The sequence below is a fragment of the Lingula anatina genome, chromosome 7, assembly GCF_051362555.1.
Source record: "Lingula anatina isolate TDL-2025a chromosome 7, LinAna3.0, whole genome shotgun sequence".
Lineage (NCBI taxonomy): Eukaryota > Metazoa > Brachiopoda > Lingulata > Lingulida > Lingulidae > Lingula > Lingula anatina.
The window spans coordinates 20,278,530-20,422,708 of NC_141773.1; the positions used below are offsets into that span (position 1 = coordinate 20,278,530).

At 38.1% G+C, this 144,179-nt stretch overlaps 10 protein-coding genes and 1 long non-coding RNA gene across 12 annotated transcripts in view; 3 read left to right on the plus strand and 8 right to left on the minus strand.

Annotated features, from left to right (window-relative positions):
* Positions 1–1,040: 1,040 nt before the first annotated feature.
* LOC147760858 (MAM and LDL-receptor class A domain-containing protein 1-like) lies at positions 1,041–10,331 on the minus strand. Its single transcript, XM_087018092.1, has 14 exons — positions 10,291–10,331; positions 9,998–10,051; positions 9,570–9,655; positions 8,823–9,089; positions 8,493–8,630; positions 8,087–8,325; positions 7,754–7,838; positions 7,014–7,271; positions 6,323–6,424; positions 5,352–5,501; positions 3,159–3,536; positions 2,321–2,431; positions 1,803–2,009; positions 1,041–1,398 (listed from the first exon to the last, which is right to left on the minus strand). The coding sequence occupies exons 1-14, from the start codon at positions 10,329–10,331 to the stop codon at positions 1,049–1,051; spliced, it is 2,466 nt and encodes an 821-aa protein (XP_086874218.1). The 3' UTR covers positions 1,041–1,048.
* Positions 10,332–22,799: 12,468 nt separating this feature from the next.
* Positions 22,800–42,508, minus strand: LOC106171692 (uncharacterized). The gene is made up of 25 exons (XM_087017950.1): positions 40,473–42,508; positions 39,851–40,093; positions 39,140–39,505; positions 38,438–38,701; positions 37,872–37,982; positions 37,523–37,666; positions 37,134–37,294; positions 36,560–36,830; positions 35,801–36,064; positions 35,442–35,558; positions 34,857–35,114; positions 34,282–34,395; positions 33,770–33,880; positions 32,598–33,095; positions 31,424–31,537; positions 30,981–31,106; positions 30,143–30,212; positions 29,732–29,856; positions 29,287–29,369; positions 28,417–28,515; positions 28,068–28,236; positions 27,698–27,754; positions 25,385–26,903; positions 24,899–24,990; positions 22,800–24,521 (listed from the first exon to the last, which is right to left on the minus strand). Exons 2-25 carry the CDS (start codon positions 40,038–40,040, stop codon positions 24,328–24,330), a joined length of 5,517 nt encoding a protein of 1,838 aa, XP_086874076.1. The 5' UTR covers positions 40,041–40,093; positions 40,473–42,508; the 3' UTR covers positions 22,800–24,327.
* A 142-nt stretch (positions 42,509–42,650) lies between these two features.
* LOC112041273 (MAM and LDL-receptor class A domain-containing protein 1-like) lies at positions 42,651–56,440 on the minus strand. The gene is made up of 14 exons (XM_087018093.1): positions 56,257–56,440; positions 52,877–53,044; positions 52,317–52,402; positions 51,191–51,457; positions 50,852–51,043; positions 50,454–50,692; positions 49,966–50,050; positions 49,334–49,591; positions 48,861–48,962; positions 45,625–45,774; positions 45,092–45,469; positions 44,181–44,291; positions 43,473–43,679; positions 42,651–43,023 (listed from the first exon to the last, which is right to left on the minus strand). The coding sequence occupies exons 2-14, from the start codon at positions 52,966–52,968 to the stop codon at positions 42,674–42,676; spliced, it is 2,517 nt and encodes an 838-aa protein (XP_086874219.1). The 5' UTR covers positions 52,969–53,044; positions 56,257–56,440; the 3' UTR covers positions 42,651–42,673.
* A 1,309-nt stretch (positions 56,441–57,749) lies between these two features.
* LOC106171699 (uncharacterized) lies at positions 57,750–60,921 on the minus strand. Its single transcript, XM_013552146.2, has 3 exons — positions 60,197–60,921; positions 59,468–59,657; positions 57,750–59,225 (listed from the first exon to the last, which is right to left on the minus strand). Exons 1-3 carry the CDS (start codon positions 60,329–60,331, stop codon positions 58,393–58,395), a joined length of 1,158 nt encoding a protein of 385 aa, XP_013407600.2. The 5' UTR covers positions 60,332–60,921; the 3' UTR covers positions 57,750–58,392.
* A 1,551-nt stretch (positions 60,922–62,472) lies between these two features.
* LOC106171701 (uncharacterized) lies at positions 62,473–65,624 on the plus strand. Its single transcript, XM_013552147.2, has 3 exons — positions 62,473–63,120; positions 63,459–63,639; positions 64,058–65,624. The coding sequence occupies exons 1-3, from the start codon at positions 62,983–62,985 to the stop codon at positions 64,981–64,983; spliced, it is 1,245 nt and encodes a 414-aa protein (XP_013407601.2). The 5' UTR covers positions 62,473–62,982; the 3' UTR covers positions 64,984–65,624.
* Positions 65,625–66,213: 589 nt separating this feature from the next.
* Positions 66,214–72,156, minus strand: LOC106171697 (uncharacterized). Its single transcript, XM_013552142.2, has 9 exons — positions 71,755–72,156; positions 70,347–70,697; positions 69,800–70,063; positions 69,321–69,458; positions 68,685–68,816; positions 67,979–68,101; positions 67,496–67,531; positions 67,086–67,176; positions 66,214–66,856 (listed from the first exon to the last, which is right to left on the minus strand). Exons 1-9 carry the CDS (start codon positions 71,846–71,848, stop codon positions 66,445–66,447), a joined length of 1,641 nt encoding a protein of 546 aa, XP_013407596.2. The 5' UTR covers positions 71,849–72,156; the 3' UTR covers positions 66,214–66,444.
* Positions 72,157–72,652: 496 nt separating this feature from the next.
* On the minus strand, positions 72,653–94,562 carry LOC106171689 (neuronal acetylcholine receptor subunit alpha-9). Its single transcript, XM_013552133.2, has 6 exons — positions 94,344–94,562; positions 81,957–82,120; positions 78,533–78,577; positions 78,049–78,155; positions 75,120–75,661; positions 72,653–74,745 (listed from the first exon to the last, which is right to left on the minus strand). The coding sequence occupies exons 1-6, from the start codon at positions 94,393–94,395 to the stop codon at positions 74,324–74,326; spliced, it is 1,332 nt and encodes a 443-aa protein (XP_013407587.1). The 5' UTR covers positions 94,396–94,562; the 3' UTR covers positions 72,653–74,323.
* Positions 94,563–103,940: 9,378 nt separating this feature from the next.
* On the minus strand, positions 103,941–109,180 carry LOC106171700 (uncharacterized). Of its 2 annotated transcripts, XR_015335579.1 has the most exons (5): positions 108,967–109,180; positions 108,480–108,561; positions 105,230–107,473; positions 104,771–104,855; positions 103,941–104,511 (listed from the first exon to the last, which is right to left on the minus strand). It is a non-coding gene; the product is annotated as an uncharacterized LOC106171700 (long non-coding RNA). The 2 variants fall into 2 exon arrangements; XR_001239340.3 differs by lacking the exons at positions 108,480–108,561; positions 108,967–109,180 and having other exon boundaries at positions 105,230–105,514.
* Positions 109,181–110,367: 1,187 nt separating this feature from the next.
* LOC147760859 (uncharacterized) lies at positions 110,368–117,757 on the plus strand. Its single transcript, XM_087018009.1, has 4 exons — positions 110,368–110,486; positions 113,871–115,307; positions 115,928–116,037; positions 116,438–117,757. The coding sequence occupies exons 1-4, from the start codon at positions 110,408–110,410 to the stop codon at positions 117,017–117,019; spliced, it is 2,208 nt and encodes a 735-aa protein (XP_086874135.1). The 5' UTR covers positions 110,368–110,407; the 3' UTR covers positions 117,020–117,757.
* Positions 117,758–118,443: 686 nt separating this feature from the next.
* On the minus strand, positions 118,444–120,168 carry LOC106171688 (uncharacterized). Its single transcript, XM_013552132.2, has 2 exons — positions 119,979–120,168; positions 118,444–118,961 (listed from the first exon to the last, which is right to left on the minus strand). Exons 1-2 carry the CDS (start codon positions 120,073–120,075, stop codon positions 118,741–118,743), a joined length of 318 nt encoding a protein of 105 aa, XP_013407586.2. The 5' UTR covers positions 120,076–120,168; the 3' UTR covers positions 118,444–118,740.
* A 7,000-nt stretch (positions 120,169–127,168) lies between these two features.
* LOC106171693 (putative G protein-coupled receptor 156) overlaps positions 127,169–144,179 on the plus strand; it is a 35,911-nt gene continuing 18,900 nt past the window's right edge. The window contains exons 1-2 of the mRNA XM_087018013.1: positions 127,169–127,426; positions 136,687–137,479. The gene's annotated coding sequence lies outside the window, so the exon portion shown is untranslated. The remainder of the gene's footprint in view (positions 127,427–136,686; positions 137,480–144,179) is intronic.

Sequence of the window (144,179 nt, forward strand, 5' to 3'; positions counted from 1 at the left end):
TGTACGATATCGAAACTGCGTCTGAATGAATAAAACTATACACATGAAATACGTAACATATAATTCGAAGATAAGAAATAAACCAAAAATATAATAGACATGTTTTGATAGGAATACATACCAAAGCTTCAAAATAATTGGAAAAGTGGACAATATATTTTTTATTTACACTGAAAGCAAAGGGTCGTCATTTCAGCTGATCCGATTACCTTGTAGGGTATTCAACGCCTTATTTCGCTAAAGCCGTCACTGCGTAGCGTACAGTTGTAACAGGAATGGAAGTCCTGGGAATGGAAGTCCGGGCTCCTATATGATTAGTACAGGCTAGGGTTAGTTGGTGTATTGGGGTTAGTGTATGGGACGAATGTTGCCTGTACAAAGTAATGGGAAGCGGACTACGGTTCCGATGGGCAACCATACGTTGGGCTTAAGTTGGCGCAACGCTGTTGGTTGGCTTTCCAACGTTGGGCCAATATTGGTCGTGCAACCAACCATGCGTTGGGCCAATGTTCTCTTGCCATGTGGGTTGTTCGGTGAAGCATCACACGACAGAAGGACGTCATTTTGTTGCAGTGTTTGTTTTGGTTCAGTTTTGGAAAATTACGCCAGTTTTTATAGAAACATTTGGTTTCAGACACTAAAATATTCATACTAAATCGTTTTTCAGCTTTCCTGTGCCATTGCAATTATTCAGCAATATTACTAAATATTTAGTGCAGCACTCTTATCTAAAACACATAAATTGCATGCAGGCCAATGGTAAACGAAAGTTGCAAGCAGTCCTGACCTCCACCAAAACAGTTTGAATGCATGAACCTAATTTGACACCCCAAGTAATCAAATGACTACCAAGGGTAATCATCAGGTTGGATATGATGATCCTGCAAGGTCATCAAATACAGATTTTGACTACCTGGGCCCTCGTTTTAGGTAAACTCATTTAATGACCCTAAGGTAGTCAATTTTGATGACCCTTTGTTATCAGTGTAAGGACTCAGCAAATATGATTTTAATATTTTTACCCCTTTTATTACCTCCAGCTGCATTTTTACTCACCAACTTCTGGACAAAGATCAAGTTCAAGCCTGACGTTATCGATGGCCATATTGCTAGTTATTCCATCGCCTCGCCGCGCTATGAACTGGACTTCAAATTCCCCAGGTGCAAGTGAAGCAGAGTGATTCAGCCAATCTAATCCATGGTGGCCCATCAGCATCACCAAGTTGACTTCTGTTTTGTTGGCAAACTTTTGAATCACCCTAAGCTTTCCCATGTTGCGTCCGTTCATGTGGTAGCTAAAGTGCAGGCACGTTTCATTGTCTGTGTTGATAATTGGTGAGGAAAGGATACTTTCAGCGCCCACAGTGCCATTCTTGCTATCAACGGCCATGAAGGTACCTTATAATTGAAGACGACACGGACTATAATTATGTTTCTATCACATTCGATTCTATTAGTGGAATTCACCGGAATATGGTTGGTACCACCAAACTGAGGCTGGTCAACTGGACGTATGGTAATAATTAAGCAGCAGACTTGGAACAGGTATATGGTTTAACATGTGTTTTTGTACGAGTAACTGGCTGACAACTGGATACGTTAACAATATTGTCTTGGGGGAATTGTTGTTTTGGGCTTTTGGATTTTTCACCATTTTAGTAATTCAAAATTGGGTATAAAACTAAAAATCTTACTTGATGTTGATGATCAGCAGAAGGAGTTTGAAAAAAAAAGACTCATACCAAAATGATTTGATATCCTGTATATGAAATGATTGTGAATGGATTGAATTCAAATTGTACCTTGAGTTCCTTCCGACTTTGGCCCCGTACCGGCAAACCCAGAGGAGATGTCATGGGTGTATGTGTACCAAAAGTTGGCAGGTTTTTGCCAATCCAAAAGATATGGCGAAAATGTGTAGGCAGCCCAAGTAAACTGTGCAGTTCCGTGTCTAACTGTATATCCACATAGCTTTGGGGTTTCAAACTTGCATTCGCCTCCTTTTTCGTCTGGTGAGAAATGATTTACACTTTATTATATTTAGAAATGACCTTGCTGGTCTGTGAGTCATTTACCTTCGAAACTTAAAATTATTTGCCTGCAAGTAAATTATATTAAGGCTAGTGCAAATTAAGAGGAACTTAAGATAACTTTTGACGGTTGGAAAAATCTTCTTACAGTTTTGTTTGCAAATTAATTCAATTCAGTGCAATGCAATGCAATGCAATGCAATAAAAAAACCAAGAATACTTAAATATTTGAATCAATCGAATAATGCCAATTCCATTTAAGTACAATGTGCAGAAGTTTATGTACTCACAGCACTGCTGTCCCTCGTCACTCTCATCAAGACAGTTATTATCGTCGTCACATAGGAAAACTCTATTGATGCATAACCCGTTGTCGCAGCGATATTCGTACCATTTACAATCTATGAAATACAAGGTAAAACTATTGCTTTATAGTATACCGTCAAGATCTGGTCTACTTATATAACTAGGGGATGTAATCATACTAACAATTTTAAGTTAACCAGTTTTAATTTTGGTGCTACATCTTTTTTATAAAATAGGTGCAAATTAATTTGATTGGACTTAGGGGTACTTCTGATTTGTGTTGGGTATAGGTAAAAATGTTCGCGTATAAGTTAAAACAATATTTGCTGAGGGAATTCTGTGAAACTGCAAGGTTTTTGCTACTGCCTGATCATGAGGCAGGTACTGCTGGTATCGCTTCATAGTTACTTGTTAAAATGGTGACATTAATAGATGCATCCGCTTGCTGTCATTGGTACTGGTACTGCGTCACAAATTATAATATATATTCAGAGCAATTTACAAACAACATATTAATTAGATATCCCCTTGGTCACAACAAGTTTTTTTGTACAACTATGGCATTAATATTCACCAAATAATTAAACTTTACTTTATTATCCTACTTCAGATGGATAGTTTCACTTCTAACGATAAACAAGAAGCACGGTTCTACATATACTCAAATATGGGTTATTGGGTATTTTATGGATATATAAGGCTAAAGAAATATTTATAATGAACACATATGCACAATCGCATTCACAAACTTTAACACCGGCATTCACACACACTAGTAAACGCAGCCATACTCACACACACATATTCACCCAAAGTACATACCTGGAACATCACATTTGCCTTCACGAATTGAGATATCATCCAGTGCTTGGTCACCACGGAAACCATCACCACGTGATGCTTCAAACAGAATAACATAGGAAGGGGCTTCTTCAAATTCCACAGAAAAGGGAATCCATCGGTCTTCGGAAAATTCGGCGCGGGCATGAAATTTCTTCCATCTGCGCATTTCCCAAAGTTTGCGCTTCGGCCTTGATTCCTCTTGGACGTAGATGGCCAGGTCGCCTAGGTTAGAGCCGTACGCGTGGTAACTGAAGCGGAGGCATGCTTTGGCATTACGGATTCCCCTCTTGGGAGAGGTGCGAAGGGTAGTTTTTTCACCAATCACTCCCTTCGAAGACTCTGTGTATATATAAGTGCCTGCAAGAGAAGAAAAGTCGAGTACAGTATCTAGTCGGGGACTTCATTGAGGAGAGCTATGGTTAATGATTCAATACTTGATCTACAACATTGATCAAAAAGGTTGTCCCACCCCCAGTTTCATGTGCTTTTATTTATAGATGATCACATCACAGGAGTTAATTGCTATGAATGGTGGTTTTCATTACAGATACCATAACTTACATGATTAATGGTACAGAAAATACAGACTAACGGTTAATATCCATATTTGATATTATTTATTCACATTTATTACATGTACCCCCTCAAATCTGATGTTCCACTGTCATTTCAACGGAGGTAAAGAAAGCCCATTAAATTAAATTGACACCACCAAATGTCACCAAATTTACACACATTTAACATTAGAGTATGCTCGTTAAAGGTCATGTGTCTATTAGCGTGTGTGTTTACCACGTACTGTAATTATCTCCTGTAGACGGCGCCACTGACTTCAACAAGGGTAACAATTCTGTTTTGCGGGATATTGCCCCATGTTTCCAAAAAGCTTGGCAGAATTGGTTCGGTCTATTTAAAATTTGGTTCTCCTCCGGATTTCGCACTTCAATTCATGTCACGGGTGCTCAGTAGGCTTATTATCTGGATTTAAAGATGGTTTCTCCAGCCTCAGAACATTGGCTTTCTGCAAGAAATCACTCACCACATGACAACTGTGTGCAAGTGTGATGTAATGATGAAGCCTGGATCACCCCCGAAGTCCCTTCTTGCAGATGGAGTGAGGTATCAGTTGAGAATGCTAGGTTCAGTGATCTCAGAACTACCAGAACTTGGTCAACCGTCACTAGGACCAAGCTGGTTTTGCTGAAGAATCAAGGTATTTCGTGTATGCCTTCGATGGTCAAATTAGGGCCCGTAGACATGTTGCAGAATGCTTTTTGGTAGGTTTGTGCAGGATAATATCGCCTGAGGTGTCAGGTCAGTCCATGTTTGGAGAGGATTCCAAGCCCATTATTTCAGTGCATTGTTCTTTCCGGAAAAGATCGATACTTGGACAATTCACTGAAATATTCTCAACAAATATCTCACTCCATTTATAAGAGGTGACTTCAGGAATACCGCAGGCGTTATGGTGGAAATGCACTTGCCCACAACTCTCGTCTGCTGAGTGATTTGTTGCAGAAACACAATGTTCAGAGGAAGGAGCAACCATCTTTAAGCCCTGTTATTAACCATACTGAACATCTGTGGTATGAATTGAAGTGTGTAACGCAAAGGAAAACGTAACTCCTAATAATCTGGACGAACTCCCCCAGGCTCTTTCGGAAGAGTGGGACAATATCCCATAAAACAGAATTGTTACCCTTGTTGAAGGCAGGCCGCGCCACCTACAGGAGGTAATTACAGGTACAGTACGTGGTAAACACAAACGCTATTAGACAAGGAGTCTTTAACGAGCACGTCCTAATGCTAAATTAGTGAAAATTTGGTGACACTTGGTGGTGTCATTTCAATTTAATGGACATTTCTTTGCCTCTGTGAAAGTCACAGTGAAGCGTCGGATTTGAGGGGGTACTCAGTACATGTAATAAATTAATTAATGGTATTAAATTTTGATATCTTCACTGCTAGTTTGTATTTTCTGTAACACTAATCATGTTAGTTATGGTATCTGGAATGAAAATCACTATCTATAACAAAGTTTTCCTGTGATGTGATCGTTTATAAATAAAAGCACATGATAGTGAAGGAGGGACAACCTTTTTGACCAATGTTGTATATACAGACATTGTATATAAATGCTCTTACAATCATTGGACAAAAGGAGAGGCCTACCCTCTGGAGATTGTTTGGTAGCATCAATAAACGGCCCGGTCTCTGAAGAAGGTGTCGAGCCTGAGTTGAGTTTCCAGGTATAATCATTCTCCCCAGGGGTGATATGGTAAGAACACGGCGTTCCATCCTCGAAATCACAGTTTTTGAATTCTGTGGAGAAACAGGTATAAAAGGCCATATTTATCTTACATAAGCAATTCCAAAGGAACAATTCCAATCCAGTAAACGAGTGATCCCATTCTTGACTCGGGTAAATTAATACGAACAATGGGTCCATTATAAGTTACATGTACGTTTTCTTTAGTTCTGTGAGGCTATATTTGTTTGACAAAGAAATGATACCACAATCTTAAAACCCTACAATTTATGTTATCTATTTGATTGTGCACTAATTAACATTTCTGGAGCTGGTATTTTGATCATTGTGCCCTCATGTCTCCTTAGACAAATTCTAGTCTTACCAGTGCACGTGGTGTACGTAGAAACAGTGCAAATACTTGGCACTTAATTCACTAGCTCTGGCAACAATACCTCATATCGATTAGTATAGTCATTCACATTTATGCCACAGTAGAAATGTGCAGATATCATATGTAAAAAAAAAAAAAAAAAGGTGTATCATCAGTTTGAGCTTAATTAAAAGTATCAATTTTATTATACACATTTCATCCAAATATAAATGAAGGTTGTTTGAATCCATCGGGCTTCCCAACAGAAGGGCAGGTACAAGTATATTTGTACATGATATACAGACAGTCTTAGTGTAGGCTTATGTGGGGTACAGGACAGGTTTCCGTTTAATCTACAGTATCGAGAATGTCTGCAACGTTCTTTATTGAAATCAGATAGGGAAAATATTTTCCTTTGGACACCAAAACCACGTTTGATCACGCGTTATTTAGATTGTGCGTTGGCTAAACGTGTATCTGTATTTTTGTTCAATATGAAATTTAAAGAGTAAAGATTCTCACCACATTGCTTCTCATCTTCTCCGTTTTTACAGTCCATTTTTCCGTCACACATATCCATTTTGCTAATGCAGACATCACACTGGAACTCGTGGTCACGGCAAGCTAAAAGACAAATAAATGCACATTTATCATTTTGCTATATTTATGACCACACTTACCACACTTTCTCAGGTAGCTTCCGCATGGTGAATGGAGCCGAGATTTATTAACTGTACCCCCGCAGGGACGACATGTGGGGAGGCGTGTGAGAGACGGAGAGACTATTAACAGATTAGGCGTTTTTTTCTTTTATGCACGCCCGCTATATTTAGATCCAGGATTTGTAAATCCTGGCTCAACTCGTTGTGAATGCGATCTTATATGCTACTATAATTAATGTGTTGAAAAAAGAGTCAACCGAAAACCTGATGTTTGACTTGAATTGTGGAGTTTTCATTCTCAGTGCTGCCTATCTTGGAATCCACCGTCCATGTTGTGTGTTTAACATTGATCATAGCAATGTAGGCGTTCCCTATTAATACCCTTTGCAGCAATTTTTAAGCAAGTTAAATTTTCAGTTCATAAGCAAAAATAACCCCATAAAACCGATGAGACGGAAGCGTTGTTACTGAAAACTATTGGCAGCCATTTGACTTTGTCATATCCAGAAATGATCGATAATGATATATTTAAAAAAAAAAAAAAAACTTACGACATATCGGTACTTCACATGGTTCGCATACAGCATCCTTTTCTACAGTGAAGCACCATGGACTTGTTGAATAACGACTCGGATTACGACAAAAGTTCGAAGCATCTTGAATCTTTTCGTCCGGAAACATGCTTGCGTCTCTCATATTATACTGACGGACAGATGGTGAATCCCAACGCTGACACTTCTTTCCAGACCTGGTGAAGTCACGGTGACCTTGGTAGTAAGGCCCGGATGCTTTGACCTTGCAGTCCCGTTCTGTCATAAAAGAATGTATGGGAATTACAAGCCGTACATGTTTTTTAAAACCCTGAAAAAAAAGTGAACCAGTTGGTTTAGCAGCCACATAAAATAAATCACGCCAGTAAGTTACAGTAGAAATAAGTTGGTCATTGGATGGCATGATGAGCAGATCATCGGGATGAATAGCTGATCAATGCTTGTATTTGTTTGATATAATATAAATTTATAATTTATCTGATACTTAAGAATGATGTGAATTTTTCTTCAGTCAACAGCTAATATTGAGATAGGTTTTACCTCCAATATTTCTTCTCTGACTTATCTGATACTTAAATTGGAGAATTAAGTGTGGCCCCACCCGCCGCCCATATATTTACAAAACAAATGACAAAAAGTATATAATAATAATAATAATAATAATAATTATAATAATAATAATGACTGATGACCTAGATCCGCCAGTGATAAGCAATTGCAATATTACATAGATAACTCACCAAGATTAGAACACACGTCAATATACACGTCATCTATTGCTATAGTGCTGCGCGGGCCTCTTCCTCCATGTCCCTCTATAATAACCTGTTGGTAGATTTAAAATGAAATAATTAATTTAATCAAATAGTGTATGCAATGTATACATTACATTTAATCCAAAGAAATAAATATAAATAAAATAAGATGGTTTATGTCAACTAGGTTTATCAAAGCCGTTGACCGTGTGACTTAAACATTTAGTGGTAAAATATTTTACTTGATGTTTTGTTAAGCATGATTTCTTGTTATAGAAGGTATATTCCGACCATTCACATAATGTACACTGTACGTACCTCATAAAGTCCAGGCTGTATCTTTCCAAACGCCCTCTGCCATCCAAGACCCTGGTTGCGCTTTCTCCTCCATACCTCTTCCTTGGTGCCATCGGGAGACTGGGCGTATATTCTGAGATGCCCCACCTCTTCTCCGAACATATGATAAAACAGATGGATACAGCGCGGGTCTGTTGACTGGATCGTAGGCGAACGGAGACGTGCTATCCTATTCGGCTCGTTCAGGTACAGAAAATGGCCTGTAAGATCAACGAGTTTGAGTAGTCAAAAAGCAATTCTCTGCTAGACTACTGGAAGAAAAACAATTTCTGTATCAGTGCTGACATGTATATTAAAATACTTTGGAGATTGTGGTATTTGCCAGGTAAAGATACATGCACCAATTTTCCCTGCGATATAGGCGTACCTTTGCCAGAGGTGTGGTCAGCCAGTGGGCCAGTCCACATGTCCAGTGTGCTCCGACCTTGACCTCTCTCCCAACCCGCATCGTCTTGCAGGAAATTGCACAGGTCCTTGTCAAAGTCACACTCCGTCGGCGTTTCATCTAAAGTAGAAAAAAAGTGGAAAACACACGGTGGATCAAAAACCCATTTGGTAATTTCAGTCATTAGGGTAGTACATTTTAATTATTGACAATCCAAATTACTCAGATATCTTTGTTCTCGTAACGACTAGTTAAACGCATCAGAAAAAAAATTGATCCATTTTGTTGAATGGCGTGTGTGAACGTGCTCACCGTCACAACGAATTCGATCATAGTAGTCCTCTTTCTGACTGAACACAAGATCCACTCCTTCGGTTCTTTCGTTCAGAGAAGTTATCTTGCATTCTTTTAAGTCATTATCATAGACGAATGAGTTGCAATTCCACTCAGAAAATCGGAGGCAAGCTCGTTCGCAAACACAAGATGGCACACGTTTTATAATTTTATAATTGATGTCGTCGCCACGGCGCTTGAGTGTCCTGTCCGCCGTGATTTTGAAACGGTCTCTACATCCGGGACCTGGGAAAGGAAGTCAGAAAAAGAAAACAAATTTGAATAAACCAAACACTTTTCGTGTCGCAAAAGACTGGTGTAATTGAAAGCTTTCCAAATAACTTAACTAGGTTTAATGCACATAATCTATCAGTTAGGACCTTCCTATATAAAAGGATTGCTTGCTTTTTTCACAGTTGAAAAAGAAACTGCGTTAAGTACATAATTCAGCTTGTGTTGCAAAAAATGCAAATCGTGATACAATTTTTATATACAATAGACCGATATACGTAATACAATGACAATAACAAAGAAAAAATATATTTGATATCAAAAATGTGTAAAATGACTGTAAATGACTCTCTCCGTCTATAAGATTATTCTATTTTTGACACTTCATTAATGACATAAAGGAGCGGTTTCATTACATTAATAGTCTACCATGTACATCGAGTGATTTACCATGCACAATAATATACTTGTTGACATATTTACTGATGGACTCACTTTTGTAGTCGTCTTTCGTTTGCCAGAACTTTGTGTAGAAATCATGGATGCTGTCATACAGTCCCAAGTCAAATGTCGCCGTAGTTCTGATATTTAAAAAAATGTAGAAAAGTATAAATAGAAACCATCGATGTCAAACATAACCCATGAGTAACGTCTATGCAGGTACGTTTGCGATGGTGCGTGCGTGCATAAACATAGTCAGTTCATGTATTTACGTACATGCGCAGGCACGTATTTGCAAATGTCAGTATATGCATATTCGTGCTTGTATTTGCTGAACCTTCAACATTGGGCTAGCGGTATATGCATTTCATTCAGTGTCACACTGCATATTGGGAAGTCGAGGACCAAAAAGAAATTCTTGAAAAATGGTGTACCTCAAGGGTCTGCACAAATACTTTTCCCCATCTACACCTCTGACTTACCTGAAACAGCTAGTGAACAGTACATCTATGTTGATGACATCGCCTTCATGACCTCTGGAACCTCAGTGTCTGGTCTCAATGATGTACTCAGTCAGGATCTCACAGACACCGATCAGTTCTTTAATGATTGGAGGCTAAAGATGAACAAGACCAAGGCAGTCAGCAGCCTATTCCATCTGGTCAATAACTTAGTAACCAGGAATTTGAAGTGAGATGTGATGACACCGTCATACCTTTCGAAAAGTTTCCGAAGTACCTTGGCATGACATTGGATCGGAGCCTACAAGGCTCACATCAACAAGGTCGCTGCAAAGGTTGGGGCGAAAAACACCATCTTGAAGAGGCTGGCAGGAACTACCTGGGGGGGGGGGGCAAACTTTCCCACCCTGAGAACTACCTCCCTTGCCCTGGCTTACTCCACTGCAGAATATTGCGCCCCTGTGTGGTGCAGGAGTAGCCATACAAATACAATTGATACAGCCCTAAACAATTATCAGCATGAGGCTTATCACAGGATGTCTGAGATCAACACCAAAACCTTATCTCCCAGTACTACACGGCATACTTCCCCCAGATATCAGACAGGATCAACGCTGTCTCCAACTGGCCAACAGAGCACATGAGCCAGGACATCTATTGTTCCAGCGACTCCGGCAAGATGAGGAATATACTAGGCTTTCCTCAAGTGCTCCACTGATTCCATACTTGCGAAAGTTAGAGGAGAACCAAAATGAAATGTCGACAGAGACATGGGAAATGGTGAAATGGCAGGAGGAATGGGCTGTCCTTCAAAATGGCAGACTGTATGACTTCATTCCTGAAGTGAGCACCCGACCACCTGGCCATGAGCTGGGTCGCCTATCATGGACTCGACTGAACCGCATCAGAACAGGTCAAGGCCGTTTCCGTGCTAACATGTTTGAATGGGGGCTCTGTCAATATCCAGCATGCAAGTATAATCCTTTGACTTTTGATTCATGAGTGTACATTACTTGGATGAAAATGAAAAGAGGCAAAATACCCACGCACATACATGTAGGATCAGTTAAAGAACTATTTATCAATTCACAAATCATCTGGCAACCGATAACAAACAAATCAAATTGGTCATTTCATTACAGTGACAATCAATGATTAATATTCAACTCTTGATTCAAGTTAACTGAAAAAGAAGGCAATTACCGCAAATGTCCCTCACCTCAAATGATTCTGGTTGCATATTGTCACCGCGGGGAAGTCTAGGGACTCACTGTGTATCACTTCTACATTGACCACCTTGGGGTTGGTCAAGAAGTAGGCAATTCTGAACCCGGCGACAGTGCAAAAGAATATCGTAGCGGAAAGCACAATAAATGTCCAGATTATTCTGAAAATATTTAATGAAGAGGACATGGTAAGGTTCCATCAGCATTTAAGTCAGAATTAAAATCTTAGTCGACTTTGACCAAAGAAAAATCAGTAGTCTAAATAAATTAAAGGAGGTTATAGGCGTAGGGCTGAGGTAGATTACGTTTCCATTTGATTGGGCGAGTACATGTACCTTCTTCTTTGTAAGAAGAATTATTCAAATAGAGTATGCTCTATTCCCTCACATACTCAATACTCACTGCAACGTCTTTAAAGGTACATGCGAACCGAACATCGGTGAAGTGTGGATTCCCAGTAAACCACTTAATTCCATCTAAACCACTTCTACTAGTTTCTTATACCACTCAAATAAATTTGACATGCCAAGGGATAAACTGAATAGATCAATTGATCAGCCATAAAAGAGCTTTAGACTGCTCCTTTCTCTAGATTTTTGGTCGGAAATTGAGCCTACTTTAGTGACCTACTGTTCTGCCCCATTGACATACAGCATAGAATGCTAGCAGAAAAATCCGTTCAAACATCATTTTTGGGAAAAATTAAACAGTGCCGTTTGGTAATTCTCTTAGTTATACTATTTGAAACTATATGCTGGCATTTGGTCGGTTTTTGTGGCAAAATATTAGCTTTGTATGCATCTTTAACAGAAAGATGTATTTGGCTTATGCCCCGATACAGGGTCATGTCCGCGGTGATATTAGTAGTGTAAACATATTGCCATCCCTGTGACAACTGCATTAATCACTACAATGTCAAAGAAATAACATTTTTCCTGAAATCTATTTGATTGTAGCTAGTGATTTCGTTGCATATAAACTCTTTTGTAATTTTTTCTCCATTGTTAAGCTTTGTCTCGTCTTTATTTTCATGGCAACGCGTCAGCAACTGTACTTTATGTGTTTATTTGTATATGGTGATGGAGCGTGAAATTAAGAGACCATTTCCAGGGACTATTGTGCTAAGTTTGGATCGAACGAGGGGATTCTCGCTCAATTGCAATTAACTTGGGCGGCTTAGATGTCTGTCACGCCTGCTGAGGCTGATATGGGGTAATTAACTATCGTTTAGCAGCTTTAGTTGGCTTCCCAGACATCTTAGCCGCTTGTGCTGAAAGCAGTTTAGCGAGGGACCCCGTGGAGTTGGACCGATCCTGTTAGATCGATCTAGGGATGGGAACCCAATCTAGCTATACATCATCATATTTATGTACTTACGGTTCGCTATAATATCATCAAATTGATTCTTTACAAATCGTGTGTGTAGCCTAAACGCTCTTAAATCTAATGACAATCATCGTGTGATGCAGATAAAATTAATTCTCCCCCGTGACATTTGTCTATGCCAATATCCAGACAACAGAAAAGATTTGATGGCAAAACTGTCATCTTCTTACGAGTTCATCAATAAAATGTTGACACAATTAGACCGGCATTATCAGGTATTTAGGTACCCTGTAGTTAGGGTTACAGTGCCTACTCTCTTTAGATTTCCATTTTATCTATGTACTTATATATTTGGTGTGTGTGTGTGTTTGTGTGATTCATGTACCTGACTGAAGTGATGTTGGTAAGTGAATTTAACAAAACGAACCGACCAGACTCCTTCTCTCATTCTCTCTCTCTCTCTCCTTGTGTATGTGGAATTCAAGGTATTGCACATAAAAGAAATTTCCCAGGTTATTTCAGCTGCTTTAATCAGCTGTGAGTAATTATCAACATATCGTTCAAGTGCACCGATACGTGAAATCCTCATTAAAACACACCCTTCATCTAACTCTACATTTATTTAGCCAGATATTTTTCCTGAAGAAAACTGTTAAACTAGGCACGTGCATGTACAAATTTAACGTAACAAACAAAGAGGTTCCACCCTATATCTAACTCTGTTTTATCCAAGCGGCCGATTTGGACAAGCTGGCTTTGTACATCATTATATTGGCAATACCAATGCCTTGTTACTTTGACAGCCGCCCATTATGACATGGTATGTGTTGCAATATTCAATATATATATATATATATATATATATATATATATATATATATATATATATATATATATAATTCAATTAAATTTTTTGTTTCAAAATGTTATGAAATGCTCTTTTTCATTCAATGTTTGTGAACACGGAATTGTTGGTAGATTTAGAAACGAAGGCGTTCACTGGCTAATGTCGTACGTGGAATCAGAGGTGTTACAATCATGCATACCGAAAATTAGGAAGAACGATCTCTCCAAGAACGATCCCTTGCGAGTTTAAGGCAAGTTTCAATTTTCACTTTTAGCATATGCCAGATAATCCACCTACAGGACACATGGCGACTCTCCCCCATGCATAGGCATCTCACAGAGGGAAGTTTGGAATAACCCCCACCCTCCCGATTTAGATTCAGTATAAGTAAGTACCCGATTGCTTGTACTCATAACGGCCTTAAAAATTCTTAGGATAGGTTCAACCAGTGTATAATGTACTAGTAATGGCCTGGAGGGTGGGTAGCCACTGTAGGACGCTGGTGATGACGCCACTTCACACATGTACAGGTATTGCATTTATCAATAAAATACGTTCATCAAAATGGAATTCAAGGTATTGCACTTAAAACAAATTTCCCAAGGGATGTGAGCTGCTTTAATCAGTTGTGAGTAATTATCAACATATCGTTCAAATGCACCGATACATGAAATCCGCATTAAAACACACCCTTCTTCTGACTCTACATTTATTTAGCCAAATATTTTTTCCTGACGAAAACTGTTAAACTAGGCACGTGCATGTACAAATTAAACGTAACTGGAAACAAAAAAAACTCCACACTATATCTAACTCTGCTTTATCCAAGCGACCCATTTGGACAAGCTGACTTTGCACATCATTATCTTGGCAATACCAATGCCCTGTTACTTTGACAGCCGCCCATTATGGCATGGTATGTGTTGCACAAAACAGGCGTGACATATCCTCTTCGTTTGTTGTAAGCCCACATTGCAGTCTTCGTTCATTAGCTTCATTTACAAGCTAAGGTTCGTAGCATAGAACAATGTTCCATTGTATCCTTGTAGATACTGGGCCTGCTGTGATCATGAACTAGAGGAAGAAGGCAACTCATCCTTCAAATCAACTCTTAATTGGAGGGAGGAGAGTATAGGTATGCCTCAGAAATCGTCTTTTCCTTGTACAGTATTAGAGGTTGAAATTCATGTTTGTTGTCAAAAGTTTGTTGCAGTCTTGTTAGTTAATAAACAATGTTCAAAGAGATTTTAGCAGATTTTTATTAGAATAACCAACAAAATGCCATGTTAGAGATTAGCCAATGAACGCCTTCGTTTCTAAGTCTACCCACAATTCCGTGTTCACGAACACTGAATGAAAAAAATATTGCATAAAAAATGAAACAGCATTAAATGCAAAAAAAAAAAAACAACAACTTATTGAATGAAAAAGTGACACGATATTGAATGAAAAAATATTACATGAAAAAACGAAACGTAGACAAAATTGAATGGAAAAAAAGTTATTGCATAAAAAATGAAACAACATTGATTGGAAAAGAGAATATTGCATAAAATTTTGATACATTAAAAAACAAAACTTTAAATTGATTGAAATATATATTTATTGCCATAGCCCAAAAAAAGTTAAACGAGCTTGTGAGTTTTGGTGAAAGAGATATAATATTTTACATCCATTTACTCCGATGTTTCTTATCGCATTTGACAACTATGAGGAGTGTTGTCTTAACAAAATAAACCATTAGCTGGAGCTGTGAAATCTACTCTGTTTAATACCAGACGTATACATTGGACGACCATTCCCAGGAGATGGATTGCGGCCATTTTCACTTAGCCAAATCGGCACATGCATCGCACATTTCATCAATGCCCGTATAATTGTGGTGTTTAATATAACAATACCTCTCCCTGTTATTGATTGTTAAAGGATGATAGAGCGTGTTCCCTGTTAATAGATGATTTAACACAGTCGGAGAAGTAATTGATCTGGTGGCAAGCTTACAATATCGGGTTATAGTTTGGCATGTATTTCCCAAATACACATTTTTTATTCGAATTTACTTCTACGCCATGTCTAGCTAACTTAGTTTATGATACTTATATGCATTGCATCAAAATTTATTAGATTATCTTTTTATTAGTTAACTAATTACTTTTGTTTATTTAAGATTCTCTATCTATGCAAGGAATGTACGTCGCACGTATTTTTACTTAAAGGAATAATAACTCTTCGTTTCGGCCAAAAAATGAATTTTCCTGGAGTAAACAACAATTTCCACATACTTACCAATGGTTAATGAATCCATTTTTACATTCAAAGTTAGTCCCTGTTTTTTTTCTAAAAAGTTTGGTTTTTTGTTAAAATCTCTTAAGAGATTTTAACAGAGTATAGCCATCAATGGAGGTCACGTGGTCTAAAGACAAGCTCAGTTATCAGAATAATAGCTATAACTACCGTTTTTGTGGTAAAACAGAATATATTATATTTCTATGAGTTATTCACAATGTTTTTAATGTGAAATATAGATCTCATACGAAGAGTCATTATCCCTTTAACCAGTGCAATGGCAGAATGTAAAACATGATGTATTATAAACGAAATTAATAATATAATATGGTTTAACCCCATAGAGCCCGTCACCGCATATGTGCAGTTCAATTATTCAATTATTTATTTATTTATTTATTATTTATTTACTAAAAACCACCTTTAAAAGATGAGTAAAATAATAAATACATATATTTAATAACACAATATATAAGAACAGTAATTATCGCTTACGCCCCCCCCCCCCAAAAAAAAGAAGAAAAAAAAGTCAGCCACATTTTGCACGTCGAAATTTGTTTCCTTCCACAGCCTTGTTGAAACCATGTTCCCCCTTTTTTTACAACTGGGAAAAATGACCGCATTTTGCAACTGCAACGTATTTGCAACCAGGATTTTTTCTAAGTCCCTGAAACAGTTTGAAGTACGAAACAGGTAGAATTGGAATGGGGACGGGTTTGCCTAACAAAATGTTTATTAACGTTTCTACTTCCTTACTCTAATGGTTTGGGAATTTACAATGTGAAATAAATTATATATTTTTGTCCGCTCTAGGGGAAGCCTGACCAGTTTCAGCGTACCTAGCCGAAGCAAACCCGCCCCACTCTAATGCATATCGTACTTCAAACTGTTTCAGGGACTTAGAAAAAAAATCCTGGTTGCAAAATGCGTTGCAGTTGCAAAATGCATTTTCGCGATTTCCTTCGGTTGCAAATGCGTTGCAGTTGCAAAATACATTCTGTTGCAAAATGCGCCTCTACAGGCGGGTGTATAAAACAAACGTCGCTTACCTGCGCAGTGAATAACGGGTCCTGAGCGTGATATACCGAACACCATGGAAGGTCGTCTCCTGGGTGAAATCATACAGCAACCGTCTCCAACTTGGACCACCCTCCTCTCGTGCATCTGGGAAAAGGATAAAGATTCCAACCAATTGACTTGTTATACAACAATAACCTTTAGCACCCCCTAACAAAACACTAGTGCATTAAATGTGCTCTTCGCGTTGTAGGTTAAACGAAAGATATATCTCAAGATGAGAATTTTTTCAAACATTTCTGGTAATCTTTATACAATATACTCACTATCGTCTGACATTTCAACCAGTGAAATAATCCCTCTATATCATCCAACTGTTTGTCAAATTATTTTGATGGCGTATAAATTGCACCAGTGTCATTCATAATTGATGATCTAAAGGACAAACGCAGGTATTATCAATTTGCTGTCTCACACTAACTTATCCCCTGGGTCATCGCCTTCACAAAACATCATTTCACACCGAAAATAAAAGCCTTTTAAAATGGCTGTCGTTTTGATGCCACAATTGGAGCGGTACAGTATTTTTAGAGTTGTCTCTATCTCTCTAGTATCTGAATGTATTACGGACGCATTAAGCTTACGCCTACTTTACGTCTGATATCTGCATTGATAACGAGTTCTGAACATGTGTTTAAAAGTCATAAGATCTGTTGTTTAAATATATGCTTTAATCATTGTAGCGTATAAAAAGAATACACGAAGGAAACGTGACTGGTTATTTTGATTCATAATTCTGAATGATATGCATCCAAATATGGTCAAAGAGTGAAAGTAGTCGACCGCGAGAAGGTTTTAAAACACTGATTGTCTAAATCTATTTATATGGAACTCACAAAGAATTGATACACGCAAAATTGTTTGAGGCTGTAGATATATTTCTTGACGTTTACATTAAAAGAAAAGTTTGGCGTAGTCAAACGACTTTTTATGGCGACAACAATCCCCAGAGCTGATTTACGCACATGTGCATTCTGCACATGTTCAATTCTCCCTAAATACCCCCGTCACACTAGAGGCAGAATGAACAAGAATGCCGTCGGAAAGACAATTCTTTGTGCATTCCTGGATATTCAAAGAGCATTCTAAAAATTCTGAGTGCATTTCAAATAGTTTTACCCATTCTTGTGGTCGGCCTGAATGTTAAAAACCTTCGAAGCGCATTCCAAGTGGAAAATTATCGAATGGCATTTGATAGTATTCTAACAGCACTGTGACTGCATTCTTAATATTCTGACGGCATTCCGACAACATTCAAAACATTCTGATCACATTCGAGGGATATTCGAACTGGTACGGCCCCCGTCGCACTTATTCGTAACCAGCAGGAATCAAGGTAGAACCAGCCAGAATGAATAAATTGAAAAATTCGTGCGAACGCGAACTCAAATGCAGTCAACTGCTTCCGGTATGGCTGCCAATGATGGTTTGAAATATAAAGAATTCAAACATAATGCAGTTGAAATACCTAAATTACTTAATTAAAATTACTTTCTAACATGTTTAGAATGTAACACGATGCCCAGAATGTATAAATAACGCCACAGGAATGGTAACTGATCATAATGTTTCGAATGCTGTCGGAATGCCGTGAGAATATTTAGAATGCAGTCATAGTGCAGTTAGAGTACTGTTCAAATGCCATGACAAAAACATTCGAGCCGGCCACAAGAATGGGTAAAAATATTTGGAATGCACTCAGAATTTTTAGAATTTTTTTAGAATGCTTTTCGATTATCCTGGAATGCACAAAGAATTGTATTTCCAACGCCATTCTTTATCATTCCGCCTCTAGAGTGACGGGGATTTTATACTCCGACAGAAAGTTTCGAATGTGCCTCGGATGAGCTGAAATAAGCAATCGAACTATACTACCTGTAGTGCGCCGTTCAAAGTATATTCTAAATATTCTTACTGCCTTCTTACAGCATTATAAATATTCCTAGTTTTCCAACTATATTCGAACTGCTTTTGAGAGCTACACCGTCGAAAATGCACTCATCATTCCAGTCGAATTCAAGCGCATTCTGAGTATTCCAACGGCACTCTTACAATAATTAAGGTCAATTTGAAAATTTTCCCCTGCATGTGGTTCGAATTTTAAAAATTCTTCATTCGGGCTCATTCTTCTTCATTCCTGCTGATTCCGAATAAGTGTGACGGGGGTATAAGAGGGGTAGTCTCTATTGCGGCACATGTTGCTACTAGTACAAGTGGGTGTCATTGCCTGATCCCATTTTGCGCTCGATTCATTCTGTTAACGCGCACGACACGATTAAGCAAAAAAGTTATCACCAACCTTCAACTTCAATCTTCGGTTCAATAAATTCCATCGCTTTTTTCTTCGATGAGAACTTTCCAGCAGTTCACTCCATCTGTTGAATCGCTATGTACAGCACGTTTAGAACATTTTACTAATGTACTTTACATTCTGTACGTACCGTACGTACAACTTCAAGCTGGGACCAACCGTACAACTGCTAACTGTTACTTGAAAGCGGTAAGTTATTTTCTCTACTGATTATAGCAGTTGCTGATGACAAAAATCCCTTCGTCCGTGATTTTCTTGTTTGCTGTGATAGTGGTCACGGCGACTGCACAAAAAAATGGTCCTTGCGTATTGTTACTACTTCGTGGCCGAGTGCCTTATGAAGGTACAAAGAACATTATACTCACTGGTGTTAGCATCAATAATGGAGTCCGGAAAGAGAGCGTGTCAGAGAAACCCCAAAGAAGAGACCAAAAGAGAATGTCTTGGAGCCAAAAGAGACCGATTTATTTAAAGTCACGCCTTATATACATGTTCAGATAGTAAACGTTGAGTTACCAATCACAGGAGAGATTCAAACTTGCACACCGGACTAAACTTTACTTATAGAGACATCTACCGGTAGCAATATAAAACAATTTCAACTAACACACTACACCGTCACACTATAGAACCTCCAGTCACCTGATGACATAGGCGGACACAATGTCCCGAAATTCATTTGTATATAAATTGAGCTCCTGGTATGTCGCTTCAATTATCTACTTTTAGTTTCAGACTTCTACACTGTACGATATTCCTTGTCAGTCTTTTCACTTTCAACCGGTCATATTGAGACGAGATTTAATTACTCTGCCCCTGCAAGGAAGACGCAGGGAAGACTGGATGTGTGTGTTTGTGTGTGTGTGTGTGGGGGGGGGGGGGGGGGGGGGGGGGCTGATTCTCGGTGGTCTGCCATCCTCCACACGCGCCGTCGCTGCAGGGGCCTAGAAATAAAACCTCGGAGCTTGGATTTCATCCGTTTAAAGGCGCTTGTGGAGGAACGGGGGACCGTCGGAGGTCGGCGGCGTCTATTTTGGGGTGTGGTCGGCCGTGTTTGGTTGGCAGATCGGTGGGTGCTCGGATTATCTGTTCTGAATGGGGCCTAATATTTTCGAGTCTCAAAATGCACACTAGCTCAGACACGCTTTTGAAATTATAACGTTTAAGACTGGGTTCCCATCCCTGAATCGATCTAACAGGATCGGTCTATCTCCACGGAGTCCCTAGCTTAATTGCTTTCAGCCCAAGCGGTTTAGACGTCTGGGACGCCCACTAAAGCTGCTAAACGAAAGTTAATTACCCCCTATCAGTCTCAGCAGGCGTGACAGACATCTAAGTCGCCCGAGTTAATTGCAATTAAGGGAGAATCCCCTCGAAGGTAGTTCGATCCAAAGTTAGTATGATAGTCTCTGGGAATGGTCTCTAAGAGCAGAGGTTGATAAGAAAGACCCCATTTATTATACCTACAATCTAATAATCATTTTGGGTATCGGTTATCCTAGAGCCAAAAAATACAGCTTGCCGTAAGAATTAATATAATAATAATAATAATAATAATAATAATAATAATAATCTTTATTGAACACAAAAATGTGTACAAGTTACATTTTACAGGCTCTCTACTCTACTTTTAGTTTTACAACGGCTATATACAGACTTGACATTTAATATGGAATATTTTTTTCCAAGTAATTTTTTATCAGTTTTTTCCTATTTTGCTGACTGATAAATGAAAATAAGGATTAAAACCGTGTTTTAATAACATTAAATTATCTCTTTGATGTCATGGTGACATCAGTTCATTGATTGGAATCGACAGTGAAGCAAAAAGAAATTCATTGCCTATTCTATGTCATACGACATCCATTAAAAGAGATATTTTGGATCTCCATATTTTCCTAATTATCGTCTGTAAAAGAGTTATACGCTCCACAAAAGACCCTCATGTCAGTTTCTAGTCACAGTAATGGTCGTTGTTACGCCTGGCCTCTTCTGGCTGTTACCAGCGCTCTCAAGCGCTAAGGCATTCCTTGGCTTAGGTTTTTAGAGTTCGATCTGGTCAAAAATTGGCCAATTTGGTCCAGTTTTGTTGTAGGGCATGTAGGCAGTTGATTTGGCGAGTAATGGCCTACCCAAATATCGTCTATGTGGTTCAAATGTGGCGATTTTGATGACCAGGGTAACTGCTCATTCCCTTAGTTCTGTGAGTTATCTGCTATTAAATGTGCTCTGTGTGAACCGACAACCTCACCGTGCAGCCTAAAATTGTTCCTAAGGTGCCCTTTATCAAATGATAGTCAAGTGGTTCCGAGATTTTTCCTTAATTTGATCTGGTTCAGGTTTTCGTCGATGACTACCATTGGTGGTTTGGCACCAATGTGGTATCCACTCCAAATACTGACGCTGTCAATGACCCTTGTCACTTTAGACCCGGCACATGTTTCGTCGTAGGCCTCTTCTGGATGTCTGTAAACTCTGTTTTGACTAATTGGGCGGTACAGGTGAAATCTGACCTCAATAAAGAAATCCACGCGGTTTCAGTGTTCTACCCAGAAACGGTCATGGCCCCCAATTCATTAGAGAAACAGACGACGATGTTTTGCTGTTTACAGTGGGTGCCTCGGAGGTCGTTTGGTATTCTTACCTGCTAAAACCAGTTTGGTGTTCGCTAAGGGCCTTGAAAAACGTATTTTGGTGGCAATTTACCCCTCGTTCTGAACGGACTAGGTGTTTTTTGTTTAGTTGCAGCAGCGTATCCCGAAAGACAGTGGGTCCTGTACCCCGTAGGTAAGATTTTGTTACACTGGGGGTGACCTCTGTGTGGGTACATCAGTCTGGGCATTACTCTGTAAAACTGTGGGGACCGTTCCGTTTGGCGCTATAATCTGTCTGGTAATGTCTGTTTTTCTCGACATTCTGCCACAGATTAACAAATTTGTAATGCACTACTTAGCTCATTTTACGCACTGTAAGACTGACCGCTTGCATGCAAAATTTCAAATTCTTCTATGCAGTAGTTGTCGACATATGGATACTTTTTTGACAGAACTAAGCTTTGCCTAAGCCAAGCTTTGACCAGCCCAAAGGAACACTACCCAATTAAATCACTGCATATTACATAATGTAGCAGCGCAACAGACATGAAAGTCAGTTAATTGATAGCGACACACCTGACTACACACTTCTCCATTCACAAATCTTATATGAGATCGGAGTTTTTTGAAAAAAGAACGCATTTTTACCTATTCATACCTTCGAAACTGAAATATTCCATATTAAATGTCAAGTCTGTATATATATACACACAAAATACATATGAAATGATTACTGGGAAGTAACACAGGATAAAACGACTATTGCTAGTGATGAGTGTATTGTTTTTCAAACTTTAAGTTACAACACCGATAACACGATTATTGAAATACCGTTTTACCCTTAAGCTTGAAACTTACAGAACTGATGAATATTCATTATACGCAGGTCACGTTAAAAAAAATTAGGCTGTTCGGGCATTTTTTTCAAAAGTTATGCCTTTTTTTCCTTTTTTCAGCATATATGCAACACTGATAACACATTTTATCTTGCATTGTGTAATAAACTGTCAAAAAAGGAAATAAACTCATATCATTGCAGTTTGTCAGATTCAATCACTCACTATATTCAGAATCTCAGGATAGAGAAAATTGGACATTTAAAATTGTTCTTGTGTTATTTTTCCTATGTTCACAATTTTCTTAGTTGTTCATTTAAAAAATGACAGTAAATTGATAATTTTGTTTTATGCAAAAAAAGATGTTGAAGGTGGAAATAAACTCTTTTCCTCACAGTTAACTCCTGTTTACATTTTTGCATTTTCAATGTGTGACTATGAACTTCCATGGGCTTGAAGACTTTTGCCAGGCACATTTTCTGAATATCCATGGTTTTTATTTTATTATTAAAATTGATGTTTATTATGCTGTTAAGCATTTTGTAATATTACATCAAAATGAAGAAAACCCTATTTTGGGCACTGCCCCCATAGTGACCATTAAAGGAAAACCATGTCACTTACTCTTCTCAAACTTACAGAAAGGTAATATAGGACTAAAATACATCTTCAAATGAAAAGCCTGCTTATCGGTTAACCTTTCTGGAAATTATATAGTTTTTTTGTTTAAGTGTTTTGAATTATATTTTCTGCTTTTTGTCTTTTCATTTGATAGCTTTGTTGCCTTGTTTTTCATACCGCATAAGTGTCATTTCATCTAATTTCCTCCCTGTTTGTTGGCATCCTTCTCGACATAGTTGGTTTATTCATATTTTCCTCTCCGCTACCACATCGTGTCCTTTTCAGAAGGCAAAATATTTCAAAACATCAAAAATACATTTCAAAAACATCAAGGTTATATTTAACAAATATTGTTTCAGAGAATCAAGGTAAACTTTCACAAAGTATTTTAAAGCACCAAGTTGACATTTATAAGACGAAGAAAAATACTCAACAAAAGGGAACACAGGCTATGTGATATGAACGAAAGTTTACACGCACCTGTATCTTCCTGCATAAAACTGTGGAGAAGCAAAACTGATAGCAACACATGTAGCAGAAGAAAGCTGCTACATAAATGTACATGTTCTGCTACATCCTTATTACCATACAATTATAACATGCGTGCACACTGGCAGAAACACGGGATTTTATAGACAGTGGATGAGGGGGTCGGCAAGGATAAATATATGTACAATGCAGTTGACAAGATCCATTTTAAATCAAGGCGGGGGGGGGGGGGGGGGTTTAAATTGTTAATTTTGTAAGGACCTTATAATTTACAAGTTGTACCTTTTTACTTAACACAATCATACCGTACAACGCCACTTTCTCTCGGCAAAGGACCATCCGATTAAATCAATAACAACCAATTACATGACAAATACACTACGTTCCCTTACGATGAAATACCGGAACCTTGTGAACTCAATCTCGCAGGCGTAAGACCTTGACCCTGCTTGCAAGAAACATATTTTAACATACTTTTTTCCTTCCGTGCAACTCAAGTTATAATGGGTTCAATAAAAACAGTTTCAACAAGAACAAACAAACAAACAAAAAAAAATGAAAATTCTGACTGGATATATATATATCATAATCTGAATAATTTGCATACCCCTCCCCCGTTCTCTGACTGTGTTTTTCACTCAATGTAAGTCTGCTTTATTTTTTTCATGCATCCCAGGCACTCGTGGTCCGTGTTCGTAGTAGGAACAGCCTTTGTGTTTGAGCTATCCAAAGGCGTCATTAGGCAAACGGAGTTTCGAATGTATCTTTTGCAAAATTTTCTTTCATTTCAAACTCATCCGGGTGCTGGCTGTTTCTGCGATCCACTTTGGCTGTTCGTTTTAGGATAAAGTTATAGATAATCATATCCAAAAGTTCAAATAATGTGATGACGCTTGCGCCCAAAAGAAGACCCATTAATCCACCAATTTCACCTAAAACAGATACAGTGACAATACAGAGACCCTGGGAGTGTTGGATTGGGTTAAAAAAGCTGAGTTAAGAGGTAAGATACGAATCGTAAGAAAGATATTCAAATACATCATTTAAAATTTTCAGCTGGCCTGCTTTCTATTAAATGAAATTGCCTACATTCCGCGTGAGATTTTGATGAAAAATTTATGGTGCAGTGTGTGGAAAAAGAGAAGACAAAATAAAGATGGCGCGCAACTCAACAAAATAAAGGCCAAGGTTGTATTGCACTCGTATCTTTTGTTATTCGTGCCTTGTCTATTTTAAACGAGTATATATGGGATTCAGTCCTAGAGATACGGACTCAGCCGACTATTTCCGAAACAAATCCGGAACTTACTAAGTAATGACCCTTCGTTTATGTCTCGCATTTGCTCGATTCTTTGGTAGCTCAGCTGGGCAAAATAGACGTCCAGGCTGAGGAAATTATTTCTGAAATCAACAATAGTCTAGATTCCAATAATTTCAATGTAATCATCGACCCGGTACCTTGCGACATGCCATGAATATAATGGCAATAGTAGTTTACATATACCTGTTCTCATCTAGGGCAAATTTATGTAAATATTAACTGCATGTATTTATATCTGATTGGTGATCAAAGGAATCAGAGTGATATGCGCACATTTTTTACCATTTAAACAAACACTCCGGTTCTGCATTTTAACACCAAAATGTGTGCCACTTAAATGAAGTTAAAAGAAAAGTGGTTCGTTTAATTCACAAACACGTCAACTACAAGTTGGATGTTTGGATAGATTGGATTAGGATTAGAGATTCAAAATATTCTAGACATTGCAATTGATAATACACCAGACCTACTTACGCCACAAATGTTGCGTCCAGTGAATTCCCCTTTAAATACATTTGCAGTCGCGTCTGAAACTCAGTAAAATATTGCAATAAGAGGCCGCGCTGGTCGCTGAGATCGGCACCTAGTTGCTTGGACATAGTCCGAACTGGTTCTAAGTAAGCTTCAACGTGTTCCTGAAGATAGCTGTCTACATATATAAAATTTTCTGCTGGAGGGGCGCCTGACGTGTTGCTTTGACCAAACAGATTGATGTCCGGAACGTACCGCTTCCATATCTCCATTGCCCACAACTGTCCTAAACACGATCCTTTTCTTCCGGCAGCAGAGAAAAACGTATCAAACTGCTGACATTTCTCAGCAATGTTTTTGTAGGATTGCGCTACTTTTTCTTGAAGATCATTAAGTTCTTTCGATTTTCGCCCCTCCAGCCCCTTTGCAACGTCATAAATTTTGTTAATGCTCTCCTTTGCATATGCGATTTCATCAGGGGTGGACATTGCGGCTATTTCAGTTTTGGTAATCTCTCCCGTCAGGTAGTGTGCCAGCATCATGTCAGTATGTGACCTGGCATGTGAAACTATAAGAAGAGAGTCGATATACTCGTCAATTATCAATTTCGCACCCGAATATGAACTGGGGTTTACTAATTCCAAAGAAGATAAAGCGCTTAGCGTGGAATTGTACAGATTAAGACAACGCCCGAACATTTCAATCTCACTGACAAGATTTTTATCGTCCAAAACAATGTTAATATTCGACTTGTTTGAATGTTCTAGTGCATATTTGCATTTTTCCTCAACATATACCCTTGATTGCATGCACGGAATGTTGTCAGAGCCGAAGAAAAAGTCGGGCAAGTCTCTAGCGTTCTTCTCGGCACTGGGTTCAAGAAACACAGACGGAATGGTGTCAGAACCGAAGAAAAAGTCGGGCAAGTCTATTGCGTTCTTCTCGGCACTGGGTTCCAGAAACACAGACATGCTTTCGTTGTAAAGATTGTAGAAATTCTGAACTTCCACTTTTGCGTTCGATCTTTTGTCGTTAGAGAAGGCGTCTGAACCACCCAATAATATAAATAAGTTACCTGGCAAGTGCCCCAGAGCTTCTGTTAACTTTAGGACATAGGGGTGAACCTCGACGACGTACCGAAATCGGTATGGCGATACAAATTCGGTAATCAATCGGGCGTCTTTTCTATACATATCAGTGAGATACCTTTTTGAATTTTCGATCCTTTGGGTAACATACTTGTGGTCGATGGGTACTTCTAATATATCGTGAAGCACACTTAGGAATTTGGTATAACTTTTGTTCAGCTCGTGCAGCAATTCGTAAACTTCGGTGAACCGCTCGGGGTCAACCCGGTGTGCTCCCTCTCTGGCGTTTAAGAATGTTTCATTGAGAACAGAAATATTTCCACGGAGTACACGGTCGACGTTGATGTCGGAAATTTTTCCATATGATATTACAGGTTCGTAGAACGTGGTGATGCAAGGCTGGATACACTGAGCCTGTTTGTGTGTACGTTGCTCTATAATAATAATAATAATAATAATAATAATATTTCATTGTCAATCTGACCTTGCTAGACAGAACAATTGATTGCAATTATCCACTGGCTCAATAGCAACCATATCGAAGCATTTCCAATTAATTTTGAACGAACGGGAATCTGTTTTGTTAAAATATTTTGAACGAACGGGAATCTGTTTTGTTAAAACATTTTGAACGAACGGTAATCTGTTTTGTTAAAACATTTTGAACGAACGGGAAGCTGCTTTGTTAAATTATTTTTAATTTGATATTTCGCTAAAGCACATAAAAGGTACATACATACGAACCGAGCATCAGTGGAGCGTGGATTCCCAGTAACACATGTAAACCACTTCTACTAGATTCTTATATGACTCAAATAAATTCGACATGCCAAGGGATAAACTGAATAGATCACTCAATCAGCCATTAAAAACCTTTAGACTGCTCCTTTCTTTAAATTTTTGGTTGTAAATTTAACCTACTTTCGTGACCTACTTTCCTGCCCCATTGACATACAGCTTAGAATGCCAGCAGAAAAATCCGTTCAAACATCATTTTCGGGTAAAATTAAACAATTCCTTTTGGTAATTCTCTTAGTTATACTACTTAAAACTATATGCTAGCATTTGGTTGGTTTTTGTGACAAAAATTGACTTTGTATGCATCTTTAACGTATAATAAAAGACAGTACCCATGATACCAATAGTAAAATTACAGAAGCATCTATGTCTATATCAATACATAATTTAAGAGAAAAAGACGTTAACCGTGAAAGAAAATGGAACTTACTCAAACGTGGCAAAACACAATCAATATATTTGACAGTGTCACAAACAGGCGGGTCATCTGGAATAAAAAGGGCATCTATTTTGTAATTAATTTGACCCGCAAAAAAAAAACCCACGTGCTCATGTCAAGAGTTAAACTGTACTATACACCATACATATATACAAATGCATAATAAATCGTTATATATTAAGTGCTTTTAAAAGGCATTATGTTGTATGGTTCAAGGTTCCAGTGCAATGGATATTGTTTTGTGGCTTCTTGAAAGCAAATCGTGGAGCGCAGTAAATGTTCATGAATGTCCTTATTACCATATTCATAAACAGTTTTAATAAAAAGCAAACTACACTTTATCCAATCGACACACACACACCTTCGCCTTTCCCTTTGCCTTCTCTTAGCATATAGGCATCTCGACAGCCGCAGGCTTGTACCAGTCGCTTGGTTTCATGTTCCAACAAACATCTTCCTGTCGTATATTGTTGATAGTAATCAAGCGGCATGATTCCACAGGTGCCATGAGGTTTCTTAAGACTCTTAGTCTATTAAGAAGTAGCAAAGTTATGAATAAAATGTGCATGTCACTAAAGACGACATGACAAAATTGAAGTTTCATGACCCAAAAAAGATAATAAAACTACAATTTTATTATGTTCAAAAATTGGAATAATGTCGAGAGGGAGTCACATGATAATTTAAGAACAACAAGGGGGTGGGCTTACGGATGTCTTCTTCACGGCCACCAGCGCGTGCATTCCAGGAGCCACGGTGAACCCTAGTTCCCGGACCTGTGGGATCTCATCCTGAGGGTGCAGGAATACCTAGAGAAGGTAAGAAAATCAGAATATTGATAACGTTTTTAAGTGTAATTGTTTCTCGACGCGAGAACAGACGAAGAGTATCGAGTCATGTTTATCGTCAGGCAAACACATAAACAGACTGCTGTCGATTGGATAAAATAATGTGCATATGATACATATTTTTTCACGGATGTGGTACGGGTATCAGTCATTGAACAGCTTGAATTAAACGACCACACTTTTATTCAACCTCGTTACTCCACTACATTATATATGGCGCATTGGGCCCACGTAAACAATTGAATAACACATGACCTATTCCAGTAAGGGAAAAGAATATAATTTAGGCTGAATACTGGTACATGCATGCACGAGAAACGTTTACGCTTTATCATGAAGTATTTTCAATATACTGTAAGTATGGGATTTTGTTTTGGCCAGAATACAGACTAGAAGGTAATCAGTTGGGTAATTTGTTAGTTTTCAGTTTTGTTTCTGACTCGAGAATAGATCACCTAATGCCCATAAAAGTGATAAATTACGTATTTATTTCAAAATTTAAAAAATACTATAAATGTACTGTATGGCATTTCTGAAATACCCTAAAGTATTTCTGTTCTGTTATTTGAAATAAGTTCTAGGTATAAAGACGAAGGTCAATTCCTGCAAGTCTTATCATTGATAAATGATTTGAAAATCTTAAAACAATGGGTTTCCCTTTAATCGGGAAAGATTTTAACTTTATTTGACTTGAATAAAAACATGTTTTCAAAGAACCCATATATCATGTACCTTCACTCCAGCATCCTTATTAGGTCCTAGCATATATTCATACTGCTCTATGTTAAGTGTCAAACTCAAGCCGAATCTTGAACCTACAAAGAGACGCAAAGTGCATGGAGTTGTGATTAAATTCAAAGCAGCCTTAAATTATCAATAAGTACACACATTTGCACTCATTGAATCAGACTTTTTGCGCACTTCCTTCATACATGTATTCATGTAATTATCTTTTATGTATAATGACGCACTTATTTCAAAATAAAAACACATTATTATACTCTCCAAGTGCTATTGACTTTTTGCAAAACTGTTTTCGCAGGGGATTTGGCTTTTCTTGTAATACTTGACTATTTGTTCTCTGGGGCGGTTGAAAATGTTTTACCTTCCCATTCTATTTGTTTCATTGTGCGCAAAGTCTCTCTCTCTCTCTCTCTCTCTCTCTCTCTCAACTCACCTGCTCTTTCAGACACCTTTACTTTCTCATCAGCGGTGGCTCCATTAAAACTATAACACACTCCGTAATCAGTTAGGACCTGCTTGAAACTGCCTTTTTCACAAGGCTGTCCATCCCAAGAGCATCTAGAACAATGACGATATAATCAACGACATATGCCGCTTATAAATGTTTTCGTCATTAGTATTGGGCAATGGCTTTTAATGTTCATACATTCGTCAATGGAAATAGACGAACAAAAGTTAAATAGCTTCACTGAGAGTTTAATTGCAGTTTAAATTGAACTTGTCGAATTACCAATGGGGTATTGAAAGTCGTGTGGTTGGTGTATCAGTTTGTAAAATTGTAAAGTTGTAAAATTCTTCTCTTATGGCAGTTTTCAACGGAGTTTTAAGTTAAACTACTAATTACCTGTGAATCAGGTCTTCTAATTGGTGTGCAGCTTTGAATAGGAACGGTGTTAATTCTACTCTTTTGTACCCTTGGATTAATAATATAATATAATATAATATAATATAATATAATATAATATAATATTTCTCTTATTGAGCAGCTGTATAATTGTCAATACCATGATATCTTGAATGAAGGGCAGCAATCTCTTTGTAGTGCTAATGCAAGCGTAGAGCTGAAGACATTTTATACATAATTTTAGTTGATTTATATACATTCTTGGTCAAAAAGGTTGTCCCACCTCCAGTTCCATTTTCTCTATATTTACAAATTATCACCTCACAGAATCAAACCCCTAATAAGCTGGACTATTTCTGTCAAGTTCTTCAGGAAGCTGAGACAATATCCTACAAAACCAAATTGTAACCCTTTTTGGAGGCATGACGCGCCGCCTGCAGTAGACACACACGCTATATATAGGACTATTACTGAGCACATCCTGATACAAATTGTGTGTAAATTTGGCGACGTTTGGTTTATTTTTAATTTTATGCACATTTCTTTACCTTTGTGGAATTCACTGTAGAACAGACGTTTTGAGGGCGCATGTTATACATTAAAATAATCCATGTGAGATGTAGTATCTGGAATAAAATTTATTGTTCAAAACAATTTGCAGCTGTGACGTAATTATTTGTAAACAAAAGCACGTGGAAATGGGGGTGGAGGTGTCGGTGGTATAACCGTTTTGACCAAGGGTGTAGATGCATATTTCACTAAATTTATCAAGTGCAGAATTGAAACTCTGTTGTAACAAGTGCCCTTCCACAGCAGAACAAAGTTACATTAAATTTACCTATCCCAAGGTTTTCATAGGTAACGTTTATATCCCGGGAAGAACCACTGTCTGTCGCACGTGTTGGGTTCAAACTGTCCTTCCCATTTACGTCGTTGCAGGTATTATTGAAAAAACGTCTGAGCTCTGGAAGCATGAGACTGAGACAAATGCATGGACTGGTTCATTTGAGATTAGTATATGTACACAATCCATTGAGTATAGACAAGGCACACAAGAAATGTGCCAGGTGTGGTTCATATACTTTATGTCACAAATGAGTCGATTTTATTACGCATATCATAAACAAGCACATTCAACCGCACACTGATATGCAAATTATGCACTTTTGCGACTGGACACAAACAAGCACATACACACACACACACACACATGTACACAGGCACACAGATATATAGACACTCGCACAGATACATGAATAAACCAAAACAGAGAATCCTAACCGTCGCATCCCGCTTCATCTGATCCATCTCCGCAGTCATCAATCTCGTTGCATACTAAACTCTTGGCAATGCATAGGCCAATTGTGCATTGGAACACATCGGACCCGTTACAAACTGTGTCAGAAAAAGAGACGTATGTATAAAATACAATTTTTGCCATGCGGTGACTGCACATCAATTGTACTGAGAAGCAAACGGATCAACTATAAACAATCTCAGGCGAACTCTAGCCTCATATTTGTGAGCGCGAACACTCAAATTAACTCAGGCCAAGCTTTATGGTACGAACGTAAAAAAGGAAGCCACGAGCACCGCGCTAGAAACCAAGAACCATTTATCCGCTTACCTACCCGTCCGGTACGTTTCTATTTGCCGGATATTGTCGAAGGCGCACTACTCCCGCATTAATGCGACCTGTGGATAGTAGATTATTGAAGTACCTTAGTTTGATTTGTTTTGAGGCTTGTTATTTATTTTTCGTTAATTTTTTTTCGAGCTTTGGGTAACCATAGCAACAAACATCACCCTCCTCCCCAAATTATGTCGAAAAAAAGCCCGAATCTTTCTATTAGACGGTTTAGACGTCAAGAATTTGTCTCTTTTGTGGAAACAGGAGAAAATGTCACTTGAAAATATCATGCGTAAGTCTTCGAAAGCCTTAAAGTGCATTTTCGTGTACCTTTATTGCACCATGCTGAAAATAGATCGGGGTTGAGGAGAAGGACCCGTATGTATACAGCCTAAGGCCCGGTTGAAAGAGAGCACTGACAACAGATTATCCTCGGACCTACTGATACAAATATGGCGGTCTCTATACGAAAGCAGAACCGACTAATCCGTTTATGGTCTAAACGACTCCACACGTGCCGACCCTGCAAGGGTCTAGCAACTAAACCTCGGGGCCGTGCTTTAATCCGTTTAATGGCGCGTGCAGACCGTAAGTTCGTGCCATGAAATCGTGGTTCGAGTCGTCCATCTGGGCGTCTGTGCTCACAAATCTGAGGTTCTCGATCGCAAACGGCAATTATCGATTAAGTAGCCTGAGCCTATCAGAGCCTTATAACCTGTGTGCAACTAGGAATATCTCTGTGTACATTAAAAAAAGTTTACAAACACGCTATCTGCAGTACATAAACTTGTCAAATGAATCAGGATGATTAATCTCATTTCTTACCACATCCATTTAGCTCGTCTGTAAAATCCAAACAATCGTTATAACCGTCGCATTTTTTGTCCTCATCAATAACATTACCATTATCACAGTTGAACAGGAGTGTGTCTGTCTTATAAATGTAGGCATTTTCGATTTTTCCCACATCGCAATATTCAGGGTTTACTTCAACGCTATCAATAGCTGGACTTTTATTGTTCAATCCAGCAATACTTTCAAATACAAGACGGAATTCTTGTCCCTCATGTTTTATCATTGTATAAACCGTTTTCCACTCCTCCCCTGTATTGTTGAACGATTCCCATATCTGGCGGCGTTTGCCGGTCTTATACTGTGAATGTAGCTTTAAAACAACAGCGTCGAAATCTGAGATCTTGAACACAAATTTTACGCAGGCAAACTCAAAGATTGGAATCCGAACTGGGGGCGAAATGAGAGAAGTTCTCGATTTGTACCGTACGCCATTTTGGACGTCCACACCCATGAATCGTTCATATTTATCTAAAAAAAATTACCGTGTGTTTATTTAATGTTTATATACACAAAACAGTATCGTCATTTTACATCACATGTAAAAAGAATTAATGGGTCAGTTAATTAAAATCAGGATAATCATATATATACATTATATATACATGTATATATATATATATATATATATATATATATATATATATATATGTAATTTCACCTCACACCGTACGGCGGGCTTAGTACAAATTCTCCGATATAACAGAAAACACCACGAGTGCCAGGAATAATAGGGTTATTGGGGTCTAGGCATCAAAAAGTGATATCTTCGATCTGTGTGGTTAAATTTGATGAACAATTACTTCGGGACAGAAGAATGAAGAAAATTCAATAAAAGGGAGACACGGACTCCAGGAATCACTAAAAAGCATATTCAAGAAAAGGAAGAGCCTCGGCCATGGAACCCTACAGCACATTATGGCAAAGGGAAAAATGAACCGGCAGATTGAGTATACAGTATACGTCACGCAACCGCCGTCACCCAAGTTGGTAAAAAATTGGTAAAAGGTTTGTTTGTGGCAAAAAGAGATAATATCTTATGAACCACATCTATTCCCTATATAAAGCAGCGCGAAGACAGTAGCATTTTGAACAATGTTATTAGAATAACGAAACGACATAGAAAGAATACTAAAAGTACCAACCTGCTTCAGTATTATACTTAGGTACCCATTTATACAATGAGCGGCCAACAGGGGAAACCCGGTAACCACAGTTGTATTTGGTTAAGAAGTTACACGTGGCTGACATTTGGTCTAAAAAAAGTTGCATATACATACATTTAGATATAACAGAATATTAACTATTGTGATGAAGGTACCTCGAGAACATTAAACTGCTTCATTGTATTATTTGTGTTTGATAGCGGCCTATGATTGTTTTCGTGGCCTTATGTCCCACACGGGACGAAGAGGAATGATGATGATGATGATTGTTTTCGCGTGTAGAATATTATCTTTTCAGTGCCCATGGAGGCAATCCTTGGTTGCAATTACATTGCCAAACAATTTTTTTTTGTTTTGTTTGATAATATAACCATTGCAATTGTTTAAAAATAGAATTTCCTGATAATTAAAAAGAATTTTAATTGCCACAATCTCCAAAATCGTTTGCAGAGTGATCATCCCTAAGCCCATTCTTAGTTCTTAGTTCATACCTGTGCATGGTTTAATTTCATCGCTTAAGTCACCGCAGTCATTTTCTCCATCACACAGAGTTTCTTCATGAACGCATACTCCATTGTCGCATTCGAACTCAGTCGATGTACAAGCTGGGAAAGAGAGATAGCGTTTTTTGTGATATCCCGCACGCAAACGAAGTAGATACTCCAGCGCAGTAGACTACTGCAATTCTACTGCAAACATGCTTCAAATCTGCTTCGACTGGGGAGCTAATTAGCATATTTGAAACATGCTTCTATCAAGCTGCAAATCTACTGCATTAATGCTCCTCCTCTGTACGACCCTATGTAATTTTTGAAGTAGAATTGCAGTAGGCTATGCTGCATTTCTACTGCAAATATGCTCCACACCACTACTGCGTTAATGCTTCTTTGCTACTTCGATACTGCTGCATTTTCGTGCGGGATACGCTACGTGCAGTGTAAGTACATGTATCCGCCCGTCTAGAGGCTATTTGGTAACAAATCGTTTGGTGCAATATCATATTGACTGTTGCAGCGACCTTTATTAACTGGTGGTAAAATCAAAGCTATTTTAAACAATAACTTACATCGGGGGATATCGCAGTAATCGATATCCCATCTCTTAGAGGTAATGCACCATGGTCCTTTGGGATCCTGGTTCGGGTTTCTACAATAGTTTTTAGCATCTTCTATGCTCTTGTCGGGAAAATCCGTCACATCTAAACCAAACTTTATCATGTTGTCACGTCGCGCTATCTGCTGGGCCCAATTCATGCAAGGTTTCCCACTTTCTGTGATGTTCAATGTGCCGGTGTACGTAGCACCGGGTCCGATTAACGTTGATCCTGGCATTTCGAGCAAAGAAAAGGAAAAGAAATACAAAATGTAAAAATATTGTTAATGAAGAAAAAGGAAAGATCATTTAGATCATTCTTATTCCCCCTGTAAATGAAATTCGATGAAATGTATAATCTTTAGTGTCTTTTATGTGAATATGACAAAGAATTTGACATTGAATTTACGGCAGGTAAGCCAACTTCGACATATCAGTCATGCGAGCAAGGGATTTTGAAGAAGGTAAAACACGTTCTTTAGAAAAGAGTTCCAGTAGCGTTTGAAGTTGATGATATGTGGAGCATTTCTCATATTTTGTAGGGTTAAAAATAAGTCACCTGTCGGACAGTTACTGTCGTGTTCATCAGACCAGTCCCCACAGTTAGGGTCCCCGTCACATTTTACTTCCACTGAACGACACTGGCCACTTTTACATTGAAACTGTTCCCCGCACGCTGAAATATAGAATGGAGATCTATCAAAGATTTCGAAGCATGGAGAAGATGGCATTCATATAGCGCCTGTCTTGAAAAGGCTGCTATTTACGGACTGTCTACAAATTATTTAGTTAGCTGGTAAAACTTTCATTTTAAAGCAAATTAATACATCAATACAGGGTACATTCTATGGTAAAACATGTAAATATCCGCCGACATTTTTCGAATGACGATGAAACAACATTTATAGCATACAGTACCGGCACAGATGGGGATATCACACGGTTGCCATTCTATGGTTCTGTCAGTTGTATAGCACCATGGACCAGCTGGTTTCGCATCCGGGTTCCTACAGAAGTTTGAGGCTTCCGGTACCGAGGCATCTGGGAAATCACTCGGTCTCTGAAACTGGTGCTTGTGTGGAGACTGCATGTCCCAGCGCTGACAATCATAACCGTCACGGGTCACATTCTTATGCCCTATGTAATTGGAGCCATGGCGGTCTTGGAGGCATTCTAATTGTGCTGCAATGATGACAAACAGCCGAATGGTTAAGCTGGATCAGCAAAACTAGATAATTTACAAAATCCTAAAACAACGATTGAGTACTTTGAGTAGAAATCGTAGAAATACAGATATATAAGACAGTATGATTCTGACGCAAGTACTTAATTTGTTTGTTAAAGTTGGCATCTGAATTCTAACTTTCTCGAACTGATACTCAGATGCCCGGTAGTTCGGTACCGTCCAGTTTAACCTTTACTGCCTTGTTAGCTAAAATTTATACCTTTACACGCTATATAAATATCATGATCCATTTCATACTGAGGTGAGGCCAAATATTCTAATGTGAATTGTTAGGCTAAATTCTCATAATGCTTAACCTTGTTGCCTAACGTTTTTATAGGTACAAGGTAAGGTAATTGTAATGATCCATTTCATTTGAGATTAGGCCAAATGTTCTGATGGGAGTTGTTAAGCTAGATTCTCACAATGCCCATATATGTCCATGAACCTACCTTCATCACTACACGGTGGGAGACCTGGACATATGATCTGATCTTTACATATTCCAGGCACAATTGCCACCTCATCCACTGCCAGTGTTCCGGGGCAACTCTTTAAGATTTTTGTATTTTGACTTATGCTATCTTTAAGAAGATGGGCTTGGAATATGACGTTGTACTGTCCCGCTGGTAACTGGACGACATCACTGAGCCACTGGTTTACCGGCTCCCCGGTGCTGAAGAACAAGTTTTTACGAATAACACCGTGCTTGTTCCCCGAAGTCTGCAAAGACAAAAGTTATTGCACTATATAATTTTCACGTTAAACTGATGCCGTATTAGAGACGATATATATTGAAACGCCAATACATCATGTCAGATGTAAAATACTAGTACATGCAAACAAATGGTAACTGCTCTTCCAACGACAACAGCATTGGATTTTTAACCAATATTTTAGTGGACAATTTTTCTTAATGTCTTATTATGAAGTGTGTGTGTATGTGTGTGTGTGTGTGTGGCAGCAGCAGGGTATTCACAAAAAGAAGCCAGGTGTTAATTGCTCCAAGCAAAGATAAGTACTTACTGTTGATGCTCTTTCCTGGAGAACGTTGAGCTCTGAGGTCCCCAACCCATCTATGTAGTAACAAAAGTGTAGACAGTGTGGCATGGAAATGTTGATAGGGGGTGACACCAGTTCCGCAACTCCACTGGCAAACCCACAGGCGTCAGCAATCATGACAGATCCTAAACCGACAGATAATTTAAATTTACAAAAACAGTTACCAATAAATTTTTACCATTGCAAAATAATAAATAAATAAATAAATAATAATAATAATAATAATAATACATTTATGAGTCAATGCTTTTCAAAGATATTAGTCTTTTTGAAGTGAGCATACTATAACTCATTTTCTGTGAAACTGCATTTTATACAAACAAACAAAAACACACAACCAGATACTGCCTTACCTGAAATCTTACACGTAAGATTAGGGTTTGTATTCAGGCTCGGTAGATGATATTCTGTTCTTGTCCAAGTGAAGGCACTCCCTGCTTTCCTTACTGAGTACCCACAGCTGTACGCATCCTCAAATCCACAAGCCACAGAATGATCTGAAATACCAATTAACTGCATGATTGCATTTCATCATAAACATGAAGGAGTTTTATTAATTTGAATGTTACAGATTTTAAGTGTGGGAAAAGATCTCCATTGTTATTATTTATTAATAATATTTTTTAAATTGGAAATAAGAAAAGGTAAATTCCTATTACACATATTTAATCTACAGTATGTAAATACCAAAGTGATACGAACTACAAGGGGTTTCTTCGTCACTCCTGTCACCACAGTTATCAATGCCGTTGCATAATAAATGACTGGCAACACACATGCCGTTTGTGCATTGAAATTGACCTTCAGTACAATCTGTAATAAAACAATTAAAAAAAAAAAACTGCGGAAAAAATACTGCCGAAAATGCACAGTACCAAAGCTAAGATTAAGTATTCAACGCCGCACAAAATGTGCCCGTTTAAACAGCAATGCCATTGTGAAGCGAGTAATCAAGAGATACATTGTGTATTTTGTTTGGTTATACAATCTTCCTTTCTTTACAATCAATTTTTTTCTCGTTAAATGAGGATATTTTAATTAAGCAACAGGTGCGGTCCACACGTTTGCTTACTTGCCAAGATCTTTGCAAAAAATAAAATAATAATAATTATATAATTGATCAATAAAATGAAAAACGCCTTGGCTGTAATCGATAATTCCAGAACAAAATATATCGTCAATGCACTACTAAGGACAATCATTCAACGTGAAGATATTTTCAGTAGCATGGAGTTCTTGTGAAAAAGGAGAGCAGGAATCTATCATACCGCAGAAAGGGACATCGCATCTCTCCCCTTTTGTGTCCGTGTCGGATGTAAAACACCATGGTCCATCTTTTCTCAGGTCAGGGTTGCGGCAGAAATTATTTGCCTGTATCAACGTACTGTCGGGGAAGACGGCAAACTCTCCAAGCTTCTTTAATCGCTGAACGACGCTGTCCGACCTCCAAGGCATGCAGGCTTTCCCACTTTTCGTCAAAGAAATTGTTCCGCTGTATTCCGATCCCACATGGGTGCTTATGCATTCATAAACTGCAATGACCCAAATTTTACACTAACTTGAAAATATATCCAATATCGCATTAGTAAGTGAGAGGAGTGTACACAGTGGTGGATTAAGGGGGTGTCGAGGGGGGGGGGCTGTATGTAAATCGTAATGAGAGGAAGGCAATGGAATCTTTGATTTGAAGAAATCTGGGAGTACAACATTTCTTCTAAAACATGTAACCAGTAGTTTGTTTAGATAAAATCGTTGAAAATAAGCTTCCCAAAGATGTTCCTAAAATGAAAATGCGAAAGGAATGAAACACGTTATAAAAATTCTACCTATGATGTCAGTGAAGGTATCGATATTCCATTTTCTAAATTCAAACTGCAATATTCTCTGCTGTAGGTTTCCAAAGGTAATTAACAGTAAGTGACCATATAAAAATCATCGTCTATCTTCGTACTGTAACTGATAATTCTTACCCGGCACGTCTTGTGCATTGAACTCCACCTGGTTTAAGCTAACATCATCGATGGCAATATCGCCCTTTATGCCGTCCCCACGTGTACCTCTAAACACAACACGTGAACGGTGTGCAGTTACACTTGGTATTGCTACTGCAGCTTTCACCCAACCGGAACCATGGTTCCCCTTTATCTCAACCAAACGCTGTACTAGGAAATCATCTGTCAGTAAGAAGACCTCAAAGGTACCAATGTCAGTACCCTTCATGTGATGGTAGAATTCCAGGGAATGATTTGTGTTACCTTGAAAATCGTGGAGAGGGGAAGACAAGGTCGTGGTACTCCCCTGTTCTCCTCTGTGGGATGTGGTATACATATAATAACCTGGAGTAGGAGGATTTAAGAAAAACCTTTGATTTCGACAATAGTCATGTTTTGTATTATAGCAGAAAACTGAGAGAGAGAAGTTTTTGCACAAATAGATATAAATAGTAATAAACAGACATAAAAATACCTGTATGTTATACTGTCTTGTAATAATAAGCTGTGGATTTAGAAAAATGTAGTCACATATCACGATCAGTACACAAATGTTCAAAAAGCGTTTTTGTAAGACGATTTGATGAAAAGTAAACTTTCATTTCATTCGTGTATTTATGAATGTTCATCTATTGAGGGCGAAGTGTTGAAAACGAGCTCACTTTATTTTTATGTATTGTTTATGCTCACCGGGGCAAAAATTCCTGCAGTAGTCCCAAGTGTCACCGTTGGCACCATAAGCACCATTCCAAGAAAAACACCACGGCCCAAAGTCAGCATCATCGTCAGCACGGCAGTAGTTTTCACTCAGGTGTTTATAAAGAGAGGAGGGCGACTCATACCAAGGCTTACATGCTGAACCAAACCAAGTGGTCGCCATCTGGCCTTTGTATTCTTGGTAATTTCCGTCGGCACACTCGCTGCTTTCATTTTCTGTAATAGTAAACATTGTGCATGTTTATGCCTGCAGATGAGCGGACATGTCAAACAATTGGTAACAAATAATTTGTATACAACTATTTTGATTAACACTGCTGAATCCTCCCCAGGGAGGCGAGAAAGTGTCAATACCCTGTATCTTGGCTAAAATTGACCAGGCGTCCATTGTAAAATTTCACCAAAATTGTTTTCTATGGTATTGCACCATAACTATATTGTTAACCGCGCTGAATGTATATGTTTCCCGGTATAAAAGAACCGAACTTTAACTCTGCTGAATAAATAATGCTGCACATCTAATAAATGGATATGGTCAATGGGAAATGAAGACAAAATATCGATACAGTTATAATAATCAATTTAAAAGACGCACCTGGTACCTGAGACTGTGTATGGTCAGCATTCGGTCCCGTCTTCGCTGTAAATGTTGGTCCATTGTTTCTTATCCATACGAACGACTCAGATGATGACGCAATGATGTAGCCACATAAATAGCTGTCTTCAAATGTGCAGTTAACTGATTCCACTGGTAGAATTAAGATCAATTCCACTGGTGAAATTTACAAGCGTCAACGGAATAGATGACACTTTCTTAATATATAGCTTGATATACATGTATATTGCCATGCACATACAAATTACTAAAATGTGGATAATCACATTCCGTGGATAACATTTGACTACAAGCCCCATTCACAATTCACCAAATCAAGTATTGTACGGGGGTATAAAAATTCGTTAAGTGCTTTTCGATCTTTAGACAGTGTTCAATATGATATCGTATTACTGAACGTGCGTAGTTACAAAACAATATTTTGAATTTCACTTATATAACAATTACATGTATGAGTTTCTTCTAAATACATGTATTTATCAACTGACAATTTTCTATATATATAATTCACAAATTGACAAAGAATACATTAAAATTCCACATACATCACTTTTAGAAACATATTAATTCTGGCCAGGGTAAAAAAATCTGAGTGAAAGAAAACGTTGTATTAATTGAATAAGATAAACGCGTTTAGATTTAAGACTGTAAGCATACTAAAATCGATTTCTGGCGACAGCACCCATCATCCTTAAACACGGCTGGTAGCCATACAATGGTATATTCTATATTCTATATCGTACATGTACGATATCGAAACTGCGTCTGAATGAATAAAACTATACACATGAAATACGTAACGTATAAATTGAAGATAAGAAATAAATCAACAATTACAGACATAGCAGACATGTTTTGATAGGAATACATACCAAAGCTTCAAAATAATTGAAGAATTTTAATGGACAATATATTTACACTGAAAGCGAAGGGTCGTCATTTCAGCCGATCTAATTACCCTGGAGGGTATTCAACATGTTATATCGCCAAAGCCGTCACTGCGTAGCGTACCGGTACTGTGTGTATGACGACCGCGGGTGTTTAAGTGGCTGAGAGCGGCGAGTCTAAATATAGATCGCAGTCACTGAAGCTACTGGATTGCTTAGTGCTGTCACGTGCGCTGTTTTGGCGGAATTTTCGGTTTGGGCATTCCAAGATAGGAAAAAAAATGTGACCCACCATAGTAATGCAACATAAATAATTACTGTGAGTAAAAAGTTAAATGTGTTTTTGAGGTCCAAATGGCTGTGTTTGATGTTGTGGGATTTATGTGCCTCTGCCTTGACCTAATTTAATAGAGCTGCATGCATGTGCACACCATATCTAGTGTCAATAAATGATGATAGTCACATCTACAGCTTTTTAGGCGTATACCCTCCCTCTTGCGCCCCTGGGTTAAAACGGTTTTCTCCTCCGTGTGTTCTAATGGACTCACCTCCGGCTTGGCTGAGTTCTCTCAGAAGACACTAATTTGCGTTGGCAGAACATCGGCAGCATGACCTCGGCCCAATGCCTATGGTTGGCATTGGGCCAACGTCTGTACAACGATGTGCCGATGAACAACCATACGTTGGGCTTAAATTGGCACAACGCTGTTGGTTGGCTTTTCAACGTTGGGACAATATTGATCGTACAGCCAATCATGCGTTGGGCCAATGCTCTCTTTCTATGTGGGTTGTTCGGTGAAGCATCGAACGGCATTTTGCAGCAATGCTTGTTGTGGTTCAGGTTTGGAAAATTACGCCATTTTTATAGATACATTTGGTTTCAGACACTTGGTTTTTCATACTAAATCCTGTTTCAGGCTTCCTGTGCCACTACAATTATTGAACAACATTATTAAATACTGTAGCACTCTTATCTAAAACACATCAATTACATGCAGGCCAACGGTAAATGAAAGTTGCTAGCACTCCTGACTTCCACCAAAACCGCAAGAATGCATCAACCTAATTTGACACCCCAAGTAATCAAATGACTACCAAGGGTAATCATCAGTTTGGATATGAAGACCTTGCAAGGTCATAAAATACAGATTTTGACTACCTGGGTCCTCGTTTTATGTATACTCATTTGATGACCTTAAGGTAGTCAATTTTGATGACCCTTTGTTTTCAGTGTAAGGACTCAGCAAATATAATTTCAACATTTTACCCCTTTCATTATCCCCAGCTGCATTTTTACTCACCAACTTCTGGACAAAGATCAAGTTCAAGCCTGACGTTATCGATGGCCATATTGCTAGTTATTCCATCGCCTCGCCGCGCTATGAACTGGACTTCAAATTCCCCCGGTGCAAGAGAAGCAGAGTGATTCAGCCAATCTAATCCATGGTGGCCCATCAACGTCGCCAAGTTGACTTCTGTTTTGTTCGCAAACTTTTGAACCACCCTAAGCGTTCCCATGTTGCGTCCGTTCATGTGGTAGCTAAAGTGCAGGCACGTTTCGTTGTCTGTATTGATAATTGGAGAGGAAAGGATACTTTCAGCGCCCGCAGTGCCATTCTTGCTATCAACGGCCATGAAGGTACCTTATAATTGAAGTTGACACGGACTATAATTATGTTTCTATCACATTCGATTCAATTAGTGTGATTCACCGGCTGGTTAACTACCGGTACGTTTAGATATTCAATGGGCGTAAGTTAATAATTAAGCAGCAGGCATGGTATACATGTATGGTTTAACAGTATGAGGAACTGGCTGACAACTGGTTATGTTCACAAGAATGTTTTGGGAGAATTGTTTAAAAGTATGAGGAGCTGGCTGACAACTGGATATGTTAACTATATTGTTTTGGGGGAATTGTTTTTGGATTTTGGATTTTGGATTTTTCACCTTCGAAATAACTCAAAATTCAGTTTTGAACTAAAACTTATACTCAAAGTCAATGATCAACAGTACGGATTTGAAATAAAAATTCACATCAAAAGGTTTGTCATATCAAATGACTGTGAATGGATTGAATTTAAAATTGCACCTTGAGTTCCTGTCGACCTCGGCCCCGTCCCGGTAAACCCAGTTATGATGTCATCGGTGTATGTGTACCAAGAGTTAGCAGGTTTTTGCCAATCCGAAAGATATGGTGAAAATGTGTAGGCAGCCCATGTAAACTGTGCACCTCCTTGTGCAACTGTGTATCCACATAACTTTGAGGTTTCGAACTTGCATTCGTCTCCTTTTCCGTCTGGTAAGAAATAATAAACACATATATGTATATAATCAAGATATATAACATATTTTGGCAAATAAGGAAGTTCAAAACAATCTACATTATATTTTTATCACAATAAAAACACTAAACTTGATTATATTTGAAAAATATCTTGACTTTCACGCCCTCCCCACCCCAAACCCTGGCCTTGCAGTGATCCTTGGAGAAATTGTAAAGACTGCTAGGCTCCATGTTTCACTATAAAAAATGACCTTATGCATGTTGGTCTGTGAGTCATTTACTATTCTCTTTCGAAACTAACTTACTTGTTTACCTGCAAACAAAATGCATTAAAGCTACAGGGGTAAGTACGAATTAAGAGGAACTTAAGATAACTTTTGACGGTTCGGAAAATCTCTTATAGTTTTGTCTGCAAATTAATTCAATGCAATACGATAAAATAAAATAAGAAAAAACAAACAAGAAATAAGAATAAGACCAATTCCATCGAAGTGCAGAAGTTTATGTACTCACAGCACTGTTGTCCCTCGTCACTCTCATCAAGACAGTTATTATCGTCGTTACAGAGGAAAGCTATATCAACGCATAGCCCGTTGTCGCAGCGATATTCGTACCATTCACAATCTATGAGTTACAAGGTAAAACTATATAATAGTAGAACATTAATTTAAGTTAACCATTTCAATATAGGTGTTAATTATAAGCAACACCATTTTTATAAAATAGGTGCAAATAAATTTGACTGAATTTAAGGTTACTTCTGTTATATGTTGGGTATAAATACAAAAAGTGCGTGTATATGTTAAAACGAGTTTGTTAAGGGAATTTTGTGAAATTGGTTCCTGCTACTGCCTCAGACAGGTAATGCTGGTATCACGACATACACAGTTACTTGTTAAAATGATGACATCAATGGTTGCATCCGCTCGCTGCCACTGGCAGCGGTACTACGTCAGAAATTATGAAATATCTTCAAACCAATTTACGCTTGACACATTTATTTGATATTTCCTTAGTCACAACACGGCATTTAATACAACTATGGCATTTAAATTCCGCCAAGGAATTCACCATTATAAACTTCATTTCCTAGATGAATTCCTTCAAGTAGATATTTTACTTCTAACAGTAAACATGAAGCACAGTTCAACATAAGTCAAATATGGGTTAATGGGTATTTTATGGATATATAAGGCCAAACAAATATTTACAATGAACACATACCCAGCAAACACATATCGTTATTATAACGTTACCATAACGTTAATTTTACCAAAAAACGTTATAGCCACGTTATATAGTAAAGTTATAAAACGTTCTGTGCTTGCTGGGAATGCGCAATCGCATTCACAAACGTTAACCACGGCACGCACACACACTAGTAAATTCAGTCAAACATACACATATTTACCCAAAGTGTATACCTGGAATATCACATTTGCCTTCACGAATTGTGATATCATCCAGTGCTTGGTCACCACGGAAACCATCACCACGTGATGCTTCAAACAGAATAACATAGGAAGGGGCTTCTACAAATTCCACAGAAAAGGGAAACCAACGGCCTTCGTCAAGTTCGACGTAGGCATGAAATGTCCTCCATCTGCGCATTTCCCAAAGTTTGCGCTTTGGCCTTGATTCCTCTTGGACGTAGATGGCCAGGTCGCCTAGGTTTGAGCCGAACGCGTGGTAATTGAAGCGGAGGCATGCTTTGGCATCATGGGTTCCCCTCTTGGGAGAGGTGCGAAGGGTAGTTATTTCACCTTCCACTCCCTTCGAAGCCTCTGTGTATATAAAAGTGCCTGCAAGAGAAGCAAAGTCGAATACAGTGTCTTGTCAGGGACTTCATTGAGCAGAGCTATGATTAATGATCCAATACTTGATCTATATACAGACATAGTATATAAAGGCTTTGTTGCTCTTACAATCATTGGACAAAAGGAGAGGCATTGCCTACCTTCTGGAGATTGTTTGGTAGCATCCATAAACGGCCCGGTCTCTGAAGAAGGTGTCGAGCCTGAGTTGAGTTTCCAGGTATAACCATTCTCCCCAGGGGTGATATGGTAAGAACACAGCGTTCCATCCTCGAAATCACAGTTCTTGAATTCTGTGGAGAAACAGGTATTAAAAGGCCATATTTTTTTTACATAAACAATTTCAAAGGAACAATTCTAATCCGGTAAACAAGCGATCCCATTCTTCACTTGGGTAAATTAATACGAGCAATGGGTTAATTAAGTCACGTTTTCTGTGAGGCTATATTTGTTTGACAAAGAAACGACCCCACAATCTTAAAACCCTAAAATTTATCTAATAATAATAATTTATTCAGTTTTTCAAGGCCTCCGGCCCATAGTACACAATAGTAAAGTCCATTAGAAGTATTAAGGATTATTCATTATTGTCAGTGATCCAAAATTTCTTTTCTTAATATAAAAACATTACATATATAAGCAGCTAGACTAGAGATTAAATTTGTGTTTTTTTGCGGTCATTAATCTTTAAAAAATTATTTATTAAGGTTATTCACTTGCAGATATTTTTCTCTTTATTCTGTATATGCTACACATGTCATTAAAATGGTATTCGTCTTCAACATCATAAATATTGTGTTTTTTTACAGATTAAACAGAGTCTATTGCATCTTTCTATACCTCTCCATCTACTGCTCTCAATATTTAGTTGGTGATTTGCGCATCTGAATCTTGCTAGTGAGGTTCTGTGTTTTACATTTTTAACGCTTAATAAGTAACGCTCCAGTGTTAACGTACTCTTAAATAATGAATAAGTATCCAGTTTGCTGCTCCTACATATGTCACTGTGCCTTTTTTGGCCAGCATTATCTACCAATCTTTTTCTGAAAACTTTAATAAATAAAACAGAATTTCCCACACCCTGAGCCTCCCAGACATACCCAAAACCATATCTGTATAACAGCGTTTTAACATCTGTGGCCCAAGTGTGCCTTCCACTTGAATCTAATTTAGGTAGCATATCATATACATGAGCAGGATAGTGATCTTTATTCATATGTACAAGCTTTAACCAATATTTAATGCTATTTACCATATAATTGGTATACAATGGATATCTTCCGCATTTGCCTAGTACAGCTTCCGTCACAGTATTTGAACTAACACCTAATAAATATCTACACAATTTTGCTTGGAAGATTTCAATACTTTGTACTGGTTTATAACCCCATATCTCAGCACCATAGAAAAAAATGGGTGTTATCATTCTATCAAAAAGAAAGAAAGCTTCCTTAAAGGAAATACATGCTTGTTTCTTCAAATATAACTTAAAAACAAATAATGCTTTATTGGCTTGGTTGATTTGATGTTGGATAGTTTTACCCCAACCGAGGAAGGCACCAAAATATGTTCCTAAGTATTTATATGCAGGTACCACTTCTAATTTTCTGCCCTTGAAAACCACATTTCATTATTCTTTATTTTACCGCCTCTCCTAAATACTACTATTTTTGTCTTTTGGACATTTTCTAGCATACCATACTGGCTGCAATATTTTTCTAATTGATGAATTTGTTTCTGTAACCCCCCAACAGTGTCTAAAATGCATACGATGTCATCAGCATAAAGCAAAGACGTGAGATTTGGAAACACCTCATTTATGTAAACACCCTGACATCCAGCCTTGTTCAAACGATGATAAAATTCATTTATGAATAATGTAAATAGAAAGGACTTAATATGCATCCTTGTCGAGTGCCCATGGTACACTTAAAATACTCAGTAAGGCCTAAATTTGTTAGAACACATGATTGCAGTTGGGAATACATAGAGCGTAAAACTGTGACGACATGTCCATTTACACGGTTTTTTGCAAGTACATACCATAATAATTTGTGTTGAACACTATCGAAAGCGGCTGAGAAATCTATAAAAATACAGTAGCATCTGCCTTTTCTTCGACTTAGGCCTAAGTATTTTTGTACGCAACCCTGCAATGTAAAAATGTGATCGACAGTGGAGTAACCAATTTTATAGGCGGCCTGAGCTTCAATCGTTGTATAATTTTCCACTGCCCAATTATTAAATCTGTTACTCAAAACGTTCATAAATATTTTCCCCGTGACATTCAAAAGCGCAATTCCTCTATAATTTGGTGCCACATTTACATTTTCTTTTTTGAGCAATGGGTACAGAATGGCATTGCATCAGCTAGAGGGAAATTTTCCACTTATTAATACAGTATTATAAAGATTCAATAACAATGGTGATAAATAGTTGAAGCCATATTTAAACATTTCAATCACTAATCCATCTGGACCTGGAGATTTTCCATTTTTCATGGTGCGTACAACATTTGATAGTTATCCATAGTGAATGGCTCATTTAGAGTATTGCAACTGTTTAAAGGCTGTAGGTGCTCAAACCATTCAGTATATTGTTCGATATATGTTATGAGGCTCTTTTCTATGTCATTTACATTTTCATTTAATAACTCGTAAAAATGATTTTGCCATGCTTGTGGGCTGATATTCTTCTTCTTAATAGACTGAGCACTTTTCAGAGACTTTATATAATTCCACATTCCCTTGCAGTGTAAGAATTTATTACAATTTATCTTCTTTATTAACATTTATGGAGCTGGTATTTTGATCATTGTGCCCTCATGTCTCTTTAGACAAATTCTGGTCCTACCAGTGCACGTGGTGTAGGTAGAAATAGTCGAGAAACAGTGCAAATAATTGGTACTAAATCCATTAACTCTGGCAAAAACACCTCATATCTGTCAGTTTAGTCATTCATATTTTTGCCATAGTAGTAATATGCAGATGTCATATGTACATGTTTCCTATGCCCCAAATGAAACGGATTGCTAAAAAAAGGGTATCATCATTTTGAGTTTAATTTTAATTTTATTATACACATTTCATCCAAATATAAATTAAGGTTATTTGAATCCATCGGGTTCCCTAACAGAAGGGCAGGTGTATATATTTGTACATATACAAGCGGTCTTAGTGTAGGCTTGTAGGGAACAGGACAGGTTACTTTCTCTTTATTCTACAGTGTCGAGGATGTCTTATTTATTGATATCAGACGGAATATATTGTCCTTTGCAAACCAAAACCACGTTTGATCACGCGTTATTTAGATTGCGCGTTGGCTAAACGTGTATCTGTATTTTTGTTCAATATGAAATTTAAAGAGTAAAGATTCTCACCGCACTGTTTCTCATCTTCTCCGTTTTTACAGTCCATTTTTCCATCACACACATCCATTTTGCTAATGCAGACATCACACTGGAACTCGTGGTCACGGCAAGCTAAAAGACAAATAAATGCAAATTTATCACTGTGCTATATTTATGACCACACTAATATGCTACTTTAATTAGTGCGTTGAAAAAGAGGTAACCGAAAACTATGGAGTTCCATTCTCAGTGCCTATCTTGAAATCCACCGCCCATGTTGTGCGTTTAACACTGACATAACTGATTGTTAATTTCGAATCACAGCAATGTATGTGTTGAACGCTCATTCTTCCCTATTTAAACCCTTTGCAACATTTTTTAAACAACTTAAATTTTCAGTTCATCAGCAAAAATATCCCCATAAAACCGTTGAAAGCTACTGACAGCCATTTGACTTTGTCTAATCCAAAAATGATCGATAATAATATATTAAAAAAACCTACGACAAATCTGCACTTCACACGGCTCGCATACAGAATCCTTTTCTACAGTGAAGCACCATGGACTTGTCGAAAAATTCCTCGGATTACGACAGAAGTTCGAAGCATCTTGAATCTTCTCGTCCGGAAAAATGCTTGCGTCTGTCATATTATACTGACGGACTGATGGGGAATCCCAACGTTGACACTTCTTTCCAGACCTGGTGACGTCACGGTGACCTTGATAGTAAGCCCCGGATGCTGTGACTTTGCAGTCCCGTTCTGTTATAAAGAATATATGGAAATATATGCCATGTTTTTGAAAACCCTGATATAACAGTGAACGAGTAGGTTTTGCATCCACGTTTATTTAAATAACGCCAGTAAGCTACATTAGGATAATATTTTAAAAGTTGGTCATTGAATGATGCAATGTGCAGATCACCAGAAAGAGTAGCAAATCAATGCTTGTATTTATTTGATATAATATAAATAGATAACTTATCTGATACTTAAATTGGAGAGATAAGTGTGGCCTCACCCACCGTCCATACATTTACAAAACAAATTGGCAAATAATAATAATAATAATAATAATAACTGATGACCTAGATTCGCCCGCGATAAACAATTACAACATAACATAGCTAACTCACCCACATTAGAACACACGTCAATATACACGTCATCTATTGCAATAGTGCTGCGCGGGCCTCTTCCTCCATGTCCCTCTATAATAACCTGTTGGTAGATTTAAAATGAAATAATTAATTTAATCAAATAGTGTATGTAATGTATACATTACATTTATTCCAAAGAAATAAATATAAATAAAAGAAGAGGGTTTATGTCAACTAGGTTTATCAAAGCCATTGACCGTGTGACTTAAACATTTAGTGGTAAAATATTTTACTTGATGTTTTGTTAAGCATGATTTCTTGTTATAGAAGGTATACATATATTCCGATTACCAAAACTCGACGCTCTAGAGCTGAAGCAACAGCAAAACATGTGTGGCGCATAACTGTCCTTGTTTACAAAAAAGGTTTACATATATATATCCATGAAATACTTTGTGAAAACTTCACCTGCAGAAGCGTGCGAGAATGAGAAACGAGACTGATCATTTACAAAAGATATGTACCTCATAAAGTCCAGGCTGTATCTTTCCAAACGCCCTCTGCCATCCAAGACCCTGGTTGCGCTTTCTCCTCCACACCTCTTCCTTGGTGCCATCGGGAGACTGGGCGTATATTCTGAGATACCCCACCTCTTCCCCGAACATATGATAAAACAGCTGGATACAGCGTGGGTCTGTAGACTGGATCGTAGGCGATCGGAGACGTGCTATCCTATTCGGCTCGTTCAGGTACAGAAAATGGCCTGTAAAATCAACGAGTTTGAGAAGTCAAAAAGCGATTCTCTGCTGGAAGAAAAACAGTTTCTGTATCAGTGCTGACATGTATATTAAAACACTTTGGAGATTGTGGCACTTGCCAGGTAAAGATGCATGCACCAGTTTTCCTTGCGACATAGGCTTACCTTTGCCAGAGGTGTGGTCAGCCAGTGGACCAGTCCACATGCCCAGTGTGCTTCGACCTTGACCTCTCTCCCAACCCGCATCGTCTTGCAGGAAATTGCACAGGTCCTTGTCAAAATCACATTCCGTTGGCGTTTCATCTAAAGTAGAACAAAAGGTTGAAAACACACGGTGGTCCAAAAACCCATTTGGTACTTACTTTCAGTCATTAGTGTAGTAAATGTTAGTTATTTACAATCCAAATTACTAAGATTTCTTTGTACTCGTAACGACCCCTAAAAGAAAGGATTGATCCATTTTTAGAAACAAGACCCACAGCTGGTGTTTGTGAACGCGCTCACCGTCACAACGAATTCGATCATAGTAGTCCTCTTGCTGACTGAACACAAGATCCACTCCTTCGGTTCTTTCGTTCAGAGCAGTTATCTTGCATTCTTTTAAGTCATTATCATAGACGAATGAGTTGCAATTCCACTCAGAAAATCGGAGGCAAGCTCGTTGGCAAACACGAGATGGCACACGTTTTATAATTCTATAATTGATGTCGTCGCCACGGCGCTTGAGTGTCCTGTCCGTCGTGATTTTGAAACGGTCTCTACATCCGGGACCTGGGAAAGGAAGTCAGAAAAAGAAAACAAAGTTGACTAAACCAAACTCTTTTCGTGCCGCAAAAGATCGATGCCTTAACTGAAAGCGTTTTAAGTAACTGAACTAGGTTTAATGCACATAATAAATATGTGTGTGTGTGTGTGTGTGTGAAAATACAGAATGTGTCAAGTTGTATAATTTTCACCTCTGATAATGGGTGTATAACAGCACTTACTAGTACATTTAAGTATATACACTAAGTATTATCCCATCTCAATATGGTACTAGTTACTATATGCCGTCAACAATCGTTTAGCGACCCTATCATTATACACTCTCTCTATTGTATTTTCCACCGCATTAATCGCAGTGTAATCTTCAAATGGTCCACGGGGTAAATGTACACATTCTTAATCCAAGTACGGTATGACATTGTTTGGTCATAGCCTTTGTAAAATTGTGCTAGAACTAATAAAGATTATTATTATTATAATTTATGAGTGAGGACCTTTCTATATGCAAAGGATGACTTGATTTTTTCACAATTGAAAAAGAAGGTGCGTAAAGTATGTAACTCAGCTTGTGTTGCCAAAAAATGTGTAAATCGTGATACAAATTGTATATGCAATAGACTGATATACATAAAACATTAACAATTAACAAAGAAAAATATATTCGATATCAAAAATTTGTAAAATGCCGGTAAATGACATTTTCCGCGATTGACTTATCATCTATTCGTTTTTGGCACTTCACTAGTGATATAAAGGAGCGATTTTATTGCATAAATAGTCTACACGTGTACCACGTGCATCGAACAGTTTATCATGCGTTAGCACGATAATATATACTTGTTAGCATATTTACAGATGAACTTACTTTTGTAGTCATCTTCCGTTTGCCAGAACTTTGTGTAGAAATCATGGATGCTGTCATACAGTCCCAAGTCAAATGTCGCCGTAGTCCTGATATTTCAAAAGATGTAAAAAATATAGATAAACCATCGGTATCAAACAAAACCCAGTAGGAAAGCGTATCTAGGTATGTTTGCGATTGCATGTGCGTGCATATAAGCATAGTCACTTCATGTTTATTCTTATACATGTATATGCACTCTATTTTTGCTAACAAAAAGTTCAAGAACTTGTTTGCACATATGTGAGTATATGCATATTCGTGCTTGTTTTTGCTGAAACTCCAAAATTCCACCCAGTATCACTTGATCTACTAATGTGCACTGAAAAGTGGCAAAATATCCACGTATATACATGTAAGACCAATTAGGACTATCAAGGTCTATTCATCAACTCACAAGTCATTTGGAAAACTAATAACGAAAAAACAAATTGTCCATGTCTTCACAATGACAACCAATCATTTATATTCAACCCAAGTCGAGTCAACCAAAAAAGAAGAAAATTGCCGCAAACGTCCTTCACCTCAGGGGATTCTGGTTGCATATGGTCACGGCGGGGAAGTCTAGGGACTCACTGTATATCACTTCTACATTGACCACCTTGGGGTTGGTCATGAAGTAGGCAATTCTGAACCCGGCGATAGTGCAGAAGAATATCGTAGCGGAAAGCACAATAAATGTCCAGATTATTCTGAAAAGATTTAATGAAGAGAACATGGTTAGATTCCATTAGCATTTTAGTCGAATTTAACACCCCATTTCCAGAGATTAGATCGATCTACTTTAGATCGACCTAACTCCCTGGGGGTTCACGCTAAATAGCTGTCAGCCGAGCGGACACGAAAGTTAATTACCCCCTTACAGGTTGAAGTAGGCGGGACGAACATTTAAGCCGGATTATCTGACAGTAATCTAGTGAGACTCCCCGCGGGGATAGATCGATCTAAAAGCTCTGGGAATACAGCCTAAGTCGACTTTGACCAAAGAAAAATCAGTAGTCTAAATAAATTAAAGAAGGCTATAGGCGTAGGGATGAGGTAGATTACGGTTCAATTTGATTGAGCGAATACCTTCTTCTTTGTAAGAAGAATTATTAATGTAGAATAGGCTGTACCCACTCATATACTAGTATTCAATACTCACTGCAGTATTTTTAACTGAAAGATGTATTTTACTTATGCCCCGATACAGCATCATGTCTGCGGTGATATTAGTAGTGTAAACATATTGTCATCCCTGTGACAACTGCATTAATCACTACAATGTCAAAGAAATAACATTTTCCTTATTTGCTTGTAGCTGGCCCTGTCGTTGCATATAAACACTTTTGTAACTTTGTCTCCATAGTTCAGCTTTGTTTCGTCTGTAATTTCATTTTGTATATGTTGATGGAGCTTGAAATTATAGCATCACATTTATCTACAAAAAGTTGTCATCAAATTGATTCTTTACACATCATGTGTGTAGCAATCATCGCGTAATGCAGACAAAATAATTATCCTCCGTGGCATTTGTCCATGCCAATATCCAGACAACAGAAAGAATAATTTTGATAGCTCAAAACTGTCATCTACTTACGTACGAGTTCATCAATAGAATGTTGACACATTTAGACGGCATTATTAGGTATTTAGAGTTACAGTGCCTACTCTCACACATTTAGATTTCCATTTCCATTTCCATTTTATCTATACATTTATATATTTAGTGTGTGTGTGTGTGTGTTTGTGTTTCATGTACATGTTGGTACATGTAAGTGCATTTAACAATAGGATCGGCAATACAAAAAACTGGAAAGGAACAGACCAGACTCTCTATCATTCTCCCTCCCTCTCTCTCTCTCTCTCTCTCTCTCTCTGTGTGTGTGTGTGCAATTCAAGGTATTGCACTTAAAACAAATTTCCCAAGGGATTTGAGCTGCTTTAATCAGCTGTGTGTAATTATCAACATATCTTTCAAATGCAGCAATACATGAAATCCGCATTAAAACACACCCTTCTTCTAACTCTACATCCATTATTCCTGAAGAAAACTGTTAAACTAGCACGTGCATGTACAAATTTAACGTAACTGGAAACTAACAAAAAAAGTTCCACCCTATATCTAACTCCGCTTTATCCTCAAGCTGACTTTGTACATCGTTATACTGGCAATACCAATGACCTGTTACTTTGATAGCCGCCCACTGAAAAATTATATTCAACTGATTTTGCGAGCTTGTGAGATTTGGCGAAAGAAATATAATATTCTACAACTATTTTACAGTCATTTAGCCCGGCACTTCTTGTTGCGTTTGACAACTAAGAGGAGTGTTGTGTCTTAACAAAACAAAAAACAAAAAACATAAAAAAAATGCCTGTTTGATACCCTGACTATACATGTACATTGTACGACCCTTCCCAGGAGTTGGCTTGCGGCCATCTTCACTTAACCAAATTGACACATGCATCACACATTTCATCATTACCCGTATAATTGTGATGTTTATTATGACATTACCACTCCCTGTTATTGATTGTTAAAGGATAACAGAGCGAGTTCCATGTTAATAGATGATTTAACACAGTCGGAGAATTAACTGATATAAACTTATTTAAATGAGCTTGTTTTACACTACGTGCCATCAAGAAATCTCAGATCAGGTGATCAGCTTCTTCTTAAGGCTTATAAGGCAAGACTAGTATCATGCGGTGATAAAGCTTTTAAATTTGCAGCACCAAAAGAATGGAATATTTTACCCATCAGTCTTAGACAAATTGTGGACCCTGGACATTTTAAAAAGGAACTAAAAAAACACCTTTTTAAACAATATTATCTTTAAATTCTTGAAAAAACACGTCTTAAGAAAAACTGTTCTTAGTCATAGTTTTAGTTAATCCTTTTCCTTTTTTTCATCTTATAAGCATTAGCAATATTTTTCTTTTAATTTGAATTTTATAATTTTTGTAAAGTCTACTGAACACATGTTGGATTGTAGACTATAAATAAATATTATTATTATTATTATTATAACTGATCTGGTGGCACGCATAGCAAATCGGGTTATATTTTGGCATACATTTCCCAAATACAATTTTTTTTTATTCGAAATCACTGTCCGCTTTACGCCCTGCCTAGCTAACTCAGTTTGTGATATTAATATGCACTTAACAAATTTTATTAAATTATCTATTTATAAATTAATTAATTACCTTGTGTGTTTATTCAAAACTCTTTATATATGCAAGAAATGTGCGTTGCATGTACCTTTACTTAACCGGTACAATGGCAGAATGTAAAGCATGATGTGTAATAAATGAAATAAAAATGTGGTTTTATCGCTGGGCATTATTTGTCTTTTTTAAAATTAAAATTAAATGGTACTCAAATACAGACAAGGTCAATAAATATAAAAAAATATGTACACCAAACACACACACACACACACACACACACACACACAAGAAGAAAAAAAAACGTCAGCCATATTTTTGCACGTCGAAATAGTCTATATTTTGTGTATTTTGCTCTGCAGGACAGAAATGTTTGTCGTACGCCGCGTTGACCCATGTCATGCTCTCTTTTTAGTTACAACTGCGACAATTTAGATAATATGAACAGAACAGTGTCTCTAAGTCATATAAAGCTGATCATATTAGAAATCCACATTTATTTAACACCCGAAGGTCGCGTTTATTACCCTCTAATATTATAAGAGAATGTGGGAGTATGTTGGTTCGAAGTCCCAAGGAAATGCACGGCTAAAAATACATTCGTTGCATTGTTGCGTTACATTTGCACTGAACATAATGTAAACACTAAAACGTTTTCTTAAAAATTTGTAGTGTTGTAAATGTAAAAATCTATAATGCCTGGACTATATTCTAATATCTTGGGCGGGTGTATAAAACAAACGTCGCTTACCTGCGGAGTGAATAGCGGGTCCTGAGCGTGATATACCGAACCCCATGGAAGGTCGTTTCCTGGGTGAAATCATACAGCAACCTTCTCCAACTTGGACCACCCTCCTCTCGTGCATCTGGGAAAACGACAAAACTTTCCACTAATTGACCCGTTATACAACAACAACCTTTAACACCCCCTAACAAAACACTCCTGCATTAAATGCGCTTTACACTGTGGGCGTAAAACGAAAAATACATCTCAAGATGAGAATATTTTTCAAACATTTCTGGTAATCTTTATACGATATACTCACTATCGCCTGACATTTCAGCCAGTGAAATAATCCCTCTATATCATCCAGCTGGCTGTCAGATTATTTTTATTGCGCATTTACCTGTGTCATTCATAATTGATGATCTAGAGACAAACTCGGGACTTATGGTTTCAAATTGATGGAGAGCACTTGTCGCTAATGGACCGTACATTTAGCGAGTCACTGATGGAAATTAATATCAATTTACTGTCTCACACTAACATGTCCCCTGAGAACCTGGTCCGAAAAATAAAAGTACCCGAGACGACTTCGCTATTTAAATTCGCCACTGTCTTTTTGGGACCTCAATTGGAGCGGTAGAGTTTTGTGTGTGTGAGTAGCGGGGGGCGGGGGCGAGGGGGGGGGGGAGCGGTCTCCTGTGGTCAAAAGCCGGTCGGGGCTGGGAGTGAGCTGCACAACCCCTACCTATTAGGACAGGGACGTAGGCTTCCTCTACGTGCTGACAGCCCATTACAAGAGTTATCTCTCTCAGTGTTTGACGGGTGTTTACGGTCGCATTAAGCTTACGTCGACCTCATGTCTGATATCTGCATTGTTTTAACGATTCCTTAACAACTGTCTTAAAAGTTCCATTTTCCATTTCTTTTAAATATGTGTTTTAGTCACTGTAGCGCATACTGGTACAAAGAACGCACCTTGGTTAACTTAATTCCACATATAGTCAATGAGTGAAAGTAATCGATCCCGAAAACTTTTAAAAGCACTGCTTATCTAAAACTGTTTATATGGAACTCACAAGGAATATACGCAAAATTTATCTAACACCGTATATATATATTTATTGACGTTCACATTCAAAGGAGATTATTTTCTTGCGTCTCAAATAGGCTTATAAGTTGGTGTGTTTTAAATGGTGAAAAAAAACACAATGATATCCAACTTTCCATAAAAAATTGAGTAATTCGAATTCACTCAAACAACCATGAAACTTGCCAATGTACTAAAAAAAATAATCCCGTCGCACAGAAAATGGACAGAAAACAATCTTAAAAGGATAACAACTGTTCATTTTGCCCATAAAATGAATTTCCTGGGGTAACGACAGTTTTCGCATACTTACCAGTGGTTAATGAATCCATTTCTACATTCAAAGTTAGTCCCTGTTTTTTGTCTAAAAAGTTTTTTTTGTTAAAATCTCTTAAGAGAGTATGGAGGTCACGTTGTCTGATGACAAGCACATATTTCAAAATAATTACTATAACTGCTGTTTTTGTGGTAAAATATATATTTTATATTTCTATGAGTTGTTTACAATGTATTCATTGTGAAATATAGATCTCATACGAAGAGTTGTTATCCCTTTAAGTAAATGTCCACTGCAACCCTATGTTATATTCACAAAACTTTGTAATATCCCGACTTCACTGGCTGTTGAAAATAAATCTACATGTGACAGTGTAGGACTCTTAACATAATGTAAACACTAAAACGTGTTCTTAAAAATTTGTATTATATCTCCATTGGCACCTCAGTCCTATTCACGCCACCATTACCACTAGGAGTCACACTTTATATCACGTGGCTAAAAAAAGTAACTGTAACTTCAAAGTTCACCAACATCAACATTGCACATTGACAGGTGTTAAAACTGTCAGACACCGGCACCTGCCAGAAGTCACATAGGCCTGCATGGCACTTTTTGGCTTAATTTTTTTTTACTGTGTGCCAAAATTAAAAAAGATTGAGTCATGAAACTTTCAGCATTCATTTACAACATCATTTTCCCTAGAAGCCTAAATTTCATTGCAATATCTTCATAACTGTTGAACTTTGAAATTAGTAGCATTTTTTGAGACACTCAATATAATTGTTTTTAAATTTTATCGTCGTTTACTCCGTGTCCGGGCGGGTGACAGAGAGGAATCTACTCTCAAAGATTTTCTGGGAGACGCGTGTCCCTGCACTGAGCCACGGGGGGAGGATTGCAAAGCCATTATCTCCTTAGTCAGTGTTTCAACCTCCATTTGCAGGCTGGCTGCTTCCTCCCTACTGGACTGAAGTTCTAGCAGAACTTCACTTTTGTCCATTTTAACGTTTTTCAGCTCGTCCTCCAGACACTGTATTTCGGCGGAATATCCCCGTGCTTGATTTTCCATTTTTACCCTCTCATATTCGGCGGCAGATTTGAAAGTTTCAAATTCCATTTGAAGTTTCTTTTTTTCACTGCGCAGTTCACGGATTTGTTCGTCGCGATCCGCTAAAAGTTCTTCAATTTTCTCCGACAATGGGAGTTTATTTCGGTTCTCGTTCGGAATCTCGAGGTTCATAATTCGGTAACAGTCGGCAACGCGCACCTCGTTTTTCTCCAGGAGATGTCGAACAGCCCGGATGTAAATTTCCAAAGCTTCCAAGTCGTCTGCGGAATCATTCACCCTGTTTCTTTGTTGTTCAGTATCCGAGTCTCCGAACCGTCCACACATTTCACGAACTTTGTTCTTCAGCTCTGGGAGTAGTGCCTCATTCTGCGTCTTAGTGACTCGGAAGAAAGACTCTTGTCGCTCTCGCAGCCTCTTTTCTTGGGCCAGTCTCTTGGTCAAGGCGTCCTCTATGCCGCTCTTGGCAAATTCGGGGATCCGTCTGTATCGGTCCTCTCGCCACAGCTTTGAGCAGAAGTCTATGACCTCCTGACGAATCTCTGGATCTACGTCCCTTACTGAAAATGATAGCAAGTTATTAATTATAATACGAGACATTGCTCCTTAGTTCAGAGAGAAAAATACAGATACTAAAGTACAATGTACTAGTAGAAAAATATCGCTGCATAGTAATAATGCATACATCAATTTCTTCTTTTTAAGAACGTTTATATCTTAAATTACAGATTATATCAAATAAAGTAATATGAATAATAAGCCCTGACCAAAGGTCTTGTTTTGATAAACTCGGGAAACTAACCATTTTTCGAAACGCCCCCCTTCATCCGGGTAAGTTTAGCTTCGTCCAAGATGACGGCCTCCCTCATGTCCCTAACTATCCAATCATGACTGACCTCCACTGCCGCCAGGAACCGCCGGAACGCCTCTGGGCCTCGCTTTGGAAGGATGTCCAACAGGCAACGAATTTTTTCTCTCTCTGTTTGCGTCGCCTGAAAAAGACCGTATTGGAATTATATAGGGCTGTTGATGTACATTGGAGAGTTTAAAGAAAATTGTGGCCTCAGTTTGAAAAGGAGAATATCAGAATTCTATGTAATGGCTTCATTATTCTTGAAACTTCATTGTTCTGTCAGTTATACTAGATCGAGAGGAGGTCGATCTTACCACTGCATAAGATAAGATTCACTTAAATTGCTTTCATTCAAAAACCGTGCATTTCGACATAATTTTAAACCCTTTACTTTAAAATAAAATCTTACCCAAACTATAAAAAGTTCAAACCAAATATGTTTGGTGCACTAAAGTCAGTGTCTTGTGTCAAATTTCTAGTTACGTTTTCCAAAAAAGGTATTCAGAAACCAGAATAGTTTATACCGGGGTAAAGGGTATTAGAGGGGTGGTTCAGCGTCATATATAGTAGTTCTAGGGATATGCGTACAGTTATGGAAAAAGCGTGAGTGCCTCGCCTTGTTGTAAGCTAAATTTAATTTAATTTGATTTTAATTGACTTAAATGTGTGATTTCTCACCTGTATCTTCTCCTTCAATCCCTCGGTGACGGTGTCATGCTGAAACAGGTGTTCCACGATGGTGCTGACATCACACAGCTCGTCAATCAGTCTAACGCGGAACTTCTTCAATATCTCCTTGTGTAAGGTGTCCATCTTTCAGGGTACATTAAAGTGGACTTGATAATTGTGAAAAGCTTTGTATCATCTGAAAGGTATTAGCCAGCCCCTAGATCCCCTCACTTCATACAGTGTATTAGACTGCGTTCTGGCACTGGTTTACAGTATGAGGCGTATACAATACTTAAGTTGATCGAGGCAAAAACAAGGTTAAAATACATATCTTTCGAAGAAAGAAAAGAGAAGTTCCGCGCTCATCTCAATTCTTCAAAATTTTACTCAGTATTAATTCCTGCAGACCTGAAAGTCCAACCCCTGCCTACCACCTGGCGTTGACAAGTGCGCCTCACACACTAATCAGAAAAGACGGGTGATAAATGTGGCTGCACTATCAGCATTAGGTGACAAGAGTCAAGGAAACATCAACCACACGTCAAAATAATGTCAACCGGTATTGATACGGGCTTGCGATTAATGGTAATTAAACGTTTGGGGGTTTCACGGCGATAAAACTGGAAAATTAAATGACGTAGGAGCTATGTTTAGACTGAGTCAAAATTCCCATCTAGGGTCGCCAAATATTGTGTCACCAAGGTTGTTCAGAATAAATAATCGGCGATGCTGTATGAACCATTGGGCGTTAAATGGCACAAAAGACCTTTCGCATGAAAGCTCTCTCCAGATCTAGACCCTGGAGAGAGAGAGAGAGAGAGAGAGAGAGAGAGAGAGAGTGTGTGTGTGTGTGTGTGTGTGTGTGTGTGTGAGAGAGAGAGAGAGAGAGAGAGAGAGAAAGAGAGGTGGTTTTCATGATTTGCAAAACTTTGATTTTCATCACGGTGTCTCGGTTTTTTATCTTCTAATTTCCATAGATTATCGCCTGAGTCTGTATATCAAAAAAAAAAAAAAAAAAAAAATCCAATATCTACTATAACACAAGCGGGTGACGCTGTTAAAATGACACAATCACATTATAACATCACTTCTCTGCAGGAGTGCCGTACCCTGGGCAAACAAAGTTATTATCATCCATATGCCAATGCAGCGTGCTTATCGGGATTTCACTGCTTCAATGACAAAATCAAAATGCCAATAATTGACTGGTTTTTAAATCTTACTGTGATTTTTTTAAATATGGATAGAAATGCACGGGATTTTTCCAATTTTTTTTCTCTAAATGAATTTTAAGAAATACATCTCTCTTTGTACGATAAAAACGAAGTTCCAGTCAAGAAAACACGTTAACAAGTTGCGTCCTCCAAATCAACAAGCAATAAATGAAACGTTTAAATATCTCAGTACACGCTAGATTTTATTAAATGAAAACATCAACATAAAATACGAACATCCCCCCCCCCAAAAAAAAAAAAATAAAAAAAAAATAAATAAATAAAATTAAATTAAAAAAGGGAAAAAAATTATCCGTCCGTCAGAGTCAAAATCAGAGCTGGAAATTCCGTAAAGTCAATCGCTACACACCTGGCTGCATTATAACATTTAATCCAATTACCTTAAACCAACATTAAGGCAATGGCCAAACACTCACGACAATGCCCACAGCTATCGATTGCCAAAGACCGGCAGGGTTATGCCCTACACAAAGGCGAATCAATGTTTTCATTTCTCCAGTAATGAAAAGGGCCATGGATTATACTATTTAAAACAACCTGTTGCTGCAGCGCATTGATTACTATGGCTGGGGTGTAGAGCCGATTCAACAAAACCTCGGTAATGGTATAGGTGTTCAAAGGTCCTCCTCGGTCTCAAAAGTTCCAACAATGATTTAGTTTCTGTGGAGGGCTAAAGGGGTGGGGTATACATGACGCATCATAAAAAAAGCTGCAAAAAAAAAAAAAAAAAAAAAAAAAATCAACATCTGTGTATTGCGTGTTGCTCATTTTGGATATTCTGAATTATAAAACGTCTTCCTAAAGACATTGCAAGTTATCCGTGATATAAGACAAAAACATAAATAATAATTAAAAAAATACCGCATTCTAAATTTCGCGGTGGCGACCCTCAAACATAGTTAACCCGTGGCGTTTAGCCCAGTTTCAACAATAGTAAACTAGAGAAAAGTGACTCGCTCGAACGAACCAGTTATGGATATTCGATACCTCTGCCCCCCTCTTACACACATACAAAAAAAAACTTTCCAATTATTACCACAGCCCAAAGACGCACAGATATAGTCGTGACTCAAGCGTTCACTAGCGACGCCGAGTTTACTTTTCGCGCCTGAAGAAGACATTCCAGTGTTTTCATGTTCGTCCCGAGTTCTGCAGTTTTAGAAGCGGGGTTGTAATTTGAAGACATTGAAGGTTTTTAAAAATATAAACCTACAGTTTGGAAATAGGTAGTGAAAACAAGGAACAATCGTCAATACAAAGAGACTTTGGCGCTGTGTCAGCTTTACGGCGGATTTTTATTAAGATCAGCGTTTTAAATAATTAAGAATATGCGTCGTATAAAATTCAATCTGCAGAATACGTCGACACCTGTATCTATCCTGCTTGAACTGTTCAGATAGAAACGGAGTTAGCAGAGGAATTATTTTATCTGCAATGTGACTAAAAACCCAAGGTTCTTTTTTCTATGCAAAACATTTATGTTGGCTGATCAAAAGGAATAAGGAATTTCACATTCGTTCTCACATATGCGGATAGCTCTATTTTTGCTGGAGAAAAGCCATGGATGACAAAGAGAAAAAGGTCCTGATTCGACTCCGCACAGAGCTGGCCAGCGGCATCATTGTCACTGACGAGTTTCTAGACCGACTCGTACAAGACGGTGTCTTAACACAGGGAATGGTGGAGGAGAGAGTCAAGGTACAGTTTATATACTGTATATTAATATGTTAAAGAAACAGTGTTTTATACGGTGTCCATTTTAATGTCGAAAGCTTTTCATTGTCCACATTCAAACAAAAATACGTAACAGAAACACCAGAGAGAGAGAGAGAGAGAGAGAGAGAGAGATGTTTTTAAAATTAATTTTAATTATCATGTTACTAGTTAATGTGATTTTGAAATATCCACCCTGCAAACAAGACAAAATAGTCACTTCAAATGTGTTATTATAGCTCCTCTCGTCTCAAAGTATATTAGAATGAGTTACACCGTATTTTTCCCATTACACCTTCTATTTGATTATTTCCGTATTTTAGGAGTCCGTGAGCGACCGCGAGAAGATGACCACTGTCCTAGACATGCTGCCCAGACGGGGACCCTCAGCGTTCCAGGACTTGGTCAGGGTGTTAGAGGAGGACTACAGCTGGCTGGCCAAGAGGATGAAGGAGGTCCTGAAGGAGGAGGAGAATAACGCCAAACTTGGACGAGGACACGGAGGTAATGAGACTACATAATGATGATGATGGTGCTGGGATCTGCCTCGCTTTGTCTATGCAAAATCTGATATTCCTTCTTTCTTTCTTTTATTGTTTATTTATTTATTTATTTATTTATTTATTTATTTATTTATTTATTTATTTATTATATGTTGCATTATTTATTCATCTATTTATCTATCACATTGATGGCTAGTTTTCTCTTAGTTTCAATTTTGTGTTTGCTCTGTTGTAAGACTGCACAAAAGATATAGGGTATACATGCTGAAGTTGTAGCTGTAAATCATTAACTTGTTGAAATGCTCTTTTGTCCCTGTCTAAACAAATATTGGAATAAAGTTATGAACATATTTCTAATATCAGGGATTAAGCAACCGGATCATTTTAATGTGAACAACTTACTTCGTTTTTTCTTTAAGTTGCCCGAGTACATGTAGATCATGATATCCGTGATGACGTCAACAACTTCATCCACAAGCAACTCGGAGAGAACAAAAAAGTCCCCCTGTCGAATAAGAAAAGTATCGAAAACGCTCTGGCAGCCAAAATCCACCGCGAGCGCACGTACTGGAGGGACCAGCTGGGGGACTACGAGACCTCCTTGGAGCGCCACCAGTTCAAGGTGCCAAACATTAACCTGAAACTGAAACGTCTTTGTGCCAACTTCATGCGGGCGGACAGCGCTGGGAAGGCAAAGAATCTCTCGGAAATGGACGATTTGGAAGAGCTGGAGTATCACGTGGAGAAACTGGGATTTGAATTAGAGTGGTATCAAGAGACGCATAGAGACTGCTATATCACTCTCAACGAGGTCCCCTCGTGTGGCAAACCTATAGTTGAGGTGATCAGAGAGGCCATACAGATGCAAGAGAAGCGTCTTGCCGAGAATGTGAAACGGCACGAATTGCGCGAAGAACAATTTGCCATGAAAATAAAAGACCAATCAACTCAGATAAATGAGCTGAGGGATCAGAACTTTGCTCTCAGACGACGTCTTGACGAGGCCATTACGGAGAAAAACAATACTGAGAGTCAGCTAGAAGACATCGTAGAGGAACAACGTGAGAAAGACTTGAAGCACGAAAAGGAGCTGGAGGAGTTACAACAGCAGCTCAGCGAGCTGTTAGAGAAGAACGCGCCCCAGAAACCACAGCGTTCACGCAATCCTTCTATCGGCTCTAATCACGGCATCGGGATAAATGTACGAGGGCTCGCGGGTCGCACAGGGAATGCCCCGGCGTCTCGCACTCACAGTAACAGAAAGTGGCTCCCGAATAACCATGGTGACAAAAATCTTTATGCAAATCTCAGAAAGTCACTTGACAGAATTAATCGACAGCAATGACTGTAAGATTTTTAAAATCTCTTATTACATATGTATGTCCAAGTGCATAGCCTACCAGTCTGGTTGCGTTTCCTACAGATATCCAGATAACGTGTATATAAACGGTGCAGTTTGTCTATTGATATACACAAGCTGATATGTTATCTGTCCACTTAACTGAGAGCAACAATATAACAGTTAATCGTAATTTTGATATTGAGAAAATAATTTACTTTGGTCAAGGATTAGCCTGCTAGTGCGGTCATGACAGTCTTAAACAACTGTCATTTCTAACTTAAGCCTGAAACGCGCCAGGTGCCGCATTTAAGCGAATCACTTCTGATTTAACACTTGAGAAAAAAAAATTAGTGTCGATCTTGTAGAAAGAAGTCCGGTGATAACATTTCTCCATCTAACATTACATTGTAGGTGTACATTGCTATCATGTACATTTATTTTTTTTTCTCTTTTTTCAAGTATTCTCAGGGAAGAATGTACATTGATAATCTTGACGAGGAACCGAGTTTGGTAGAATAATTGACGAGCACATCATGTTTGTTATGGGCATAGTATACACTTCATGTAAGTTATACGTTTGTAACGACGGGCATTCGTTGTACATTGTTAGATCACACAAAATAAATGACTGTGAAACCGTTAAATCGTTAGTCACTCATTTTTTCTTTGCTCTGCTGCTAATCAGTTTGCTGAAATGAAATTCCCCCAAGACTGTATCTTTTTTTTCTGTTTCTCATACTTTTTTCAAATTATATAAGGAAGGAATAAAAAATTCGTTAGAGCAATAAAGTATACGTAGGGTGTGGTAAGGAGTGTGATAGATGTGACTCAGTGCATGGAATGCAGTTGTTGAGACAAGAATAGTCACTGCATTTAGACATGGCCATGAAAGTTGGCCTTGCAAAATGTTCATTTTAATGAGAGAACTCTGATTTATAGATCAAGTAACATCATTTTGATTCGTCCATTGTTTTAAGAAGGTCTCGAAAGAGCGTTACTTTAAGTCATGACCCCATTTGTACCAGGTTGCAGTCTGATCTCTTTGTTGTAAGGCCGTCTTATATAACGTCGCGTCGATTGAAGCTCCTTTAAGTTGGTCGTAATTATGACAGTGTGTGTGTGTGTGTGTGTGTGAGAGAGAGAGAGAGAGAGAGAGAGAGAGAAAGAGAGAGAGAGAGAGAAGGAACGAGGAATGTTTGTTGAGGAATAATCACTTGTCTTACTTCCAGGAAGTTTGGTAAAAATAAAATACAAATTTAATTAACATTATGCCACATTATAGCATGAAGAGTGTTTAATCTCACCATCATTTTTCGTTAATAATTCATATAAATCAACAACCAAAAATTATGTCAAGGAACATAATGCACTTGAACACGTAATTAACGGAACAGAACACTAGAGAGACTTAATTTTGTTGTCGTTGCGTTGTAAAACCCCACCCATCCCTTTTTTCTCACAGGACTAACTGGCTTCATAGATTTCATTCTCCACCATGTGGATTTCTCCATCATGCGCAGTGTCCACATAACGGTCATCTTGCGCAGGAATATTAATGTTGTCTGTCACGGCATAAGCATGAGTCATGTGTTTATCTATAGGTACTGGGGCATCACTGGATCCATGTGTACCGTCTGATACGTCTGCTGGCTCGGCATACACCGGTTCTGTGTAGTATGTTGAAACCTCTGAGTAATGACCTTCACCTTGATCAGAGACCAGTACCGGACCGTTGCATGCTTGCGGAGTGGACTGAGACGAACAGTTCTGTTTTCCGTCTTGTCGAACTGAAAGTCCAGGGGGTTGTGGGCGTGTTAAATGCTCCAGTTCACCGTATGTAAAGTTTGTCATCCTTTCCTGGGTGGCTTTCTGCCTTCTGCAATGAATGTGATACAGCACAGGTAAGCCGACTTGTCGCCATTTTTTTTTTTTTTTTTTTTTTTGCTAAAAGTTTTCTAATGAGTATTTTTTTTAAATTATCGAGCTTAAATCTACCAATAAGGCGACAACGGTTTTCAATACTATTGTCACATGTATGCTTCATTAAAGACATCTCTGAAATTTTAATCGGGATGTTACAATAAGAAGTAACTGCTAAAACCAACCTGCGTCTGCAAATCAACAACACAATGATTATAATCATAACCATCAAGACAACAGCTGCAGCCACGCCCACCGCTGTTTGGAGGACCGCCCCTGAAATCACGTGATAGCCATATGACGTCATACAGGCATTGAGATACATGTGCACATAACGTGTAAGACTCAGTATAGGCCTACTAATAATGTTCCTCTGCTGTATAAAAAAATTTAAAAATGGATATACCCCCAGTACATGTACATAGATCTAGAGGTGTTTCAGAGATAGAACGTCTGCTAGAGTTTCTCATAAAAGTTGAGAGCTATCTTATATAGCCCACACAGCGTGGTTCTGGGAAAAACAAAACATATCTACATATTAATATGTTACTATTATTATAGAGTAGATAAATACAGTCCCTGAGTTACCACTTACCCGAGGGAGGTAAAGACTCTCCGGTCAAATTATTTTCTAAAAAAGAGAGATATCAAATGTGTGCGTCACTGATAAGATTATGTAATAGATTATGCTCACTTACTTATAAATTGAATACGCTAGTGTCTCAATTTCTCAACTATAATAACCTTTAACAATATAACTGACGGATTTTGCGGAATTTTCTTAGGGAGAGGAGGTAAGCGAAAAACTGTTACTCGCGTCGCTGGGAAAATATAAATTAGCCGAGGAAAATATAACCATAATATGAAAGATAAAGAGACGAAAAATAAAGTGGTTTAGACGCGTGTATTGTTCATTATATTATAGTGGAAGAGGGTACAAAGGTACCACCGAAACCTAGGGGTGCGAGAGGGTCGGGGGGGGGGGTCGGGCAGAGGGGTGACACGTGTCCACTGTACCATTCCTGGGATTAGCCATTGGGAATCACCGTGAAACTGCAGACGATTCCGCGTTTCTTACCTGTACATGAGGTATTGTCCTCCCTCAGAGTAAACCCTGGCTGGCACGAACAGTGGTATCCACCCTCCGTGTTATTACATAACTGACTACAGTTTGCCGCACCAAGTGTGCACTCGTCTACATCTGTAAATATAGGAATAAAGGTTAACACTATTTTAATAGTTATTTAAAAATACACAGGCTACAATGTAGTCACTGAATTAATTCGAACAACCTGCTGGTTGAAATTTCTCTTTGCTCGTATTATCAGCATTATATGACATAAAAGTTTCGAAAGGTCTATGTCAAATATATATTTTCGTAAGTAACAGAAAATGACAAACTTTAAAAGGAATATTGTGATAAATGAGATGTTTTAAATCTATGAGAACTCACCTTACACAGCTGATATGACTACAGTTGACTACCAAACTGAAGAGTGCTTAATTGAAATAACCCACTTCACATGTAAAGTTGACATTTTGTTTTTGGCTTTAAAGTGTTTTGTGTTAAATAGCACCACTAGAAATGTAATCAAGTTGACAAACCTATAGCTACGCAGTCACCAGTAAAAAGGGAGTTCGTACAAACGGTGTATACGACGTTGTTATTCCGAAAAAGGCGAAACAAGTGGTCTTCTTTATGTCAAACGCAACATTCCAGAAGTCAGCTAAAATGTCAGCCGAAGCTGATTTTCCCACAAAATAGGGCCAAGGATTACACTTACCCACACATTTGGACTGCGTCCCGTCTACAGTGTACCCGCTTGGACACGTTAAACAGGAATATCTCCCGGCAGTATTGAGGCATAACTGACTCGGGGGACAGTAGTCTTCCCTGTTGGCGCACTCGTCACGGTCTGGACAAAAAAAAAAAAAAAAAACACCAGCATTATAAATATCACCAATTTAGAACTATCAAATATCATGTTACTAGCTTACTTGTGGCCTATCACAAAGCTAGAGAGCAGAGCTGCTTATTAGACAAACACCAAACAGAGAAAACTGTTACATGTACAAAATATCAACAACTGAAAAAAATTCAACCATGCTGATTTTCGAAAGGCGTTTATATTTTGATCACTCAGTGAATTTAAAGAAAAACATAAATACGGTATGGCACTTATAGGGTGTCAACAGACGTGTCTAACAACAACAGCTTGGGCAACGGCGACGACCAGGACTGACAGAAATAGCGACCAGAACATATTCATTTTCAGAATGTTACAGGGCATGATAAAAACTTCAAAACAGTAATAAAAAGTTCATAAAACACCGCAATATGCTCCAGTTTTTTTCTCAAAGTAACTCACTTCATCTGCCGTAGAATTAACAGTAGTCACAGAACTTGGACTCCTACTCACCACAACACGTGCTGTGCTGTCCACAGTAGCTGTACCCTGTGTCACACTGACATCCCCACACCGTCCCACTGGCAGGGTAGGAGTAGCACGTGTGGGAGCAGTTCACACGTGTGGCGCCATCAAGCAGGCAAAAATCATCTAGAATGCAAACAATTTTTATGGAATATTTTCTACTTTTATTTAGTTATTTATTTATTTTGTTTGATTATATGACCTCTTTATTGATGCAGATTAAACCGTGTCAAATCAATCGATTTTTTGTGGTAAATGAAATTATGAACAGTAAGTAGATAATGTCAAAGAATGGAAATAAATGTAAACTCTTTTGCTTTATTTGAGGGCAGCGTTGACTAAAATTGTCCATTTGGAAGTTAATACTAAGTTTTAACTTGGTGCAGCTGGACACAATTATTCAGCAATACATGTATATGCTTTACCAGTACATTCAGCATAGAAATAAAAACAGTCTAGATGTTTACCCTGGCACCAGCCTGCACGTCTGTAGTGGGCCATATCCCTGGCTCCGTCCAGTTTATAGCCGCTGTCCATCTCTACCTCCTTACACGTCCTGGTCATTGTGGTCAGCAGGAAGAAACATTGGCTGTAATAGAAGTCCCAGTTGACTGCCCAACAAAGGTTATTAGCCGCACAGCCCTGTTGACAGGTCTCCAGGGACTTGTAACCCTGGGGAAGTCCGTTAAAGACGAGGCTGGCTATGTAGACTTGGGAGAAGCCGAATAATGCTGAGGGGGTAATAAGACACGTAAGAGTAAAAGAATTGTGAAGGATTTTGAAAATTGACATTTATTTATATATTTGAATGAACTAAGGAATGTATGGCCATGTACGAAGAGTTGTTAGCCTTTTAAGTTTAGCAACTTTTGACCCAAAACGCTATGCACAGCATCTTTATCTAGGTTTCTTATTTATCTTGAGTCAGAGAACAGGCAGACTGAACTTTTTTCCGTCTTAAAGATAAGACCAAGTTTCCAATTTAGTATTTCTGTGACAACCGGTCTAGCTTACCTTGTGACACGCAGTGAAACCCGCGCCCCCTGGTGGACACAAAGCCAGTCTGTCTATCACTGGTTATGAATGACCACCTATGCCCATAATGGTTACCCAAAATGTCTGAATCTGTCCACAGTTTGTTTGTTAGTCCACCAGCGGACCTTTCCTCCAGCACCCAGCCTCTTTTTGAGTCCCGTAATAACGTCACGGCACTATTATGTTGCCCACTCTGTCTGTACACAGTTGTGTGTGGACTGGTACTGTAAACTGCAGTGTCTAGATAGTAGAACTTCCCAAACAGAGGCCATGGGAAATTTGATAAAGTTGTTTTTTCTCCTTTAAGGTATAGTATGCGACATGGTAGCTCTAAAAAGAAGATAAAAGCCAGTTTAGTAAGGTGCTGTAATGCAGATGGATGAACAATGTGCCCGCCTCGTGCTGTTCAATCTGACTGGATAGGGGCCTACACAGCAACCCATGCTATGACTATACAGAGGATCTGGACCGCCTTTATAACCTTTACGTGTACCTCAGTATTGAAAAGACCGACGCTTTGTACGTGAGCGGTTTGATCATCAGCTAGAATACATGTAAAATGATGATGTTTAATGTGATCTCATCTGTTATAATTTATTTGTTCTGCAGAACGCGTGATTTACTGGGTAGATAACATTCATCCCCTCTACGCATGAAAGGATCACTTCAGTGAAATAAATTCCTGAAGGAAGTGCAGAACACTGAACAGGTACAAGTACATGTATATGAACTGCACCAATACTTGCTTTAATATGCGGTATGCGTACGCACGTGCAGGCTGTCGATCTTAGGGATACCGCATCTAACCAATAGGCCCTTGACACGAATAAATCTAAAGTAGGGCCTCTAAGTTTTCCTTTGATGATAGTGCACCTGATGGTGTTGTCAGCTTTATAATAGGACTTAAACATCGCCATGTGTGTGTTTTTTTCCCTTTGAGAATGGACATTAATAATTGAGGTATGTACTAATATTAATGGCAGGTCTTGGATTTTCCTGAGGGGGGGGGGGGGGGGTGGGGGGTGGCACAAGATAAAAAAATCCTACATGCGTATGTACCAGTAGTAAACGAGGGAATAAAAAGTATAACATACTGGAAGGAATGAAAAGATGCTGGGTTCTATCTCGTTATGCTGGTAAAAGTGGCCGACTAGGGGTACCTCCAGAACTAAGGGGTAACACGTGCCCGCTGTGGCCTCCCCGGGATTCTACACTGCAGCACCGTCCAGTGTGAGCGTATGAAACCAACGATATGAAAGTAAAAGTGCACTTCCGGTGTGGGCTTACAACTAGGTTGTATTACCAGACACATATACTGATATGAAACCCTACACTCTGCGTGCCATTTATATTCACACCGTGTGTATCATTATACATAGGCACTTACCTTCATTTGCCGAGGTCACAGACAGTGTCACCAGTAAAACACACCGGGTGACACTGAGATACATGTATAGGCCCAGTCTCAATGTATCTGCCATTGGCAACACGAAGTCCCAGTTTATTTCTGCGACCTTTACCCACCAGGCATCATAAACACGTACGTGATAGCATCCTCGTGTACGTGAGTGTAAATGTAGTAGTTTATCTATACAGTCTGTCTATAGCTCTACGTGTATTCACTGGACCAATTCCTCATGTACTCCGTGCATGTACGTTCTAATCCTTATGTGCGGGGACCACTGCTGTGCATACAGCAGTGCGTACATTGTACTGCATTGTACACACACCTGTGAATCACTCGCCCTACTTTTAGCTATTTTACCTCACTGTTTTCACGCTTAATCCGTTTGTATTGAAAGTCTGGAATAAATCAGGCCACACAAAGGGCACAGGTGCGTATGTGGAGGCGGGTCTGCGCCTCTCGATAAACAAAAGCGAGTTCGGCTTCACAAAAGTTATCTGTCGGAGGTTCTAGCAGGTCCTTACTTAAATCTATGTCTAATAGGAATCTGGGTGAATTATTGTCGAGGTGTATTTAGATATGCAGATGTGACCTGTCTCAAAAAGGAAGAAATGGCTTATTTTTTATTTTTGTACCTGCACTCTTGTAGATAAGATTGACTTCTAACGTCGACATGAATAAGTTTCTGATATTATTGAAAGATGTATTGAAACGTTAATGGAATACTAAATGCAATGATATATTATCATGATACAGCAACGTTTGTTATACCGTTAGCATCTGATACTTTGATATATATGTTGATTTTGGTATATTTTGAATTAACATTTTATGTTCCAGTGGACTCAGTTAATATAAATATAAACAACACGACAAGAAATGTGGAGACAATTTTATTGAGTTCTACATTCCAGTAGTTGATCGTGCTCATTTCAACTTGTCGTATTGAAAAGGAGGCGTGATACCCACGTGACAGAAGTAACAAGAGGGATGCTCAGTAGAAGACATGAAAAGGCAGATTGATCATTGCTAAAAGAATACAAAAAATGTCCAATTGTAAGATGAGAGAGAGAGAGAGAGAGAGAGGGAGAAAAGAGAAGAGGGGGGACAGCAGGGCATCGGTGCAACAGCAGTCGACATATAAAACTTAGCACCGTATTACTTTTGACATTTAATGGCTACTTTTATCTACCATATACACCTTATTTACATATACAACTTGCTTACTTTCAGAATAACCCTTTGTAAGAAATTCCACCTCTTCACTACAGTATATGGAAGAGATAATCGGCCAGATAGTTGACCATATTTTTATAAACAACCTCGATAAATATAAAGAAACACTGGAACTCTCCGAAGCTTACAATATCGTCCAATTTGTTTATCAACATCGAATCTGGAGCAAAGCGTGTTGTTCTTGTCAGTTGCGTTCACAGCTCCTATGTTTGGCGCACAGCTACAATATACAACATAAGAGCGCTGTTTGATCTTCGTCCTACATTTTGCTCTGAAATCCGAGAGAAAAAGACATATTGAGAGAGAAAGAACGGGAACTGCCGTATACATTTTGTCTATTTACACTGAACACAGATGCTCTTTCCGGGTGGCTTTCTAGTTAATTATAGTAATAGAATGGAAGCTTCAGCCACTATTAATGACCCGACTAGTAAGCGCTTCCCACAATAGATATGAAAGACATCCCAGCTCTCTACATCAGTTTTACACATTCTAGACTTCTCCAACTTCAAAGATGATAATTCCGGGAATATGAGGGATTTTTTTTCAAACGTTAATGAACTGATATCAACCGTGATGACATGCCAAATGACACCTTTCCCATTAGCGTTCATTGATAATCAAATTTTATGGACAGGTTCACATTAATGCAGCAAATTTCTGTTCACATGTGATATCTTTTTTCCCATTGTGACGGACCATATTCCGCCAGGCGACAGGCACGTGAAACTTCGTTATTACTACAGTGAACGAAGCACAGCTACAGTGAAAGTTAGCGATGGCTGTCGCAAGGACCTAATTGACGCATAGCCACCAATCGTTTGAGTTCTGAATCGCTTCCATGTATATAACATATGAACAAAATGGCAAAGAAGACATTAAGCGGCAGCTAGGCCTCCTTAATACACCATATACACGGTAGATAGCACTTTGCTCAGGGCTATGCAGTCCACCCCTTCCAACCGCTCCTGTCTAAACGCGGTCCTTCTCAAATAATTCTACCTCACTGAAAATAACGTGGATCGCCACGCCAACATTCCTTGGGGAAACTTAGCGCTCGTCACCATCGGTCCGAACGTAGAAAAGACACTGTATTCCAAGAGTGGTCCTTGGCCTCTACTGAATGATATAATAATGTATGTACAGAGATAACCGACACTGCAGTGCTGTCATACTGGGTTCAACATGTCAAGCAGTGCAGCCATTTCGGAAGCCACTCCGTTGGCTCGCTTGGAGGACTTGGATTCATCTGACATATTAGTAAGTTGTTAACTATAAGTCCCTTTCGGGCAGTCTGTGTGCGTTGGTTATCTGTCTATAAGAGCAGTTCTCTTGGAATCTGGCAGAAGACGGTGGTGAAGGCAATGGAGCTGGTTATGAAGAATACCCAGAAGAACAGACGGTCTAACAGACGCGCGAGGGTCGTCCACTCCTCGTGGCAGTTCGGAATAATGATCTGTTTGCCGTCCTCTCCGCACCAGCCGCACTTCATGTTTGGAGGACTCAAGGACCGGCCTTCAAACTCGTCCAGATCGTACTTGGCGTTGCCGTTCCCAAACTTGGACATCTCGTAGTTTGTGGTGCGCCGCTTTTTGCCGCGTTTGCATCTCCTCAGCAGGTTCATGATCCATTTGGGCGGCGGGGAGTTGGAGTCCTTCTTGAAGTAGACGTTGGTGACCAGAACTGCCATGACCAGGGAGATGAAAATCATGGTCATGCTCACCCCCAGGATCATATCTGGATAGAAGGAAAGCAACTTTGGTTTTAATGGGAATTGTACAGAATGCGTCATCATACAAATTCAGCTATAAGGCTATAAATTGAAAATAGCAGTCTGGTGTACTGGTACATGCTATCTGAGTTCACATGAGTGCAATTATAGTCATGAAGGGGGAGGGGGTTGCAAGGTGAATGAATCTGCCGATGGAGGTGACTATCAACTACCTTATTCCAATATTCCTCTTGTAATATCTAAATCTTTAAAAGCACTTTGCTGTGATAGGCTACAACAAATAAACGGACAATGACAACTTCGTTTTGTAAAACTACTTGTTATGTATATATACGAGTTCTACACTCATGAGTGCCGGACTTCAAAATAATTTACGTACCTAGGAAAGGTATGGCGTCAGGCGTAGGGGGTAGGTTTTGACTGATGAACATCAGGAAGACAACAAGGGCCAGCAAAATGGTGATCTCCAAGTTCACCTTCTCTCCGGACTCCACGGGTAAGAAGAATCCGAACAGGGACGCCAAGTAGATCAGGATACAGGGGAACACGAGGTTGTAGATATAGAACAGACTTCGACGCTTAAGATGCAGCGTAATTGTGACGTCAGGATAGGGCTCAGCGCAGCAGGCGTACATGGCGACGTGGCGCTCTGACGTAATGTCATTCACCAGCCACTCCTGGTTTTCCGGACGGTAGTAATTGATGTTCTTAAATTCTTCGTCGTCCGTCAGGTTGAGCTCGAAGCCGCTGTACGTCCAGGATATGAAGGTGATTTCACACTGCTGGGCGTCAAATGGGAAATAGCGTACGTTCAGCGTACAGTAAGTTTTGATAACTGCCGGATACATCCACAGAATGCTGCCATCAGAGCTGACGATTGCGTTGGTTGAGGCACCGGAAATGGCGAAGCTGTCGTCTGCGCTGATGAAGAGAATTGGATAAATGGCATGAAATCCTTTAAAATTGCTTATATCGGACAGTGTTTTGAAGTCACATAAATTATATGAAGACATAATACACATTTAGATGGAAAAGACAACGTGCTAATGCCATGCCAAATAAATCGCACTGTCATTACATAGAGATAGGCCTATATTTTAGATCTGTTAATTTTGATGACTGTTGTACTTGACCAATTTAGCAACAAAATTATTTTAGTCAAAGGCATTTTTTCCAATGTTCAGGAGATGATGTTCCTTTCCTCCGGGGAAATATCTTCTAGTATGAACCTTTTTTTCACTCGAAAACGATCTGCAGAATGCGTTTACTGACATTTTGTTTTTGTCACGTTTCACACCAAGTATTACAGTGCCAAAATACATTTAACGGCGTCAATTATATTGCCAAGCCTCTCCACCAACGGGTGATACGTTACGTAATTCCCCTCTGCATCAACCAAATTAATGTTATATTCGCCGACTTTATTCCCTTGAAAACAGGACTATAGCCTATATGCATTTTATCATTTGACTATAGGGATACCTTCAGGAAATCATCATTGGAATAAAATCATTTCGTCTTTATAATACTTAACACCAATCACCGACCACTTTAAATTTTCTTTTAATTAAAATTCTAAACCAGTTTGTTGCTACGCATAAAATGTTCTGCATTTCAATTATTCCCGTTTCGGCCCAGTGGACACCCGTAGTCATGATTCTCTCAGATATGCACTTTCCGAGATATCTGTATAATGCATGATACCAGAATCTTTTATTCCGCCTTCAGTAATTTGATTGTGTAATAACATGTAGTTTCACGCTGTCATTATTTCCATTCCATTAGAACGAGAAGTGTTGCTTTTTTTGTGATTTATCTACAAATTCATTATTTTGTACTGACACCGTGGAAAACAAAGTACATGTATATGAGTCGCTGTGGGATGAATTAAGGTTTTTATAATTACGACTCTTCCCAAGGCGGTTGATGACTGAAAATACCATAGTGACATAATTATGTCGAATCTGAGTTTCTCTCATTTCTCTGATTTTTTCAACCATTTTCTGTACAATCACCGAAAATCAATTTCTAAGATTTTGACAATTTTTAAAAAACATCACCAATACAATCAAGTTTTAACTTTTTGTATTTCATGATATTAATTATTATTATCATGATTAATATTTTTGTTGTTGTTTTTATTTAGCTACTGAACAAATTTAATTTTTATTTTACTTTTGTAGACCATGAAATTATGAAAAGTCACGAAAAACTTTGTTGACTTTGAAACTTTTTCAGTCCTATCTAAGAAATGGCCATGTCATCGACATGTTGAGAAATTAAGAATGTCCGATTATTTATTATGAAAACTTATATATGACTACCCTTTCACTGCGCTTTGTACGAAGAGGTCGGGGAAAAGTCCCTCTGGCGGCAGCCATAAGAAACTTAAAAGAAAGAGGAGGCAAAAACCATTAACCAACACGCTAGAAGAGGATTCCTTGAGGAAAGGTTTTATCCATTTTATTATTGATTTTTGTAAAACAGACGAATTCGAAGTTTTGTTAATTAAATTCCAGTCAATTAAATCAAAAGTCCCCGCAAAATAGACTTGCCTTAACAGCGGTCAGGTATTTTATGTAGTGGTGGTAAATGATGGCAACGCTTTTAAAAAACCTTTGATACGATTCCTTATACACATCGATGCAAGTTTGTACGCCACATTTAGTATTGACATTTTATCTTGCTTTTTACTAAATGGGCAAGCTTAACTTGTTCTGGTGGCCTTGGTACTGTTGGCAAGATAATCCCATCATTTTGCATGGAGCTATTCAGAACAGATGATCCGAGTACTAAATATGGCCGACCCCACTTTAAAAGCGATGCCGCTGATTACCGATGGTCTCCCCGCCTCCACACGCACCATTGAACGCCTTAAATCTCGGCTCCGGGGTTTAGGTGCAAGGTCCCTGCAGCGACGGCGCAGGTGGAGGCGGGGAGACCATGATGGAATTAGCGGTTGGGCTTTTGAAGTGGGGTCGGCCATATTTAGTTGGTGGATCAGTTAGTACTCGGATCACTTATTCTGAATGGCCCCTATTTCTAAGGAAATGAACGGTTTATGTTATACATGGGCATGTATAACATAAATAAATGGTGTCATTTTGATGAAGCAAAACATAAATTGAAATTTAATTTGATAATATTACGTAATTCTACTTTTGTTATGATTATGCGAGAAACCATGCAGCTGCAGTGTTACATTGCGTCCGTCGGTCTATAGACAAATAGTTGCAGAGAGCGATAGTGATATATTAGGGATATCTTCTTCATGAGAGGAAACTGTAGAACGCTTTGTGCGTACTTACTTATTGTTGATGACGACGTCTGGCACCCATATCTGATTGGCTGGAACCCAGATCCGCTCCCTACCGTATTCTGACTGGTTCCACGTCAAGTGCTCATCCCTCCAGCGCTGGAAAGAACGCGTGGATTTAAATAATAGAATAGAATGGAATAGCGATGAAGGATTCATTTTGTAAACTGTTTTATACGCCTCACTAGGATCGGGTGCTAGAATTAACCTTACTATTCTTTCCTATTTCGCTTAAAGTAGATATGCACGAATATATGTATACACAAATAAATGGAATTAAATGACAGAACACACAGGCCTGAATATTTGAAACTTATTAGATGATGAGTGATCAGTTGCTCTCTTGCTGAAATATTGCATCATACTCTTTCTTAAATTGCCAGAGTGATGCATTTAAAAACAACTTGGATGAACAAGTCTCTATAACATTCCTTGAAATGTCTTACGTTTCAACAAACGTAGGAAAAATAACTTACCAATCGAATGGACAGCAGTGCCTGTATTGTTTGGAACTTCTCGTCCTACGAATGATAAAGAATAAAACAGCTTAAAACATATTGTAGCGGGTGATTGGGATCGTGCACTGAGAAAGCCTGTACCATACAGTCATATATGGCGGACCTTTTTGCATAGTGGATGGGGATTAAGGGTATAAAAAATTAGACCCACTTCGCTCAGCAAATATAAAAAGAAGACAAGGGCAAATTTACTATAATACATAGGGCACAGAGATGGACATGGGCTAGGAAGGGAAAGTAGGAAGGGGGAGCCTCGGAAGTCAAGGGTGGGGCATGTGTCCGTTTCTCCGCTCCTTGTTTTAGCGCTTTTCACACACTCCCTTTTACCCTTAATAACTAAGAAAACCCATATCCGAACCGTCCAAAAATCAGAACTTCCGATTTTTAAATTCTCAAGCTTTAATTGTTGGGTCATTATCGTAATGGTGATGGGAACTTGCGGATTCCAATTGTGACCGTAACAATAAGAAATTAGAACTCGAAAACAGGTTTATATATTTGTCAGTCGTCTTTTTCTCGGCGGTTTCAGACAGACTATTGCTTTTTTGTTGTAATTTCCAGTACTTTTTTTTAGCAAGATAAATGTCTAATTTGTGTGCCTTTAACTACCAGTAAAACACCATTGGCTCAAATATCTACTGAATTAACGCGCCGGATCCAGCGCTTGTTACGTAGGGCCTTAGATTTCCGCGTGCAATCAACAGGCATTAAGTGCTCAGAGTACTGGGGCTATTACCGAGGTCAGCTTATTATACCACGCTATTTTCTTCTTCATCACCGTTATTCATGTAACGACGAATCAAATCCAATTGACAGCAAACATTGCTGCGGTAACATGGGCCAAATAGGAGTTTGATTAATTGTACATGGGCTAGGAAATCGACTTAGTAAAAGGCAAAAACATAGGGTGAGGAGTTATTGAGTAGTTGATGCTATTCTCACAGGACCCGTTATATAAACTGCTGCGTTTTAAATGCATACGTTAAACCTTTCTACAGCAAAATATTCAATTTTTTCACCAAAGTGCACCATATCCAAAACTGCATGCTCACAGAGTTACTTTCGTAATGGAGGAGGACAGGCGGCTTTAACTCGTGACGGTAAAAACAGAAACTTTGACCACCAAAACCGGTTTATAGATCTTCAATTTCCCAACAGTTTTTTTTTCATAGGATGTTCTTTGGATAAATGAAAAATTGCTGACAGGAAATAGTTATTGTTTTGCTGTATAAAAATCCAGTAAGATCTGTAAAATTGAGGCGCAGATGGACTTGACAATTCCAAGTAAAAAGATATGTCAACATGCCTAACCTAAACCACCATTATGTAAAACCCAGTAATTGTCATTAAATGGGAGTCATTGGCACCGTACCAAGCGTTTGGGATTTTAGCGCTTACAACGTTCAATTGGGAATACAAACCCTTTACAATGAGACATAATCAATAAAAAGATACCAGCTACTAGCGGTTTATTTCGCTTTTTAAATAGTGTTTTAACCACATCTAACCAATTATAGACATATATGTTACACTGTAAGTGTGTATTACTCATATTCTCGCTGCATCATGATGTTTCACATGGTCGTGTCAACAGCCAAGGACGATTATAACAATAAAGCAGAAAGACTGGCCAGAGACATTTTGAGCCGATTCCTTATTTATTTATTTATTTATTTATTTATTTATTTATTTATTTATTTATTTATTTATTTATTTTGTTTTAAATCCTCCAGTGGGTAACGAAACATTATAGTGGAGTTGGGTCGCCATGGTGACAAATTCAACATATTGAGTGTTGTGTATCACCTGGAACCCATACTGGGTACATCATGGGGACAGCACAAGTTTCAGCTTTGTGTTCCTGCAGCATTATCCACTCAATATCTTCGAAATTTCAGTATCACATATTATGGTTGAGTTAGGACCTATTATACAGGTTTGTTTTATTGGTCCAATGGTTGCAGTAGAGAAAAAAGACCTGGTCATTTGGTAGTGCTGGTCATTGCGAGTGCTAATTTCTTTTCCATTGCTTTTAGATCGCACATTAAAAAAGCATCTGGACTTAAATTACCAATTTCTCAAAAACAACGATTATGCATATATTATACTCCGTATATTGCCCCTAGAAAATGTGCAAGGAATTAATTAACCTTTTAACGGTTGCGAATTTCACACAAGGGCATGCTTTGTTAATAATTTGATTTTATGCAATTGATTATTTGTATTTAAGAGCAAATTTAAATAGGAAAATGGATGATAGATAAGAAGAAAAGGGGACAGAGCGGTGCTTGATATGGAGACTTGTTTCCATACATTCGGCCTGGTATTTTCTAAATGAGGGGTGAATGGTTTGATTTACTAATAGATAGCAGGAGAGACAGATATCGTCTAATACATACTGTTTTTAAATCGACATAGCGATAAACCTAAGTGAATTGCTCCGTATGTAGTTTTCACCAAATAGTGAAAAATTGTTTTCTGCCTTAAGTATATGCATACGGCGTATACGCAGCATACAAACGGGTTTTGTAATATAAATTATTTGATTCAAACAACATAGTCGCAATCTTTTTTTTTTTCAAATTAGCCAATACTGCATGGACTTCCCTTTTTGGATTATACATCTGATCAATCTTTGGGAAATGCAAAGTTGCTTGTTGCAATTTTAAGACGTTCCAAATCAACAATGGCATCCTGTTGTCCCCAGGCGACCGTTTACATCGATAGCATTTCTTTTTTTTTGCAATCAAATGCAAACCAGAATCCTGTACATACATCAAAGTTGTCATCCTGGAACAGCTAAAACAAATGCTCTTCTTTGATGACATTGTATTTATATTGTGAGAAAAGTTAGGCTTTTCATAATGGGTACAGTTGTATCCCCGCCATCCGAACGATATGCCGTCAATTTGACGTGTACTGTTATAAATAGAAACTCTACAACCAAGGCGCATATAGTCGTACAGTTGTACAATTTCGAGAACACTGACAACCGCTCTCTGTAGGTTTCTACATCTATGGCAATGTCGTATTTTACAAACTGATACACTGAACTGAAATTTCCCACAATCAATGTTTTTCTAATTTTTTCCGATCTGCTGAATATCGAATCAAAGATATGATGTCTGAAAATCAATCTGTTTCTTGTTAGGTGGGTGGTTAACTTGGAGATAAACTTTTGCTTTCATTATTCCTCAGCAAAGCCATTGTTTTGAAAAAGTATCCGTTTTCCGCGAAATCTTGTCCCGCTAACATGCCAATGTTGCGAAAACTGATGTCCTGAGAATGAAATGATAGTGTGAAAAGTGGAGAGAGTCATTTCTAGGAAATCTACTACATTTAGTCGGGACAATAACAAGTGAGGTTCAGAGCAACTACTCACCGTGTCAAGAATGTGGTACAGAGATATGGCTATTTTGATATTGATGGCTGTGCTGTCGTTCTTCACGGGCCGAGTGGACCTGTCGTACCGTTCCAGTAACATCTTCTTGATCCTGTACTCCTGTGACGCGGTGAACGGTCTCTCGGCACACACGGAGTGCAGCGCTGCAATGACAATATGGTGTGAAGCAGTTAACAACGGTTAGGACATCGTTAAAATGACTATTTATCGGTTGTTTGCTATTCAACATTCCCTCTCTCCCTCTCCCACCATCCCTCTCTTCATCCCTCCTCCCCTCTCTCACTCTCTCTCTCTATATATCCCTATCCCTCTCTCTCCTCTCTCTCTCTCTCTTTAACACACACACAGACACTTTATAAACCTTTCCTCTTACATTTTCAACATAAAATGCAACGATACATGAAATTTCAACAATTCTGTAAGCAAAATATACCGTCAATTCTATGTTAGCCTAAATGTCTTTAGTTAATCTGATCAAGACAGTCTCTTCATAAGTCACCGGTGAAAACCATGAATATGAGTCGATCGAGTTATTGGGTTCGGATACATTCTAGATGTGTAAAAGTCGCTATATTACTAAATTACATTTACATATTAGATTACACCAATTTATGGTGTAACGGACCCCGTGCCATAGCCATTGTAGGCAAAATCGTGACCTTGGATTTGATCCACTTTAATGGTTTGCATATCAAACAGTGGACTCCACTGGCGAGTGTCTTCGGGGTACAGATTAAATTAACCTTCGTGTCGTTATCCTGCGTGAAATTGATGAATGACAGTTGTGTCATCAGGATTATTAACTACTCATCTCAGGCAGACTGTCTGCTGCTTGTTTTGTGCCGTACTCTACCACGAGTGTTTTGGGGAAATCCGTATTTTGGTGACAACGCTACAGGAGAAGTGTCAAAACTCTGGATTTGATACTTGGACATTTTACGGCCGGACAGTCAGACCCCCCCCCCCCCCCGAACCCCAATAGGCTAATAGGCGATTCTACCCAGACAATATTTTTACTACACAATGCAAACTGAATCATTTCCCCAAACATGACCATCTCTAGTGTTAAAGACATTTTCTCGACAGCGACATTAGTCGATTTGAGGTATTGAACATTTATCCGGTTTATATATTTACATACATGTATAAGAAAATATGTTTTATAGTGGTTACATTGTGTTCTCGTACGTCAGACATTTCAAACGATTTATCATTATATACTGAAAATATTTTATCGGTAATAGTTTCATCATTAAATCGTATGTTTCCCATACGTTCACCGCATCACTTATTAAAACGCTATTTTTATTTGAATGCCACCAGTATTTTTCATGGTCACATAAATGTACGTTCACGTTTCCTGTGTATCGGATAAGACTTGAAATGGTGTTCCCAAGGGGTCTTGAAAAGGGCAGACGCATAACTGTTGAGAGAACGTGTTTCTATACGCGTGTGTACAAAAAGGAATACGTGCGGTTGTTGATTCTTTCCATAACTGTCAGCCGTTCATATCGGCCATCATATTATATGCATATAGAAGCATTTCACAGTTAGAGGGGTCTAAATAGTTGATTAACAATCGCAATTGTTGGTTATCAACTAAAGATGGATAAATGGGAATGATTTGATATTACTGAGAGTTTAAGTTTAAAAGACTTTTATTGGAGGTGCTTGCGAAGATGGAAATTAGATGAGGAAATGTATTAAGTTAACATAATCAGATAATCTATTGGCATTTGATTGAAGAGGTTACTCTGGGATATTTCAATGTTATGCCATAAAAAATGTAGTATAAATGTCGAATCGCACATGTGTAAGATAAATTGCTTTCCCAGCGCATGAGAAAATTGTCCAGGAGAATATTGTTGGGCAGGGTGGTGGTGTTGGTGGTGTTGGTAGGGGGTCGAGGGGGGGGCAGTCTTTTCTGTAGCAAAAATATAAATTGTAAAACGGCTCCGGTTGATCCTTTACTAGTCAGAAACTCCCAGGGGAAAACTGAACCGGAAAGGGGGAGTCGAGGGACTACTGGAATTGTCCTTAAATTCTATGAGTTTTCCACGAACTAGAAGCACAGCACAGTTTCATTTCAAGTGATATTCTGTCTTGCAGCCTATCAATTTCAAGCATCTGACGCAGGCAGACAAATTAGATAATGTTATCTGCGGAGAATCAAATTGAGTTTTGCAATCATTTCCAGATAAGCAGAAGGAAATGTAATACAGGTCTTGTATATATATTTGATAAAGGAACGGATAACGCAGATTTCATCTGCCCGATGTGTCAATAAAGAGAACGCTCATGTTCCAGTGACGTAGTCAAATCAAAGATACTTGAATTAAAATTGGCAGTGGGTATCTAAGATACTGAAAACGAATCGGTTACATCTAAAAACATGTAAAGTCATATAAGTGCGCATGCAATGCATGTAAAGGCGCCATTGGATCTTCAGATGAGGAACGGAGTCGCGGGCAGTGTTGACTTTTGCCGAGTGTCTGTTACTGCACATCATATGTGAAGTATAATAGTTTTAAGTATAATATTGCACAACATTTTTTTCATGAAACTGTTTTCATGTTTTCGTAAACTGAAAAGGCTCGAAAAGCTAAGCCGGGTCGGTGGAACTTTCCATTGTTTTAGTGCAACGAATGACTTTCCCCGTCCGTTCTCTTATCACCCGCGCCAGCTTTGCTTTTATCCCCCCCAAATCCCGGAGACATACGGTGTTCATGTTAAATGACGGCCTTGCTTTAAATGCACAGTATCACGTGACACATTTTACTTAATGTCTACCGCAGTCAATTTTAAACTGTTAGGTTTTTAAGGAAAAAAATAACAACGCAATGCTTTATTAATTATCGACAAAAGAGATCTCGGTGAAACTTTTTGGATTGGATACAATATTTGTCATTTTGAAAATAAGTAACGGAAACGGTTTGAAAAGTTGTTCAGTATAAATAAATAAATAAATAGGTATCAGTTATCGCTGTTACTGTCTTATGTCACAATGCGGGAGCTCGGAACGACTCTCCTGGCGACTTGCCTCAAAATGGCCCACGGATCGCTTCTCGTTAATTGGGAGCAACCTAATCTTCAACAATGAAATCAAACTGCCGATATAAACCGAATTATAGAAAGAGATACCCCTATGGCTATCGACATGTTTGTCACACTTATTAACACAGAGTTCAAGAGTGATTGATGATAGTAAATAGTGGTCACACTGTCAATAAAGGGAAAATAAACGTATCCTAAATCAGAGAGAGAGAGAGAGAGAGAGAGAGAGAGAGAGAGAGAGAGAGAGGATTATAAGTGCCAACGATCGAACGGCAGATAAAAATGCTATTTTCCTTTAACGTTGGAGATATTTTATGATTTCTTACAGAAATGTGTTAACAAGAATGAAGTAGAGTTTTCTATAATCATTAATGCATGTGTGCATTAACTTTAAAATGGCCAAATTTTAGAGAAGTTAAATCATTTACACGGCAGAATACCTGGCAGTAAAGCTATCAACCTATCTAACGCTGATACACATGACAAAGATGTTTCAATGATGACGTAAAATAATACGTCCAATATGCCGACCACGTTGTCAGACTATCTGCAATTCCATTGCTTTGCTTTTCGATTTAACACCTTTTGGTTTGCTTACTCAAGCACAACTGAAGCGCGCGACAGCCTAGCTTGGCAGCCTTCTGTTAGGATAATTAATGCGTTGGGCAATTTATCAATATTTAGATCAGAAAGCTACTGCATGAAGGAAATTACAAACTGCCTGATCGAATTTGACTATTTGCAAGGCAATTTCGCCCATTATGCCATGTTACCTCGAGCACTTGTAGAAAACGATTTCGCAGTTTGCCCGGAGCTGTGCTCTCGTCTGATGAAATACAACATGGACGAAAAGTACTTTGCTTTTCCTTCCGACTTCCATTTCGTCAGATTTAGTTTAAGTGCTACTTGGCCATTAATTACAGTCAATAATGATGAAATTTATTTTACTGTAATGATTTTCCAAATGACAAAATAACAAATTTTACTTTTTTCATTTTTTTGTTGACCTGTCAATCTGGAAACGTGCAATTAAGTAAAACACAAGTTTCACGATAACTTATACATGAACTTTTATAATAAGGTAGGTAGGTGGAAGGTATCTCAGTTCATTTTCTGTATACAATGTGTTTTAGATATAACGTTTGGTCATATACCTGGGGTTTGAAGAATCATAACTTAACTTACAAAATACAACCCCAAGGGTTATTCTTAATGGTCCTGTTAAAAAGCCTTTTGGCAATCGAAAAGAATTGAAGCTCCAAGTGCTAGTGCACGTGGCCGTTCATTACTTTGGAGTCACGTAATAGGTTAATATGCAAGTGCTCCAAATGACTTAATTACCATCAAGTGCACTTTACTAACACGAAATTGGCCGATGTTTCACTGACCGAGTGGATGAAAACCAATACTTCATTCTCAGTTTTGGGCAAACCACAATACCAGGAATAGTGTATGTGGACAATTGTTTATTTCTGTTATTGCCGGTCTGTAATTAAGGTCCTCCCCAGGGGCAACAGAGCCGTAGAAGTTGCGGAGATCGAGGCTTCAGGTCTTTCCGGTCACTTTTACAGGTTTATCAACGTCACTCGCCGATCTAAAAGAGTTTTGGATTGATTTGTTTAATCGTGCCTGTAGCTCTCGGATAAATTGTTGACGTTTAATTATCCTAGGATTTAGTTTGGATTCCATGAATCATTTCATATATAACGACGGAATTATAAATCGCCGCTGTGTCCGATGACTAAAAAGCAGCTTAAGACTAATACAAACACTATCATTACTTGCTTGACTTGACCGGTCGTTCCGTTTCGAAGATAAGATGAACGACTGACCCGTCATCTGAGTTAAGATCTTATTTTTTCAGGTGCCTTCTGTGTATTTTCTTGAAGAGTTTATGAAACTCAGTCCCCTTTGTCATGGAATGATCACCCCGTTACTACTTTACTCAGTCTCCGTCCTTCAGATGTCTAAGTTTATCCGTTGGCCAACTCATTTAGAGAGGGTTTTTTCTTTGGCGTCTGTTACGTATATATTGGTATATATTTTTCTTTAATTTTATTTATATTCCTTTACTACACTGTTGATAATGATGGTATGCTTTCAAGTCTTAAATTATTTTGCAAGGTACCCTGAAAGGTTCGTGGAATGCACCAATTGGATTATTATTATTATTATTATTATTATCATTATTATTATTAGTAGTAGTAGTAGTAGTAGAAGTAGTAGTAGTAGTAATAGTAGTAGTTATAGTAGTAGTAGAAGTAGAATTAGTAGTAGTAATAAAATTGACTATTTTTTTCACGCATTTACATACTGCAGTCTAACCTGGCTTTGGCATTCAAAACAAATTTTTACATACTACACATATTTTCAAATTCGGTAATAGACGCATGGTTTTTATCCGTCACGATAGATGTTTCGACATTTCTTCTTAAGTAGGTAAAAAATCCGGGATTTTAGAAATTTCAATAATATTCATGGCAAAATTCTAAGTAGTTTTATCATTAAAAATATTACTCCTTTTCCTTTACTTACAGATCTTCCCATTTCTTTTAAAATCCATACATGAGTTTATAATGATTTACTAAAACACGGAGTCTTCTTTTTCTAGCATTGACAAAACATCGCTACGTTAGTCGATCGAAAGTTTCCTCATTACTAAAAATTGTATAATTTGTTGATTGAAATACCTAATGTATGCCCCATGGAAGGAGCATTGCATTTAAATATTTTATTTAGAACAAAGTAATACAATATCATGAACATATTTAATAGACGTAGATTTGTATGTTTAAAATCTACAACGCCCTTGTTCTGTTACTTTTGGTCTACTGTATCCGTGATTTCTATGCAGGCCATAAATGAGATGAACCGATGAACTTATCTCAGCATTTTTTTAAACAGCCTTACTTTACTCAGAGTGGCACTAAACCATGGAAGTACGACTTGTATGTCACTAATATATCATGTAATTGTAGAATTCAATAACCTACTCAATACAAAGCTTGTTCAAATAAACATCACCTCTACCTGTAACCGAAAGCGTCTCTCAACCTGCTAATCGACCACTCTAGTCGGCTAATCGTTGTAAATATTTAGACGGCTTTTAACGTGGGTCTCAAATAGCTGCGCGCGTTATTAGAATAACAGAGCAAAGTCAAAATGAAATAGTAGGGCAGTTTTTGCGACCATATTAATCAATATTTCAAAATAATACAATTAAAAAACAATGTACAGAATTTTCAATCTGGATTTACTGAAACTTGCTTCATTCATTGTTGACAACAAATAACCGTGCCCCAGCCATTTATTGTCTTGTAATGAAGAGAAATGTTTTTCTCTACATTCCTAGTCATGTAACTCGAGGCCCCAGGTGAGTGGTTTACCAGCCCGCCCAGACGATGTGACCCACAGCCAAGTTATTCTGATCATTACGGGGGTATTATAACGATTGGAATGTCAAAACAACACAGCTGGGACCCACTTCTGGAACGAGCTCAAGGCGAACGCTGATCTTAAGGCTGAATCCGAAAGTCAAATGTAATATCTGACCCTCACGAATCAGGGATGAACGCCATACAGTAAATGAACGCCTATTTTAAAGATAAAAAGTTCAAGAGATTTAGATAGAAATTCACTGTATTTAGGCAGATGTCTCTAGACTGATACTGGGTTGAAGTTGACCAGATGTGTGACATCTTAAAGCAAAGATTAGCTTCTCACTTAATTTAATTTGTGAAACTGGGCATTGCAGTCAACCAAGAGTCCCTGTAAGCCGCCGAATTCTACATACCGAACCAGACGAAAGTTTGGACTCAATTTTACCATGGTTACTCAGCTGGTGGAGCGTTTGCCCCCGGCGCAGGAGAGACAGGGGTTAAATTATATTATTTTGGAAGGCAGAGCCTTACCGAAGGCCATTATAAAGATGGTTCTTGCTGTTTCCTCGCTAAATTATCAGCAAATAGAGGACGAAGCAGGGGATTAGTCTTCTCACGACAGCTTGGGTTTTTACAATATTTGCCTTCCCCTCCTCCCTCACACACACACACACACACACACACACACACCCAGAAGTGATGATTCAGGAAACAAGGATAAATTGTAAAGCCGGACGATTTCGTTAATGGACAAACTAAGGTCATAAAACCAACCGTCACCTAATACTTTTACCGGTTACCTTTGATGTACATCAATGGTAACCAACTATCAATTTATCTTGTTGACAAATGCATTTTCCAGTAAGGCCATCACGGCACATAAAAGTAAGACTTTAGGAGAAACAATCAGATAGTGTTCATTGTGAAATGTTCTAGATTCTAGAACGCTCACTCCACCACCCCACCACCCACCCCTCAGCGTTCATCTCCTAATTCGTTTGCTTGGAGACTTTTAACTAAACACCCCTTATTGATATGGTACAATGTGAGATGCAACAGTGTTAAAACTCATCAGTGCTAAAATGCGAACCATTCCAGGATTGGGTTACAAAGACTCAGATTTCGATGGCAAAGCTAAAAAGCATCACCCAGACTACCGTGTTGGACTTCTGGGAATGCTGGAACGTTCGGGGAATACTGCACGAGAACTGAAATTAAACGTGTTATTTGAGGTTTCGGCCTGTTCTTCAAAACCAGAACACCTGTTGTCTGCATATAAGATTGCAAGCAAGCAGATTGCATTTCTGTTTGAGCACTTTTATAACACATGGTTTGGACATTGGGTATTTTGCTGGGATTCTACGGGATGACATGGGTTTTACCCGCACGAAAACGCAGTAGATGCTCCAGCGCAGTAGACTACTGCAATCATACTGCAAATATGCCTCAAATCTGCTTCGCATTGGGAGCTAATTAGCATATTTGAAACATGCTTCTATCATGCTGCTAATCTACTTCATTAATGCTCCTCCTCTGTAGAACCCTATGTAATTTTTGAAGTAGAATTGCAGTAGGGTATACTGCATTTCTACTGCAAATATGCTCCACACCACTACTGCGTTAATGCTTCTTTGATACTTCGATACTACTGCATTTTCGTGCGGGTAGTGTAAATAGATTAGAAGAAGTATTAAAAAACAAACCATACGGCAAAACCAAGTAATTGTATTTAGCTTAAACGCTGCAGTTATAACATAATGGTATTTTATGGCCACGAACGGCCATTGGATTTCTGCTGGCACTGCCGTCATGGCTAACGCACATTTATCTAGTAAAGACAACAAAACGAATTATTTTAAGCGAGTACCTCTGGAAAGCCGACACCAATCGAAGTTTTCAGACGACATTTAGGAAGTCATTTCCATCCACAGGATATTATCAATTCACTGAACAAAAGTAAAGGATCGATCCGCTCTCGACGCTGCGAGCCAAATGTTCAATTTTTTATATTCATTTTTACTTTTCTGTTTGAATCCAATACATGATTGTTTATTCTTTGCCACAACACATACACGGTAACCTGCAAATAATGTGTAAATCATGTTCAAGAGAAAATTTTTGATTTAATATTCATAGTTAAAGATTTCTGTGTGCGGGGGCCGTGCTGAGGTGAGACATGCAGCAGAAGAGAAATGAAGTCAATGGCAAAGAACTTCAGTGCTAAATGTACGTGTCACACAAGACCAAAGACATGCTTAAGGACGCCTCCATTCTTTCAATTATACTTTGATGTCAATAAACATCATCATGCTAAAACGAAAGTCTTGTTTTCAACTACGGTCGGTTCAGCAATAGAAGCGTTCTGATCATATCGTAAAGTTCTGTTCTATAAAAGGCGCTAAGCTGTCTTGTTGGAAGATCAAATGTGAAGATAACGCAGTTGTCAATGGACTGTAATCCCTTTAGTTATTGTCGAAACCCCGCAGTTTTGTCGTGTCAGTATATTTTCAAGAAATGCCGTTCACGGACACCCTGGCTCCGCCAGTCCTGGGTATGATTGCTGCATGCAGTGAATGCACTAAGACTCCGTTCACATGAAAAATCTATTTTCTAAAAATCTATTTTCTATCCGCGGTATCTTGTGATCACTCGGAGCGCAGCCGAGGATTAATTACAGTTTTGGAAGTAACTGGCTCGCGCTGCCAGTAATTACGCCGCGGGGTATTCAGGGCACAGACCGTGATCACAGTGATCACAAGATACCGCGAATAGAAAATAGATTTTTAGAAAATAGATTTTTCATGTGAACGAAGCCTAATTACTGGTTTTTAAACTGTTGGAAGCAGGGGGGTGGTATGTGTCTGTAAAAGTACATGTTCTTCCTTCCGTCCAGGTGAACCTCATTCCTGTCATATTTCGATAGTTCGCAAACTTTCAACACAAACGTTCGGGATGAGAACATGTACATGTATAAATACCAAATCGACAGGTTAAGGTAAAACTCACCTCTCAAGGTTAACATTTCAGGTTTCACCTTTGCAAAAACGAGATATTCTTCATTATTTTCACAGAGAGATATTTGTTCGAGTTCACTCCAAGTATTAAACATGAGTGATTGTGATAGAAATATCAATTTCAATATTTAATGCATGTTGCCATCTTTTGCATTTATTTCCGAATAGACCCTTGTATCGGAGATATACAGAGTTCTCACCGTGATTCGTGTTCTAATGGCCTAACCTTCAAATCCCAAATCAATATTAACTTCAGATTTTTGTAAGTTGTAACGCCTAGAGAACTAACAGAATGACATAAAACGGATGGTTTTCCATTCGAAGCACAACTTAATAGGCAATCTTTCCATTTGAAATTGATGCCAATGCGCAAATCGGGGATATCTCTATTGGTGGACCATTGCCTGTTTAATTGGCCAGGATACCGCTGATGGTTGACCGATAGCGCGGCAGAAAAATAACAACTTAAGTGAAATCGTTGTTAACTTGACTGGATTTGGAACTAACAAAGGGAAATTATTCCCTATTGAATCAAGTCGTGTAATTAAATACATTCATTATAAACTGATGATAATGACACCCGTAGAAAGCTTTGACACCTTCGGTAAAAGTTCAGTTTTAATACAAAGTGGCATTTACATAGCGTTATCGAGGCAGCGTTCCGTGGTTAATGTGTCCGGCCTTAGACGTCGTTTCTATATTGCTCAGGGAGAGATGTTTCATATTACGTTGGTATATAAACATAAATATGTTATTCTCAGATGAAAAAAAAGGCAATTTGAATTTTATCATCAAATAATTGATTTACGTGGACATGGGGGACTTTTGCATTAATCAAATTCCAGTTAAACTTCTGTACATTGTTTCGATCGAGTGGCGAGGATTTTTGGGAAATTGCAGTACTCTTTTGTATCAACTGCAAAACATAAATGAACTATATAAATCTCGATTTTAAAGAAAGGAAGGTTTTTAAGCGCACTGAGTAGTACCTAATATAAAATGTTCCAATTTAATTACATGGTAAATAATTCAAGTGCCGCCCGCCTTTGTATTACGCTACACGTAATGTGGCAGTTTGTACGAGCATGACCTTGTAACTTAATGCTCTGCTCTCAGACAAAAGACACTGTTTGCTAGGTAAAGTACGGCAATTATTTTTTTAAATTTCTATTTATTATTTTCCATTCATTTTTGTCGATCGGAGGTTTGTTCTCAAATCCGTAAACTGTATTCAGAGCACGAAAAACCATCCATCCGCTACAGTTTTTTGAAAATAAAATACAACCAGGGAGGGACAAAACTGTATGACGCAGAAGAAAATATAACGCCTAACTTATCAGTCAGCAATGTTTAACAGCTAGAGACCTAACGATTTATCACAGAAAATACATAGACGTTGAATTTTGTTTGAAAACGGAGACGCTGCTCCTATAGTTTTTGTAGATAGCCTGTAGTGCTTACCTTATCTTTGCTCAGTACTTTTTATATGAATTTCTATTCATGATGTTTATAATTATCATTTTTGGGATGTATTTTCTTATGATGAACGCCTTTGGTTCGACCTTTCTTCGACCATACTTTGGCTTACATTGAGAACATACTGTAAACGGAATTAAGTACGAATGAAAGACGATTCTAAATGATAATTGCCATAACTAAGGAGGATTCACAAAAAGGCACAAAAGCGCCATGCAAAGACGAGTGGTAAATAGACTTAATAATTTACAATGCTAACATTGTTATCGGATACGTTTTCGGGCAAGAGAGAACAAATGAGTTTGGCATTAACTTTGAGCCCAGTTTATAAGTCTCTTTACGCCCAAACAATATCAGTAGTGGTTCATTTCTTTAAGAAATAGGGTCGGTTTAACAAAGAACAAATACATGTAAATGTCTAATATTTCAGAACGATTATTACCGTATTCTAAATTCTGTGTACCGTGTGTCTAAATGGACGACTCTTATTATCGGTGCTTAAGTGAAAGCTCTTTATTAAGATTTCCGCGTGAAACGTGGCCTGTTGATAATTCACTCGACAGATGAATCAAAAGCATGACTATACATTTTAATAAGTTAACACAGCGGTTAATAGAGAACGCAAACGAGTCAACTTATGACACCAATTCCTCATTTAACTTTTTCGTCTTGTCTTTGTCGATAGCCTATTCTACTCTTGAAGTTATTGAATTCATCAAAAGTTAACGAACATGTTCAAAAACGTTTGGACTTGTGCAAGAGCTCCAATTTTAACCTACTTCATATTTCATCAATTTCAATACAATGCAGACATTCATACCAAAATGGATTTAAGTACATATGTAAGTACCGTGTAAAACCATTCGGATGTAATTGTTTTATACAAATATTGTTCTTGCCATATACTTTATTTTTCATTCTGCAGTACCAATCTACGATTTTTTTCTTAAATTTGTGTAATTTAGAAAAATAACAATTTTTGCAGATTTACAGTTTATTCCACGCGATGTTCTCATTATGTGAAAAGATTCATCCAGCCCGCATTAGGCGAGAAACATTCTATACTGCTCGTGATGTGTGAGCTTAAAAATAGGTACATGTATATTGCATATTTACAAGGCCAATCTTATGATTAGAACATTCTCTTCACCTTAAAACCTTCTTGCCCTAAACACGGTGCCCGACTATAAAAAAACGCAATGACACTTAGCGATCATTTTAAGAATCTGAAAAGAACTCTCCATGCCTTGATAAAAGGTCTTATTATTTTCTACATGGCAAATAAGACAAAAGAAAGAAATATCCATATGTTATATTAATGTCCATATTTAACGGCGACGTTTAATTAAAGTATGCTCTAGTGGACTAATGTACTTTACTGATACAGTGAACTCGATGCGAAGAACGTTTACTTCAGTAAATATAACATAAGGAAAACTTACCAGAAACCAACAGCACGGTAACGACGGTCACCAACGTCGCTGAATGTCTCATTTTCACGAAGAAAGGTATGTCTGACTGTGATTAAGTCCAGTTTAATTCCAGCTTGGTGTACATGCGTGTTAAGACGCTCAATAATTGGTATTAGGACAGTTTGTCTGATCGCCTCCGTGGTTTAGGTGGCTCTGTGCACTGATTGGATGGCGGCAGCTCCACTCAGTGACGACACCAAGGTTGAAGGCGCAGCAAATTAGTTGTTGGATTCAAGACGCCAGTTTTTCAACAGCGGGCTCTGAAGAAGAATCGCACAGCTGGTTAACCTTATGGCCCGTTCAGCTTTCACGTCTTAGATAAATACAATAATGTTTTCAATTGATGGGAAGGTTCCTAATGACAAACAGTTGCTTTGACTGTCATTGACTCGGCAGAAAATGAGACTATTTGAAAGTGCGCTGTTTGTTGATGCAGGTAGTAATGTACACACAATGGACATAGATTCTTCATGTAAAAATATAGCATTATGAAAAGCGCATCAAAGACCCAAGGACCCAAGGAATATCGACGCACATATCCATACATTGACGCATTATTTACAGATACAAAGACATACAGATCTGTTTCAGTAGAAGACGTATGCCTGGGCTATCATTTCGTCATACATTTTACTTTGTTCCCTTGGTCTGAAAAAAATTAGTACAACTCAAATATTGTTTTATTATCATATAATTTAACACCAACGTATGATTTAACACACGTTTCGAATAAATTCACGCCTTCATATACATTCAACCCAGCATTCTTGGCGCGTTTTATAGTCGAAAAAAGATTACCAAGTACCCGTAAAGGCGGTCTTAGGGGGTATAAGCTAGACCAAACATTAAAGCACACACTGGAGCTAATATGATAAAATAGATCAAATATCTCCTTCAAAAGTGAACATGATGCCGCTAAAATAGGTGTTAGAATTATGTAAATCAAACAACTTATTAAAGAAAATGTATTCAAACCAAAAGACGCATGTGGCCCAAGGCTGCTCAGAAGGTTCAGAATTTGAATACATTTAAATAAAAGGCCCTATCTAAGCTTTGGTCTCAGTATCAGGTTTCTGGTCAGCTGTTCAGAAATCGATCGTGACATTGTATCCACAGATAATCTTGTAAGAACTAACGAGGATTCGAAGTACCAAGATACAGTGTACATTAACATAAAGCAATTTCTCTTTCGTGGCTTTTTTACGTGCGTTTTGATTTACTACAGTTGGAACACGGTAACAGCTGGATTTGTCACGCGTGGAATGCCTATATGTGGGCACAAACAATAGTTACTGGAATGATTCAAATATTTACAAGAGCAGACATATATTAGAGTTGTCTGTGGACACCAAAGAAGGAAATCCCTGGGACAATGTGCGCATGCCCATGTTTGATTTCCTGTACTTCTTTCTTTATTTGTTTTAATCCTTTCATTTAATTTAATCATTTATAGGTTTGCCAGTCATTTATTCTTAACATTATTTTATATTTTTTCTATTATGCCATTCTTCTTGATCTTAATCTATAAATAATAATAATAATAATAATAATAATAATAATAATAATAATAATAATTTTAATCAAAATATCTGTGAGACACCACGAAAGTGTGGGAAGCAGCTGATCTGGCTGGAAAAGAGGCTACGATTCAAGAGTCTATTATAACACTGCGATCACCGAGCACTGATACGCTAGAAAAGCTTAACGATCGTGCCAAACAAAAAATAATGAAAAAGATGATATTAATATAAAGTCACCCTGTAATTTCTCTAGCAGAGTATTGATTAAGACCATGTTCAGAGAATTGCGAAACACACTGTAATTCCTCCAGCAGAATATTGATTCACTCTGACTTCGACTGTAATTTTCTGCAATTTTCCGCGGGCGCAAGTTCATGAAATAAAGGCTATAAATTTGATTCTATGTAAGCAAATTACGATGTTCATTGACCAGTATCCTGAAAACACAACTGCAGACTTTTACGTGCTGAAGAGTTTTCTTAGGGTGGTCTCACTGTGGTAAAAAGGTCCCAAAGCCTCAGATATTCAAAATAATAGTTTTGAAGTATAAACTGTGCCATTCATGTATAATCTTTATCATTTATGGTTCCACCTGTCCTATATACGAGAAAAAGTCTAAGTAACGTCAAAATGTTTTTTTCCGATATTAACATTTTCCTATGAGTCTTTTAGATTACACGCATTTCACACGGACTGCTGTACATTTTACACGATTAGACCTAAAATTTAGATCTGTTTCTCCATGTGATTTGGTATAGAAAATAATCACCTGTGCACAAGCTAAACAGATGTCGTAAAGGAAGATGATGTGTTATTTAACAGTAAGAGGTTTGTTTCTCGATGCCCTTTTATATTCGACCCCCTACAACACTGAATACGTTAACATTAGCATTAGAGCAACAAACATTGATTCCAAAATATTTGGTGGTTTTATAAACAAGTTGAGATGAGTTAATGATTTTGCGCATTGTGAAAGCAAGTACACAAAACTATTAAACTAATATAAATCGAGGTAGGCAATACTTTGTAAACTCTTCTAGAATAATTTACTCTTTGAAAATGTTATTCATTTTCATAAAATGCAACATCAATGGTGAAGGGAGGTATTTCACTTCCATTAAATTCATCTGCATTGGATGATCGTGGGGCATTAATTACGCATTTTGATGATTTGTAATTGCTATTTACGATTTCCTTCCCTCGAGAGACGACTTCTCCATTATAGGTTTCATTAGTTTAATTTTACATTATATAAGTCGTTTTATAACGCTCACCCTTTAATATCCGTATCTGTATAGTGCATAAGGACGCGGTTGACTCGTTTTCTGCGTATAGCTGACCAGTCAATTGGTGTTAGGTATGTGTAGGTAAAGCAAAGCTTGATTTGCCCGCAGTGGTATTTATCTCAAACCTTAAGACACAATCGAAAGTAATATGTCTGTCAATAAGGGACAAGGGTCATGAGTCTTGGTGGCTGTACTTAATGTTGAATAGGTCAAATCATCACTATTATAAATCCAAATTGTAAAAAGCATGCCACTGACGAAACCAACAGGGACAAACTGACGCGACTGACCATTTGACCGCCAGTTCACACCATTTTATTGTATAAACCGGGGCTGCGTCCATGAAGTGTTAATCCGGTTCGTTTCTGCTCTTTGGCCACAATTGCTGCAATCGGTGACTATGTATGCCATATCCTATCCATTTCCAGCCAGGAAACATTTCTACCGGTCAATTGACTTGTCTCTGATAAGTGAGCGTAACACCAGATCGTTGGCTGATTGCCGCATTGATGGTTTTCTTGCATGCCGTTCTGACAAATGCACCGTCCTAAAGGACAAAAATCTAAAGGGGAATGAGGGAGAAAGCGAAACACTCATTTACAAAGGATTGTGTGTACATTTATCTCAATCCCCTTCGACCCAGACGTATTTTATTTGGATGTATTGGTGTATGCCCTGCATTTTGAGCAAAAGCAACATGTAAGCAGATCTAAAACCTCATTGTATGTCGGTACTTGTATTTCGTATCGGCCAAGAGATTTTGATACTAAGACACATTCGATATGTTAGTCAATGTAATGTTCGATGGAAATGTTATTGCAAATGGCACCGGGTTCAAAAACACGACACTAAGACTGAAACAATGATCTGATAACTGTCTAAGTGACGCGCATGGTTTAGCGTCCGGGAAAAGGTTTATCGCTCGTCCTAAATATATCAGCAGACGAGGAACACACTAATTCTGTCATTAAGGAATCTGGAAGTGTTCAATTAAGTGGAGATCTAAAATTGCCCTGTGTCGGAACGCCAACTAAAAACCTAAACTGTCTTGGTACCCGTCTTTTTTGTATCCCTGCTAACAGATTCAATTTTTCGCACACTCCGATTATTTTATTACAAATTTTAGTTTAGTGATGGAATGTATTGGTGTTGTTGCCCCCCCCCCCCCTTATATTTCTACAGCCTAGACTTAAGTGATAGTCCATACGATGCTATGCAAGAATTGAGCTTTTGGCATTACGGTTTCACTGCTGAAACGAAGTAAATTGACTCGGTGTATGTCATGGGTAACAATCAATACTGTTATATAATCTAAAACTCTTCTGGTGTCTACGGATAAGGTCCCTGCTGTTAAAAGGACTAAAGACTGACTTAATGAGATATCATGGACTAAAGAACGATTTTTCGGATTCCAAACCTTTAAATTGCACGCCATCTTTACTAATTATACACATCACAAATCCTGTATACACTGTACCAGTAAGACTTTTGATTGTACGATATGATCACTGTGGTTTTCTTACCCTCAAGGACTTAGGGCATCAAGAAAATGAGAGGAGGGGCAACACTCTGGGACTTCCTGGTAGCATTATGGACCACTGCTGTTTAAATCTGTGATACAAACCTGGTAATATGGCTGAAAATAATTAATGTTCCTGACTGGTATTAATAAGCTGGTTTGGTATATGTAAAACCCCTATAGGTTGGCTGGTATACTCTTCGTGATCTGTGTGGAATAAACCTAAGATCGGCCTAGAAATATCTGCTCTCAAATGCTTCATTATCTAACTACTATTACTTGCAATTTTTGAAATATGTCCTATAAAGCAAGACATATAAAGAGCAGGGTAAGTACGATGTGAGTCAACTTGGCGTTTCATGGGCACATTTCGCTAAATAAGCCTTATAAGTATTAGATGCATTTGACAGATGTACTTTTTGGGCCATAAATTCAGAGAAAACGTAATACAGTTTGCTCCAGATTGGACTGGTATTACATTGGTGACTAGAATTATTACCGTAATGTGCAAAAAAGGGAGAGGAAACCGCACTTAGTTTGCGAAACTGTTGAAACGTTTCATGGCCTACGGTTGGTTAAATACGCGATCGTCTGGTTTAGTCCACTGTACAAAAAGCCGCCATATAGCACGGAACCCTTTATCTTATTGCACAGAACTTGGTAGCTTTTGCAGTGAGTACCGGACATATGATTTATCCCCGTAAGAATCCATTCTAACTTCAGTTATCTCACGGAACTTAACCAGTGTGACAGGAATGCTAGTCCCAGAAAAGGAATTCCAAGGTCCCATTTATTTAGTACATGCTAGCCAGGGTTAGCTGGAGTATCGGGTCGGTATATGGGTCTAATGTCATATGTACAAAATAATGGGGAGCAAACCACGGTTCCTAGCGTGCACACAAGCTTTGCGGCTAGCAAAACTTTAAGAATAGATTTCATGAAATGTTCAAATATCTACATATTTTACCAATATATTGTTCTATTACCCATTTCAAATATATGATCTACACTATTGATAAAAAAACTGCACTCATTCAAAAAGGAATTAATAAGAGAGATCGCATTTATGTGACCAGAGTCTGATTACAACACCCCAGCTCTCCGCCATGGTTTCTCTTCTGCGTACATGGAGATTCCCACACTGTGTTTCAGATTGCCTCGTTAACTTCTGTCTATCGCCCTGGGATGGGACTCTATTCCCCAATCACTCAACCTCTTCACTATTAAGCGCTTGATTTCTATTTAGATAGGACGCAACTAGGAAAAAACACGCACTTGTTTATAATCGATATATTCAGGGACGTAGTGGATTAATTAAACAGTTTAAGGCGGAAGAGAGGAGTTAGTCAAAATTGCAACGAAATCAACGTCAACGCGGGTTAAGTGAGCGAGCAGATGAAATACGTCGGTGATGCAGTGTCGTAGTTGCTTGCCTGGATTACTAGTGGCAATAAAAACCGAAACTAGCTGGTTCCACCATGTTCTTCATTAAAACACTCAGCATAATGCGAGCGATGTTTGCGCGTGATATGTATGCAAATGACATGCAGCTCACCAAACAAGGTGAAATTATACTTTTGTCATCTGTAATAGTTTTCCAGCTATGAATAAAGGAGATCCCTAATCACAGATCCAGGGGAAATTCCCCACAGCGGTTTGGTGACACGGACACTAATGCAACGTGGGAGTCACTTCGGGTGATTTTTCGCCCTCAGGAAGGAAATAAATTGAAATGTAATCTGGGCGCTGTGCTGCATGGTTTACGTAGGTGTGATGTAACTACAGCAGCTCAGTAAATGGTTCACTCTGATTTTTACACTCTGACTGACAGACGTTCAACAATCGATAACTCAGTTTGACCCACTCTGAGCCCCAGTGTATCGCATGCCTGTCCGATTGCTCTAGCTAGCTCAACAATCGCAATCAGACTCAGTTGCGGTAGAGGAATCGCACCAAAGAGCTGTTACTTTTGATGGCCTTTTACAGGGAGATGTTAAATAAGCTCGCATATAGAGATATATGAGTAAAATAGCCTATACGAGTTCGAAATTCTTTGTTTCTTTCAAACAACTTGAGAGAGATTGCCACATGTGAACTCGTGCCTGCGCATAACATACACGCATCTAGAGATTTTCCAAGCTTGCGTATCGCTTTGAAAAGGAACAAAAAATCGATCTGTCTTAAATCTATACCTGAGAAAGCACACGCCTATAAGCATATTTGTTTCATGGTTATCAAACGCCATGCTTTATTCTAGATAAGATGCTATTCAAAACACACTGATGACGCACAAGTTTGCGCTTATGTAGACCTGTTTAACACATTCATACATAGTTGAATAAAGCATGGTGCTGGCCTGACCCAGATACGGGCTGTGTGATGAAAGTACCGATAAACTTACACAATGTGTACATTTTTAGTACAAAGAAATAAATCAAATCCATTTCCGCTATCTTATTTACGTTTTGAAGTTCATGAAAAGTAAATGAAGCAGTGACATTAACGTGACTTTCTGACCGAGTGCGAACAGTGTAAAACTCAACATAAATTACATGGTGTCCCAGGATACATGTAACCCAAGAACGTAGACGCCATTTATTTTCTGTTGACTAGTACTTCTAAAGACGCGCTTAAATTCTACGGGCGAAGTTGTCGATGACTTTGATGCACTCTTCTGTTGGTATAGCTGTTATTTTTGTGTGACTGCTGTCCTGGGGTGGCGTGGGGGATGTTCCTGTAGACTCGTTCCTTCAGATGTCCCTTAAGATAAAAAATCTGGAGGTTCAGGTCACGGCTTAGATAAAAACACAGGCACAAAATGTAATGTAGTGTTCTTTACATAACAGTTACACCGCCATTAATTTAATGTTGTTTTGAATTTACAAGTGATTCATTTATAAAGAATATGGACAGTGTCGAGGGCAAAGTCTCAAAGGAAAAATGCCACTTTGATTATCTACTCAGTGGCATGTTCTCTCTCTCTCTCTCTCTCTCTCTCTCTCTCTCTCTCTCATACTCGGTATGGGATACCTTGGTTTCCAATTTCATTTTTGTTTTTTGACCACCATTTATTAGAGCTATGCCATCAATCACTCCTGATCTCAGTGTTAATAAGAGTGACAATCATGTCGATTGTCTTAGGGGCATCGGTTCATTTCGCGAGGGGGTTTATATAACAGATAAATGACGAGCTGCTCCCAAATAACAAAGAACGATTAGTTTTTCAACTCAACGCCTGCAAGTAGCTGGCTTGTGTTTGTGTGACGTGAACTTCTGTGTAGAGAAAAGCAGACAACAATCAGTAAACATGTTATCCAATCGGAAAGCTTATTATCAACGGACACTTTTGTCTTGCAGAGCTTCATACTGTGTAATTCTGGGTGATCTTTGTGCGGTTCCAAATTGAGTCAGGCAAACAGTTGGTGAGAAATGATGGGTAGATATCTACTATGATCAGAAGGTATAACAGAATAGAACTTGATTGTCAGTACATATATAAGCGTATCAGAAAGAAAAAACAATATTAATATCACAATAATATCAAAGATTTCTCTGTGACCGGTCGATAAGCGGTGTAACAACCATTGACACCTGCGCCAACAGAATTAACGAACGCTTGATATGTCCACATTGGACATATCAAGCGTTCGTTATGTCCACATTGGACTATAGGCAAAAATGGTCAATCAAAAACATAACCCATAGGGTGTACACTTGGCACGATCACTTAAAACCAGTATAATGGGTTTAAATAGTGTATCTTTGTCTATCTGTGGTGTCGTTGTCTTATTTTTGAAGTGTCGACGTTGCTGTTTCCATATTTGGCATGTCTCATGCGTGTCGACAGTGAATTCTCAAGTTATCTCAATATTTCTGCCGATTTAAGTTCCATTAGACTGCAGTTTTGTGTGATATTCGTACACATGACGTTAATTTAAAACATCTAAAAAACCTTTCCTGTAAGCACCTGCATCAACAAAAACAACTGCATTTTATCTTAACAAGGAACAGTGCATTACCAGAAATCAAATTTATTTGTCAAATCACCCATTTCTTTTTTCTTTTCTTTTTTTTTTTTTTTTGCCGATGATAGTGCCACGGTCTCAGACTGTCGTTGTACACGTAATCAGACCGCAGCGAGAAAAAAAAAAAGCTTGATAACAGTTCCAAATCAACTGTGTCGCTTGTTGTCGACATGTTTCATGTTAATCGTACGGTATGGTGAAAACCAAGCGATCAAATTACAATAAGCAGAGCTGAATTATGAATAAAGAGAGAAATGTTTCTGTATACATTATCTGTTGTGCTCAGCCTCCTTCGATCTCCGTCATAAATCTTGTTATTCTGTGTTTAAAGCATTGTAAAATCCCATAGAGCAGAAAGAACATCGTATCGTTATTTTTAAGCTAAGCAGTATTTATTAAATATGGCATAAAAATAGTCTGAATACAAAGGCCTGGAAACTGAGAGTTTAAGCCACGCCGGGAAAACCTACTCTACAACAAAAAAGTACTCTAACATGGCTCCGGACGCTGCCATGGGTCAGTTTGATCGCTTTAAGAATCAAATGAATACATATGGAACGGATAATATACGAAGCAGAGATAAAAACGTGTGAACAATTAATCTATGATTATTTTATTAACTAGAAAACTATGAGCAAATGACATCCAGTAATTCTGAATGCGACAAAATTGACAAACAAGCAGGTGGGCAATGGGTCTTTAATAATACTACAAATGTAGTGCTAAAGAAGGCGGTAAGTTGTACATTTCTTTAAAAAGGTGAGGGTAGTACCTGAGGCAATACAATTTGAATGGTGGGAAAACTTAGCATGCAGCAGGGTAAGATATGACTGTTTATGGTACATCCAGCTCGCCTCTCCTGACTACGGGTACTTCAAATACCGGCATAATCATGTTACCCAAAGCAGCACATAAATATTCCATTTCCTTTCTCATTCATTATTCTGATCATAATCAACGTATCACTTAATCAATGTCTCTTTTCTTTTTCAATGCGTTAACCTTTATCCCTTCACATATCTAGTATCTGTTTTTATGCATTTTTGTATCTAGAAATCATTTGTTTCTGTATTCAATCACAATCAATTAACCCATCAATAGATCTTTGCATTCATTCCTTAATCTATTCATTTATCTATTATGATTAATATATTTAAAAAAGCGTTTACTATAAATTAAACATGAAGGCAGTAATAGAATTACAATAACAAAATTAAACATGGGGCACATAATCTTTATTGAAAAAAGAGAGAATTTATACAAAGCAGTATACTATTTATATACCATTATTTAATTAAAAATATGCTTAAATGTGTTTAGACATATTTGTTATAATTTAGGGAACGCTTAGCTAGCGTGGAATATGTGAAACAAAGCAATGCAAGCTGTACGTAAACGGTAGATATATACAGGGGTATTCTAATTTTCTTTATTTTTTAATGTCTCGGCTATATATGTTTTGATACAGCCGTATAATATTATTCCGTTTCCGTCTCTAGAAAGCACCGTGCCTGTAAATGTATTATTTAAAGAACGTGACTGCCACATAATAATAAATGGCCAGTCCTGTGACCGAAAAATTTCCCATACAAAACAAAAGAGTGTCTCCTGTGTGTAATGAAATCTACATTGTACATTAACGCCTATCTATTTGTCGTGCTTTTGAACGCGTTCCACATGTAGTTGCTGTTATATTCATTTTTTTCCACCTGTTATTTCCCATAAATGTGGCTTGGGTCAAAGCAGAAATAACCCAGGGCGCAGATGGCGCTGCAGTCGCAACCAGACCTGTAATAATAATAATAATAATAATAATAATAATAATAATAATAATAAAACGGCAGACGACACGTTGACCCCACCACCACGGTTCAGAGTTTATTGATAATTACTAACAATTGCTGTAGTCAAGATAAATAAGAATCACCATTTATTCAAACAAAAGCTAAAACGCAAAGTACCCATCCCAATATTTCACGCAGGATATTTGCTTAATATTTAATAACCGTCTCTAAACAGTTAGTCTACAACTGATTAAACCACTTACACACAACGATAAGGATAGCGACACGGCTGTCCAAAATTTGGGTCACAAGGGTCCCTTATGTTAACGCAGGTGGTTGTACTATTGACTGGTAACGAAAAAAATGCAACATTAGGATGACAGTAGAACTTACTGTTAGACACGGGTACATGTATTTCAAAATGAAATATCTAACCGAAAAAATAACATTTGATAGTGAAATACAGTTTTAAACAGACCGAATGCGATATAATGCATTCTCCAGATTTTCAAGATAGAGAGGGTTTATTTTGTAAATATACTTTTTTAAGACCGTACTAATAAGTGTCTTCACGCAACGGAAGCCACGGAAAGGGAATTTTCACGGTTCAACATTGCACCTTATAAATAATTTATCAAAACACTGTATCGATGTGCAGTGTACATATAGGATAGAAATAACAAATTTAACATAGGCTTAATAATGTAATGAACAATCCTTACCGAGACTGAAATTGACACAAGCTGTACATGGACGTCCCACTTGCAATTGTCCTTGGACGGCGGTTAGTGAGAGAAAACTGGCCACGACAAATATCAACCCTATGACGCCCATTATAGAGCAGAGATGTTATTTTTACAGCTAATTATATCTTTATCTATTTGTCAGTGCCCTAACTCTCTGAGGCAATGTGGGGCGCTGTCAAATGATAGCTAGAATAATAGCCCACGTCAAAATAGCTGCTATTTATACAAGTATCTGTACACCCTCTTGTCTTTGACACTCACATGAATATTGCTGAACATTTGGCATTCAGGTGACAGCATTTCAAATAGGAATTACTTCCTTTTAAGGATTTCCGTACTTGACACTGCCACCTTTGATTTGAAAACTTGTTTAATTTGTTACCACTGATAAATTCACGGTTGACACAAACTGCACCTTCAACCTTTTGTAATGTTAATGCCGTTGACGTCGTTTACAAAAATAACCTATGAACTGTGCCTATGAAAATATATGAAGATAAAAATTTCTATAATTAGAAAAGCAAAAGAAAATTGCTGCTTAATATGGTATAATGCATTAAAAGATATAAAACAGTCGTTTTTTTTTTTTTTTGTTTGTTTATTGAATAAGATATTTTGTGCTTGATTTTTCTTAAGTTCTGTCAAATTATAATTTGTTGTACAACAGTGGGAACGGGTCACATTTTGCGTGACAGTTAATATTTATTTCTTTCTCAACAGCAAGTATCTTAGAAAAGTTAAAATCACCTTAAGCAGATTCTCTCACGCTTTCTATTCTCTCATAATGTCATGCAGTGTTGACAACACTGCTCTCGAAATATTTCAATAACAAATGCACTCCATTGTGGAGAAACTGCACGATATTTCCTTTTGTACCTCTAGTTAGTTTAAGGGGGAAGCGAATGCGTCACTTGTGGCTTAGATTGAACTTACCAGTAGAGGGCACTTTTGCAGCTTGCAAGATGCTCTGTCTATTTACTGCAGTAGAGAAGCGAGAAAATCGAGTGTAATAAGTGGTAATGTTACCTTTCTTATCTTTACAGATACGAAATGCATGTAAAAGAGTACATATTTATAAATAAATGATCCTTTCTGTGATGATTTAATCGACTGTCCATTTGATAAGGCATGAATTTAGCAGAATCCCAACACATTATTCAATAGGGTTTCCCGTCATCTGTTCGCCTTTTCGCCAGCCCGCTGGGTCGTGTTGGATCTGGTATGTTAATCACATTCAACAACTGTCGATCGCTTGTCTCTGGAAGCCGATGCACGTCAACTGAATCCCCAGGAAAATGCAGCTTGCGTCAACAGCTTATCTAACAGGAGGCATGTCCATGCATCAGGGGCTTCTACATGTGACAATTAGGGGTCGGTCCGGACTAGCTTGAACTGTATTTCGTATATGTGAGGTTTCTTTAAAACGTGTGCTACGTGCTGTAAGATCGAATGCCTGGTTTACTAGATTTGAAAGACAAGTTGAGGAAAAATGCAACAGTTTTGTTATAGATCTCCGTCTGTTCATAACTAGAGGCATGTACATTTTTACTCTACAGATGTATCTCTTAAATTGTTAACAGCGTGAATGTTCGAAGAAGTCATTGCAACTAATATACTGCACACCTATGACAGCATACATTAAAATATGTCATATATTAATTATTGACTCATGGTGTTTCTGTCTTACACTATTCTTCAAATATAATTAACAAATTGCATTGTTTTATATCTAATGCTAAAGCTATAAAGCCAGTTTTGTTACTTTGTTGTCCTTTATGTTCTGATCATTATAATCTTTTCAATTTTTTTTTCAGTCTGAGAAATTCCCAAGTATTTTTACAGAGTATGATGTAACACTGCGCCCCAGCTCTCCTAAAACTAAACCATCTTCTCTTGATCATGATATAGATTAAGTAGTTGCATTGTACATGTAGTTTATTTGCGACAACTGACAGACAAAAGTTCAATATTCCTGTGATAACCATACGCTGACAGTTTCTGCTGTGGTGTTAGTTGAAGGTTCCGCTCCGCGATCATACTGTCATATTTCAATGTATATTATAAGTCTTTCAAATCAAACATTGCTTTGATGAAATTAATTAATCCATTAATCTTGGTAAGACTGACAGACCCCATACTGAACTCTATTTACCTACTGGCCCACTAGCATAGTAACAACTGTTGCCGTCCACACATATGGCGGAGCAACCACAACCATCCCTGAAGAGAGACATGAAAACGATACTATATGATAACCATATATAACAGTAAGGACAGGAAGGACTATACTACATTATACATGATAAGTTAAAGTCGCCTTCACTTGACTGTCCATGTATTAAAGGAATGCTAATTTGTGTTTAAGTAATAATTGATAGTTTTTATTACATTAATTAACCATATATGTCACTATTGTCCACTCTTGTATTACAAGTACTTGTGGATACATCTGGATCAATTCATTTGGGTTGGCGAAGACAATTTGATTACTAGTAGTATATCAGCTAGTATTTTCACGACTTCTCAGGTTTTTTGCACAACAAGGTATCAACGGTATTTTATTTCAGATGTCACTGTTGGTAGAAAACTGTAGATCACAGGGAAGATGTAAACAATATATACTCCCATTCTTTTATTTTTTAATTTTGACAGTTGCATGCATCAGCTGCAAGTTCTGAATCAAAGCAACTCTTCTCATGTAAAAGTGTAGAAAGATTTTTGTGCTATATTGATACCGAATATGACAAAATCGTATTTCATTTTTTTTTTGTCTTTTTTTCCATTTCCATAATGTTTTTATACTAAAAGCCCTACTTCAGTTAAAGAAGTCACTTATGTTCACTGTGCCGGATGGTGTACATTTTCTGATAACACATGCATTAATTTTAGCAAGTATTACTTTTAAAACAGCCCTTATGTGTAAATGTAGATAATAATTTGCATTTCAGCTGAAATTAGACTAATGACAAGGTTATAAAATGGTTGGGAAGTACATGTCACGGTAACTATAAATGCTTTGGAATAACACGTTTAATTGCTGAATAAAGACTTCAGCCGCACACATGCTGTGACTTGATACTGCAGGAGATTCATTTCAATAGATTTTTTTTTTTGTCTTTTGTTTGTGAGATGAATGAGTAACTACGATGTGCAGAGTCTCAATAGTATTTTATCGTATCTAGTTGCTTAATTAGAATTTATTCTTTTTTTTTTTTTTTTTGCTCACCTGCAAGTTGAACCAGAACGGCATCTTTCCCCTGCAGCAAAGCACGGACTCACGAAGTTTCTGCAACTACTGACGTCATTTACTGAAAAATATGTTTTATTGACTATTTTAATTTGATAATTCATTTGATCATAACATAAACTTCCAATATGTAAATTCGCATGGTTAAGCTATGCAGTTCAAGCGTATCCCACGTACCGTTACAAAATATGTAATTCTTAATATACGGCCTAGCCATGGTAAAGAATAAGATAATGTTTTCAGCTATTAGGAAGGTTCATATCAGCAGATGCACCGTGTAGGCTTTAAAATCGGATACAACTGCTCTCGTTAAACTGTTAAATTTATTGAACACAATACAATGCAACTTATAAGAATAAATCTCAGTAGGCTACAATGTGCTGTGTTCACATAATTACTACCGTTTATTAAAAAGAACACTGAAATGACGCTAAGATGTAAACCTTGACCGAAGGTCCAAACTTACCCAGCTGCCCAGCACGACAAGCGGTGCACGGACTTCCAGACTGCCCGAATACCTGTCCGAGTGTGAGAATCCCAAGCAAAAGCGCCACTGAGAGGCGTTTAAAGTTCCCCATTCTTTCGCCAGTGTTTTGATTGAATTGATAATGGCTATCTCTCCCTCAAATTTTCTTATATACCTGTGCAAATCTTGCGTGATACACAAAAGGACAACGAGCGTTTCCGCATGCCGTCACGTCTGGCAAAACTGATTTGTGTTTATGTTTTTTTAAATAATGTTTTTCTTTTTCCTGTTAACGGAAATACAACACAAGCTTGGTACAGAATAATGATACATGGTGTGTTTAATGGTCAGGAGCACGACAGGACGGTTTCAGTTGTGTTTATCTTTACACATACACACGTGTTTACTATGCTGCGCAGGCCAATTTCTGCAGCTGAGGGTGTAATCTAGACAAGAAGTGGCCAAAACACAACAACTTTAACCGTTTTGTTACATGTACGTGATCGCCATTTTTTGTGACAATTAAACAAAATTTCAAGAGTTTATGTTTGAAACATTATGGAACTGGAGAATAAATCGCCACCCTGCAGTATATACATGTACAATGTCAGCCCCCCCCCCACCAAAAAAAAATAATAATAATAAATTTCCCCTTGAATTAAAGTAAAAGATAACATTCCTCAAGAAGTAAATCACTGAGAAAACGGAATATTAGTATTTCAGGAAATCAATAGATTATAAAAACACATTTCATAATACTTCTATATCATTACATTGCTGGTGCGCCTTATATACAGGGCCGGAAGAATTAATTATGTACACAAGCTGAAATGAACCATAAATTATTTCGATGAGCAAAATAGTACAGAATATGAGATAATAACCAAGGTCACAGATCCTTACACAATTGGGTCAGAGCCATCAGATGTGTTGCGCGTGTTGCTCACCGAGACGAAATATTTCAAATATTTCATTGTAACATACTGTACGTACCAACATACACTGGCAAAAATATACATAATTGTTTATATGTAAGTCCATGACAGAGGGTTTAAATACGTAAAATTAATCTTCAGTACAATAACTTAACTCCACTAAAATGGAAACGAAAACGTAACTGTACCATAGTTTGGCATCATTAAGCGAAAACATTTTATTACAAACTTACACAATATTCCAAGTAGTAATGGGAAAAAATTTGCAGTAAATTCAAATTCAATTTCCAGCGGTCTTGTATTGGAATTTGCTAAAAAGCCAACGCTAGTGTGGATTCATGTATGGCTTCCTGAAGCGTGCTGCTCTTATTTGCACGTATTGTATATAGGTAAAATGTCACTTGACGCATTTTCCCAATCTCTACAAAAAGCAGCTGCTTGCAGTTATGTTAAAGAAATATCTACCCTTCAACGGTGATAACCATTGCCAGTTGAAAAGTACAGCAATGACGAAGTTTGGCGCCGGCTGGTGGTTCCATTCTGTTCTGGCTGCAATGCTGGTCATTGGTGGCCGGTCAGCTACAGGTTGGTCACTGTTAAGATGTACACGTATAAGAACTTACCATAATATTTCATGTAGAAAATGATTTAAGGATTTAGGGCTTGACGTAGATAAATGAAACACACGACTGAGTTCCTAGGGTAAAAATAACTGTAACGACTCGACTTACTCACAATGAATGATATATCTGTAAACCGCGGTTCCTTTCTTTCTTATTTAACATTTTCCGTTTCGAAAAGACGAGTTGACAATTGCTGTTGAAAATGTATAACTTTACCACAAGATAAAGATACCCAATAGTAACCATTGTGATATAACATTATCAACTGCAGTCGGCATTTTCAATAGCTTGCAGAATAGGGTCACTCCAGTGACTAACTGTAGTTTACTTGGACTCGGAAAAGTTTGAACATTTTATTACGGTGGCAGACGGTGACTTTAATATTTTGAGTATCGATTGAGCATGCATTTCGAAGGGGTAATTATAGAGCTTGTGGCCAGGCAAAATGATACTTTCATCATTTTTGTACAAACGGCGTTCTATATGCAATTGATTCTTGTTGAACAGATCATGAGATTGTGTATTTCGGGGTGGCCAGGGTGCTGGAATATATTGGCTATTCACCTGGTGTCCTTAAGCCACCGGTTATTTCTCCTATTTCAGTATAACCCGGGATTTGGATCGACAATAGCTTTAAATTGCTTCATTCTTTTACACTGCAGCGTTGCCATCTTCATCTACTGGATTTATATTACCGTCAGTGTATCCGCAGTGTCCAAAGTTAGGGGTGTAATGTTTTTTTGTTTTCATTTGAAGTTAGTTGCCATGGATAATTGAAATAAAGAGGTATTCCGTCAGCGCAATTAGTCAGGTCTGGACTAGGATATTCGGGATAAGTCTATTACTTATCGGAATTTCCCTATAGTGAAACTAATAAGTCTGTATTTTTGTGCAATAAACTCGATTGCTTATTAATTAGTAAATGAAGCCTTTTTCAGCACTTTGCCTTTTTTTTTATTCCCGTGGTAGTAGTACCAGTAATACTTAAGTGATTTTGATACTTGAGTTACTTAAGTAATCCTTCAGTAATAATTATATACAGGTTGTGCTGTTCTCAGGATTTTGTGTCCCTCTTCCCTACAACAGATACAAACCATTAAAAGTGGGTAAACCTGTCAATAATTCATATTATTATTATTATCCCAGTTTCGTCTACATGAAGGTACCAGTATACTGGGTGCCTTTGACCATGTACCCGCACTAGTACATGTACATGTAGCAGTAACAGTCCACTATTCTTTGAGTCATATGAACATCTTCACATATTCTAGATTTTACTTCAAGCACCACGTCCCGAAAAACGAAAAGAAATGCCCTTCTTGGTATTGCCGTAAATAATTTCATAGAATCGGACGATCTCATAGCACAAAAATTAACCTTCAAGCATTATACATTCTGCATGCATAAACACCGGTATATTTCATAATGCCCTTTGCGGCATGTTGGGTGCAAGTTGAGTCCAAAATCGGACCAAATGGATTGATTGTTGTCCGGCAGATGCTCACGTACGATTTGGTATTTAGACGTACAGTATTCTCCTTGATCTTTGCGGTGTTTGGCATCCCAGACACCGGCAATTACGCTTTCAATGGCTGTCGTGTCTCTTTTTTCGTAATAACCTGGAGAATTAATCGACATTTGCGTTTTTTGCATGTTTCATTTTATTCCTCTACAGTTTTCTTTATCTTTTATTGACTTTATATTACCGCGTCACTTTTTATATAACCAGGGTAAACTGTCATATTTTTTCCTTACCTTCGCGAAGGATCTCAAGGTTGTTTTCACCTCCTATTGTCTGTATGTATGTATGTATGTGTGCATGTATATTTGTTTGTTTATTTTTTTTGTTTGGATTTGTGAGTAATCTACATGTACCTCAAACACTATAAGGCTTCCTTTTGATGAAATTTTCAGCATAGGTCAGATATGAACTAACTTTAAAGTGATTACATTTTGATAGTCGTTTATCTATTGATTGATCTGCTAACTATTAAGCATGTTATCGACATTAATTTAAAAGTTATGGAGGGATTTTGGTAAATTTTCAGGAAAGGCTGAAAATGGGCTGTATTGGGGTGGTGAAAACGGAGTTAAATGTAATTATATAGTTACACGAAATAATTAAACTAATTAATCGTTTAATTTATCAAATAAATAATAATGTGGAATAATGTGAAATTAACATAAAAATAATTAATGCTGTGGATATACGGCTCATTTCCTTATTTCGCAAAGTGTTGAACGTTACGGGTTGAATACGAATGCCCTGTCGTAGACCTAACTACCTTTACACATATTGCAGTTCTTATACAATTCATTATATTTTTCTCTTCATTTGTCACATTCTTATAGTGTTTATAGTCATGCACGATCCAACAAATTAAAATTTCCAGGAATAACTATTGTCCAGGAATAAATATTGTTGCATGACAAAGGCTCACACTATGTCCACATGCGATTGGTTGTTTACAGTCTTCTCCTTGATCTTTGCGGTTTTCGGCATCCCACACATTTGCTATGGCATGTACGCTTTCAGCGGTTGTTGTGTCTTTTGTTTCGTCATAATTTTGAGATTTGATCTAAATCGTATAGTTTCAATCCTCTCCTATTCAAACTTTCTTCCAAATACGGTAGCCAAAATAATGATAAAAACATATCCAGATATGCCTCTGAAACACCATTGCTAAAGCGATTCAAGAAATGGGGTTTAATTTGTTATTTTAGAATAATTGCCTGTGAAGACCCCTGTACAAAAATGAAATGGCACTCGTCTATCTATATTTTATAAACGCACTCCATTGCAAGTTGCTATAAATGCATGCAAAAGATGGTACATGTACTAACAGTGTCTCATGGCACTATGTCTTATGGGTTTTCTACATGAATCCGAGTTTTTTCTGCAAAATCGAAGTTTGTTTGAAAGTTTTCTCTCACCTACGAATCATTGTTCGATCGAAACACTATTGCACATATACATGTACGTTTGTTTACGCTGTTTTATAATTTTTAAGAAGTAAGCCCTAAATGTTCCTCGTAACGTGAAAAACTCTTAGTCAGTACTGTGAGGGCTATCTACCTGTAGCTATGTATAACAACCCGCCCTAGTTGAAATTATAATCAACTGAAGACGTTCTTACAAAAAGAAATTTAATTAAAGTTCAAATTCATAACTTTTGAGACTGTTGATTTGAGTCAACCCTGAACGAATGTACTTACACACGCAACAATACAAATTTTGCACTTTTCTTTTTGTGAAAATAGTTATATTGCAAATTAAAAACTAAGTACACTGCACAATAATAATCGAAGGCAAAACCATAAACAAGGTAGCTTTTCGGTATTTCAGTCCCGGGATTAACCGCAATGACGACAGCAAACTTCGCAGAATCGGTAGGAGTCGATCGCCCACACGATACCTCCTATATTGAGAACAACACCCAAACAGACAAAAATACACAGATGGCAACCATTCCATATTCCCAGAGCCCGGCAGAGGACCCTTTAGCTGCGTTGGAAGGAAAACCTGCAAATGAATCCAAAGACGACACCCAGAAGGGGATGGCCAGAGAGGGGGAATCAACCAATCCCTACGTTGCTGTTCAACCGCATGGCATGATGGAGCCGTCGGGATCAGAGAGCCATACCAACATGGCGGCCGAGTTGCCCTCGGAGGAGTTGCTCTCACTTGCCACAGTTGACGGTCTGGCAATGACACCTCTGCGCTGGCAGTGCGGTATAACCATCACTGGTAAATCACACGGCTTTCACTTCAAGCTGTATTGTTATTGTGATGCATTATGCCACGTCTTCAATGATTGCTGCCTTGGTGTCTCTAATAGGTGCAATATCTCTACGGACGACAGGTCTACCCCGCTGCAAATGACAACGCAGCTCAACAATACATCTACCCCTGATGACGCCATTAACATCTCAGCTACACACGTAGAGCAAAATGCCTCCAAAAGTATCAACTTAGGTGTGAATAATGAGGGCGATTTCAATGTTAGCAGCGGAAAGAATGACACTGAAGTCGGAACAGATGTAAATCAAGCATCGCCCCGCAGTTTAAATGTCAAACCGGCGTCGATTAGCCTCCCTCAGAAGAAAGTCCAGTCGCCATCTCTCACGTACACCGCGAGTTCGATTGCGAATAAATTATCCTGCTACACACCGGCGTTCATAAATGACATCCACGAGGACACCAAAGGCCCTGTATTGCACATTGAACGTTACTGGATGGTGGACAAGTGTCCAGACGAGTGGACAGACGATGTCGTTAGGGAGCTGTGCTCGGCCGTCTACACCAATATCAATACGCAGAGAGATGTGGCCATCAACCAACCTGTGACTGATCAAAGCACTTCGATTGCCTATAAAAACAGATTCTGCGCATTGTGCCACGGGGTAGAACTCGGTAAAAAGTGGGAACTATACGTTCGTTGTAGGTATACATCAGCTTTGGACCTTTTGGAATGCAGATCATTCGACTGCGTTATCGAGAAAATACGCGAGAATGCATACAACTGCAATGGACATTTTAAAGACAATCTAAGTACCAGAGCGCTGCTTTGCTTTCCTGACTTGACGGATAGCGATTATCCGGAATGTACCTATGCCATTGTTGAAGGCCGCGTCACATGGTCCAACTATAAACACGACACACCTCTACAGAATGCTTGCAAGGCTTACACAAACCCAGTACAGGTTGCTTCAACCAACGCCTTGTATAAGAACTACCACTGCCTGCTGTGCTACAGTGGCTTGAAGCATTTTAGGTGCAGGGGTAAGGCATCATTGTCGTTTGCATGTTCTTTATCATTTCTATTAAAATATGTTAATCTAATTCATATTTAAACTAGATACGTTTTGACATTCAAAATGGTTACAACTTAAAAGCATGACTGGAAATTGTAGAATATAGCGTAGCCTTTTATGTAAATATGCAAGTTTGAACTTGTTCCAACACTTTTTTCACGTTTTCCTAATAATTTCCATTCATATTGAACGTGTATTCTCCTATAAGCAAGTATAAAAATCGGACCAGGTTCCTTGTGTGCGATTCCCTAGAAAGGATAGATAAGTGCACCGCCAGATTTTATTTTATTTATTTATTTATTTATTTATTTATTTATTTATTTATTTATTTATTTATTTTTTGTTTTGCACTTAAAACATTCATGGATATTTACCGATTTCATAATTTCTTATAAACCTTCATTGCATTGTTTAAATGTCACAGCGACGTGGGCTAGAGCTCTTTCAGTAATATAACCGACATACTGTAATAAAAACAATCTTTCAATAATGTAACATGTATTCAATTTGATATAAAAATATGAATGAAATGTACCCCTGTATTCCATTTGATAAAGATGATTGTTCACTGTGCTGACTTTATTTCAGAAAATCCGGCAACAGATCCGACTAAGCAGTTTGTACTTGACGCCTTTTCTTTCAGCGCCTTCCTTTACATTGGCGCTATCGAGGAGAAACAAAAGGCAGACGGAATCCAGGTAAGCTCAGTGTCTGTATCTTAGCAACAGGTACCTGTATCTAGGCAGCAGGTCCCTGAATATTGGCAACAGATGCCTGTTTCTCGGCAATAGGTCCCTGTATACGTTAATTTAAACATGGCTTATGAATGGCTACACTTGTCTTTGCCTGAACTTCAATGTGACCGATTCCTAGTAAAACTAAACGTGTAATCTCACACTGTACACGTTTGAATCTTGTCGTGAAACGTGCTTCGAAACATATAGGTTGCAATAAGGGTTATTGGTACATATAGTTACGTGAAATTTCAACTAAATGGATTTTAATTAACTGACACATAGTAACCTCTTGAGTACCATGACTGGCGAAAATATCCTATTAACAAATAACAACACCCATAAGGATGTCTTTGTAATTCAGGACTTCGCAAGTGGTTTGGTGTGTCCGCCTGGCTTCGTGGCGGATGGACAGACCTGTCACCCCGTTCTCTACAACTTCACCCAAGCAAACTACCTACTGATACTTGAGTTCGAGCCCCTAGGCTGGTCGCCCTCAGATCCCTTCCAATGCCATATCCTCCGACTTGAAATTGAGCTAAAGCCCATGGGCACCGTGACCCACCCTTCGCTGCAGCTGTGCGAAATCATGACCGACCCGGTTACTGGCAACGTCACAGTTACTCTTAAAACACCGGTGACTTTCATCGAAGTTCTGGCAGATTATGGGCAGGGTTTGAAGGAATTGGCGTGTATCCGGTCTTTCTATGAGAATGAGCTTAAGTCTAAAGAAATCTCACTACCCGAAGGACGTCTCCGCGTGCGCCCTTCTTCGCAGGACACAAAGCACTGCCCGCGCCGAGCTGATGAGGATGACGGCAAGGCAGATGATGATCGCAAACCAGAAAAACGACCAGCGCAAAAGAAAAGCCGTGGCTTGGTCATCGCAAGTGAAACCATGTTGATCATGGCAATGTTCTTACTCTGTCGCATGGTTATCTGTTAAAGGTTCCGCGTAACCAAATCACGCCGTTATTACCAACTCTGCGCAACCAGACGCACGTGTAATCAACGCATTTTACTCAAGATCATTTATGTATATATTGCCTTATGAAGAAACGTACGTTGTCTGGCAGACAGGCCGTGGCTGATCATCTCCATATACTTCCGTTGTTCATCATCGTTGTTTATAGTTAGTATGGTCCCATCAAAAAACACAAAATGGCGCGTTTCACTGTACGGTCCATGAAATTGTTCTTGCAGCCGATGGTACTCTTTTCACGGGTTTACCAAAGTGATACGTGGTTTTCTCTTGGCAACCTAGCTTGGTGTGAATTCAAGCAGTCACATTTGCTTACAAGGAGGCATATTTTGATAATATTTTAATTACAATTGGTGTTGGGGTATTTCAATGGTCACGCTACGTACGTCAGTGCTCTACTACTCACATCCTCAATTTACACTATGATCAGTTGTCTGGGTGTTACGTCGTAGTAGATTTAGTAAATGGGTACCCATGTACATGTAGCAATGTACATAAGTGCGGTTGGGTTGACAGTTTTTTTGTGAGGGAGTATATTACATGTATCAAAATCAGGTGACCCATAAAAAGCATTGGATTATTTACAGAATGTTTAAGGTATGTGCACGGGGACTGCCTGGAAAGGGTAAGCAAATGTGTTGAAAATATGAAATAAATGTTGTCATAGACAAATGTTTTAATTCTTTAACACATTCCACTCTAAACCCAATGACATTACAGACCTCAATATCGACTCTCTAGCAAGCGTTTGGTGGTGCACAGAGAATCCCTCATGATAGTTTCTGCTTCCCATCCATTTGTACAGGTAAGCCTCGTCCTAGAATTTGACCCAGTTAGGTCAGGCTAACCCTAACCATTATGACTAAATGGAGGGCGGACTTGCTGTTACATGGACCCTCGGTAACGTTACACCGGTGTACACCACCGAACGCCAGTTGCTATGTGCGTCGTCGAGGAGATATTCAAATTATTTCTTAGTTTTCGAAAGACCCAGTGCTGTTTCCAAAAATTGGTTATAATTAAGTTCCCGACCCTTTTGTCATCTGTGTTATTACCGCAAGTTCTCGCGGTCGATGCCAAATTTACCCGACTCCGCCATATTTGATTTTCTTAGCACAAGAAGGCTTGGTACTGAGTTATTAAAATTTTAAAGAAATAATAATAATAAAATAAAAATTAAAAAAAAAATAAAAAATATAAAAAAACTACACAAATATACAGTGCACTGAATCTTGGTATGGTTTGCTATACTTTAATGCCGACATGTTTATTCTTATAGGTATGCTGTTATGCGCTTTAATATGACGACTAGACCAATTTGAAAATTGAATGTATCCTCAGATTAGTTGTCTAATTTAGAAAAATAAAACAACCGGTATAAACTGCAATTTTTAAATTTCTTTTAATTTTATTATGTTTTGGACATTCCACCGTAGCCATGGGAGATAAACTGGGAGACATGGGAGACAAGTAGCAGACCACGTGACCTGAACGTCTTGCCTAAAGGAACGTAAGGGTGTGGCGGGCGGAAGAGAGTCTTAAACGTATATTGCGGCAGTTCTATATCCATTATGGTCCAATCACACGCAAAAATAATTGTATGAAGTAAATTACTTTACAAGTCTTTCATGGCCGTTAATCCAACACTGTTTCGTAATAAATACGTGCACAAATTTTAAACAGTCTCAAACTGCTGCCTGCGCCTGTGCTAAAGCCCTCTCCTGCTGCCCGTACGCATGCTGCAGAAACCCTGTATACGGAACGTGCACGTTGGACAAGGCGACTTGGCGGCTGGGGGCGTTTTCGTCTTCTAGCGGTACACGCAGCCCTTGCCTAGACCTAGGGTTGTCATCGTCTATGACTACAAGTTCTGGAAATCCTTTGTATGGAGCCCTGTGAGATGACCCTAGAGACAAACAGATTGTACTAGAAGAAGCTATATGTAAAACAGGGTTTAAATTGCGGTAAAAGGATTTTGCAGTGCCTTTAGATAAAGTTAAAGGGATAACAACTGTTGATTTTGGGGAAAATATGAATTTTCCTGGGGTAAACAACAATTTTTCCATATACTTACCAATTTTTTTTTTTTTTTTTTTTTTTTTTTTTTTTTTTTTTTTTTTTGTAATAATCTCTTAAGAGATTATTATAGAGTATAGCCATCTATGGAGGGCACATGGTATAATAGAAAGAATATTTTCAGAATATTTGCTTTTACTGCCGTTTTTGTGATGAAATAGAATATACTATATTTCTGTGAGTTGTTTAGAATGTTTTTATTGTGAAGTATAGATCTCATACGAAGAGTTGTTATCCCTTTAATCTCTTACTTAATAAGTTTACAGCTCAAAATATACATGTATCAACACTTTCAGTTTGAAAAGAAATGCACTTTAAACGTTGGTCTTTCATATAAATGAGATATCGTCATAATTCATTCCTAGAAAAAAGAGAAACAAACAAATGTTCTGAACTGATTTTTTTGCCGTTGAATCCGTTGAATAAGCCAACCTCTATGCCCGAATTATTCCAACAACAAATAACAAAGTTTAAAACTCAACACGTTTTGAAGAAATACAAAGACGGTTCCAACAGCTGATCACACATTTGTCCGTCGCTGCTCATGACGAAACTCTGCCTCACATATAATTTACGGCCCAGTGGGTACATCAAGGAAATTTGTATGTCATTGCTTTATAGGATTATAGAAAATGCCTACCTTTACCCAGTGAATGACAAAGTGTTTTCATGTCACCTCTGTAACTTTAAGCGTAATTTATCTCCACTAACTCAACAAAAAAAGCGCGCCAGTGCTTTGTTATTCCATTGCTTGTGGCATGAGTTAAATCGAACAGAAGATTTTCAATAAAATGATAAATGTTTTCAGAAAACATTTAAAACTGTTTTAGAAAGACTACAAACCCACCGTAATATCTGCTGTAACAAGTTCTGCACAAAGGCCATCCACTCGCTTGTAAGACTAGGAGACAGACTACAAATATTGACGATTTGAAGAAAGCCATTACCGCCACGTCCCTTTATCTTGCAGAAAATAAACTAAATCATTCGCTGACAGTTCTTTATAACCGTCACTCGCGTGAGAATAACGATGCATTGACCACATGTTAGTCAAACCTGACGAAAAAGGATGTGCTGTCCTTGATGTTTATTGATAGTGAAACCCCACAGTGTATTAGGGCGCGGCGCTTTTAAACCACATCCGTTCTTTGGGTGAAGGATGAGTTCTATTGGTCACTTTTTAAAATTAATTGCGATAGGATTTTCCTTATTCTAGCACTCTTTTTACATATATCCATTATTTATTATCTTGAAAAACGCCGCAAAAAGACGCGTTAATTGTCAAGTCGACCTGCATCGCAAGCTAAGGCTGTCAAGTTATTTTCTATATGTGCACAGGCCAGATGTTTTTTTTTAACAAAACTGTTGCTACGAAATATGAAACAAAGGTGTATGCACAATAATTATAATGATAATAGTAATAATGATAATAAAGATGATAATAGTATATTTGAAAAAATAAAAAAAATCATTATAAATAAGATGATAAAAAATATTAATGGATTGCGAATGAACAAGACAGGTTAAAGGGACAAAACTGGAAGTCAGGACATTCCGTGATCCCCACTCCTTACGTTACTCGCGACCCCTTTCCGGTTTGACCAGCAGTTTTCCTCATTGCATTCTGCGGTGACTAAGGCAACCGTTTATATCCTGGTGTTACTGCTGACTATCTGTATCAGAGAATGTAGTTCCTTGTTCAGGAAGTTATACTTACACAAATCCAACAGAAGATAAACAAACACACATACTGGTGGGCAAACCCAGTACAGCTGCACTTAAAAATAATTTTCTCCAGACCGATTTGCAAAATTTGTGGTTCGGTTTCAAAAACCAAATATGAATTGTCTTAAAAACAGAAAGCAATATCTTATCATAAAATATTATTCAATCATTTTTTCTTCTTAGAATGAACAACCATTCCAGGCCATTGTGTTAGTTGGTACGCGTGCACTTGACGGGTATGTCAAGCTGCGTTCACTCACGTCATATTCCATTATACAGAAAGTTGAGTATTACTTTCCTACGCTTCTGTAAGCTGATATAATACCACTATTATAAAACAAGAGTGGTGCTATTTATTTATTTATTTATTTATTTATTTATTTATTTATTTTTGTTGTATCATCCTCATTTTAGATATTGACACAAAGCTAAAACATTCCTTGTACATCCATCGCTAGAGAGAGGAAACATATTCTATGTACGCATTTGGTTAGTAAACAGCTATGAACTATGAAATACGTGCATCACGCCCCTTTGATGACGATAAGTGAAATGAATGATAAAGGCAACAAAGTAGAAAGAAATATGAAAATAATAATAATACAATGAACAATGAAGTAGCCTTAGTAATGGAAAAAAGTGTTGAAAGGTGGAAATCATAAATGAATACCAAACCGTGCAGTGTAAAAAGTGTAAAAAAACATACAATTCATTAAAAAATAAGCTTGATCTTATATCTTAAACTATTTTATCCCATCCCTTATTCATCACAGTTAAACAATAGTTAGTTATTTTATGGTTGACCCACAAACATTAAAACACGTACATGTATATGCATGTACGTAGGAAGGGTGGGGGGGGGCTTGTAGTGACTACGGAACCTATACATAAACACATCTTTTTGTGCAATAAATCAGACTCAGGTTCGTCAAGAAATAAATACCGCTCAATTGAAAATCGACATATTTCATTAATTGGGTTAACTTCTTCCTTCACCTGCATCTCACCTCTCCAAGTGCGTACGCACCAAAGATTCTATTTGAAACTCTATTTCCTGGCAAGCGACCTTGATGATAAAATAACAATCTGTTGTGTAATTTGTGTGTATTTTTAAATCGATGTGGCGGATATGTCTCCGACTTCCCTACAGATAGTCAGACAAAGCTTGTTCTGTAATCCGGCTTTAAATGGTCGATCTTTGCTCGATAAGTTGGAAGAAATGACGATCTGTGCTCATATGTTGTAAATTACCATGAAAACTGTTCATTTCCCTACGGTTAATCATGCTTAGAATTGTGATTTATGCTTTGGATTTTCTGAAGTTAAGCAAGATTGCAATGTATCATTTTTATTTCTGAGAAGACACGCTCTCTCTCTCTCCCTCTCTCTCTCTCTCACACACACACACACACACACACACACACACATGCCCTCTCTCTCTCTCTCTCTCTCTCTCTAAGCTCTCTCACTCCCTATTTTTCTCTCTTTAAGCTCACACACACACGTGTACTTCGCCCTTCATCTTTCCTCCTTACATATGTCCCCGTATCCCACTAACAACACTTAGCTCTGTGTCAGCTTCCTCTCCGCCCCAGTGGTCGAACCGAATGTCCAAATTTCCGTTTCAATTATAGAAGCTGATATTTGATTTTAACTAAGAATTTGCCAAGCTTCCTGTTCGGAAGGCCCCGACAATGTGCCGAACCCAGCAGCTAAATTAAACGGTCACAGTTGTCGGGTTAACGATTAAAGGATGCATTGCCACTTTGCTTTGTTTCAGTGATTTGATAACGCACGCGTTTAATGGGAAAACACCGTAGATATTTACCGACTTGTATGTACTTCCCCCGATGCCGTATTGATCTAAGTTTCTCGGGTGTAAGCCATGTGGCAGGAACGATCGGTGTTTTCTATGAAGACTGTGTATCTTTGTTGGATTGTCGTATCCCAACTTATTTAGCGGTGCTAAATTTCACATGTCTTTCTTAAATACTTCGACATCAACTGAAGCTCCAGCAAAAATACAAAAGGAGATACTTGTAAAAGGAGCTACTTACAGGGTTGCTACTTAATATGGAATATTTTTTATCATTGTTATTTTTGAGTGCTGATTAAATATTTTTTGGCTTGAGTCATTACAAAAGTATGTCACTGAGTGATAATAACATCCAGTCTTCTGTTGTGAGATATTTTGATCAATAATATCAAATCTGATATAAGATGCCATTCAAAAGAAAGGAACACCCCCAGAAAACCATATCAACAGTTTGATGTCAGTATAAACTTTAAGATAAGATATTAAAGAAAATGATAGCCTCCGGACAGTGATATGTTACACAGTCAAAGAACTCATTACAGTAAATCATGAAAAGTCAGTAATTGCGGGCATGACCTCCAGCAGCCGCTTGCAGCGCCCTCATCCTACATGGCATACCCTGTGACACGTTTTTTAGAGTTTGGGTGGGGACATCATTCCACGCAGTGATATTTGCCTGTCGCAGTTCATCACTATTTACCGGCCGAGGACCATAGCTATTAATTCTTTGAGTTACCTCCGCCCACAGATTTTCAATTGGGTTCATAACTGGAGACTTTGCAGGCCAGGGGAGTTGCTGAACCCCTTGGTTCTGAAGAAAAACAGTGATTCTGCGGCCTCGATGTGGGGTTGCGCAGTCGTCTTGGTACACAAAGTTGTTCCTGAAGATGACTCTTACCAATCGAAGCAGTGTTTGCTGTAGAATGTCTCTGTAGGAATCCTGGATGAGATTGCCTCCTAGAAAAACCAACTGGTTCTGGGCACCGACATGAAATGCTCCCCAAACAGAGACGTTACCATCCCCTGCTTGCACCCTAGGCAGTACACAATCATCGTTTTATGCCCCTCGTACACGTCGGTGGACACGGATTCGACGATCAACCCTAAAAAATCCATATCTGGCCTCATCACTGAAAACGTCGTGATTCCAGTGTTTTGGCTGCAAACGCACGTGGTCCCCAGCCCATTGCAGACGTCGCTGTATATGACCTGCTGTTAACAGTGGTTTCCCTACTGGCCTTCGTGCAAAATAATGGGCTTGCAGTAACCTCTTGTTCTCGAGGGACCTTGAAACGGGCGTTTGAATGACATTCTGCCTCTCTTTTCTGAGGACACTGGTTGTCTTTGTACGACCAGCACGGCGTCCTCTAAGGAGAAGGCGATCCTGTCTTCTTGGTGTGATACGCGGACACCCTGGTCGAGGTATTAGAGTAGGTGCCCCTGTAGCAGCATTTCTTTGGAGGACTTCACAAACGGTTCCTGATAAATGTTGAATTACCTGGCAATGGCTGTCTGTTTCTGGCCATTTTCTCTGAGAGCAAGAATCCCATAGTAAGCTGCGTTGCTTAGCTGTCGAACCATATCTTCACTAAGGTACCTGTGAAGTTTCAGAGCGATCCCTTTGTTGCTTCTCTGAACACACTCCAAAGATTGACCAAACCCATGCGTTTTTATACAAGGGCAGAAATTGCCGAAAAGACCACCCCTCACATTTCTGACCACAGAACATGCAACTGCATGCATCAATTGTTTCGAGAGTTGTGTGGTAATTAGGTAACACACCTGGCTACACATGGAGTGACACCTCAGCTTTGGATTTAAAGTAGTTAGAGAGAAATTAAATATTTTGTACAAAATTTACTCGCCAAAAAATAATATTCCATATTTAGTGGTAACCCTGTATACTTACACTGTACTGTGATATAGTGAAAATATTTTCATAATGCAGCAGGTTTAGTATTACAAATTGTTTTTTTTTTTTTGTCATACATGTGTACTACTATATTATTTTACGATGTACAGAATTTATTTTTATATAATGCACTTTGTTGCAAGATGCTTCTGTGTATCGAGGCTTCAATACCCGGTACAATAAAGATTTAGATTTTCATGTATAAGAAGGCAAATCGAAGACAAGGGTGAGGGGACAGGAGATTCTCCTCTGTACTTCCTGTTCAAACAAACAGCGAGCTAAACCGGAAACAAGCAGCTTTACCATCCCTGTGACGTACACTTTGCTGGGCGATTTTCGACAATCTTTATTCCTTCTACCAGTGTGAAATCAGTGAATCTACGATTTTTACTTAATGGGACTGGGAGAAGGGGATGGGTATGGGGAATGAGGCATGGCTACAATGTACATGAAAAACTTTGTTCAATTAAGTGGGATACATAAAAGGTGAACCCCTGCCCCCTGTATATCCCGCCCTGTCCTAAGAGCCCTACCCAGGATTCGAATTTTCTGTGTTTTTCCCTGTCTTTCCCTATACTTTTCTCACAATATCCACATTTTTGCTTGTATACCGTTGCGTGTGAGTCTGTGCTTCCTATACCGTTAATGAATGCTATATTTAACACACGTTCTCTACCAATTTGTCACGACAGCAGAATAACTGACTTATAGCCCTGCGCCAGCTAAATCATAAAGTTAAACTTAATACCATATGCTCGACAAGTAAACTAGTCACAATAAGTTGAATTATTTGTCACCATATTGCGGAGCAGCTTGCTCGAGCGTTCAACGGATTTTGAGTTTCTCAAATCAAATAGCTATATTTCAGTAACAATAGTATTCACCGGCTGCTATACAAATCATTTCACGGAAGATGAATCACTTTAAATGACCCTTCCAAAACTAACAAGTGTGTTTTTTATAGAATTTATGGCTGTTTTTAAATCAGACTCGATACCAGCTCGACATAACTGAATTTGCGAAGAGAGAGCGACGCCGAGTGTGTCTACGGTATACTGCAAACAGACAGCAGCAATAGTAATGGAGTACTGTTACATGATGGTTGCCATCGCCTCCTACCCCCCTCGCGTGATTTCTTTTTGCGATTTTCAAAATCAAAAGTGTAGCATGTGTACATGTATTTTTAAAACAGAATGTAATCAGCTATTCCTTATAATCCGCCAGGACAGAGAGAGAGAGAGAGAACCATTGTATATGGGATTAAAATGAAACAAAAAAACACCCCAGTTTGCTATGAAAACTGCGAAATTACAATGCCCCCCCCCTCGCTAATCAGGCGTCAGACGGTCATATTTGGTTAATCATTTGCTTAATGATCAATCGAAATAATAATATTATAATAAAATGACATATACATTACAATGTCATTGTCTAATTTTCCGTCCTTAGTAGTAGTCGCCAGAACACACCTAGAACAAGGTACGCCCTGGCGAACAGGCCAGAATTCGTTAAAATTTAAAAGCCTTTTTTTATTGAAATACCATCAAATGCACCTGTTCAGTCCCGTATAGCCCCAATTACCCACCACAAACCCGTGTCGCTACGTCAATTCGCTACCTTACAATCAGGACACTTCAAGAGAAGTCGACTCTATTACCAAATGTGAAGTGTTGACTTAAGTCGGTTTAACAACACTGAAGATTAAAGATTACTAAGTGTCAAAATTTCGTATTCTGAAGACGTTAAGTACGTGAAAGCGTGCTGCGGTTCAACACAGTAGTGTGAGGCGTATAGTTCTAAATACACGAGAAAAAAACAATGTCTAAACGCGATCCCGTCAGTATTTCTACTGCATAAATTTGTTTGGTTTTATTTGTATAATATGTAACCGACATTTTACGTATTAACCAATGGCTACAGAAAAGGGAGGGGATTATAAAACAAGGGACTTGTGAAAGTAAAATCCTTTATTTTGAAAGTCAACTTGGAGTGACCAAAGACCCTTGGAAACAAGGCCAGTCTCCCCCCCCCTCACCCCCCCCCCCCCCACCCCCCACCTCACCCCCACTCTTTTTGCACCAAACATAACTCACTGTTTTTTCAAATAGCTTTTTACTATTCAGCGACAACGAGCTATCCCCTCACAAAACAGTTACGCGACTTCACATGTGATCTTTGTTCAGGCACATCTCAAGTGAATTTTTATTTGTCATTTAAGACGAAAACCAGTAGGACTGTGCAAACAGCGTACAGAAAGGCAGTCCTATATCAAATATTAATCTAATTGTGCTAAATCTCGTAATAGGTAGAGGAAACACGAAAAATCACTCAAGCAAATAAAAGTACATTAGTAATCATTTATTCATTAGGTAGCATGAAGTCCAATATTGAAATATGCATCATGTCAACATACATTTCAAAGGTGTGAATGACGTTCAATCTGGGGGTTATAGGAAAAGTGCTCAGAAGTAAGTTCTTTGAGGACATAAAGCGTGCGCATTGTAAGTTCAATTTGCCCCCTGCAACCGCAGCTGAGATTTGAATCATTGCACAAGACAATGCCGCCAAAGACTGTCTCTATAAGTTCACCTGATTTTTTAGGTCGCGTCCTTTGCCCTTAACGTGCAACCTCATATTTCTACATCGCATCCATTATGTGCTGTCATAAATGGATCTAATATTTCGAAACGGACCCCTCATCACTGGATATTGAAAGTAACGGACCCGTTCCAGATGCGAATTATGTGCCGAGGAAAGCGCTGCATTGACTACTCAAATTGGAACGTTTTGAAAACGTCCTATCGGGCTGTAGTTGGCGAAGTTTAGATTGAGAAATCATAAGGTAAGCGTCTTGCACTGGCCGTGGTATCTTAATGTAGGTGAATCTGAAACAACCTAAATAGAGACGATATTGCCGGTGAGATTTTTGGTGAAATCTGTGCTGAAATTCTTCACCATATAGTTGTCGACCTACGAAACAGATCGAAATTGTTGATATTGCCATACATTTTCAACGTGATATGATTAAATTTCCCTTTCTGCCAAACACAATAATTATATTTAATTGATCTTTATGATATTACAACATGCTGGTACAGTAGCTTATATTTTATGACGCTAATTCATACGTTTTGTCAGAACTGAGATGGTTCGATTCCGTAAGGCAACTCTATCAGTACGTTTTGAAAAACACGGATTTAAAATGTACACGGACACTTCATGAAAACTGCATTGGACTAAAGCCGTGCGTCCAAGCGCATGCATGAATTTGTCCTTGAAAGACGATATGTTTGTCGGTGAGCAGATATTTTTATCATTTAAGTGTAGTGATACAAAAATCACAGGTGTGTTCTTTACAAAATATCTGCCCAAGCAGAAGTCGCCGATTAAACTTCAATGCTTCTTCTCATTATTATTATTCATCGTCAACAGCTTTTTGTAACAAAAGGACACCTATTAATCTGTGACTTGAGCAGCGTCTAAGGCACACGCGGGACTGATTTACATCTTGAATGTCGCAGCTGAGGCGGGTGACATTAAATGCGTAATAACTAGCGTAGTGATCTGAAATACAAGTGAAGTTGAAGTAAATCTCGTTCTTATAAATCATTTGCGTGGTGGTACGTCTATCTTCGTGTTATAGAGAAGAGGGGATGAGAGGAAAGAAAGACAGACAAGCAGACAGACAGACAGACAGACAGACAAGCAGACAGAGAGACAGGTAGATGGACAGATAGACAAGCAGATGGACAGACAGTCAAACAAAGAGAAAGAAATACAGACAACAGGCAGTCAAAAAGATATATATTCTAATATAATTATATACATATACCTACGGGAGGTCTGAGATTCCAACGCATGATGCCACAACTCGAAACACCTGTGACATGAAAGTGTGACCATTATGACGTGTGACATAATACTATTCGCATTATGTCTTATATCAAGTCAGTTACGTTAAAATACAATTACGACAGATGCGCCAAGCGTACTTTAAACATTTACTGTAGTACGCTACACGATTTGTGGTTAAAAGATTTATTTTCTCTCCATGTGACAAAATCTACCCGTATATACCCTCTTCAAGGTCCACAGAATAATTACGTGTATTTTTCTTCAGCGCGATCACAGCAGAGAATCGTGTTATGAATTAGCCAAAGACATATATCTGTGAATATCTAATTAAAAAATCAATCTGAGTCCCCGGTAGCGCGAAGCTAAAATCTAAAACCGCTACACAGGTGGAGTAAAAGGATTAGTAATCTCTAATCTGTAACACCACGCTACATGGGTCCTGTTGAAACTGATAAAGATGGCCACTAGCATGTTGAAATATCTCGAGTGAATAATATCTTTTTTAGGTTTGTGACCAAAGAGCTTATGATCTCTATTTAGTAAGTGGCGGGATGAAAGATAGGAAAAAGTGTACATCAAGTATAGTCTATGGGCCAATGTTGACCCCCCTCCCCCCCTTAGTGATTTTCATTCACTATGTTTTTCTGATAGCTTAGGTCCTGAGCTTTTATTTTCTGCTTGTTTGCCATTAAACTGGTGGTGTGTGTGTGTGCTAGAGCCGTTGCCATGGTAACGTCTCAGATTGAACATTGAAATTTCTGAGACCAGAAAAAATATTAAATAATTCAAATGTATTAAGTAAATGGAATTCAAAATCATTTCAGATGTATAGTTTAAGAGCTGCACCATACTTTAAGATCCTAAAAATTTTCAAAGATGGCTGATTTAGGCCGTCTTCTGGGTCTTCCGGAAGACGGTCAGATTTTCAAGTTTACATTCACGGGTATCTAATTTTTTCTGTCGGAAGACGGTCAAAAGTGGAGAGTGGATCAATAAAGATAAGTCTGAATCCTGTCACAAAATATCTCCGGATCCGCCCGTAACAAGCAATATATTCCGGGCTCTCTATAAGAAAAAAGGAATAAGTAATTAATTGTGTATGGTGACAAATAGGCTCATGGGAAAGGTGATAAAATCCTTGTCACAATAATAAAAAAATATTCTATAAAGAGATAAAGAGATTAGACTTACGAACAAGACCAAGCAGATAGCCCAAAGATATTTTAATATAACTTTAAAAAGTATTTTGACAGGGGCTAAATAAAATTGAGCTAGTAAAATTGTGACATTCGACGTGCTTTGCAAACGTATACTGGTCAATAATATGCTAGTCAATTTAGTTTTATCTTTAATATATAAACTTTGGAAAAGTTCCTAAAACAGCGCCGTGTCTGAGTGATGTCCTTGGTGTGATTTGAAGCCGGGGAAATAATACTGCAATATGAGTATAAAAAGACATATTTTTGAAATATTAGTGACAACGGCGCCAGGACAGTATATCCTGGTGCTATGATATCAGTATCTGGTAATTTTCATACTTAAACGGGTGAAGCAAACACCAACAAAAAAAGATAACAGTTTCTTTCAATTCAAGTTGACAATGACAAATAACTTAATTAAACTGGCACGAATTTTTGTCCTCTTCCAGTTACAGGCTTTACCCCTCTATGGGGACATGTCTGTGTTCGCAAAGAAAAGATAAAAGAACTGTATCCTTGGCAGGGGACAGTCCATTATATCCCCGTACTTTCGAGGTCACTGAGGTCACCGTGCTGTCACCGTTGTCGTTCCTGTTATGTCTTCATATTTCAAAAAATCTTTAACGGTGGGGGGGGGGGGGGGGGGGGGTCGCTTTTATAGCCAGGTATTAGTCATAGCGTTACTGACTTACATCGAGATCAAAAGAGCATCGTTATTTTACAGTTAATTTGTAATGAATTGTATTTCTAACTCTAATAGCACATTTCCCCGTTCTTTGAAAAAATCAAAGATTTGCCTGCTAAGCGAGGAAATCTAAAATGCTTAAAATCTAACATATATTGGCTTTGATTAAAAATTATGACCTCTCTGATTTACATCTACAGTATATCTCTTAGTCTACTTGTTTGCTTATGCTTTTAAACTACAGTGTTTAATTTTTAACAAATAAGTTCCTTGTTTTAATTAAGTCACTGAATAAATCATCTCTGTCATAATCTGTCTATCTGTGCATCACGCTTTTTTTAATTGAAGTGTGTAAACTATTTAAAATTCGTCAGGGACTTTAAAAGTGACTCGTTTAAAAATCACGTCTCATAGATCACGTACATGTATTAAGAGAAGCTTAAGACCCCATTTCCAGAGATAAGATCGATCTACTTTAGATCGACCTAACTCCCTGGGGGTTCAAGCTAAATAGCTGTCAGCCGGGCGGACACGAAAGTTTATTACCCCCTTACAGCTTGTACTAGGCGGGACGGACATTTAAGCCGGATTATCTGACAGTAATCTAGTGAGACTCCCTGCGGGGATAGATCGATCTAAAAGCTCTGGGAATACAGCCTAAGACGCTGTTATAGGAGAGCTAGTTTAGATATTGAACACCTATACACCTCCTCCTTTTCACTCCTTTTTTTAATAATCCTGTATTTAATTTCTCATTTATTCCTTTCTCTCCCCCCCGCATTTTTACACAGACTAACTGTAAATGCGTACCAACTATCAAAGTCGCTTCAACCGTCCTATGGCGTAATAACCAAGACGATTTGACATAAGATCAATATGTCATTTACTTGTGGCACGCGTAAAAAACACGTGACGGTGAACGGCTTCCTGGGGTCACAACAACACGAGGGTTCAAGTAAGCTAATCAGAAAAAAACTCGCATGCGGATTTTTTTTAAGTTTAGAAAGAGAAAGGAGGGAGGGAAATTGTATATGGCATTATGTGCCCCCCCCCCCCCACCCTTATGAGAACAAAAGAAATTTATATATAATCCAGTATATACAAAAAGGGGAGATGAGAAAAGCATGAAAACAGTCCAAATTTAATGAACATATTGCTAATAAATGATTGACCTAATAGGGGCGGATATATGCAATTTAACACGCTGTCACAGACATGCATGGAAGTTATCATATGTTTACAGTAACTCTTGCTTCAGCTGCTGTTTAACATGCCATAGCGTGCATGGCGATTTCCAGCATGTGCAAAAACGTGTTTGCGTAAGGCTCCTGCCTTCACACACACCCAATTACAAGCTAACGCATTTTTTAACACGATATGTAATCAGCATCGTACTTACTGTAGCCACGTGACACGTGCTGTCACCAGATGACCTACACACTGTCACCCCGCTACCTGTGACACAGTAAACGTTTTAATCAAACGACACCGGATAGCTTGATTGAAGGGTAGGTGACAAACTCGTGGTTCATATATCATAACTGAATTCAATTTTGATACGACTTGGTATGACAATAGCCTGCACTGTGTGGAACAGGGCTTTTCGTAAAGGGTGGGGGTCACATCACTTCACATCACTGTGATATAAAACTTAAGGCAGTAGACAAGAAACATTTTACTCTTATTTATAATATGTAGGGTAAAGGGACTGGTATTTGATACGTGTCGCTTTGCTCGTTGTACAGATTTGGGAATTGGGGTGGGGGGGGGTACCTCGGAATCTATGGAGAGGAGGGAGGGCACGCTTTCTTAGAGGGATATGTAGAGTTTTTCGAGTGCGACATAGAAATATCGTGCACTCTAAGGAATCTTTACGAGTCGGCATTATATTTCCTTGTTTGTGCCATCTGAAGGTGTTTATTTTGTTTAGTTAGACACAAGATGAGAAGTTAAATGACATATGTTGAGACTGAAATGCACAGCGTCTGCTTTTGATGGATTTCATGCCAGGATTTCAACAACATTAGATATGTGGCGTGCGACACATTACACTGCCGAAAGCACAAACGATATAGTGTCAAGTCAAGATGGGCAATCAAAGAGATGCATCATGTTATCTTATACGACAAAAAAGCCTTGTGAATGTTAACACAGCTGAAAGGTTTTTAAGTAATGAATATGGATCAGATTGTTCATAATCTTTTCATTATTGTTCGTTTTCCCAAAGAGATGTTTCTACATATCTTTGGTTTCCCTAACAAAAATAGAGTGAGATGCATTTGTTCATTTTTTAAATTTTTTAGCATGGAATATTAAGGTTAAGACTCTTTTGAGTTAAGACTGCAGAAATTAAATAACCGGACGACCACATTCATTATTTCTTTATCTGTCATCTTTCAGTAAATGTTTTTAAACCTCAATTCCTTGCTTAGTGGCCAAAATATCAATTATACTATATAATGTGACATTCAAATTACAAAATGATTCCCATGTATAAAAAAAGCAAAGTTTGTGTCAACAAATGAAAATTAAACGGTAGAATCAATTCTATTAATTTAAACTAAATTATATCGGCACGGACCTTAGAACCAGTATGAAGACTGTCACCGTCCGTGTGTTGACAGACGCGGTAATTTGCCCCAGATAAACAGTTTTTTTTCATTTGCTTTCAACAAATTAATCGAAATATGATATTTAGATAGATCTAATAGTAGCCCACATTTTCTCCTACGTGTTATATTTCAAGTTGCGTGATCGTCCCTGATTCAGATTCACAAAATATGTATCGTGTATTCTTTGGTTAGAAGTTATTTTAGGAAGATAGGTTTTTTATGCCTTTGCAAAAATGTTTTGATCTAATGCTCCAATTGTATTCACCTATGCGACGTACATTGAATAATAACGATATTCAGAACCAAATAACGGAGATCATCAAAATGAAGGATTCTCTGCAGCAGTCTAGAAACCTTCAAAATAGTTTTATCATTTTATATTTTTGTTTATTGTCTGAAAAAACATAGCAGTTGTAAGGTAGGTAAGGTGTCAATGTAGTGTACAAAACACCAGGGGTATTTCCTCAAAATTCTGCAACCCAGGACATGCAAAAAGTTTACATCTGTAAAATATTATTCGCACTGGATAACATAAGCACTTACGCAAAGAGAGAGAGAGAGAGAGAGAGAGAGACAGGGAGGGGCGCTAACTGAAACTAGAAGAATTTTCTAAGGCAGTCTTTCCTTGCAAAACGAAATACCAAAACAGCTTTGTGTTTAACCTGTTTACTTATCAACAAGATATTTTGATATCAAAACATGATTCAACACTTAGTTGCGCAAGCTCTCCTCTGTCATTTCCATAAAATATTGCACTGATGATAAAATACAAGCAGTTTTGGATTTCTTGTTAAGTCATTATTGCTGAAAAATGACCAAAATCGATACCTAAGAAGGACCCGCTCTCTTTGTTCTTTCAGGCACCATTAAAGCCATTTATAATCTTCTTCTGACAACTTGAACGTTGGACGACTTCTCAGCGACATCACGGATCTGGTGGGTTTAACAGTATAATTCATGTTATAAAATCAAACAGCTTTATTCTTATCCAATTTAAATTTAATGCTGCATTTACTTGAAAGGTGCCCGCATGTTTGAGATATGTTAATAAATTCACACCCAGGTTGTAAATGTTCAACAAATTCAGCTCAAGACAGAAGGAGACAATGTTTAACAAACTAAAACGTGTTGTGTGATTGAAAACATTTACAAAATTTGGTTCGATCTTTCTTACACACCTGCAATTTCACCAGGAGGCGAATCAAGGCGTCACATGGCCTGAATTAGCGTGGGACATAAAAAATAATGTGATCAGGAAAAGGCGCTTGAGGTTAGTATTGGAACAAATGAAAAAAAAGCATTTGGCATCAAGAGAAATATCGAAAATATGGTCAAAATATGTAGCAAGACATATCTTTATAATTTTCACCCTATATCCTCCGTAATGCCAATAGAATTAGATCTAAAGTTGTGGCGGGCGATTTTTTACTGTTTGAAGTATTTTTCGGCGTAATGATACTTACTTGCATCATAGAAATCTTATCATATGACAAAAGACACACAGGAGATTTTGCAGTTAGACAGCATCATACGTCTCAGAGAGTTTAAATATGGTCAAAATCCGATCTGCATCAATCTAAATGAATGGAAAACCGCAGAAAATTATAATCGGATTAAAGGGAGAAAAAATCAGTAAAATGGACATTCATAGAATATACAACCTGCCTTTATTCTGATGAAAGTTGAGCAATCATTCCCTTGTTTTACTTGAGAAAAAATGCCCAGTATTTTTCATAACACGACGACAAGCAATTAGACATCTGTCTGTACACTTAAAACTCACTCGACTCCACCACCAGTCACTTAACTAACCATAAAAATATCTTGTAGTGGTGCGGCGGTACAAGACATTATCTAATGCTGGAATTCACATCTGTTGTCGAACACTTTGAAGTTAATTTAGCCTTCGAGCTAGCGGCATATTGCATCGTGTAGTGGGAAACCGTCAGTGCCTTCACGCCATTCTTTAAGGAAACGTAACTCTGATTTCACTGTAATTATGACCTACCGTGATGAGACGAACGGGATCTGTTTCCTAGCTCCTCCAAAATGTCTTCCCAAAGACAAATAAACAAATAAACAAAAAAGTCAATACACGAATAAATTATTACACAAAAAGCAGTATTGATTTTAAATTCGTATAATTCCCAGTGCTTATTTTCGTTGCACTGACTAACCGTACATAGAACATATAAAAAATATCATATCATGATCTTACTTCAACCTGAAGCGATTAAATTACTTTCACTAACACATTTTTTCGCCTTATTAGCAACGTGCCAACATCACTGACGGGTTAGGTAAGGGGAGAAATGCGATGCAAGGACAACAAATGCTGCCTCGCTTCTCAAGAAAAAGGTATTGGAAGATAATACACAAGGGCAATTTCATTGATATGTAATACCAGGGTACAGTGACTTAGCAATGTTTGGTTTTGTCTGGTTTTCCTGCTGCATTTTCTCTTCTTTCTGTCTTTTTTCATTCTTGCTTACTATCTCTCTCTTTCTTTCTTTCTTTCTTTCTTTCTTCATTCCTTTTCCTTCTTTTTTTCTTTCTTCCGTCCGTTCCTTATTCTTATTCTTTACTAATTTTTTCGAGAGGGTGGGGAGTTGGGGTCGAAAGCCAATTATCTGCCTCTCCAAGCAGAAATACGTGCAGCACGCGTCAGCTAAATCCAGAAAAAACGCAAAGAAACCGTGTAAATCTATTCAGTTGACACCCTAAAGTAATTTAGTCATGGATTCTGTCATGAAATCTGTTTCAAAATTAACCAGGGACCTGGTAATTGGTTTCTCTGATTCTCCACCTGCCGGCAGTACAATTAGTCTCAGTGAAGATTTCATCTAAGGGTAATCCTCGTGGTTTTAATATGAGGCAGGTGTGGTCACACTGAAAATTAGCAGTTAAGTATACATCATTATAAATATATATCTATATATACATGTATATACACAAATACAAAAATGCACGACCAACTACAGTCAACGTTGTAGAATTAAACACACTTATTCGGCCTTCTGTTGTAGCGCTCATGTGCAAAGATCATGCAGATCAATTGTTCCGTCTATTCAAGCTTTGTTCCGTTTCAAAGGTGTTTGCTGTATCAGTGACCAGCTCAAGCAGTTGTCACGACCCTCTGGAAGAGTCAATCGAAACACCGTCAAGATTTGGATGACAACTTTTTATATGGAAATAACTCCTTTTCACTTGAATATTGATAATATTGTTAATTAAGAAGGTATATTATGCTGACGTTAAATACAATATTAAGTATTAATGAAACACTTCAGAAAGCGGTGTTTAGATCATTAACTTTATTATAAATTTGTTGATTATTTTTGAATTTCTAATTCATCGTGTATTGAGATGAACTAAATTAGAAAAGTAATTCTTTCACGGATTAATGCTATGCTTTATACCATTTAGATTTATTTCGAATGTTATTTAGATTTATTTCAATATATAAACAATTGTATTAATTCCAGTTATCCATAAATACATAAATCCAATATATACACAAATGAAGAAATTCAATAATCACCCAAATGTATACATTTATGTTACTCAAGCAGTGCTCAAATATACTAAATAGCGTATGTTGTCTTGTTGCATTTTATATGATTTGTATTCTATTTACCGTTTATTGTTTTTACACTGTATGAAATATCCCTACGCAGCACACCCCTACTCAGAAGTTCACGAAAATCGATTACCCGAATCAAACATCGAATGTCTCTTTGTTTCTTTTCAGAGACATTATGGGGAAAGCCAATCGAATATCAATATTGCGGATGAAGGTTTAGCGAGTTCTCCCGCGCATGCGCATATTGGCGCGCTGGTGACACTTAAGCATTTGGCATAATTTCGTCGCCAGTAACCGTGCTCTACATGGACCTGTCTGTGGATCAGGTGTTGCGAAACAGGTAAAAATAGTTAAAAGACGTGAACGCTGAACGGGCGTCACTTATGCTAATAGAACACTGACTGGGAATTTTGTGACAATGACAATGTTGTGTATTTACAGTGTGGGTCAGCAAGGACATTTAGGGGACAACATACTAGACTTTGATGTAAGAAACGTTTGAACGAATATCGACGTGGTTTAATTTTGGAGTCCTGTAAGTTTGATTGTGGCTGATAAACTGTCGCTTCATTCCTGAAACTGACCGCCAGTGATAAACCTTAAGGAACGGCTGTACTTCTCTGGCTCATTAAAACAAGATGTTTTTGACGATGTTATATAAGACACAGCACTGTTTTTATGTAACCGACGGCGGACTCTCGCAGACTGCAACTGTGAACAGGAAATTTATCTAGGGAGATTGAAAGGAAAGCTGTATTTTCAAAAGACGAAACTGGATACATGTTCACATGATATATAAGTTAGTGGTTTATTAATTGAACACATCAAACAGACAAATTTCGAAGCTGCGCTTGGAGTAATACATTTAAGCAAGGCCTTATACAGCTCATCAATATCTTCTTACAAAACCTGTAGAGAGAGAGCGGAAGAGACGACGGGATAATTGGAAAGGTGAAGTAAAGTAAGTGTTACCACTTTATTATATATATATTTTTTCATCAGTATTTGGGGTAGAGGATGTTGCAAATCGGTTAAACAATATAACAGTTATACTCAAATGGATATGAACAGGAAAGTGAAAAATTATGAAATAAACCTAATGAACGATATCCGCTCTAAACTGAAGTCTTGGTTTGGGTGCATACACGTTATATTTAGTGTCTGTGCTTCGGTCTACCTTGGCTTGAAGTGTTGTTTAGACAGGGACATGCTTAGATCGAAAAGCGGGTTTACTTGCGTCATCAAGCGACGACGATCCAAATGCAGTCAGACCCTCAGCGAGACAATTAATATATATATATATATATATATATATATATATATATATATATAAGTCAAGTTAAACAATCTTCTTACACTCAAATATCAGGTTTTGTCCGTGTTGAAGCCAATTTATTAATAGCAGATGTTATTTAGGCACTAGAAGATTTCTTCATAACTGGATAATATTGTACACACGTGTGTCAAAACGCGTAGGCTATATTTACAAGCTGCTGGTACCTGCTGGTTCTTGTCTTCTCACGGACATTGGCGTGATGCCAAGAACCCATTAACTCAGTTAGCTTCTGAGTGACATTAAGACTTCATAAGCTTAATCCACGCAAAGGTAGAAAGAGACGGAAAGCGCGCATGCAGACGACATTTGATCTCTAGATCTCAAGACAGAATCAGATATCCGACAAAATGGCACATCTGTCTCCTCATTAACCCAAGTGAAAGGATAAGTAAAAGACAAACACAAATATAGTGTTCGAAATGTGACCGATAGCGGTCGCTTTTATTTAGAGGTCCCTCTAGTTAAGAATGATGTTAGATATTATATAGCATTAGATAATGTTAAATTAGTTCAAATTACGTAATACGCCAAACTTCCATTTAAACACATTTTCAACTGAAAAGGGAAGATTTATATTATTTTTAAATTGAAAATTTGATTTTCAACAAGTTCCAATCGACTCGTGCTCCATGCGGTCAATGATCTCCAAAAATAAGCTTGTCCATATTCTTTCAAACATATTAATTTTTTTAGAAGTAAATTATCCCACTGGTTGCTCATCTAGTTTTGATAATAAAGCCATTATTTAAAGGTCCACTTGTATTTTAAGGGGGAAAACCCCACCACATTTGCTTACATAAGGCTTATACAGACATCAACCTAGAAACTAAACATGCAAAATCATTTTACAAAAACATTTTATTTGTAGCACTTGACAAATCCTGTAAAAAAACATCTTCATATTTGCCACCTTTGTTGTTAAAAACTTATTCGGTGCCGAATGTCGGTACAAAAAGTGAGTTACCCGATCTTTTTGCCAATCGCTGCTTAGACCAAACACAAACATCGTTTTTTTAATGCAAGATATCATAACCGCACGTCCTTTTCAAAGTTATCTTTCCCTTCCTTCAGCATTCTTTAACATACCAACAGTGGCCTCCACGACACTGACGAATAATGCAGAATACATTGCCCCAGAAGATATACAATACACTGTTATTAGATAGTAAAATAAGCAAATAAATATACAGGGCGAAGTTACTGATATGTTTTTAAACACGCTTTTTAGGACATATCTCTTTTCTTTTTTCCTCTAGATATAAAGGTGGATTTTGAAAAAAATTGAGCAAGTTGGTTTTTATTATATTTTTATGCTTGACTGTTTTAAGTTTGAAGTCTTAGTTCTTCTAAATCCATTAGTGATAAATCAATTTCTGTTTTTAGACAATTGCTCCTCCTGTAAACATGTGTACAAAATTAGTTTGCGCATTTGCGAAGGAAAAAAAAACATGCAAGTTCGTTTTTACTATTTTATTTTATTTTATTTCATTTTATTATTTTTTACTTGACTGTTTGAAGTTTGAAATCTCATTTCTAAATCCATTACAGATGCTCCTCCTGTAAACATGCTTACGAAATTACTTCAACCTGGAAAATGGTTTTGACTTTTAGACCAAACTTACCGCTTACTTCGACCCAAAATAAACCTATAAATCAATAAAATGAACTATTGCACCTGTTACATGTCTATAGTCTAATATAACAAGGAAGGCATACAGCTTACATAAAACATAATAAAACATAAGACATAAAACAAAAACTTTGGTCTTAGACTGAAATAGACTGAATAATTGGTCTTAAAGTTAAGACGTTTTGGTGAAAGCCTCCCCTGTAACATTAGTGAACGCTTTAAAAAACCTTGGCATCAGTCCCTTGAACATGAGATTGCATGCGACACTTATTCACACAACCTAAAAATAAAAAGAAATGCCGTGATTCAAAGCAAATTGAACAACAGGTGAACTTTTAAACCCTAGAAACCCTAACGAGATCGTGAAGCTTCGCGCCGATGTGATAAACGCTCGTTATGGAACCTGTCTTGTCTTGTCTGTCTTCTTAAACACGTCAAGTGATTTGAAGGAACACCCTGAAGTACAAAATATTCACAAGTGGCTATTTTTGTTGTCACAGAAGAGCAATTAACTGTCTTGTTGCTGTCGGGGCGGGCGGGGGGGGGGGGGGGGGGAAGCTTGGCAGGGACTTGTTAAGTGACAGTGCCTTAGTAGTTATGCAAACAATTACCAGCCATGTAATCATCCCTGAGATTTCAGTACAGGGTCACAGTACACAAAATAACAGTGAATTTAAGCAGAGGCATATTTGTGAATATCTTGTAAAAATCAATCTGTGGCCCTAGTAAAAATTCAATCTGTTGACCTGGTAGGGGATAAAGGTTCAATTCCCCTTGTAAAATAAAATATTATCCGGTTCGACCTCATGTTGACAGGCTTTAAATGATTTTAACTCGTCCTGCCACTTGTCACACAAGCGTTTACAGTATTCACTAGAGAACAAAAAGTTACAGTAATTACTTTGCAACGCTCAGTGCGTGCCAAAGCGTAGTCTCTTAAACTTCTTTGAAGTTTTATTACTCCCTTCCAAGCGGACAGAGGCAATAATTCAAACAATTTAACCCTTATGAAGGGATACGTAATTACTACTTGGACCTTCTCTTCAACAAAGCCTTATCGAGTTCTCAATAAACTAGTGCCTCACAAAGATCGATGGCGTTTCATGCTAGCCATTTGATCTGTGTGTCAGAACCGTCCAATGAATTGCACCAAACAAGAATGGTTTAGTTTCTATGGATGATTGTTTTCGGAAATCCATTACTTCGTGAGGACACATGCCCCTCCCTTCCCACCCCGAGATAATTGTTTTGTGTCAGTTATGGTGACAAACGGGATAAACCCCATTGAATGAATGTTCTATTATAAGGTTCAAATGTCTTTGCTATAAAACAGATAAACAAGTTTTCTAAAAACATTAGTGAGATGAGACTATCATCTTTTAATGCTTGGGCTAGCTTTTGTTCGGGCTACATGTAGCTTATGCACAATATATTGGACGACGTTCGCTCCTCTTGCTACTTAGAGCTTCCTAAGTAAAATTCACTTTAAACTAGCCTGGTTACAACACACGTGATTCGTTATTTTAAAACTCTACTAAAAACTCTTCTTTCATTTGGTTTTAGTCGAATGCACCATTCTTAATGGCCTCATTCTAAAACATCCAAAGTTTTCTCAACTGATTTGAGTAAGGTATGCCTTGGTGTTCATGAGAAATAGACGAAGTTGCAATGAAAATTCATTTTTTGCTATATAGCCATTTAAATCGGTAATATCCGCTATGAAATTATTTGTGAAACGCGCAATGGTAGGCTAGGGCTTAGTAGATGTTTAAAATATATATGATAATTTACCCATGAACATTTTCTTTTCATCACTATAACTCCTAAAAGTTTACCGTCAGTTTTATTAAAATAGTCCGACTATTACATGTACGTACTATACTAACTATACTATACTATGCTATGCTATGCTTAGACACTACACTACACTACACTACACTCTACTACACTACACTACACAACACAACACAACACAACACTACACTACACTACACTACACTACACTCTACTACACTACACTACACTACACTACGCTATGCAATGCCATACCATTCTATACTATTCTATACCATTTGCGTCATACTGCATGGATACATATCTAGCACAGAAAAATGCACAACATAGTGAGGATGAGTTTTGGTAAACAAGGAAATTTTTGTGTGTGTTCAGGGTAACTTTTGTTCTCTTGTCTTGACAGGTAAGAATACACGGCGCAGTGCATTGATCATGGAGTTGTCCACACATACAAATATCCCAGTATCCAGTATACACTTATGTGCACAAGTTGTGGTACATTAAGATTTAAAAGCACACATACACACACTAATATTCATATTGAACGCTTCTTCCCCATTTGCGATTTCTGAGCACTATAGGGACGCGAATTTCTTTGATACCGGTATGTTGTTTTGTACAGTACCACCCGAAATCGATATTCCACCATTATTTGAATATGCGATAAATGTTATATAAATCATGACATGATTTCATTTAATTTTCTCTTCCTAACCATGGAATCCGAAATATGTACGATCGATAAAACATTAATTGAAAAAAAATCGATGCATCCGAACGAACAAAGAAGGGAAAACACAACGAAACATTAGGATAGAAAAACATGTTTTAATACCCATGATCGTGACCACTTGCTTAACCAGTCGTAAAAATGTGCGCGAACGCCCACACACGTGTTTGCATAAATTAACGAATAAAAATAAATTCCAACTGCAACTGTGACAAAATTTAAAGACCCATCTGCCACCGCGTCACGCATCAAGCGATGGAATTAACTTGACCTTCAAAGTGAGTTATGGCTGCATGCAAGCTGTCAATAGACCAATCATAATTTTTTGCAATCAATTTCACATTTTCAAGTTTAAAGGTTTCATTGTCACATTTAATGCATAAAGATATGTTATACACAGAAAAAGTGCAATAATGTTGAAAAGGATCCTTTGTGGATTTTGAAACGAGTACAGTTACAATTAGTCATTATAAAATCACATCCAAGCTGTTACTGAGTGGTATGGTGACAAGTTTTAACAAGTTAAAAATAGCCCAATATGAATATGCCTAAACGTTTTGTTTTAAATAGGTGAGCTAAATGTCATTTCAATTTAAAAGACAGATGTGACATTCAAGAAGCACGTGGCTGAGGACAAAATCGAGGGAAGTGATCGGCACGTTTATCCTTAAAGAGTGAGTGAATGAGAGAGTTTCGAATGCGGACGTTAAAACGGCAAACCGTTGAGAGGCAGATAACAGTGTCTACTACAGTATTTATTTTTACATCTACAGGTGTATATATTCTCTCTCTCTCTCTCTCTCTCTCTCTCTCTCTCTCTCTCACACACACACACACACACACACACACACACACACACAATTCACACCATGGTTATGTATTATTTTAAAAATTTAAATGGCAGGTTTAGTGGTTGATTCTCTACAGAGGAGTAAGAGGAGAGCAGACTAAAATAAAACCTGTGAAAGTATTGGAAAATTCCACTAAATATACAACATTATTGTACGACAGTGGAGGTACATGGGGGGATAGGTGATTGCGCAAGCACACACCCCAAAAGATAACTAGTTGTTTAATATATACCTGTTTACAAATTTCGCACCATTTATCTTGCGTATTTTAGTGCACAATTGATTTTCGATATCTATTAAAACCCATATGGTGTCTCAATATACTCATTGGGCCTGTTAGGGATATCATTGTATGAGGTGGACACGCATGGTCTCACAACATTGATTTGCGATTATTATAGCACTAATTGGAATTAGGCCAATATGCCCAGTGCACACTATTGATGTGATACCGACAGCTCCGCTGTATTGGTTCCCCAGTTTGACACTAATCAATGTCAACTGACCTCCGAATAACAGGTGGCCCTTTTATAGTCATTAAAATGCCTGTCTTATTCGCCATAGGTAAGGTTTACGTACCCCTGTACTTGTAAGTAGGCCTACCTAAATTGATGTCGATGACCTTTAAGTGCTGATGTTGCATCTAGAATTGTCAAAGATTCCATTGCCATGGATAGCATCTTAAAACCTAGAGCCATTCATACACCTAGACAGACCCCATCATTAAATTCACATTTTAGCATAGACAGAGCATACATTAGATTGCCCATATGACGTCACAACACGACTGAATCCCGTATGCTGCTCGCTTCCTAAAAATGCGTCTTGTGACGTCATTTGTAGGTGATATCCGCTTTAAGTCAGATCTTGGGGTGAACAAAGCCTAAATGTGAGGCAGGAATATAAAGTCAGCTTTTCGGTGTCTGCAAAAGAGTATAGAGCAATAAAATACATAACAATAGTTGGCGACATACAATCACGACTCTCTTGTTATAGGGGTATTATAAACGTAACTAATGCGCTTTTCGAACTATTGCACCGCCATATGAACAATTTAATTCTCACTGTGCGTATCTGACATAGATTTATAGCTGCGCTTGTGAGGAATGCTAAAGAAATATTAAGCAATTAAAACTGAAATAGGCAGTTTAACAATGGCGAGTCTGGCATTGCAAATTGAATTTTCCATACGGTTCAAACATATGTATAAAAACATATCAGTCATTTCGTTATTTAACTTATGTCGCGTTTCTAAAATATAAAAGATACGGAGCAATGTAACAAAAATAAAATGAAATAATTTTAAAAATGACATCTACA

Bases quoted from the DNA above. Each gene is read 5' to 3' on its own strand.
- LOC147760858 (XM_087018092.1), bottom strand. From the start codon at position 10,331: ATGGTGTTTTTCGCCCCAACCTTTGCAGCGACCTTGTTGAT. The intron at 8,326-8,492 runs GTACGCCTATAT...TTGATCTTACAG, and splicing joins TGACCACACCTCTGGCAAAG to GCCATTTTCTGTACCTGAAC. The intron at 5,502-6,322 runs GTGAGAATCTTT...GTTTCTCCACAG, and splicing joins AGAAGATGAGAAGCAATGTG to AATTCAAAAACTGTGATTTC.
- LOC106171692 (XM_087017950.1), bottom strand. From the start codon at position 40,040: ATGGCGACCACTTGGTTTGGTTCAGCATGTAAGCCTTGGTATGAGTCG. The intron at 36,831-37,133 runs GTAAGTACTTAT...TTGTCTTTGCAG, and splicing joins TCCAGGAAAGAGCATCAACA to ACTTCGGGGAACAAGCACGG. The intron at 34,396-34,856 runs GTAAGTTATTGT...TCTCTTTCCCAG, and splicing joins TTACTGCGATATCCCCCGAT to CTTGTACATCGACTGAGTTC.
- LOC112041273 (XM_087018093.1), bottom strand. From the start codon at position 52,968: ATGACCAACCCCAAGGTGGTCAATGTAGAAGTGATATACAGTGAGTCC. The intron at 49,592-49,965 runs GTGAGTTAGCTA...TCTTTATAACAG, and splicing joins TGACGTGTGTTCTAATGTGG to AACGGGACTGCAAAGTCACA. The intron at 43,024-43,472 runs GTGCAATTTTAA...TTCAATTATAAG, and splicing joins GAGGTCGACAGGAACTCAAG to GTACCTTCATGGCCGTTGAT.
- LOC106171699 (XM_013552146.2), bottom strand. From the start codon at position 60,331: ATGGACACCTTACACAAGGAGATATTGAAGAAGTTCCGCGTTAGACTG. The intron at 59,658-60,196 runs GTGAGAAATCAC...GGTCTTTTTCAG, and splicing joins GATTGAAGGAGAAGATACAG to GCGACGCAAACAGAGAGAGA. The intron at 59,226-59,467 runs GTTAGTTTCCCG...TATCATTTTCAG, and splicing joins GGGGGGCGTTTCGAAAAATG to TAAGGGACGTAGATCCAGAG.
- LOC106171701 (XM_013552147.2), top strand. From the start codon at position 62,983: ATGGATGACAAAGAGAAAAAGGTCCTGATTCGACTCCGCACAGAGCTG. The intron at 63,121-63,458 runs GTACAGTTTATA...TCCGTATTTTAG, and splicing joins TGGTGGAGGAGAGAGTCAAG to GAGTCCGTGAGCGACCGCGA. The intron at 63,640-64,057 runs GTAATGAGACTA...TTTTTCTTTAAG, and splicing joins ACTTGGACGAGGACACGGAG to TTGCCCGAGTACATGTAGAT.
- LOC106171697 (XM_013552142.2), bottom strand. From the start codon at position 71,848: ATGGCAGATACATTGAGACTGGGCCTATACATGTATCTCAGTGTCACC. The intron at 68,817-69,320 runs GTGAGTAGGAGT...TTTTTTGTCCAG, and splicing joins ACAGCACAGCACGTGTTGTG to ACCGTGACGAGTGCGCCAAC. The intron at 67,177-67,495 runs GTAAGTGGTAAC...ACGTGATTTCAG, and splicing joins AGAGTCTTTACCTCCCTCGG to GGGCGGTCCTCCAAACAGCG.
- LOC106171689 (XM_013552133.2), bottom strand. From the start codon at position 94,395: ATGAGACATTCAGCGACGTTGGTGACCGTCGTTACCGTGCTGTTGGTT. The intron at 78,578-81,956 runs GTGAGTAGTTGC...TATCATTCGTAG, and splicing joins TGTACCACATTCTTGACACG to GACGAGAAGTTCCAAACAAT. The intron at 78,156-78,532 runs GTAAGTTATTTT...CGTTCTTTCCAG, and splicing joins CACTGCTGTCCATTCGATTG to CGCTGGAGGGATGAGCACTT.
- LOC147760859 (XM_087018009.1), top strand. From the start codon at position 110,408: ATGACGAAGTTTGGCGCCGGCTGGTGGTTCCATTCTGTTCTGGCTGCA. The intron at 115,308-115,927 runs GTAAGGCATCAT...ACTTTATTTCAG, and splicing joins GAAGCATTTTAGGTGCAGGG to AAAATCCGGCAACAGATCCG. The intron at 116,038-116,437 runs GTAAGCTCAGTG...TTTGTAATTCAG, and splicing joins AAAAGGCAGACGGAATCCAG to GACTTCGCAAGTGGTTTGGT.
- LOC106171688 (XM_013552132.2), bottom strand. From the start codon at position 120,075: ATGGCTTTCTTCAAATCGTCAATATTTGTAGTCTGTCTCCTAGTCTTA. The intron at 118,962-119,978 runs GTGGGTTTGTAG...GTTTGTCTCTAG, and splicing joins TTGTTACAGCAGATATTACG to GGTCATCTCACAGGGCTCCA.